Source organism: Neofelis nebulosa, chromosome 16 (assembly GCF_028018385.1).
Source record: "Neofelis nebulosa isolate mNeoNeb1 chromosome 16, mNeoNeb1.pri, whole genome shotgun sequence".
Taxonomy (NCBI): domain Eukaryota; kingdom Metazoa; phylum Chordata; class Mammalia; order Carnivora; family Felidae; genus Neofelis; species Neofelis nebulosa.
The window spans coordinates 65,701,773-65,825,363 of NC_080797.1; the positions used below are offsets into that span (position 1 = coordinate 65,701,773).

The 123,591-nt window shown below is 48.7% G+C and overlaps 6 protein-coding genes across 27 annotated transcripts; 2 read left to right on the forward strand and 4 right to left on the reverse strand.

Moving 5' to 3' along the window:
* Positions 1 to 2,756: 2,756 nt before the first annotated feature.
* TRPV1 (transient receptor potential cation channel subfamily V member 1) lies at positions 2,757 to 39,912 on the reverse strand. Of its 3 annotated transcripts, none has more exons than XM_058703822.1 (17): positions 39,806 to 39,912; positions 30,678 to 30,754; positions 26,500 to 26,904; positions 25,529 to 25,695; positions 25,299 to 25,451; positions 24,670 to 24,810; positions 24,224 to 24,522; positions 23,459 to 23,638; positions 21,309 to 21,467; positions 19,761 to 19,856; positions 17,998 to 18,068; positions 13,715 to 13,880; positions 13,218 to 13,284; positions 10,448 to 10,770; positions 8,898 to 9,025; positions 8,236 to 8,351; positions 2,757 to 3,698 (listed from the first exon to the last, which is right to left on the reverse strand). In XM_058703822.1, the coding sequence occupies exons 3-17, from the start codon at positions 26,784 to 26,786 to the stop codon at positions 3,526 to 3,528; spliced, it is 2,526 nt and encodes an 841-aa protein (XP_058559805.1). In that variant the 5' UTR covers positions 26,787 to 26,904; positions 30,678 to 30,754; positions 39,806 to 39,912; the 3' UTR covers positions 2,757 to 3,525. The 3 variants fall into 3 exon arrangements, with proteins under 3 accessions (XP_058559805.1, XP_058559803.1, XP_058559804.1); XM_058703820.1 differs by lacking the exon at positions 39,806 to 39,912 and adding an exon at positions 38,554 to 38,662; XM_058703821.1 differs by lacking the exon at positions 39,806 to 39,912 and adding an exon at positions 38,554 to 38,660 and having other exon boundaries at positions 26,500 to 26,819.
* SHPK (sedoheptulokinase) lies at positions 38,203 to 66,276 on the reverse strand. Of its 4 annotated transcripts, XR_009254991.1 has the most exons (8): positions 65,044 to 65,320; positions 59,398 to 59,539; positions 51,221 to 51,404; positions 50,531 to 50,683; positions 49,371 to 49,546; positions 45,396 to 45,596; positions 38,554 to 41,208; positions 38,203 to 38,445 (listed from the first exon to the last, which is right to left on the reverse strand). XR_009254991.1 is itself a non-coding variant. In XM_058703837.1 (7 exons), the coding sequence occupies exons 2-7, from the start codon at positions 59,429 to 59,431 to the stop codon at positions 40,796 to 40,798; spliced, it is 1,161 nt and encodes a 386-aa protein (XP_058559820.1). In that variant the 5' UTR covers positions 59,432 to 59,539; positions 65,998 to 66,276; the 3' UTR covers positions 38,203 to 40,795. The 4 variants fall into 4 exon arrangements, 3 of the variants coding, with proteins under 3 accessions (XP_058559820.1, XP_058559819.1, XP_058559818.1); XM_058703837.1 differs by lacking the exon at positions 65,044 to 65,320 and adding an exon at positions 65,998 to 66,276 and having other exon boundaries at positions 38,203 to 41,208; XM_058703836.1 differs by lacking the exon at positions 65,044 to 65,320 and adding an exon at positions 65,717 to 65,785 and having other exon boundaries at positions 38,203 to 41,208.
* Positions 65,744 to 83,682, forward strand: CTNS (cystinosin, lysosomal cystine transporter). Of its 3 annotated transcripts, none has more exons than XM_058703839.1 (12): positions 65,744 to 65,854; positions 68,379 to 68,458; positions 72,376 to 72,454; positions 74,271 to 74,355; positions 77,248 to 77,351; positions 77,466 to 77,597; positions 78,367 to 78,466; positions 78,550 to 78,669; positions 79,712 to 79,882; positions 81,768 to 81,885; positions 82,220 to 82,334; positions 82,673 to 83,682. In XM_058703839.1, exons 2-12 carry the CDS (start codon positions 68,398 to 68,400, stop codon positions 82,719 to 82,721), a joined length of 1,134 nt encoding a protein of 377 aa, XP_058559822.1. In that variant the 5' UTR covers positions 65,744 to 65,854; positions 68,379 to 68,397; the 3' UTR covers positions 82,722 to 83,682. The 3 variants fall into 3 exon arrangements, with proteins under 3 accessions (XP_058559822.1, XP_058559824.1, XP_058559823.1); XM_058703840.1 differs by lacking the exon at positions 65,744 to 65,854 and adding an exon at positions 65,891 to 66,054; XM_058703841.1 differs by lacking the exon at positions 82,220 to 82,334.
* Positions 83,683 to 84,660: 978 nt separating this feature from the next.
* TAX1BP3 (Tax1 binding protein 3) lies at positions 84,661 to 89,692 on the reverse strand. Of its 2 annotated transcripts, none has more exons than XM_058703842.1 (4): positions 89,534 to 89,692; positions 86,462 to 86,581; positions 85,986 to 86,063; positions 84,661 to 85,676 (listed from the first exon to the last, which is right to left on the reverse strand). In XM_058703842.1, the coding sequence occupies exons 1-4, from the start codon at positions 89,570 to 89,572 to the stop codon at positions 85,539 to 85,541; spliced, it is 375 nt and encodes a 124-aa protein (XP_058559825.1). In that variant the 5' UTR covers positions 89,573 to 89,692; the 3' UTR covers positions 84,661 to 85,538. The 2 variants fall into 2 exon arrangements, with proteins under 2 accessions (XP_058559825.1, XP_058559826.1); XM_058703843.1 differs by lacking the exon at positions 89,534 to 89,692 and adding an exon at positions 86,997 to 87,408.
* Positions 89,693 to 89,827: 135 nt separating this feature from the next.
* On the forward strand, positions 89,828 to 90,669 carry EMC6 (ER membrane protein complex subunit 6). 2 transcript variants are annotated; one of them, XM_058703844.1, is made up of 2 exons: positions 89,828 to 89,949; positions 90,122 to 90,669. In XM_058703844.1, the coding sequence occupies exon 2, from the start codon at positions 90,160 to 90,162 to the stop codon at positions 90,490 to 90,492; it is 333 nt and encodes a 110-aa protein (XP_058559827.1). In that variant the 5' UTR covers positions 89,828 to 89,949; positions 90,122 to 90,159; the 3' UTR covers positions 90,493 to 90,669. The 2 variants fall into 2 exon arrangements, with proteins under 2 accessions (XP_058559827.1, XP_058559828.1); XM_058703845.1 differs by having other exon boundaries at positions 89,850 to 90,011.
* A 1,886-nt stretch (positions 90,670 to 92,555) lies between these two features.
* Positions 92,556 to 121,436, reverse strand: P2RX5 (purinergic receptor P2X 5). 13 transcript variants are annotated; one of them, XM_058703824.1, is made up of 15 exons: positions 120,390 to 121,432; positions 108,350 to 108,842; positions 104,377 to 104,527; positions 103,657 to 103,728; positions 103,294 to 103,369; positions 103,110 to 103,206; positions 102,753 to 102,833; positions 102,287 to 102,425; positions 101,593 to 101,729; positions 101,043 to 101,136; positions 100,855 to 100,920; positions 99,500 to 99,598; positions 98,774 to 98,856; positions 94,977 to 95,225; positions 92,556 to 94,710 (listed from the first exon to the last, which is right to left on the reverse strand). In XM_058703824.1, the coding sequence occupies exons 1-14, from the start codon at positions 120,730 to 120,732 to the stop codon at positions 95,018 to 95,020; spliced, it is 2,139 nt and encodes a 712-aa protein (XP_058559807.1). In that variant the 5' UTR covers positions 120,733 to 121,432; the 3' UTR covers positions 92,556 to 94,710; positions 94,977 to 95,017. The 13 variants fall into 13 exon arrangements, 11 of the variants coding, with proteins under 11 accessions (XP_058559807.1, XP_058559806.1, XP_058559809.1 ...); XM_058703825.1 differs by lacking the exons at positions 92,556 to 94,710; positions 94,977 to 95,225 and adding exons at positions 95,847 to 96,281; positions 97,690 to 97,829 and having other exon boundaries at positions 120,390 to 121,434; XM_058703823.1 differs by having other exon boundaries at positions 92,556 to 95,225; positions 120,390 to 121,430.
* Positions 121,437 to 123,591: the final 2,155 nt, after the last annotated feature.

The window sequence follows — 123,591 nt, forward strand, 5'->3', positions numbered from 1 at the left end:
AGGGAACAGGAAGTGTTGCCGACAGGGATGTAGCACCCGTGACTGATGCAGCAGGGATTTTCCCAACTGTCATCTGGGGCAAGTCCCTCTGGCTCTCATCACCACAAATGGCCAGGCCTGGAGAGAGGCAGGAAGCAGGCTCAGGCTTCTGACCATGGGGCAGCAGGACCTGTGGCCGGTAAGGGGCAGGAAATCTGGCTTTGGGGCCAAGAGGCTTTAGTGTGGGTGAAGTAGGGTCCCCGCTCTTGCAGTTTGACATCAAGGGGGGCCCGGTTCCCACAAACATTGCCTGAAACTCCTTCATGAAAGCCTGATCTTGGATCAATCATCGTCTTCCCTCTAAGATTCAATTAATTGCCCCTCTGACTAGCCCCTTGTCCCTTTTAGCTTGCTTCTCACTGCCTCAGAACCCTAGGGGTGAAGCTGTTGCCCAATTTCAATGTTTACATTTTGCCTGGTGTTAGCACTTTTTCTCAAATACCAGGCTAGAGCTGCTCTAAAAGGCCCCTGTCCTCCACCCAAATACACTTACTCTGCCCAGCAAGGAGTAAGGGGAGCCTCCGCTGCTGTGCATGGAGCAGGGAGCAGGTCAACGACAGAGTCAGAGCCACTACCCCCCACCCTCCTACCCCAGATACAAGGAAACAGCAACTCCTGCCATTTGAGCTGGTTTGCATTCAATCCCGTTTAAACCAACACATTGTGAGAGCCCACAGTAGGAGATAAGGCAGGGAAACAGGGGCCAGTGTAGGATTCAGAACTGGAGAAAGCAGTCTCCACCCTCAAGAAACTGTGGGCCACACAGGAGACAGGCTCAGGCAGGAACCATGGCCCCACTAGGCAGGTCATAAGGACAAAAAGGGCTGAGGCCACTGAGGGGGAAGGAAATCCCTCCCATGGGGAAGTCAGGGATGGGCTCAGGGAAGCGAGAGCATTTGGGCTGAACTTGGAAGGAGGGAGGACTGCCTACACAGGAAGAACAACAGGAGCAGGACTGGGAGGCAAGAGATCCAGGCACTTTCAAGGAGTGGTGATGAGCTTGGGTGACACACAAGCTCGGTGGGGTAGCAGACAGGAGCTGCAAGTCAGGCCCCAAGCCGCTGAGTCAGCCCTGACCCCTTAATCACAGAAGGCTGCGCTGGTCCAGCCTCAAGGGGGAAGGGGCCCTGTTGGGGATGTTGTCACCAGTGCAGTCAGGCAGGGAACTGACCCAGCTCAGCTGAGTCAGCACCCCAGACCAAAGACAACACCTCCACCAGTGGAACCCCGGGCTGCACTTGCTGGGGCTGCAGGTGAGACGGATTCCCACCCGTGTTTGGGGCCCTCATAACACAGTGGAGCCAGGACTCCTGCCTTCTTCTGCCAAGCCTGGAGCCCCGCAGAACCCAGTATTGCGCACTCAGCCTTGGACACCACATGGGTGACTTTTAGCACTCAGTCACTGCAGCACCGGGGCCTGGGAACCTGGAAGGACCAATAAACTGCCCTCCGCAATCCAGCTCCTCGTTCCTCGTAGCAGCCATGAGCCATGCTGTGCCCACCCTTTATCAGTGACTTCAGCTCCTTCTGTGACGGTGCGTGAAACAAGCAGAGCCTAAAAAAAAGAAAACAGTGACCAAAGGAACCTCCCAGATGCGCTGTGTGTGCGGAACAAAACACAAAGGGGAAATGCAGCCCATGGCCCGGATGGGATGGGGCAGCAAGAGGGAAAAGGGCAGCCATTAGATATTCCTGCCCTAATCTCGCTCCCCAGAGGCCTGAATTTTAGGCAGCCCCTGGACATTTGCCCTACGTGGGGCCCCATCTCACCAGACTGGGGTCAGCGTCTGTCTGCCCTGAACTGTAAAACGACCACAAAGGACATACTGGGCAGGAATCAAGCACAACCTCACCTCCTCCCTACACCCCCCAAGCCCTGCAGACATCAGGCTCTGGTGGCAGGCACACAAGCTCTCCCCTGAAGAAAGAGGTGGAAGAGAAAGGGTGAGTGCACACAGGGATGGGCCAAGGCCTTGACCTGGTCTAGGAAATACACCATTTGGTATAGTGAAGAAGGAGGAAGGACTGAGAGCCAGGCAGAGCTCCATCAACTGCCTCAGGCCTGAACAGATCCACCCTGACAGTGGTCAGGAGAAGCCCTGTCTGCATCCTAGCAGGCCACAGATATCTCCAGGCTAGGAGAGCTCAGCAGCCTCCCCATTGGGGATTCTGGCTTGTGGCTCATCCTGCCTCCAGGTGATGGAGGGAGGGACACAGGGACAGAGAGAAATAAGGAGACAGTGACCACTACAAAGGGGAAAGAATGGGCTAGTTGCATGTGTCCTTCTTTAAACAACGCAGGTTTACACAAAATGTTATGATCATTCATTTTACAAAAGGACACCCACAAGCTTCCTTCCAGCTCTGAGTAAGTCTGAAAGTTGCAAATATCTGACATCTACATGACACCTTCAGAGAAAGGCTTACAGATAAAGCGAGGGGTCTCAGGCCCACAAGAGGAAGCACGTCTCCCTTCCCCAGGGATGGACTGGCATGCCCCAGCACCTTCTCAGCCAGGTTGCCTGGCACCGCAGGTAAGTTCCAGGCTTTGGAGTCACACTGCCTGGGGTCAGACCCAGGCAATGCTCTTTGTTGACTGTGTAACCTTACTAACTGTCCCAGCCTCGGTAGTATGCGCGCACACACACACACACACACACACACGCAGCCAACTCGCTATGCTAGCCCAGTGACTGGCACAAAGTTCACAGTTGATATGATATTTACCTATTTATTTATTTACTTGCTTACTTACTTATGTATTTGATGGACAACAGGATGGATGGAGGTGGAGATACATACCACTGCAGGGGAGCAGGACGATGGTCACAACAAATAGAAGATCATTAAAAAACTCTTGCCACATGCTTTTGAGACAGGGTTCCATACTTTCATCTGAACAGCAATAGAGCTAAAATTTTTGGAACTGTGATGGATCACACAGAAGGAGGAAGTCACTCTGGAAAAACCTGATTCCACCAGAGCTGGGAATAGGGCCAGCCTCCCCCACCTTCTCTGAGGAATAAATGACATCACCCCCAGACCGCTTTGTTCAAGGAAGGTATTAAACCCAATACTGAGAACTGCTTCGGCATTTTACATTGAAGGACATGTTCTAAGAGGTGTTTTCCTGGGCCTCACTCACTTTTAGTCCTAGTGATAGAAAATAAAATAAAATAGGGGCATCACATACGTCCACATAAAGATACATCATTCATGATACTTAACAAAGTCTGTAAAAAAAAAAAAAAGAGAGAGACAGAGAGCGAGCAAAATCCTTTCCTTTTAGGAGACTCACTTGGGGACAGTGAGGGTTGGATGGCTATCTCTTCCCAGGCATCCAACAATGCTTCACACAGCTTGTCCAGGGCAGGCGAGGAAAGTGCCGAGGCAGGCACAGACCAGGCCAGGCTGCTGAGAGTGCCGTATGGCAGCAGTGGCATATCCTGAGGCCCAATAGTGTTAAGAGAACCCTGTAGGGGTCGCTCATTTCTCCCCTAAAGCAGCAGGATCCTTGACGACCTCAGCATCTTCTGGCTTGAGGGAACCTGCAAAGTGCCTCAGATGAACCTCCTCCGGCTGGCCAGGGTGCCTTTCTCTTGTACTTGTGTCTCTTAAGAGGGGAACCAGGGCAAAATTCTTCCAGTTTCTTCCTGAAACTGAAGGGTAAAACATCATTACTGCCTTGGATGCTGCAAGCAGCAATAAACACTTATTTGTTGGCCTTACCAGTCTCCAGATGAAAGGAGACCCAGACATTTCGGTGCTTCCTGAGACACATGGATACATGCCATTGCCTCTTTCCTTACCCGCTTAAGGAGCCTCATCTTCTCTGGCACTTCCTAAATTCTCTTCCTTCACGTTAACCTGACTTGCAGGGGCCTCATGAGAGCCCATTGCTTGCCTTTCCCAGCTTCCATTTCTCCCCTGCCCATATGGGAGGGAGACCAGGTCTCCACAGAGCAACACTGGGACCTGCCCCATGGTGGCTCCACATCACATCAGCTATAGGGTGATGGACACCAGCCAAAGAATCAGGATTTGGGGACCGGGCCCCACCAGGGCACAGCAAATTGGGAATAGTGCCCAGGAAACCATGATGATACCAGGCCTTAAATGGGGCTCTCATATATGGGCAGGAAGCTCCCGAAGGGGGTCCAGTTGTTTCCCCCATAGCCATCTCCAGGTTCCCAGCCACCTAGGCAAAATGACAGTGAAGAGGGAAAGCTGTACATGTTCTCCTCCCACTGCCAGAGCCCTGGTCAGCCAAGGCCTCTGGTTGGCCACCCTGGGTCTAATCTCTCTGGAAAATCAGCCTAAATTTATACCTCCCACTCTTAGGTCACAATTCAGGCTCCTTTGCTAATGTCAAAGGTGTCAGGAATATGGAAGGCCGGTCTATCATGACCACTCCAGCTGAAGTCTCCAGGTCTCAGTATTTACCCCAGGCCTGCAGGCTGACACTGGCCTGCCCCCAAACACAATCTAATACCAAGCATCAACTCCTGAAGGATGATCCCTTGGGGAATGCAGGCATAGAAGCTGGGCTTCATGGGGATACAGGCCAGGTCTCATTGAGACACAATCTTCTGGTTGGCCTCACAGACTGCTTGGCCCAGCTCCAGCTCAAAGGCTCTCAAAGGAGGCAGGGGCTCCCAGTGCCCACTTCCCACAGTCCTAATGCCAAGACTCCCACACATGCCCTCCCTAGTGCCCTCCTTAGTGCTCAGCTACTAACCACTTTTCTTCCCTGGCCTTTCTCTTATACATTCCTTTACCCCTTCCCAATCACAACACACTTTGTGGGTGGGAGAGTTCCTTGTTATCTGAATTATATGACTATTCATTACTAAAGTGTCCATGTTACAAGGTTGTACAGGAAAGCAAAATCCTCAGGAAATATTCACTAATTAATTATAAATGTAAAATCAGGGAACCTCTAACCATCTCTGGCCCCAACCCCAAGTAACATGAATGAATATGTGTATCCCTGCCACTTAGCCAATATAATATCTCAGTTAGAGATATTGTTGGCTAATAATATCTCTATTGTTGGCTGTTAGAAGCAGCCAACAATGTCATGCAAACACAATGTAAATCAACTGCAAAGTGAAACACAAGTCTCTTAAAGATGTGGGGTTTCACAAAATCAATAGGAGTGATGTCGGACACCTGCTCAAATTACAGACAAAGCCATCTTTGAAAAGTTAGACCAGGTAACAATTGAAGAGATAATCAATAAGTATTATGGCATGACACAGGAAGTGCTTCCAGTGAAATTCGTGGGAAAATTACGGGATTGCAGGAGGCTCTTGGGAAAACTGATTACGCCCTTAAGTAGTTTTCCAAAGTAAGCCTCTTGTTAAAATAGATTTCTACTTCCAGCTCTGATGGAGTGTCTAGTACTAGGCTAGCCACTCTGCTGTAAACAACCATAAAACAGGATAAAATACTTGCAATAAATGTTTCCAGACATAGGACACAGACTGGAAACTGTGATTGCTGAGAGAAGTGAAACTGACAAAGTGAGCCCCATGATTGCGCTGATACTTTGCTTAGGGACAATTTCTCTGACCATGGTGCAGCACACAGGAGTCCAAACAGAGTATGGCAGTGCCTCTGAGCTAAGGAAGAAGAGATCAGGGTTTGGAGCAGCCAAAGCAGCTAGAATCTGTGGGACAGGGTGTAGGAGAAGAGGAAGAAGGGAGCTGTAGGGGTGGAGGTCCAGAAGTCTCTGGGATGGGTTGCTGGATCATACCTGCACAGTGTGAGACCACATAAGGCTCACTAGGCAGTGGTCACTATGGGGCTGAAAGTGGGACAGAAACACTAGAAGCTGAGCAGTACTGAGTGGAAAGACCACCACATTAACACTTTTTTTTTTTTTCCTACTATGAGGATCAAGCTAAAATACCAGAAATACCCTATTTACTCTACATGCCCTAGAGTAAGGTCTACTCAAGACCCACCCACCCTAACAAAGCCTAAAACTAAGCCCTGACAAGATCCTCAGGGGAAACAGTTGGGAGGTTGAATCCCACAAGTTTTATGGGATTGGCAAATAACTTGGCATTTCACATATCTACCATAATAAAGTTTAAAACTAAGTGTATACAAGTTCAGGGTGATTCATCATCAATAATTGAACTGCCAATCAAAACAAAAATTCGGGGCACCTGTATGGCTCAGTCGGTTGAGCATCCGACTTCGGCCTAGGTCATGATCTCACGGTTTGTGAGTTCAAGCCCCACGTCGGGCTCTGTGCTGACAGCTCAGAGCCTGGAGCCTGCTTCGGATTCTGTGTCTCCCTCTCTCTCTGCCCCTCCCCCACTCATGTCTCTCTCTCTCTCTCTCTCTCTCTCTCTCTCTCTCTCTCTCTGTCAAAAATAAACATTAAAAAAATTGTTAAAAAAAAATTCAACCCAGAGTCTCTACAACATATTATCCATAATTCCCAGTATACAATTAAAAGTCACTAGACATGCAAAGAAACAAGGAAATGTGACTCACAGTAAGGGGGAAGAAAAAGCAGTCAATAGAAACTGACTCCAAGATGGCCCACATGTTGGATTTAGCAGGCAGATAACTTAAATCAGCTATTATGAGTATGTTCAAAAAAAAAAACAAAACAAAGGAAAATATGGTCTTGATGAGAGGACACTAGAGAATCTCAGAAAAGAAATGAAAACTACAAAAAAAAAAAACCAAATAGAAATTTAAAAACCAATAGCACAATACTTGAAATGTAATAGTCACTGGATGAGCTTAATAGCAGTTTGGAGATGGCTGAGTATAGTATCAGTAAACTTGAAGACAGATCAATAAAACTTATCAAATTTGAGAAACAGAAAAAATTAAGGAAACATGACAAAAATCTCAGAAACCTATGGGGTAATATCAAGTAATCAAAAATACATGCAACTGGGGTCCCCAAAAAAGAAGACAGGGAGAGTGAAGCAAAATATATACGGTTTCCCAATTTGATGAAACACTGACATACAGATTGAAGAATCTCAGGCAAACACCAAACAGGATAAAACCAAAGGAAACCAAACCTGAGCACGTCTTAGTCAAACCGCTGAAAACCAAAGATGAAGAGAATATTTTGAAAACAGCCAGAGAAAAAAAGACATATTACATATAGTAATGCAAATAATGAGCTACTTTCCATCAGTAACAATGGAGATCAGTGGAGAAAAATAGTGTTGGAAAAAACAGGAAAAATATCTGTTAACCCAGAATTCTTTATTCAATGAAGATAGTCTTCAAACATGAGAATGAAATGGACATTTTGACTACTTCACATCCATTAAGTGGCGAGGACAACCAATACACCACCACAAAAACCCAGAAAATAGCAAGTGTTGGTGAGGATGTGGAACCCTCATGTATTGCTGGTGGGAATGTACAATAATGCAGCTGCTATAGAACATAGTTTGGCATTCCTTAAAAAGCTAAACACAGAATTACCATATGACCCAGCAGTTTAATTCCAAAAGAATTGAAGGCAGGGAGTCAAACAGAATCTTGGACACCAGTGTTCACAGCATTATTCACAATAGCCAAAAAAGTGGAAACGATCCTAATGTCAATCAACAGATGAGTGGATAAATAAAACATGGTATATACATACAATGGGATATTACTGAGACAGAAAGTAGAATAGAGACAGAGGGAAAAATAGGAGTAATTGTTCAATAGGTAAAGAGTTTCTGTTTGAAATAATGAAAAGGTTTTGGAAATAGTGGTGAAGTCTGCACAACATTGTGGATATAATTAACACCAATGAATTGAACACTTAAAAATGGTAACTTTTGTGTTACGTATATTTTACCGCAATTTTCTAAAATCTAAAAACAAAGAGTTAGTGCAAAATTGTAGTTATAACTCAAAATGTGTTCAATAAAAACTAGGTTTGCTTCATTCTTTTTTTTTTTTAATGTTTATTTACTTTTGAGAGAGAGAGAGAGAGACAGTGTGAACAGGAGAGGGTGACAGAGAGAGAGGAGGGAGACACAGAATCTGAAGTGGGCTCCAGGCTCTGAGCTCAAACTCACAAACAGTGAGATCAGACCTGAGCCGAAGGGGCTCAGGTTGCGGGGCGAAGAAGGCCTCCAAGGAACAAGGAACCCCAAGGCTTCACCTGCCCATCATCAGGCCACCTCTGTGCTACAGCACCCTTCCCTCACACCTCACCTCTGCCTGAGCGCAGAGAGAAGCTCAGGGTGCGCTTGATGCCCTCACAGTTGCCTGGGTCTTCATTGATGATGCCCACATTGGTGTTCCAGGTGGTCCAGTTGACCTCATCCACCCTGCAGGGCAAGGAGACAAGGGAGCTGGGAGCTGATGGCCTAAAAGCCATGCCTATCTTCCCGGTTGAGGTCTTGGTGCCACAGGCCAATCCCAAGAAGCCAGAAAACCCAGAGCAGGATAGGGAGACATAGCCGGTAAGGGGAAGGCTGCAAAGGGCCTGCGTTTTGGACACCACCCCCAAAGCTATATTCTCTGACCATATCATGGGGCCCAAGGACTTTAAATATTGGATTCCTGGTTCTGACTCTGATCATTGGATGACCCCTTTTGGACACCTCATTTTCCAGTAGGTCTCCTATGCCCACAGCTCAGCCTTGGGATAGCCCTTTACCTAACTACAGATGGCCTTGGGAGAGTCCCCTATGCACATGACTGGTCCCAAGAGGCCCTGAGGAAGGCTTCTGTATCCACAGCTGGCTGCAGTGAGTCCCCTATGCCCACAAAGCCCTAGAATGGCCTCTGTGCCCATAGCTGGCTCTGGGTGGATCCCTGATATCTAGCTAAGCCCTTGAGCTCCCTAAGTTTGATTCCTGCCTGAACATTACCTGAAACACCACCTGTAGTCATCCTTGCCATCAGGTGTGTACCCCACTTGCAACAGCTTGCCTGAGCGGAAGGCCTTCCTCATACACTTAAGGAAGCTCTTCTCTGTGTCCAGGATGGTGATGGCTCTCTGTGGGAAGACACAAAGGGCTGAAGGGCAGAGGTTTGTCCAGGGGCTAGCTTCCAAGACCAACCTCTCCAGAGTTTCTCCCAGCCCCAGTGCCTCCAAGCTGGACCTCTAGTGCCTTCCATACCAGGCTTGTTTCCATAGCCCAACAGGGGCACACTCCAAGCTCAGCGCATCCGGCCCAGACCTGCTCAGGCACTGAGGTGCCTGCCAGGTTGGGGTTAGGGCAGGGCCTCCCATGAGTGATGTAGAGTGTCTCACCCCAGACTTCCCTACTCACAGAGGGGCAGATAGTGTAGTAAAGAACAGGGCCTCAAGATGAGACAGCTTGACTTGAATCCTAACTGCTACTTACTACAGACAGTCCCCAACTTATGATGGTTCAACTTAATGATCTTCAACTTTATGATGGTGCAAAAGCAGTGTGCATTCAGTAGAAGCCATACTTGGAGTTTTGAGCGTGCATCTTTTCCCAGGCTAGCAATAAATGATACAATCCTCTCTTGTGATGCTGTGAGTTCCCGGTCAGCAATGGGATCACAGGGGCTAACAACCAGTACACTTACAATCACTCTGTACCCATACAACCATTCTGTTTCTCACTTTTATTATAGTAGTCAACAAATTTCATGAGATAGCCAACACTTTATTATAAAATAGGTTTTGTGTTAGATGATTTTGCCCGACGGTAGGCTAATGTTAAGTGTTCTAAGCACATTTAAGGTAGGCTGGGCTAAGCTGTGACGTTCAGTAGGTTAGGTGTAATAAATGCATTTTCAAATTACAGTGGGTTTATTGGGACGTAATTCCACTGTAAGTTGAGGAAGATCGTAGTTACCTTGGACACAGATGCCTAAGTGCTCAATGCCTCAGTGTCTTTATACAAAAATGGAGATAGTAATTGTAGCCACTTGACAGCATTGCTGTGAGGATTAACTGAGAGCATATAAAACACTTAGAACAGTACCTGGTATAGAGTCAATGCTACTTAATAATTAGAACGATGCTTTTATTATTAGGTGGGAAGGCAGATTAAGAACCAGGTGGCTCAAAAACGTAGCTGTCAGGATCAACCCCATTTTAGCTGCTCCCCCCAAGTCTGGTGTCTGGGGCCCACCCTAGACCAAGCTCTTGTGAGGTGGGCATCCCATGGGGCTGAGCCTTCTGTTTCCTTCTCCTGGGCACTGCCCAGTCACAGTAAACACAGTGTCTGTGAATACCAGCTGGTGATGCGTAGCAGGGAAACCCTGAAGGAGGGGCCAGAAAGGAGTCAACTGGGAGAGATGCTTCTGCTTGATCCCCCAGGCCTGGCTGGGCTCTCTGCCCTTCCTCAAACCCTGCAGGGGCTCATACACCCCCGCTGTGTTAAGCAGCGACAGAACAGCCAGTGCCCTCCCGCTGTGCACACCCCACCCACCGACCCACCTGTAGCTTCCAGATGTTTTTGCTCTCCTGGGCGATCTTGTTGACGGTCTCACCCATGAGGGCGATGAGCATGTTGAGCAGGAGGATATAGGTGAGAATCACGTAGGCCAGCAGCAAGATGATGAAGACAGCCTTGAAGTCATAGTTCTCGGTGAACTCCAGGTCGCCCATACCAATGGTGAACTTGAAGAGCTCCAGACACGTGGAGTACAGGCTGTTGTAGGAGCTGTCGGGTGGCCGGCAGCCAGGCCCTCGCCACCTGTGCAATGTGGACTCAGCCGGCACAGAATTATTCTTCCCATCCTCAATCAGTGTCACCACCGCTACAGGGCAGGGGCGGGGACAGGTGCAACTGGATGGAAGCCAAGACAGAACCCCCCAACAGACGCGCCCCATCTCCCAGGATGTGTCTGCAGTAAGAATGCTGCTCGCCATATGGCACTTTTGTGTGAATTTAAAAAAAAAAAAAAAAAAAACCCTCTTCTTCAGAACTGTCAGCAAACCGTCATAGTACAGTTGACCATTGAACAACATAGGTTTGAACTGCAAGAGTCCACTTATACACAGGTTTTTTTCTGATAAATTCAGCATAGTTGTAAATGTATTTTCTGTATGATTTCCTTAATAACATTTTCTTTTCTCTAGCTTACTTTATTATAAGAATACAGTATATAATACATATACAAAATATGTGGTAAGGCTTCTGGTCAACAGTAGGCTATTAGTAGTTAAGTTTTGGGGGAGTCAAAAGTTATTTGCAGAGTTTTGACTATGCAGGGAATTGGTGCCCCTAGCTCCCATTTTGTTCAGGGGTCAACTGTATACTGTTTTGTTACAATAAGAACTTTATCATCATCTGCTAGGGGAAAAAAATGTTTTAAAAAATATGCAAATGTACATATACAATGTGAATCTAGCTGCCTTTGTACAGTGCACAACCTGCCTAATTTTACGTATCAGTCCTGGATCCACACCCAGCTTCTCAGTCACCCTTGTCTTCCTGTCCCCCTTAGAGGGTGCCCCAAAGCCAGCATGTTCCAGAATGATGGAGACTAAGCAGCTCAGAGCAGAATGGTCTCTTGCTGCATTCTACACTTTTCTTTGCAAAATGTAGTCTGGAGCCTGAGAGCTTCTGTAGTTGTTGTGCCCATGGTTACTGCACATCCAGTATCCATTAACCCATTTGGCCAAGTCCCTTCCTGTGGGTACTGATAGACCAGGACCTTCACACAGGGTGCCAGAGCCCACACGCATCCCTATCAATCAAAGCTCCTAGTCAAAGCTGTCCATAACTCCAAGACAGAGATTCCAAAACAGGCTGTGGGGAGGGGGAAGGAGAGGGTATACATGTGAACCATGTAATTGCAGAACTCAGACGAGGATCAAAGCAGAGCCAGGTGCCCAGAAATTCTGTGGATGTGTCAGAAGGGCACAGGAGCCAGCTTGAAGAGGCTCCCAAAGATGATTTCTCAGACAATCTCAGCATCAAGATGGTGACAGTAAGATTATAACCCATTTAACAAAGTGAGATTCCACGAAAAATGAAACAAAAACAGAAAAGAATCTGTGAGGCCACACTGACATAAATAATAAATGAGTGTAAGAGAATGGAAAGCTCTTCCCTATAATAGAATGCCAGTGAATAAATGTAGAAGGAATGACAGGGTTAGAAAATCATCATTTGACAACCATTAGGATTAAGTGATTCAGGTGAGAATCATCAGTGGATGCTAAAATTACCGGTTGAAAGTGTGATGAGAAACAGGATATTTACCTAGTCTCAAAACATCTCCTCCCAAATTACTTATCACACCCATCAAAACCAAGTAATTAAAGCTAACACCACCAGAAAAGGGCTAAACAAACGTTATGGAAGCCCTGATACAATGCACTGAGGAGGACACACATTACTTCCTCCATAGTCTGACCAAAAATGCACACCTGGATCTAATTTTGAGGAAACATCAGACAAACCCAAATTGAGAGACATTGTAAAAACTAGCCTTTACTCATTAAAAATGCTGAGGTCAAAAAAACAAGGAAAGATTGAGGAAGCACTCCAGATTAAAGGAAACTAAAGAGGCATGACAACTGAATATAATGCATGATCTGGGATTTTTATTTCTACAAAAGACATTATTAGGACAATTGGTGAAATCTGAATAAGGCTGGTAGATTAGTTAATAGTACTGTATTGATGTTTATTTCCTTATTCTGATCATTATACATTGTTTATGTAAGAAAATATCCTTGTTTTTAGGAAATGCAGGCTTTATCCAGTGGTAAAGGGTTGATCATGTCTGTAGCTTACTCTTTTTTTTTAAGTGTGGTGTGTGTGTGTTGAAGGGAAAGTGATTTTAAAATGTGATAAAATTTGGGGGTTGTGGGTAATATGTACAGAAAAGTTATTTGTACTATTCTTGCAATTTTTCTGAAAATCTGAAATAATATCAAAATAAAAACTTAAAAAAACTAAAAAAACCCTAAATAAACAAATAAATAAATAAAATAAAAATAAAATGAAAACTAAGCCAAAATGCAGCTATACTGTAGGCAAGCAGCACTTCATACCTCTAAAATTGTTTACAATATTTTATGAATCACATTTCCAGGTTCTCCTGCTCATTTCTGTGCGTTCTTTATCCATCCACTCTGTCACCTGCAGATACACACCCCAGTGGGCCTCTCCCCACCCAGCCCCTGCAGAGACCTCAGGAGGCTGAGGGTAGCCGGAGCTCTGCCCGCCACCAGCCCTGACCAAGCCCATTACCTGTGGAAAACCCGAACAAGAAAACAAGGTAGACAAACATGAAGCGACACAGGTCTCTCAGGATCATCTGCAGGAGAGAGCAGGCTTGTCAGAACCAAGTCCAGTCCCCAGGCCGGCCAAGGGAAATGTCACGACTATGTCAGCCTGGGATTAATCTTGAGCCTAAGTAGAACTGGAGAACATGCAGAAGGGTCTGGTTTGGTGGTTTTCAGCTCCAGTGTCATAAGGAAGTCATCCACAGCTTCTCCCACCATGGCCTTTGTTCTGGTGGGAGAGCAGGGCCTGGTATGTAGGGGGTCAAGTTTCAGGGGAGCCCCCAAACCCAGGTCAAGACCAGATGGCCTGAATCTTGAGGAATTATCTGGGAAAGTGGGTGCTGAACTAAACCAGCACCTCTCCAGACATTACAGAGGATGGACAGAGTTTGTAGACCATGTCCCACATACCCATGAGGTAAACAGGTTCTACGGAGAAGCTGCTTGGATGCTGGCACCCACCTTCTCAATCATAACAGCATAGATGCCCATCTGCTGGAAGCCGCGGGTGTAGTAGAGCATGTTGGTCCAGCCCATGGCCAGGGAGAACACCATGGAGGCCACGTACTCCTTGTGGTGGCAGAAGTACAGCACCACGGTCCCCAGCATGAACAGTGACTGCACAAAGCTGAGGGTGGAGGGATAGGAAGCTCTGTCTAAGAGCACCCAGGAGGCCTGGCACCCCCTCAGAAGCACAGACAACAGGCTGTTGCGGGAGCTAGGGTTGACTGTCCTGTCTCCTTTAGCCCATGATTCTCAGTAGGAGTAATAGCATCCCCAAGGGGGAAAAAGTTGGTTATGGGAGTACAAAATCTTACTCTCTTTTTGTAGAAAGCACAAATAGAAATACATTGCATGGACAACTCTACAGTATATTTGTGGTATTAGATTTCATGGGAGGGGCAATTAGGAAAAAATGTCTAAAAAGGCAGTAATGAAAAAAGTCTGGGAAACATCGCTTTAGCAGTGAGGAGGTACAGGCCATGCTCTCCTGAAAAATCACAGGTGGAGTCTGCTGGCCATACCATCAAACTCAGGAGGAGAGCCAGGAAAGATGTTCCTCAGCAACTTGGTCTGGTGGGGGCTGCCCAAGTAGGATCCATGGATAAGGTGTAGTAAATCTGATGATCCTATGACAGAGTCTGCCCAGTGGTCCTTTCTTTACATATTCACCCCAGGTCTCCTTGTTCATCATAGCCTCCTCTCGAAAGTACCCCCAGTTACATTTATACTGTCGACCACGCTGACAACCTCACTTCCCATTTCTGTGAAAGAACCAAGCAAAAAAACACCACTGTGATGATGTGAGTCTACTGAAAACTGATGTCAATAAACTGGCTCATCAATTGGAATTCTGCTGCAAAGGAAAACTATTCCTCTGTATTTTCAGAACCTTGGCCAAAATAAGAACTGACACCAGTTGAAATAGGTAAAGAGTTACCTTGGGTGGGAAATGGAGGCCCCACATATGCATTTGGGAAGCAGCAGACAAACAGAAACTGACTTAGCAGACCCAAATCCAAATCTGTAGTGGGGAAAGCTGAGAATCAGCTCTTTTAACCAAGGAGCCTCAAAAGGGTTAGAGACCTCCAGAAAGGAGATGAAGAGACCTAAAATAAGGAAGAGTGGAGGTTTTGTCTCTGAAGAAGACAAAGGAGAGGATCTTTGGACCCACTTTCATCAAACAACAGTGAAAGCATTGGTATTTTACCAAAAGCAGATTATGTGATTTTTATATAATACAGATTACAGAAAGCCCTCTTCTCCACTCAGTTCTCAGAAAGCTAGCAGCCAAACTTCTTTCCTCCAGGCAGAAGACTGAAAAGATGCAATCGACTAACTTTGGATGTTTGCCAATAAATAGCTTAACCTAGACTAGTTTATAGTGAAGCTCAAAATTGATAAGCCCCATTCATACATTAAGAGCTCCCAGCAAGCTTTTCAGTCCTCCACTCTTACTCATGAGCAGATATAAAAAATTTCCAGAAAACAAAAAATTCCCAGGTATCTTCTAATATGAAAGATAGAGCAAAACAAGAAAATGGGAAACAACAACTTAGAGAAAATAAATCCTATGCAAAAAGAAGAAAATTTATTTTATTTTAAAATTTTATTTCAATAGTCTTAGAGAGATAAAAGAAGATATTGCATCAATGAAACAAGAATAGAGTGCTATAGATAAGGAACACACAGAAATTAAAACATGGTATCAAAAGTAATAAACTCAATAGAAGGGGTAGAAATTAAAGTTGATTTGAACTTCCCAGAAAGAATAGCCAAAGATAAAGAGAACACAAGTGAGAAGATATAAGAACTGGTTCAGGACTAAGTCAGGAGGTTCAATATACATATCATAAGAAATAATTCAAGAAAATATCCCCAAAATAAAGGACATAAATTTCCAGATTGAAAGAGCCCACCAAGTGCCCAGAACATTGGATAAAAACAAATCCAATCAAGACATATTAAGTTTCAGAACACTAGAAACAAACAGAAGATACCACAGATTTACAAAGAGAAAAACCAAACCAGGTATTAAAAGAGGATCCAGAATCAGAATAGTTTTGGACTTGTCATCTATAATACTGGAAGCAGGGAAACAATGGAGAAACATCTTCAATTTTTAAAAAAATTTTTATACCCAATCAAGATATCAATAAAATGTGAAGGTATAGTAGAAATATTCTCAGGCATGCCAGATTTCAAATAAATTTTACTCCCCCCTTCCCTACTATGTGCCTTTTTTCTTTAGCTGAGGATGTTTTTCCCTCAAAAAGGGAGTGAATCAGTATAAAGGAAGACTTGGGGTTCAGAAAATAAGAGATCCAAATCAGGAGAGAAGTGAAAGGGATCTCTAAGGTGCTAGTGAAGGGATGACACCTCGGGTGCACATGTGGGAGAATGAGACTCAAGAACCAGACACAATAAAAATTGTCATCACTGTGCCCTTCACCAGGAGACAATCCTCTTCACCAAATGACAATACTGAAGGAGGAAAAAGGAGGAAAACCAAGAAAGAGACAGGAAGTCTAGCCCAGAATGAAAGCAGTGAGCATCCCAAAGATGGCAACAAAGAGGAGTCCCAGGATGATGGCTAAGCAGCAGGCCCAGAGAGCAACCAGCCCAGTAAGAAAGAGAGGACAGCACTCCAGGAGGAGATCTCTCAAGGAAAAAACTAGGAGCAGGGATTCCAATCATATAATTTACGTGATTGACTTTGAGAAAAATTTTACTGAGAGGCTTTGAGATGTGTGGGACAAGTTAACAACAGGTACAAAGAAAACTAAACAAGTAACAACAAGATAATTACAAATTTTAGGAGAAACAAACAAAAAATAAGTACAGTATATTATGAAGCTCAACTGTGAATACTACTTGTAGAGACATAACATAAATTACTCAATACCAACTAAAACAAAAATTACTTCAAACTATATTGGGAGGCTAGAGGAGCAGAAGCAGAGGGGAAGGAAGTAAAAGGATGCTAAATCCTCATCCACCAGGTGAGAAAACATCAGAAGAAAGAGCTGCAAGAATGAAAAGTGATTGTCCCTGGGAAGGAGAATTACAAGATGGGAAGGTTTAAGATGAGGAATTCATATACTGGCTGTAAACGTTTTAGTACTCTTCAATGTTTACGCATGGGCATGAGTAGCTTTGAAAAAGTAAAATAAAATCCATTTCTAACCTGCCTGCAGTAAGTCCTCCTAGGAATAGAATCAAGTTTATTGGCACAATGCTATGTAGGAGAACATTGTTTCTCTTAGTAAAGCAAACCAGCATTGCACTAACCCTATAGACCCAGCCCTTTGGAGTTAAAGTGCAAGTATCTGAAGATTATGGTAAACACATGGGACAAGCTAGCTACAACAGGATAAGAAATCAACTCCTTTCATTTGCCAGGAATAGAGAGGCCTCAGGAATGAAAGAAACTTGGGGATCAGAGTTAAGTCCTTAGTATAAATCCCAGGAGAACCCATCCCCATCTGAAAACCCCCTTTGTGTATCCTGGGTCCTCCAAGGAAATTTCGTAAGGTTCCAGCTTATTTTGTGAAGGAAGGAGGGTCCTGGTGACATCCATGTTGTTCTGTAACTATGGTTTTTGCTTATCTGTCTCCCCCTAAAGCAATGATTCTCAGTCTTGGGTGACTTTGTGCCTCCCCAAGTCGGGGACATTTGGCAATATCTAGATACATTTTTGGTCATCAAGAATGGGGGACAGAGAGAGTGCTACTGGCAGCTAGCAGGTAGAGGCCCGGGATGCTGCTAAACATTCTACAATGCATAGGACAGCCCCCATAGCAAAGAATCATCCAGTCCAAAATGTCCATGGTGCCAAGGTTGAGAAACGCTACCCCAAGGATCGGAAACTCCTTGAAGACAGGAATCATATCTATTTCATCTCAGTATTCCAATGCCAACTCAGTGACTACCAGATGGTTGGACAAACGCATGAAAAAAAGTGACCAAGGGTATTTAGACTGTAACTCAGACTATAAGCCACATGAGCCCATGTATGTCCTTTCCTAACACCTGGTGCGTATATGACACAGAGTAGAACTTCAGTATTCATCCACACATGTATTGAGGGCCTTCTCTCATTCATTCAACACATTTGTGAGGTCCTACTATGTTCCAGGCTTAGCATAGGTGAGAGGATGGGTGAGAACTTATGGCTATAACTTTAGGACTGGGCCAAAAGATACCGTGTGCTATCAAGTCATAAGAGTCAAAGCATCACTTACAAAAGCATCTCACTGTAGCTGTCCACAAACAAGGTCTTCAGAGACGGCCGCCTCTGCAGGAAATATTGAATCTGCAAACAAATAGACAGAATAAGAAGCCAGGAAAGGTGAAATGGTGAGTGTACTTGCAATGCTCCTAAATGGCCGACGATGGAACAAATGCATCAAAGCAGAGGTTCTAAAAAGGGTAGAACATCGAGGGTCAGGTTCACAGGGTAACATTATGTGACTCAGTCAGAAGAGACTGTTAAAAATAGTGGAATTACGACTCTAGGTAGAAATAAAGACAGGAAGGAAAAGCACCAAAATATTATTAATTGCTGTGTTTGAATGATGAGATTGAGCAATTTCTTTTCTTCTTTCTAATTTGTGCATTTTCCCCTAGTTTTCTTCAAGAACTATGCATTATAGTAAAAATTCTTTAAGCAGCCTCCACTGAACTAAGTCACCAGATTAGCCAGTGTTCTCCACTCCCTGAAAACATTCTGACTGATGCCCACAGTGAGGGCTGGTGGCTAGGAGACCCTCTCCAGGATACCCACACACTTTGCTCCCTCCTGCAGTTAATCCTTGTCATCAAGACTGCACTTGTTACTGTGGCTTTGTATCTTATTATAATATAAAATATGAGTACAAGAATAAAAAGACAGTTGTTTCTGTGAAGACAGCATCCAATGATTTGGAAAGATTCCTTAAAGGTAAGTCACTAAAAAAAAAAAAAAAATCAGGTGTAGCTTAGATCAAAAAGATTAAGGGAGGGGCGCCTGGGTGGCTCAGTTGGTTGAACATCCAACTACAGCTCAGGTCATGATCTCACAGTTCATGGGTTCAAGCCCTGCATCGGGCTCTGTGCTGACAGGAGACTGCTTTGAATTCTGTGTCTCCCCTGTTCTCTGTCCCTCCCCTGCTCACATTCTGTCTCTCTATCTCTCTCTCAGAAAATAAAACATTAAAAAATTTTTTTAATAAAAAAAATGTTAACGGGGAAAAATCACCATAATCTCCAATTACTTGTATATGTAACAGTGGTTCCAATTTCAAAGAAAAGACTGTTCATATATTAGAAAAATGGCCAAGGAATGTACATATATGAGTTTTCAGGTAAAATAAAATGATTCCAGTATATGTGTAGATTTCTTTTGTTGTTTTGAGCTTTAACAGATGGTTTTAATTAAATAACCACCAGTCATGATCCTGTCACTTAAGAGACTTCCACTCTACTTCATAATTAAACATTACAATTGACCCTTGAACAACATAGCTTTGAACTGTGAGGGTCCACTTATATGCAGTTTTTTATATAAATACAGTACAGTACTGTAAATGTATTTTCTCTTCCTTATGATTTTCTTATTTTCTCTTACTTTATGGTAAGAATATAGTGTGCAATACACGTATCATACAAAATATGTGTTAATTGACTGTTTATGTTATCAGTAAGGCTTCCAATCAACAGTAGGCTACTGGTAGTTAAATTTGGGGGCAGTCAAATGTTATAAGCAGACTTTCGATTGTGTGAGAAGTTGGTGCTCCTAACCCCTGCAGTGTTCAAGGGTCAACTGTACGTCCGGTGGAAAGTCCTGACTATCTGTCTTCAAACACTTCGAACTGTCCTGAGTCTGCGGAAACCCACTGGGCACGAATGCCTCATCTTCACCTGGGCATCTCTCCCCTGAAGTAAAGAGTGAGTGAGCAATGAGTGAGTCTCTTGGCTTTTTGTTTTGGTGATAATGGAAACTCACAGTGTGGGAAGGAATGCTTACCCCTCGGAAAAAAAAGTAGACTCCTCCTGATACAGAAAGAATCTCGCCAGTGACTCGGAAATAGTCCCCAACAGTGTGTTTCAGCTTATAGGGAGGCTGCAAGGTGCAGAGAAGTTAGTGACTCGATTCACTCATTCATTCACTCAACAAGCATTTACCAAGCCCTGTGATTAAGAGCCCACCCCTGGGGGCGTGTGGGTGGCTCAGTTGGTTAAGTGTCCGACTTTGGCTCAGGTCATGACATCACAGTTCATGAGTTCAAGCCCCACATCCAGCTCTCTGCTGTCAGCACAGAGTCTGCTTCAGATCCTCTGTCTCCTTCTCTCTCTGCCCCTCTCCCACTCACACACTCACTTTATGTCAAAAATAAATAAACATTAAAAAAAAAAAAAAAAGAGCTGGGCTGCCCAAGAGGCCCAGCCTCCATCAGGAGAGAGGCATCATTAAAGATAGTGCATTATTGGGGACACCTGCAAGGAGGCCCTTCTGTGGGAGCTGATTCCCAAAGTGGCATCTTTTAGGTGCCAAGCAGAGCATCCTTACAGTGCTGTGCTCCTTCCCAGATACTGTCCAGCCAGGAGCACCTATGGGAGGAGGTAGGTGGCATAGGTGGAGACACTCTTATAGACGCTAATGCCATACGCTTCCTGCTGCTCCCACAGCCCATGGTGAACCCCTGGTGTCCCATGACTGTTGAGGTTTCCCCTGGATGGTGGGAGGTGAGATGTCCCACACACGTGTGTGTCATCCTTGTGTCTCAGATACATTCCTGGGGTGGGTTTCCTTTCTGCTTGCCATTGATGTTTGATAAACACTGCCTCACCAGCTTGTCTTATTAGCACATTTCTCTTTTCTCATAAAATGAAATCGTTAAATGGCCTTACTAGGTGGATAGAAGTCAGGTTTCACCTAACTAGGAAGTGGGGTTTTAAATCACATTTATAAGCAAGGCACCCTGGAAACAAAGGCAGCAAATTAAGTGCTTGGGTATTGAATGGAAAGGATTCAGTTTAGTAACTCAAAGGAGTCCATGGCTCTTGGTAGAGGAAGAAGTCTGGTCTCAAGCCGATTTGATGGATGGCCCAGGGCCTAGCACAGAAGAAATCCTCAAAAGTAGATGTCCAGGGAACAAACAATGAGCGAGTGAATGAACAAAAGTGGGCAGGCCAGTGGGATGGCAATAGGCTCAGGGCTCACGCCAGCTCATGACTCTACAGACAGCCAACCGAGGGAAGAGCTGCTTCTAGAGCCCTAGTTCCTGCATCTTTTCTAACCTGTTGCCCCTCCTCAGCCATCAGGGACCTCGTAGACCACACACTCAGCCTCACAGAACCAGGAGACCACAGGAGGGACTGAGAAGGGGGAGGGAGTGTTGCCAGGACAGCCTGAGACATGGAGGGCTGTGTACAGGGACATGAGGAGCTCCGGCTGATCCTTCCATGTCTCCAGTGAGCTGGGAAGGAGTCCAGGGCCTGGCCTGGGCCTGGGTCTCGGGGGTCTTCTAGAAATGCCCATCCCTCTCCCCAGTCCCCAAGCCTCAGGCCGCACCAAGCCATCCACAGGCCTGTAGTAGGCTGCTGTGGTGAAGATGATCATATACAAGCAGTAGACGAAGAAGTTGAAGTAGAAGATGCGCTTGACAAATCTGTCCCACTTGTCCTGCAGGAGTCGGTTCAGCGGTTCCACCAAAAGCATGTCGTGGCGATTCTAAGGGGAGCAGAGAGAGGTGAGGCTCACTCCCCAGCCAGGAATGACAAAATCTCGTATCCAAGAGATCTCTGTTGAAGTTCCAGTATATTCCTAAGATGGACAAGCCAAAATCATCCTCTTTTGCAGGTCATCGACCCAACCCCCAGCCCAAGCTCTCGCTCCCCCAGTAAGGTCCCGGTTCAATGTTTTCTTCAGTGCCTTTGGGATGGGAAGCTCCTCGCTGCCTCGAGCAGCCTGGGGAGAAATGCTAACTGTCAGGAAGATCAATTCTCTGGAGTAAAGTTGGTCTTACTTCTCTGCTTTCCACCAGTTGTCCCAGTTCTGCACTCAGGGACCCCAGTATTGCATTTCTGCCTGAGAGAGCCTTCCAAGACATGAAAATGGCAGCGTGGCCCCAGAGCCCTCTCCTCTCTAGGCCAAACACCTCAGCCTTTTTGAAGCTGTTTCCTACATGGGCCAGCTCTCTGGGGACACTCCATTCGGGATTCTGAATCCAATGCCCTGATCCAGCATGGCAGCCCAGGTGAAGGCTGGCGGGGCACAGCAAAGCAGTCTAGACCTCTCTCCCTCACTAGACTTTGCCCCTGTAAACACAGCCTCTGCCCTCTAAGATACTGTGGTAGCCTCCTCACCAGCACAAACTCCAGCCTAGCCCCTGGGGCTGCCTCGGGGGCAGGTATACCTTAGAAAGAACAGACAGGGAAAGTAGCCTTTCAAAGCAGTGGGGGTAGGGCAGGTTTTTCATTTATTGGCCCTGGGACCCTCATGTGGAAACAAAATAATTAAGTAAGATGCCTACCTCACCCCAACACAAAAATAAATTCTAGACAAATTAAAGAGACAAACGTAAAATACCTACAAAGGAGCTAAACAAAAATATTGAAGGATATTGTATAACCTTATAGTGGAAAAGGACTTACAAAGCAAGATAAAAGTCACAGAAGTTATAAAAGAAAAAGACTAATTTGGCTCTCAAACTAAAAACCTTTCATAAGCAAACAATGCATTGACCGAAGTTAGAAGACAAGAGGCAGACGAAGAAAATAAAATATTTGCAATATATGCAATAGAGAAAGGATGGATTCACTCCATACTAAGAGAACCTAGAAACAAAGAGGAATGGGGCAAACAGTTCAGCAGAAGAGATGGCCAAGGACAATGAATAGGAAATCTACCAAGGAAATATGAATGGCCAGGTAAATATATGAGAAAATTATTCACCTCATATTAGCCAAGAAAATGAGAATTAAGACATCAATAAGATAGCATTTCAGGCCCCAAGAGCTTAAACCAGTTTTTGAGAAAAGACTGATAATACCCAGGGTGGCAAGGGCATGGGCAGATTTTCCCACTGGTGGGGCAAATGCACTGATGGAGTCTGTGGAGGACAACTTGGATGTAGCTATTAAAATGCTAAAACATACATACTTTTTGATTTAGTAATTCCATTTCCAGGCATCCTAGAAACATTCTCAAACTCATGCTAAGTGGCCCGCAGTACTGTAAGAGCGGAAAACTGGATATAACTCAAATGTCCTCCAATGGACATTTATCCCCAGCCCTCCTACAGAACACTGCGGGGTTTTTTTTTTAATGAAGCAGATCCATACCTACTCTGATATAAAATTATCTACAAGATACACCAGTAAGTAAAAAAACTGGTTGTTTTACATTTTGCATAGTTTGATCCCATTTATATAAACAAAATAAAGCTACATGTTTTTATATGGTATAAAAAGAAGGTTGTTTTTGTCTGTGTATATCTGAAATATTTACGCTTTTATGGGAATATCATTGTACACTGTATGATGAAGGAAAACATTCAGTGGGAACAAATGGGGAGATGAAGCTTCTGGGCCTAGACCCCACGCAGCAGGTTTTCAGTGATGAGAAGACAGGCAGAGCTGGATCGAGGGGCTGGAGTGGAGGCTGGGGGTGCAGTGAGACAAGAAGCCCACCCTGGCTGAGTCCCACCCCGGCCCACTCACAGGGGTGTCACTGCTGCTGTAGGCGATCACTTCTAGCACCGAGTTCTTCTCGCAAGTGTCGACGCAGGACAGGTCGTAGAGTGAGGAGTGCACAGGCCCGTAGGCCCACTCGGTGAACTTCCTGGACAGGTGCCTGCACTCGGGCTCCTGGATCTCCCTCTGAAGAATATAGGCCAAGACCTGCCATGGGGATATGAGAGCCTGTTAGAGACCATCCTGGAGCCCCAACCACAAGATGTGTCTCTACCAGGCTACCAACTCTGCCTCAGGAATAAGTCTGCTTCCTAGCTCAGTTGGAGACTCTACCCAAGCCCTAGGAGAGTCCTCACCTCCATCCAGCAGCCTCCCGACCACCATCAAGATCAACCCACCCACTGCCTCAGACCCCAACTGCGACCACATCAGACCCATTGCCTGATCACACCTGGCTGATCACACTTGATCACATCAATTTCACCCTTGACTCAACATACTCCTATCCCCAGGCCCTAGCACCCCCCCCCCCCGTCCCCCCTACCCTGTGTCTGGCTAGTGCTGCTCACACGTAGAAATGAGAAACAGTCAGGTGTGATGCTGGCTTCTGCCCAGCATCTCACAATTCCTCTGGCTTCCTCTAACAGCCCCCTGCCCTACCCCTACAGGCTAGTGTCACAGTAGCAGGGCTCTGCGTGATGGTGATGCCAGGCATGCAGCAAGGCAGACCGTCCCTCCAACACCACCATCTAAAGTCACACTCCCTGCCCAGGCCCGAAGCCTCCCCCCTACCCCAATCTTCCCACTCCTGGCAGCCAGAGCCAGTGGCGTCAGCCCCTTCTTGTTGGTGAGCTCCTCCAGCTTCAGTGTAGGGTGGAGCTTGGCCCCCAGGATCAGAATCTCGTTGTACATGCTCGTCACAAACTTAGTGTTGTCGGCTGTGTTGTCGGCCACCTCCACCAGCGCATGCAGCACTGTGTTGCCCACCGAGTCCCGGGCACTGATGTCTGCTGGCTGCCAAGAGTTCTGCAGCAGGAACTTCACGATGCCCAGCTGGTTGGTACATGCAGCCAAGGAGAGGGGCAGCTCACCTGCGGCCAACACAGGCATATGATGGGCCTCAGGAATAGATTGGCTTGGTCCCTGGACCACCCGGCCTCCAAATCCCTCTCTCTCCACCCGATACCTCCCCTTGGCAATTGTCAAAAATCCAAGGGTCTACCCCATGGTCTCCCTACCAAAGTAGAAGCCGGGCCGCCCTTTGGTTTTCTTAAAGAAGTCCCCGTTGGCTGCAGCCTGGACGTCTGCCCCGTTCTCCACTAGGAGGGTCACTAGTGCCATGTTCCGCCTCTCAATGGCAATGTGCAGGGCCGTCTGGCCTGTGGAGGGTGTGTGCTGTTGGCTTTGTACTCACAGTCCTGTGGGGGTGCTTAGATAGGTGCAGGGGGAAGACCTGGGCAGAAAATGCCAGATGACTCCCCCATACAAGAGGGGAGTAGGCCAGAATGCCCAAAGGGGGCCTAGAGAGTCCCTGAGGCAGAAGTAGAGACCCCCAGGGAACACCAGACCATGACGACCATGACCTGGAATAGTCAAAACTGCCCAAGGTCAAGGAACAGTAGCAGGGAGAGTAGCCATGGCTTCTGGAAGCAAAGAACACCGAGTCCACAGAGGGGAGGATGGGACCCTCAGCACCAGGAGAAAACAAGTCCAGCAGGTGGGGGAGGCAAGGACCCCCCAGGACCAGGAGATGCCAACGCAGTGGCTGGTGCAGGGAGTACGAAGCTCAGAGGCTTGCCCAGGCATGCCACCTGGCTCCAGCTGTGCTTGTGCACAGAGTCATGCCAAACCCCGTCCCCCTCCTCACCCTTGTAGTAGCTGTCTGTGTAACTGGCGTTGACAAACTCCTTCAGGCTGTCCGTCTGCCGGGCAATCTCCAGGAGCAGGGGAATGGTATCATTCTGCCCATCGTGCAGGTTGAGCATGGCTTTCAGCAGACAGGTCTTCCCGGTCTCTGGGTCTGCAAGACAAAGTGAGGGTCAGAGCAGTGCATGACAGCTGGGGCCCGACCCAGGAGCCCGGCCCTGCAGGGGCCACCTTTGAACTCGCTGTCCATGAGGTGCTTCTGGCTCTTCTGCAGGAAGAGCAGCAGACTCTGCAGCTCCTCACAGTTATTCTGAGCGACAGCTTCAAAGATCTTCCTGCGATCATACAGCTTGAGGTTCTTCTCAGACCCAGCAGGAGCAGAGTCCTGGGAAGACTGCCTGCAGGCCAGAAAACACCTTCATCTCCTGCTCTGACTTCCCTTCAGCCCTGGGGCCTCCAGAGCTTGTCAGGGAGCATGACTAAATCCCAGGGCAAACCAAAAGGTGAAAAAACATGATATAAAACCCATCCCCCAGTCTAGATGACCGTCCAGGAAACTGATGTAACAGGGAACGATGGGGTGCATGTGTCCACACTCTGTCCCCTCCCTGCCTGTAGGCACCATCTAGAAAGTCTTTGATGCCACCGCTTCCTCCAACACCCAAGCCACTCACTTCTCTGCCTACTCAGGAGCTGGGGCTCTGGGGGCAGTAGCCCGGAGGGGGCTGGAGGCGGGGAGTTGCAGCAGTTTGGACGGTTCCTGTTAAGTGAAAAAGTGTCTTCACACTGGCCTGGAGGTCAGCCAGCCCATGTACCTCCCTCACCTGCCTTGGAGGAAGTGAGAGGGCCCTTGGGCTTGTCACTGGAACTGTTCTGCGCTCTCTAAAAAGCATCCTGGCCCTGAGGTTTTCAACTTAAGAGTCTAAGTGTTTGGGGCTGGTGAGCATTTGAGGCCTGGAAACCTAGAGATCAGCCTGCAGCTAAGATCAGCAGATAGGCCAGCATCCATGACCATGTGTCCTGAGGCTCCTAGGAGTGCAGATGCTGGACCAGACAATTTGTGAAGCCTCCCCAGGTCCCTGGCTCTATGACCTTCAGCCCATAAGCTAGAGGAACACATGGTATCTCCATAGCGGGGGCCTCAACTGGCAGAGCCAGTGGGCTCCTGGTGGGGAGGGGCTCAGGCTCCAGATGCAGCTTACCTGTCACAGGTGGGGTCATCCTCATGCTTCTGGATGATGACAACAGGGCTGACGGTGATGGCTGGGCAGGAGGCTAGCTGGCCTTCCTCATAAGAGCAGTCCATAGGAGAAGCTTCCTCCGAGTCGCATTTCCCAAAAAGCCGACTGCGGCTCTTGGCCGTGGGGAAGATGTGGGGTTTAGCTGGAGCTGGCCTGGAGTTAGGGTCTCCATCCAGGGGGTCTGAGCAGGAGTCTTCTTGGGGTGGCTCCTCAGACTCCCCTGAGTCTGAGCTCCCCCATTTCTTCATCCTTGTCAGATCCGTTGTGGCCTGAGAGGCAGCCTGCAGGCAGCCACCAAGATCAGGTGTGTGCCCAGCTTGAGGACTCCACAACTCTAGCCCCCATCTGCCCTCCTTGCAAAAGCCCCTGTGAAGCAGGACACCCCAGAGATCCAACAGCTGCTGGTCCTAGCCCCCCAGAACTAAAGCTTCTAGGGGTGCTATACCTCCTACCTCAGAGGCCCCAGGGGTGAGCAGGCTTAGCAACCCCATGGGCATTGGGCTCAAGGGTGGATGTGTCCCCCAGCTTGAAGCCATAAGCTCTGAAAGACTTGAGTGGATTGCTCTCCTCTCTGGGCCTCAGTTGCCTCATCTGCAAAGTGGGATCATAACTACTGCTCTGCCTCCCTCCAAGATCAGAATAAAGGAAACAATGGGAGTGGCTGTCAATGGCTGGGCATTGAGGGAGGGACTCGGTGATGAGAATGGCTCAGCCTCAAAGAGCAGAACAGGCTGTGTCTCTGTGAACAGGGTGAGCGGCAGAGACTGACACGCTCACACTCCATGCTGCACAGGCCTTCTTGTGCCACGTGTCCCCGTCACCAGCCACGTGCTTGCCTGCTTTTGCTCTTCGACCTGGCAGCTGCAACTATTGAGTTGGTGGGGACTTTTTGCACTTTTTTGTCATTTTTGTGAAATTTCAAGCATCCCTGAATTTTTAAACTTTAAGAGATTAGAGGCTGGTGCAGGCCTTCCAGGCCTGAACATGTGGTGTTCAGCTGGCAGCTAGCACTAGCACATATGGCCGTGAACTTGTTTTGATAGTGTCTTCCACCCCCTTCCTAACCTTCTGTCCCACTCCTCCCTCCATCCAGCAGGGCATCCCCACTCCCTGGTACCCAGGGCTGTCCCACATCTCAGAGGCCTTTGCCTCTGCAGTGTTTCCACTTGGGGGGCATTTTCCTTCTCCTCTTCATGCCCAAATCCTATCACTTTTCAGAGGCCACCTCCCTTTGGGGTCCAACACTAATGCTGCCTCCTCCACACCCCCAGGCTCTGCACTGGCTGTGCTCCCTCCCCGTCCAGAGTGGCCCAGTTGGTTGTCCATCATCCTTCGTGGCCCTGTTAGCACCATCCATTTTGCAGTCTAGCAATTTCTATCTGGCACTGCCTTATCTCCCCCACATCCTATGACCTCTTCCTGAGCAGGGCACTTGCCTGATCCCCCTCTCTATGAAATAAAGCTGTGGTCACTGTTGGGGACATGAAAGAGATCAGATATAGACCCTTCTTGTTCTAATTTCCAAAGAAAGTTAGTGAGATTCATGTTCCAGCAGTGGTTGGATTCCAAAAAATAGCCAGTCAAGAAATGGGAAGCTGCTCACAAACCTGCATTTTCAAGTGCAAGTTCAGGCAGTGAACACTCAGAGCACACAGCTGGGCCTCGGCAATAAATCAGCTATTATCTGATGCCCAGGTCCTTGGGGGAAAAATAAATGAGGCAGCCTCACCACTCTGCACCCTGCGAAGAAGACAGACAGCTGACTGCCGGCCCATTTTCCATCCTGCCTGCTGTTCCTCTCAGGGGGGCTCGACTCTCAGGGGGGCTCGAGTCTTTCTCTGGGTTATCCCTCAGATGGAAACCCTGTAGCAGGAAGTGTTCCTGGCCACAGGGAATCCTCCTTCCAACCACTCACCCATTTGTTCATCCCATCACTCAACAGCCATCTACTGAATCCTACTGGGTACCCAGGCCTGTGCTGGGGGCACAGAGAGGACTCGGCCCCATCTGAGACAGAAACCAGGTGCTGGCTGGGGCAGGGGTATCACAGGAGGGGCCAGGGTCCTGAAGAAGGCCTCATGGAGAAGGTGACAGAGGATCTGGGCCTAGAAGGAGATGAGGGTTGATCTGGGGCCAGGGGAGAGGATGGGGATCCCAAAGTAGCTGGTGAAGAGGAAGCCAGTGGGCCTGGAGGACAGGCAGCAGGGCAGAACCAGATGGCTATTGTCCTTGAACATCAAGGAACAGGATTTGGACTTTATTGTGTGGATGGTAGGAAGCCATGAGAAGCTTCAGAAGCATAAACACCAACACTCATCTGCGCTTTCGGAAGAGAACGTCTTATTATGTTCATACTATGTGGAGCCTGCTACCATTAAAAGGCACAGGAGGCTAGTAAGAACGAAAGTAACTAACGTGCTTGAGCACGTACTGTGCGAGGGTGGGTACCATTCTAACACTTCACATGTGCTCACTTCATTCTCACATCTCCAAGAGGTAAATATTTGACAGATGAGGAAACTCAGGCACAGTGGTTGCTGGAGGCCACAGTTAGGACGAGGTGGAACCTGGATTTGATACCCGGAAGCCTGACTGCAGAGTATCTCTAGCACTCCACCACAGGGGTCTTCTCAGCCATTAAACTCAGCCCCAGACTTCACACCAGGGTGAGGAACTGATCAGCCCAAAGTCCCCTAGCCCTGGGGCCAGGCAGGCAGGGACAACCCCCTTCTGCTCAGAAGCCCCAACCTGTAGCACCTTCCTGCTCAAACAAGCATCCCAGGAAGCTCAAAGGCCAAAATGAAGTACAAGTAGGAACCAGGCCATCTGCCAGGGCCTGACTCTCGCAGGGCATCTCCCCTTGGTAGGACTGGCCACAAAACCAAGAATAAACCTGATGCCTGACTCACAGTTCTTAATATCCCAACCAGAGCACCCATTAGCAGGGGCTCCCACAAATCATTCCACAGTGTCACCTTTTGCCTCTCCCTCTGACTGGTCCAAATCTAACCAAACCCAATAAACATGAAGCAGCCCACACAGTACCATCATTCGGTCAGTCAACAAACCCCAAATCTGCACTGCATGCCTCACACTTGATTCCCTACTGGAAACTAAGCTTCTTCCAGAGCAGAGGGCAGGACAGGGACTGAGAGGCCATTTGCTCTGGGCTGCAGGGTGGACAGGGACAAGATAGTCTGCCACTGCCAGGCCCGGGTGTGTCTAGCACATGAGCCCCGTGGCAAGGTACCTATCACAGTTGAATGCCCTACGATGATGGGGGAAATTTCCAACTATGACTTGGGGTGTCTGATGGAGATGCGGTTCTGGTTTAGGCAAGATTCACAAACCCACCAATGGAGACTAAAGGACTGTCCTGAAAAAAATGACCCTGCTCAGCAAAACTTGGTTTGGCCTCTGGATCTTTCTCAACTCCAGAGCCAGGAAGGAAACTGCCCACCACCTGGGCGAAGCCCCCTTTTTCTCCCTAATCCGGGATGTGACACATCCCGGGGCGCAGCTCTCCTGCCCCCTCTCTGCTCAAAGCATCTGTCTGCCTCCAGCTTCCCTACAGGCTCTTGGGAACTGGTCCAGGATCCACCCCTGATCATTCCTAAAGAGAAATTCCTACCTGAGCATTTCCTAAAGAGGGACGGAGATCCGGGGGCTACCCAGCCTATGGATGAAGAGCCACAGGAACCCTATCTAAAACAGAGAGCGAGTGGAGCCTGGGTGAGAACCCAGGACTCCTGCCACCCCACCCAGCACCCCTTCAGCCTGGAAGGAGCTATGTGGCGAAACCTCCGGCCACAAACCACTGGCCTCTTTGCTCCAGGAGGAGGGTCCAGGATGACCCTGATGCAACTCATACACAATGACAATAGCAACCTCCACAGTCACTTGCCAAGTGTTTACGATTAACCAGGCTAAGTGCACCACCGCTATAGTTTCACTTCAGCGTCACCATGACCTTTGAGGCAGCCACTGTTATTATCCCCAGTTTTCAGATGGGTAACTAAGGTGCTGAGAGGCTAGTTGAACTGCTCATAGTCACGCAAGCGGACAGAGGCAGGGCTCAGTTTTTGACAGCTCCCTGTGCTAGCATCGGCACCGGCCAGCAAACAACAGAAAGGACTCACCAGTTAGGTGCAGCACACCCCGGACACAGCAGGTGCCGGCGAGCTCCAAGGCTTTGTTACTTGAAGGGAGAGCTGGACTGGTGTGGGGAGAAGAGTTGCCTCTGTGAGGGTCCGTGGCCCCTCCCTGGGCCGCGGTCACTCAGCACTGGCAGGGATGGGCTGTGGGTACACTCTGGCACTCAAGGAAAATGTTTCCAGCAATGGCAGCAGCTGCTGTTGCCGTGGTTCTGATTCCCAGAGGATCCCAGAGCTTTTCCCATCATTTTTTCCCTTTTTCAGAAACCACTTAGCTGCTGCCCCTCCTCCCACCATGCCAGGGCTGCAGTGCACTTAGCCACACACAGCCCAGAGCCAGCCAGAGCTGTGACCTCAGCTCTCAAGAAAAAGGAGGCCACTGCTCAGGCCTCTCAAACCCACCACTCTTACAGATAGGGTGGTCTGGGGAAAAAAACTCAACAACCAGAGAAGCAAAACCCAGCATCATGAAACTGCTCCAGTTTGAAAATGTGGAAGGAATGTAAAGGGTCACATCACCCATCACACAGTCCTGGCCTGACATTCAGGGACCTGGTTTTGAATGACAGCTTTGCCAACTCTGTGCAACCTTGGACGAATGCCTGCCTCTCTTGGGCCTCTCATTCTCTGTGGAGCCTCATGTAGGATTGAGGTGGAGGCTTCTGGGTCTGCCAGGTCCCAGCCTTACTCAACTGGGATTCCTCATGGAACCACAAAACACAGAAAATTATTTCCGTGTCTATTTTCTTATTTCTCCTAGTATGATTGTAAAAGCATAGGAGGAAAGTCAATACTGTAAGGCATAATTCCCTCCTGGAACATGGCTGAGAAAGGCTGCAAAGTCCTTCTGAGTGTGTATACAGTCTGCAACCTGAAATGCCCTGCAGAACCCATCCTGGCCGCAGCTGCCCGTAGGAACCCTACAGGACTCCAAAAAGCCAGGGGCCCTACATGGCCTGAAATGAGCAGCTATGTGCCAGAAAAGTCCCATCGTAGCCCTCCTTGGAGTAGCTCACAAGGTTGACCCCTGAGTCAAGACACTGAAGTGCAGACACTTCGTGGACTCTGCACGACATTTTACAGTTTACAGAGAAGCTGCACAAACCCACTCTCCCATGCCACACAACAACCCTGGGCATACTCATTGTACATATGAGAAATCTGTGCTGGGTGCCTGGGTGGCTCAGTTGGCTAAATGTCTGACTTTGGCTCAGGTCATGATCTCACAGTTCGTGGGTTCGAGCCCCACGTTGGACTCTGTGCTGACAGCTCAGAGCCCAGAGCCTGCTTCAGATTGTGTCTTCCTCTCTCTCTCTGCCCCTCTCCCATTCGCACTCTGTCTCTTTCTCTCAAAAAGAAACATTTTTTATTTTTCTTTAAAAAAAATTTTTTTAATGTTTATTCATATTTGAGAGACAGAGAGAGACAGAGCACAAGCTGGGGGTGGGGGCAGAGAGAGAAGGAGACACAGAACCTGAAGCAGGCTCCAAGCTGTCAGCACGGGGCCCGATGCAGGACTCGAACCCATGAACCACGAGATCATGACCTGAGCAGAAGTCAGATGTTTAACCGACTGAGCCACCCAGGCGCCCCCAAAATAAATAAACATGAAAGAAAGAAAGAAAGAAAGAAAGAAAGAAAGAAAGAAAGAAAGAAAGAAAGAAAGAAAGAGAGAGAGAGAGAGAGAGAGAGAAAGAAAGAAAGAAAGAAAGAAAGAAAGAAAGAAAGAAAGGGAAGGAAGGAAGGAAGGAAGGAAGGAAGGAAGGAAGGAAGGAAGGAAGGAAGAAAGAAAGAAAGAAAGAAAGAAAGAAAGAAAGAAAGAAAGAAAGAAAGAAAGAAAGAAAGAAAGAGAAATCTGTGCAATTAAATGACTGCCCAGGTGAAGCTTCTGGCCTGGGTACAGGAGCCACCATTTCAGCATGCCATACCATGTCCCTTGCTTGGACACCTTTTTATATGTGTGCCATTTTAGCTTCAATTAAAATGAACCTTGGGGGGCGCCTGGGTGGCTCAGTCGGTTAAGCGGCCGGCTTTGGCTCAGGTCATGATCTCACGGTCCATGAGTTCGAGCCCTGCATCGGGCTCTGTGCTGACAGCTCAGAGCCTGGAGCCTGCTTAAGATTCTGTGTCTCCCTCTCTCTCTGACCCTCCCCCGTTCATGCTCTGTCTCTCTCTGTCTCAAAAATAAAAATAAATGTTAAAAAAAAAATTTTAAATGAACCTTGGAATTCATCCTTTTTTGAGAAATTTTGGTAAAATACCTATAACATGAAAAAATACCATTTCAACCACTTTTCAGTGTACAATTCAGGAGCATTAAGTACATTTATAATGTCACCACCATCCATCTCCGGAACTGTTTTCATCTTGTGAAACTGAAACCCTATACCTATTAAACACTAATTCCCCATTCTTCCCTTCCCCCAGCCTCTGGCAACCAGTCTACATTCTGTCTCTATGAATTTGATTATTCTAAGACCATCATGGAAGTGAATTTGTGCAGTATTTATCTTTTTGTGACTGGCTTGTTTCACTTAGCATAATGTCCTCAAGATTCATCCATCTTGTAGCATACTACAGGATTTCCTCCCTTTATAAGGTTGTACGATATTCCATTGTATGTGTAGACCATGTTTTGTTTAGCCCTTCATCGGTCAATGGACACTTGGGTTGCTTCCAACTTTTGCCTGTGGAATATCGCTCTGAACATGGGTGTACAAATATCTCTTTGAGTCACAGCTTTCGATTCTTTTGGGCATATACCCAGAAGTGGGATTGCTGGACCATGGAATTCATTCTTAATCATGCATAACCATCTGTTACACATATTTTAAAAACTCACCAGCAGTGACCCTTCAACCTACAAGTTCTCTAGGGTCACTGTTCCTTCTAACCATGTGTGTGGGCCAGAGGTGCTGCAGAGAACACCTCTATGTGGAGACCAACATGCTGATGCTGTGTTAGGGACAGCCTCTGGCTCACACACTGGCTGGGCCTGGTCCGGATCTCAGCCACAGCAGCCCTGGGGCATGGGTGGGAGACATCTGAGAAAGGCACTGAGAGAACTGGCCAGCCCAGGGCAACGTCCAAGAAAGGGGAGGGTTATACTTCTCTACCAGAGGTGTCCCCTTAGCTTCCAAGGTGATTTCTGCCTCCAGTGAGGACAACACATGTCACTAAATGTGTTCCCTTTGTAACATAGCCATTGGGCACTGACAACATCTCCCAGAGTCTACATGGCACCATGCACGCTGCGAGGGCTGCAGGGAAATCCTGGCCCTTCTCCTCCTTCCCTGACAACTTTTCCTCAATACAGGAAAAGGACCCTTATCTCCTCCTACCCCTTTCTGAGACCCCCCACTCCTCCAAGGACCCATCTGACATGCCCAAGCCAGGGACTCCCTCATCCAGGGATCCAGCCCCATCCTTTCCCCTGAGCTCTCCTGGAAACTCCAGGTAAAGACCACAAACCCCTTCCCATCAGCATGTCCCAAGATGAACCCCTCTGCCCTCCACACTCCCTCCCCTCAACATTACTGCCTATCAGACAGCAACATTTTTAAAAATTTGTTTTACATTTATTTATTTTTGATAGAGAGAGACAGCATACAAGTGGGGGAGGGGAAGAGAGAGAAGGAAACACAGAATCCGAAGCAGGCTCCAGGCTCCGAGCTGTCAGCACAGAGCCCGTCGTGGGGCTTGTACTCACAAACCGCGAGATCATGACCTGAGCTGAAGTTGGACGCTTAACCGACTGAGCCACCCAGGCACCCCTAAGGCACCAACTTTCTTATGTCAAAGTCTGACATACTTTGTCATCTCCAGCCTCTCCTTCTCTGTTCTGTCCAGGCTACGTTTCTGTGGCTCATATGGATCCTCTGCGGCTGGCAGCTACTTCCTCTCACCTGAGGCACCAGAAGTGCCCAGCACCCTGACTCATGACCTCCCAATCACCAGACCTAGAATATCCTCCTGACTGCGCCCCCTTACAGAATAAGGCCCTACCCCTTGGCTTGGTACCCTGAGCCGACAACCCCAGTCTCCACTCCCACTGTGGCCCAGCCCCTCCTGTTACCTGGACACATCTCCTCCCAAGCCATACTAACTGTGCTTGCCTCCACCCCCTTCCCCTGTCCTCTTTCTGCCCAACGTGTTTGCACTATGCATCCACTTAACCTGTCTTTTAAGGACCAGGTGGCAGGTGGGACCTTTGGATGCTTAGGCTCTATCATTCAACTCCCACCTCTTCCAAAAAGCCTCTCCACCAAGGGCCCAGCCAAAGTGCTCACCTCTAAACCCTACAGAAATCTAGACCCGCACCTTCCTGCAGCAACCAGTGCATGTGATCACAAAGACAACGATAATAGCAGTGGATGCTTATTAAGACCATGCAGTGTGCCAGGTTCTGGGATAAGCACTTTATGCATTAGCTCATCAGGCTCTCACAAAGTTTCATGAGGAGAATCTGATTTTGTCCCCCATTTTATGGATGAGGAAATGAAGTATAGACAGGCTATGTTACCTGCCCAAGGACAGTGACAACCATACTAGTCTTGTCTGAAGCTTCCTAAAGCTTGTATTGAGCTTTAACTGCTCTGAGGTTTGTGTCTTATTTGGCAGATTTTCATGGCTCCAGAGTGACAGGGCTCTTGCACCCTCAATTCTCCTTCTCTAAGCCTACCTAGCTCCACAACTTGCCCAAAGGAGCACAACATATACATTTATTGGCATGGTTTTATCTGAGCCAAACCTGCGCTGAGTGGTTCTACTAAGACTCAAGAAATGGCAGCAGACACAAGACCTTAGGGTTGAGCACTGCTGCCATCAGCCTGGTTTTCTGGGTGGTATTTTGCCAACAAGGTGTTCTTGAATCTATGTAATGATGTATCCATTAAAACTCTTTGTAAGTAGATCACGTTTCAGTGATGAATTCTGGGAGGGGGCACGTACCCCAAGCTCAGGTCTGATGGGAACAAGAGGCAGTGCAGCAAAGTGCTAGGGGCCACACCAGCACGTGGGTGGGCCAAGTGGGCTGGGCCCCAGGTCATCAATGGCTGCAGTTCTTTAGCGTCACCACCAGGGGGGCACATTGACTTAAACTCAGCCCTTGACCCTGGCAATGGGATCCTCATTTATTTTCTTCATCCATCTGGGTCCCTCATGGATTTGAAGCCAAACTTTCTGGTACAGCTAGAAACCAGCAAACTGTCGTGTGCTAATAAAAGCCTGATTACCCAAATCAGGAACTGTCAGCCCCTCATTTCTGGGAGGACCCAAGTAGGAATAAGCAGAGCTAGTTCCGGCCCCAGAGAAGGTGGTTAAAGCACCATCGCGAGTACCTGTAACCCACCCAAGGACAGTGCCAACTCTACCGGTCTTATCTTGGGATTGCTAAATCTTGTGTGGATTTTTAACTTCCTGACTTTTGTGTCTTGCTTCCCAGATTTTAAACGGCTTCAGGGATCCGGATACAAATGGCAAACAGCAGACTTAGAAGAAAACTACTTTCCTTTCTGCATTTGGTCTGTGCATTAGTGTCACCAGGTACCCACCTGAGTCAGTTCCCATGGAGGGCAGGGCTCTGTGAGAGGGGACAGTGCACTCCAGAAGTGGATGGAGCTGGCCATCTAAGCTGGGGAGGGATGAGGCATCCACTCAGCACCCGACAGCTGAGCCCCGCTCTGCAGAGCTGGGACCCAGGGTGGGTACTGGCAACAAGACAGAGAAGAGATTGGAGGGTCAGGAGCATGGGCAGAGAATAGAGGCAGGAGAGGAGACCCAGACGGGCCCAGCAGACACCCCGCTCCATAAATTTGGGCTGATAGCTGAAGCTCTGGGTCCTTATCCTCAAAATGGGTGAAAGCACCTGCCCTGCCTGCTTTATGAGGCTTTTCTGGGGATTAATAAGAATACTGGATGTGAATGAATGGTCTCTGCGAGCTGGTAAAGCTCTAGGCAAGCATGAGGGGTTACTGTGCTCATCATTTCAGAAGAGAACCGCATCTGCTGATTGTTGAGCTATCTCCGGCCATTAGCTCGAGGTTGTGACTAATTGTTTTTTAATGAAAAAAAAACAAGATTTGCTTAATGTTTCATGAGTCACACAGTGAACATCTCTAAACCCAGAATCTCTCAATTTCAAAGATGGGCTATCTGTCCATCTAATCGTGGCTGAGAGGTCAGGTGCAAACCACCCTCTTCCTTGAAGCCCCACCAAGCACTAGCAAACCACAGCAAGTGAGTAGGATGAATAAGATGGGTCTCTGACCTCGAGAAGGCCAGGACACATGAGGAAAAACTGCTAGGCTCTCTCTGACGCTTTACTGGGTGGGGCATGCTGTAACAGGCACAAGCCAGGAGCCAACAGGCCATGCCAACAGCAAACACTGAGTTGGGTCCCAGATGCCAGCTGCAATTATAACCCAGTCACAGATATGCTTCCAGGGAGACTGTGCAGCAGGAAGATAGCATCTGAGCTGGGCCTTGGACAAGGTATTGTGTTCTTCCCCGGGAGAAGGACATTCAAACATGGGCATCAGCCCAAGATTAAGGAGAAGGGCAGGGCAGAGAACACCTAAGAGGAAGCCTACCCTCAAGCAGCTTTCAGTCAGTTGAGAAGAATAAAGAACATGAAAGCCACATAAACATTATATGCATCTAGTCATAGTCAAGGGCCAAAAGAAGGGTATGTGTGGCAGGCTCTGCCCCCACATTGGTTCAGGCCTACTGTCTCTCACAAGCTGTTTTCTAGGCCCCTCCAATTGGGCCCCCACCTCCTGTAACACCCATTCTCCACTCTAAAGTCCCCATGGCTGACAGTTACACTCCTAAAGCTCATGAAGTCTGTCCTCCATTCTGCTGCCCACAGGAGAAAGCCTAAACCCCTCAGTCTGGCATCTAGGACCCTTCACAGTTTGGCCAACACGTCCAGCCACAAGTTCTATCACACCCTTTCATAAGCCCTGTGACCAAGTTACACCAGACAGTTCATCACACCCTGCTCATGCCGGTAACTTTCATGTGAATACACCTGCTCTCTCAGCCTACAATGCTAAAGAAAATGGGCTCTGGGGTTGAATCTTAGAGTTGTGATCTTAGGTAGGTTACTTAACTTGTGTCTCGGTTTCTTCATCTGAGAAATGAAGATAATAGTACCCACCTTCTAGGGTCACCATATAGATCAAATAGGTCCAAACAAGTATAGATTAGCTCTTACTACATAGCTCAAAAAATGTTAACTGCTGTTGGTATTGATGGACTGAAACTCTCCAAGGTTTAGCTTAATGTCACTTACATAAAGAATGAATTGTTCCTTCTTCTGCACACATGTGTTAATCTGTCCTAGTGTTGGCAATTTAGCCCTGTCCTGACAGAACACCCAGCTTCTAGTGGGTGCTCAATAAATGTCTGGGTCTGTGCTGGGTGCAGCTGAGACTTCTTAGACACAGTCTCTACTGTGGTTGTAGTGGTCAGGATAAACTAAGTTATGCTGTGGCAACAACCCCAAATCTCAGTGGCTTCAAACATCAAAGGTTTATTTCTCAGTCACATTTCATGTTGCACATTTGTTGGTGAGGGTTCTACACCATAGTGCCCTAACATGGAACACAGGCTGACAGAGCCTCCATTTTCTGGGACACCACCAGTCACTCCTGGCAAAGGGAACGGAGTGTGGAAAATCACACACTGGCTCCTAAGGGCCTCTGCTTAGAAGTAGAACACTTCTGGTCACATTTTGCTGGCCGAAGCAAATCTGGGGAGAAAGTGCAAGTCTACCACCTGCTCGTAAGATCAGGATATGGGCAAACAGTCCTAAAGGCCAGTTCCTCATCTGAGGATCACACTGGTATCAAACACTTACTGGTACCTCCAGGGAATGACGGCAAAAGCAGTGAGTGGTTTATGATTTCAGGCTGAAGAAATGAGGCCCTGGAAGCTGTGCTCAACCCCACTGCAGAGGCTCCAGGCCTGTGCAATAAAAACAGTAACAGAGCTTTTAGCTGTCAAGCTTGGACTGCGCAAGGCTCGGCCCTCAGAGATAGAGTGAACATGTGGAAAGAAAACAGAGAGTTCCAGCACCGCACTGGGCACTGGTATGGGCTACCTGGCCTTCCATCCAGTTCCTAATCTTACATTTATAGGCTCCATCCATAGCACCCTGAGAATACAAGACAGGCTGCCTCCCAGGAGTCAGAGGGCCAACTCCTCCTGATGGACAGGCTATCTGTTATCCTTCGGCCTATCCCAAGGTGACCTCTCTCACAGGCCTTCCATAGGGGCTCCAGAATAATGGTGTCAACTCATCTTGGCTGAGAGAAAACTCACATGACTTTCCCGAGTGATCTTCAGCTACTTGTCCTGGTACAATCATGGAGCAGGTGGGGTTTTCTGCAGAACAACCTACAAATGATCCTTATGTCCAACCTGCCAAACCAAGCCCTACAGCTATGCCATAATTTACAGTGTTCCCAAAGCAGACAGGGGTGTCTTATTAAAGGGACAAAGCTCTGAAAGAATGAGCTTTAGTATCTGAAATCCAATCAGCATGGCAAGGCAGATTAATCTAAGAGCTCAGACAACCACATAATTCATAAAGTGACCTTTACAAAGAAACAACATGGCCACTTCCCAAACTCATAGTTGCCTAGGAGTCTCAGAGTCAGGCCTGCCTGAGCCTTGGGATCACTCTTAGGAGTCTGGAACTAGATGCAGGAATGACAGCCTTTTCCTGGAGCCATTCCATGGTCATCCCTACCAACTACAGAAAGGTTTAAGATGCTCTGGGACCCCCACATGGATGCTGACTCTAGTGGGATGTTTCTGCAGGCCAGAAACACATGGTAGGCCAGCAAGGCCAACACCAAGAGAAAGAAAATCTAGGGCCTGCAGGATAAGGGGTTCTCTCTGATTAAACTGACCATCCTCTCTGACAGGAGCATGCCCAGCTGCATCCCTTCCCTTGGAAGGCCTCCCAAGAATGTGCAGGAGAAAAATACACTGCTGCCCAGACACACCTCCGAAAAAGGGTCCTGCCTGGTCAGACTATTGGGAACAATGTGCTTGAATGGTGGGGCCACATAGCATCCGTCCCCCTTGCTGGTCATGCCACCCACCTTTCCTTCCCTGTTCTGTGCCTTCGAGCCAGTTGTGTTAAGGATCTGGAGCAGCTCCAGTGCAGCAGGCTGTCCTTGGAGGGGAAGTGCATGGTGAGAAGGCAGCATGGATCCCCACATCTTCATCTCAGCCAGTCTGCTTTACTGCCCTGGGCGACCCCCTGCCTCAGCTATAACCAGCTGTGGCCAAGGGAGAACAAGAGTGAGAAAGGGACCTCAGGGTCACATGGGAGAATCCAGTAGGGAAGGACTTTTCCAACAGTGCATGTGACCCAAGCCTGGGTTTCATGTCCTTTTAAAAACAATCCAAAAAGCTGGATTGGGGGGGGGGGGGGTTGGGGGAGGGTCTTCTTTTCTTACTTTGAGCGCACAGTCACCAGACTTTTTGGTGCCTAAAGTCCATATTTATTTTCTGTTTGTCTACAGGTGAGTCATAGATGAGCCTGCTGACCGGGATGCTGGAGTACTGTTCCTTTTCTTTCTCTCTCTCTTCTCTTCACCATATTTATATTTGGGACCAGTTCCCAGGTGAGTCTCTTTTGGAAAGTACTGATTTGGGATCCAGTTGATGAGTCCTGGCTGCATTATTAGAGTATGCCCTGAAGGTAGGTTCTTGGTCAAGATGGTGCCCTGAGAACAAGCTTTGCTTAAAAGCTGCCCACAGGGGCACCTGGGTGGCTCAGTCGGTTAAGCGGCCGACTTCGGCTCGGGTCATGATCTTGCGGTCCGTGAGTTCGAGCCCCACGTCGGGCTCTGTGCTGACAGCTCAGAGCCTGGAGCCTGTTTCGGATTCTGTCTCCCTCTCTCTGACCCTCCCCCGTTCATGCTCTGTCTCTCTCTGTCTCAAAAATAAATAAACGTTAAAAAAAAAAAAATTAAAAAAAAAAAAAAAAAGCTGCCCACAAACGTGTCCAGGAAAAGGATGACCCCAAGGTCATGTGAGAATCGCTAATTAGATAAAATTTGCAAGTCCTTTGGCCAAAGAATGTATTAAGACTCCTTCTGGTTAAGGTTCCTCCGGAGCATGACCAGAGCTGCCCCCACAGCTGCGTCCACATCCTGCCCAAAGGACACTGGGAAAGGGAATGCCCTCTGCACCTCCTGCTTCAGAACCTCGTTCCTGGACAGCGCACTCCCACTGCCAATCACCCGCTCCACACCCCACTCCTTGAGCTGTTGAAATGGAAGCATGGAGTGCAGGTTTTGAACAATGCCTCGGCACAGGGCCCGGGTCACATGACCCAGGGAGAGGTCAGAGGAGGAGATTCTGGTCACTGAGGCCAGTTGGTCCGGCAGGTGCCTCTCGCCCCACACCGTTGGAGTGATAGTTAGGCAGGTGTCTCTCTGCTGTGCAGCTGCCTGGATCATGCACGAATATACAGTGGGTTCTTCGACCTCCAGACCTTCCAGGAACAGAAAAGACCTGTGTGAGTTCATGCACCCCACCTGTTGCTGCAGGCTGAGACAGTTTGGAATTCCCAGAGGGCAGGGATAGATCTACTTGCTGCTTCTCACTGAGGCTAGATGTTTCCTGGCTCAGGGACTCACATAGTCTGGCTAGCTGTGCTCTGCCCCAGACCCCAGACTAGACTTAAAGGAGAGATCTCATAAGTGTTGCTGTAAGCGCTAACCATCCTACAACTAATCATCCTACAACAATGCTCCCAAGGAGGACAAATGAATACACAGATCAAAAAGCATCGTCATGGGGCACCTGGGTGGCTCAGTCGTTTAAGCATCCAACTCATGATTTTGGCTCAGGTCATGATCTCATGGTTTGTGAGTTCAAGCCCCACATGGGACTCAGCTTGGGATTCTCTCTCTCCCTGTCTCTCTGCCCCTCCCCCACTTTCTCTCTCCCAAAAATAAACTTAAAAAAAAAAAAAAAGCATCATCACAGCTGCTACTAGACTTATTAGCAGTGTCATAGAAACCCCAGGATCACAGTGCTGATCACAATCCAGCCCAGCCTCAGCAGAGGTTGAAAACCACCAGTCTAGACCAATGCTTCTCACATTTGAATATGTATATGAATCACTTAGGGATCTTATCAAAATGCAGTTTCTGACTCAGTATGGCTGGGGCAGGCCCTAAGATTCTGTATTTGTTATTCACTTCTAAAAGCCAGTACTGCTGGCCCAAGGACCACGCTTTTGAAGTAGAATCACCTGAGGAACTTCTATAAAATGCCTGCCCCATCCCACCCCACAGCCAAATCACCAGCATTCTACAGGCAGGATGAAGACATCAGCATTGTTTTAAAAACTCCACAAGCATGGGCACCTGGGTGGCTCAGTTGGTTAAGCGTCCGACTCTTGATTTCAGCTCAAGTCATGATCTCCTGGTCATGAAATTGAGCCCAGTGTCAGTTCCACACTGCCCATGGAGCCTACTTGGGATTCTCTCTGTCTCTCTCTGCTCCTTCCCGGGCAGTGCTAAGTAAATAAATAAACCTTAGAAAAAATTTTTTTTAGAGAGCTTGGGTGGCTCAGTCAGTTAAGTGTCCAACTTTGGCTCAGGTCATGATCTCACAGTTCGTGGGTTCGAGCCCCGCGTCAGGCTGTATGCTGACAGCTCAGAGCCTGGAGCCTGCTTCAGATTCTGTGTCTCCCTCTCTCTCTGCCCCTCCCCCACTCATGCTCTGTCTCTCTCTCAAGAATGAATAAATGTTAAAAAAAAAATTTTTTTAAAGAAAATTAAAAAAAACAACTCTTTTTTAATTCCACAAGTGGTTCCAGTGTGCAGGCCAGTGCTGACAGCCACCACCCCAGAGTCGCCATGGAGTCTCATTGGCAGCACATTTAACTTGTACAAATTCAACCATAGACACTCAGGAATGAAACAAAGAGGCAGAGAGAAATAATTAAATATTATAGCCAAAATGTGATCAGCAGGACTTTGGTGAAATATGTCAGAATGGGGACACCTGGCTGCCTCGGTCAGTAGAACATGCGACTCTTGATCTCAGGGTTGTGAGTTCAAGCACCACGTTGGGCATGGAGCCTACTTTAAACAAACAAAAAAAAACCCAGAATAAATGTCTTTCCTCTCCCTCTAAAAATTCTACTAAAATCTCAGGAAAATCATGTGCTTGGTGAATAACCTAGCATGTGTGTACAAGTGTATAAATATGTAGGACCGAGTCCTTGGAAGAGAACTTCTGGTTCAAAAGTTATGCACATCATACTTGCCCCTTAGAAGCAGGCCTGGTTTACACCAGCACTGCAATATACAGGAGGGATTACCTCTCCATATCCTAGGAAACACAGTGTGTTAGAAACTTCTAAAAGAATAGATGAAGAATATAAAACCATGAAACTGATGGGAAGAAAAGGAAGGGAGATGAAATAGAAAAAAACAGATCAATCAAGTAGAAAGCAGAGAGGGGCGCCCAGCTGGCTCAGTCAGAGGAGCATGTGACTCTTGATCTCGGGGTCATGAGTTTGAGCCCCAGGTTGGGTGTAGAAATTACTTAAATAAATAAAAACTTTAAAAAAAAGAAAGAAAGAAAACAGAGAGACTAAGGAGATGGGATGATGAAATGCAATGTGGTATCCTGAAGTAGATCATGGAACAGAAAAACGACATGAGTGGAAAACTTTCAAAAGAAAAGAAAGTCTATAGTTAAAAAGAAAAAAAAAAACAATGAACCATGTGCTTGTATATCCTTAATAATGTTAAGAAAATGTTAAAATAAAGTGTTCTTCCTCACTGGGAACACTTGGGCCACAACCCCAACCTTGAGGAGCACCTGAAGGAAGGTCTATACCAGCTGGAGACTGGAAAGACCCGGCTTCTAGCCCTGTTTCTGCATCCCTTGGCTTACCACCTCATCAGAAGCTAAATACTGAGTTGCCACATGTTCACATCATGGGCTTAGAAACACAGACCATCGGAACTGAAAAAACACAGAAGGGGAAAGGACTTGCCAAGGCCACATAATGACTTAGGACAGAGCTGAGAACTGAGGCCACTCTCCTGGGTAGCACCACCACACAAGCATTTGTATCACACTTATTATGCGCCAGACATCATTCTAAGCGCTTTGCAGTATAACTCATTTGATCCTTGCCGTCCTCTGAGGTAGGTACTAGCACCTCTTTTCAGATGAGGAAAGTGAAGAACAGACGGGATAAGGAACCTGCCCAAGGGCACAAGGAAGTGGTGGGGCTGGGATTCAAACCCAGGCCACCTGGCTCCAGAGTCCCTGCTCTAAACCACTCGAGGGTGGAACTGCCTGTTTTCCAACTTCTGGAAAACAATGCAAACCTAGGGTATTCTGAATAGAGAGAGAGAGTTTAATTTTTACACCTTATGCTTTAATATTTCCATTTCTGGTTAACAGATGTGATGTCTTTTATCTGAATAAACCTGTTGTATTTGCATCTATATACTTTTTAATCAAATGGCACAGTGTAGAAATTTCATAAAAGGTTAAGCTACCTATAATACTAACCTTCAAAGTACTCAGTTTCATGAAAATAAGAACCATGAAAATGCAAAAGACTTTTCTTCTTGAAAAGATCTTACAGAGAAATCAAGTATTACCATCTCTTTCAGGGGTAAAAATAACAGTCACTTCCGTATAAAGAGAAATACCAGTCAATAATTGATAGAGTCATCCAGTTAAACCAGTATCTAAATATAGGGCTTGCCTGAAGGTTCTGATGACTGGTTCTTGAAAACCTTTTCTGATGCAAGGCAAGACAAAATCCGAGTTCTGTTCTTTTAATGAAACATTCCTGAGGGGATCCGAGCCAAGGGGGCAGAATTCCCCTGAAATCCTGACATCCCTGGGCAGCCTGAGAGAGGACTGACACGGGTCAGTGACGCTTGTCTACACAACCAGTATGAGCTTCCTACGGGCTCCCTGCTGCTCTGCCTCACTTTGTTACTATGCTGAAAGTTCCCCAGAATGACCTGATTCAGAGCTCCTACAGGTGGACCAGTGCACCTGATGAACACGATTTCCCCAGATCTGCATGGCTGACCAGAAATTTCATTTCTACCTTAAGTGCTTGGAAAGGGAACCTCTTCTGAAAGAAGGAGGTTGCAGGTTTCCCTGCAAATGAAGAGCAGAGAGAGGTCTGATCGGTTCTATCCTGAAGAAAGCAGGAGGGCATCAGAGTTTCCAGGGATCCTTCTAAGAAAGGGAGTCAGGAACTACTTGCCAGGAATAAGTGCTTATGAGGATTTTATAATACTGTCAAATACCATCCACATTTGATCATTTTATTTTCAGCTGTCTGAAGTCATTAGAAGGAAGACTTCAAATGCAAGGGACCCAGAGACTACTTGACAGAGAAGGTGACCAAGTGGGGCAGGGGAGAGCTAAGACACTATTATGATATTCCATAGTCAAGGTTAGGGGAGAAGATGCCCCCTCAAAAAAAAACCATAGGTGATGGCAGCTCAGAAGATGAGAGGAAGGAAGGCTATACATCCAGATCCCTAAGGAAGGAAGGAATGTGTTGGAGCCTGGCTGGGTCTGACACATGAATCTAGAAGCTTAAATAACACACTCAGCAGCAAGACACTGCTACATAGAAAGGACAAGCAGGAACACATCACTGTATGGGCAACACCTTACCTAGATCGGCCATCCACTGTACCAGCATGTGGACAAACGCGGCCAGCACATTGCCCCCATTGAGCGACGCTGCCACCGCCAAGTAGGTCCTGTCAAAGTATGGGAAGTAGGTGACTGGAGCTGTTGGGTCTGGAGTCTGTGCCGGCTGGAATCCTGGAGGCATGGAGGTTGCCAACTGAACAGAGGTGCTGATGTTGAGAACTAGGGTCCAAAGAAAGCAGAAGTTAGGCCTGTCAGGCTGACCCAGAGGTCACAAGTCACAAAAGGGCAAGGGGGAGAGTGTGTTGGTACACAAATTCTTTGGTACTCCTCCTTTCAGGATGTAGAGCCTAATTCCTGCGCACACCCCTCCCCCATCACAACCCCCTGAGTGTGGGCTGGACTCGGTGACTTGCTTCTAGTGAAGAGAATAAAGCAGAAGTGACCATGTGTGACTTTGGAGACCAGGTCATAAAAAGGCACAGCAGCTTCTGTGTTGGATCACTTCTTATGGGGAAAGGCAGGCACCATGTCATGAGCAGCCCTGTGCAGAAGCCCATGTGGCAAAAAACTGAGGCCTCCTGCCAAGAACCACATGAATGAGCTAAGAAGTAGATCCGCCAAGCTTGGTCAAGCCTTTGGATGACCGCAGTCCCAGGGGGCCAAAAGCTTGATTGCAGTTTCATGAGAGACCTTGAGCCAAACCATCCAGCCACATGCAGACTCCTGACTCTCAGAAACTTTGAGAGATAATAAATGTTTGCTGTTTTAGGCCACTGAATACTGGGGTGATTTGTTACGCAGCAATAGAGAAATATTTGCAGGGAGAAAGAGCTCAGCCCAAGTATTTAACTCTCTGGTGAGGCTTCATTCATTTTTGGCAAGCACCACCTCCTTCCCATTTCCATGGCTCTCTTAACCTTCCTCTACCAGTGGGGGAAAAGGTCCCAGACCCAGCACGGAGGGGATGATTTTCTCCTCTGGATTGAGGCCAGGGCCTGTGGACTGTTCTAGGAGTCTCTTCTCTTCCACTTCTCACAAGACTTGGCCAAAAAGCCTGTGCTTCTCAGTCTATTGGGGTCTGAAATAACTGAGGTCAACGTTTAACTTTCCCATCTAGTGGGGGTTTGGAAGCAAGGAGACCAGAAACAAATCGCAGAAAGTCAATATCCTTTACCTTCTACCACATCAAGCCTTTCCCCGTGACTCTTTACCAGAAGCAACATGCCCTCTACCTGTCCCCCGAAGTGGAGGTGTCAAGGATGGAGGCCAACCAACCTTGCCCTTAGACACAGCACAACTGACTACAGCCAGCAGCCACAATCTGGAACCAGAGATTACAGCCAGCTCACTGAAGAGGGAGCCTAATTCTTAGCTTCTTCCCACTTGACTAGCCCCTCACTTACTATGTAGGACACACATTTACATCCAGGCACAGGAGAGCCCTCTGTCGAGGGAACAGCCTATGATTTAAAAACCACCAGAGTAGTAAGAAAGAACCAAGCTCTTTACAGGCACCAGCCCACTGTGTCACCATAACCACCCCATGAGAAAGGTGTTGTCACCCTCATTTTAGATGATGACAAGGGCTCAGGAAGAAAAGCCACCTGCCTAAGGCCACACCAGAAGAAGGAGAGGGGCTAAATTCTAACCCAGGCCTGGGGACTGACTCCAAAGCCCACATGAGTTCCCTGACATTCACACTTTGAGATGAAATGATACAAGGCAAGAGCTGGTGTACTGGGAAAATTAAAAGCCACAGAACAAACTTAACATATTCCCAGAGCATTGATTTTAGATGAAAATTTGGGAGAAAAGAGGTTTTGAAAAACTTCTGACCTTAAAAGACTTTATCACATATAAGTGCCAACAAAATGGGCAGAATTTCACTTTTCCCTCTCAGCTAATCTTGAATGAGGAATTGCTACCCCAAACAAAACAATAACAGTCCTTGAAATGTTATTTCTTAGGAATACCACAAAGTAGGGGTGCCTGGGTGGCTCAGTCGGTTAAGCATCTGACTTCCACTCAAGTCATGATCTCATGGTTTGTGGGCTTGAGCCCTGCCTCTTGGGCTCTGTACTGACAGCTCAGAGCCCGGAGCCTGCTTCAGATTCTGTGTCTCCCCCTCTCTCTCTGTCCCTCCCCTGCTTGTGCTCTGTCTCTCTCTCAAAAATAAATAAACATTAGAAAGAAAGAAAGAAAGAAAGAAAGAAAGAAAGAAAGAAAGAAAGAAAGAAAGAAAGAAGAAAGAGAAAGAAAGAAAGAAAGAAAGAAAGAAAGAAAGAAAGAAAAGAGAAAGAAAAGAAAAGAAAAGAAAAGAAAAGAAAAGAAAAGAAAAGAAATGAAATGAAATGAAATAGGAAAAAACTACATAGAGAAGGCTGGTCAGACTTTTTAAAGTCAGGGTTGAAGTGTAATAGTTCTATCTGATGGATGAAAGAAGACGTGACTACAAAGAGAATTCAGGTAAGATGAATGAATTCTCCATTCCCCTTAGTAACAAGGAGGGGCTCCCAGAGTGGACTCACTTGGCCAGGCTGCCATGAGGGTCAAATGAAACCCCCATCCTGCAACCACCTAGCTTGGGCAGGCAGGCCCCAATTCTCCCCTAGCCCGGGGAGGGGCAAACAACAGCCCACAGGCCATACCCACTCAGCCATGTGTTTTTGTATGGTCTGAGAGCTAAGAATGGCTTTCACTTTTTTTTAAAATAATAGCTTTATTGAGATATAATTCACATCAATTCACCATAAAAAATAACTTTTTAAAGGGTATAATTCAGTGGTTTTTAGTATATTCACAGTTGTGCAACCATCACCACTATCTAATTTTAAAACATTTTTATCACTCCAAAAAGAAACTGTACCCATCAGCAATCACTGCTTCCCCCGGCCCCTGGCAACCATTCATCTGCTGTCTGTCTCTATGGATTTGCCTGTTCTAGACTTTTCACAGGAATGGAAACATACGATACACGGCCTTTTGGAACTGGTTTCTTTCATTCCTCCCTTTCACTCCCATGTTGTGGCATTTCAGCTGTGTGGATATAGCACACTTTCTAAATGCATTTATCAGTTGGTGGGAGTTTGGATTATTTCTACTTTTTGAATTATAAGTTGTTATGAACAATGCTGTTAGGGACATCTGGGTGAAGTTTGGACACTTGTTTGTGTGGACACGTGCTTCCAGTTCTCTTCAGCGTGTGCACCTGGGAGTGGAATTGCTGGGTCATGTTTAACTTTTAAGGAACTGCCAGGCTGTTTTCCAAAGGGGCTGCAGCATTTTACAATCATAGTGGCATGTTCTTACATTTTTAAATGGTTGAAAAGAAATCAAAAGGAGAAGAAAATTTCATGACACGTGAAAATTCTATGGAATTCACATTTCAGTGTCTATAAATGAAGTTTTATTAGAACACAGCGGCACCCATCCATTTATGTATTGGCTATGGCTGCTTTCAGGCTCTAACAGCAGAGTTACATAGTTAAGATAGAAACGACATGGCCTACAAAGCCTAATATATTTATTATCCGATCCTTTACAGGAAAAGTCGACCAAGCTCTGCCCTAGACTGCAGCCTCCATCTCATTGTGACTCTCTTACACTGAATACAGAAAAGACTCTGCACTTCTAATCAGATGAGATGGAACTTTCATTGAGAAACACAATAACAAAAACCCTAATCTACTAATCTATTTTCTTGGTCATGGAGTTACACAGCAATCAGCCAGCTAGAAACAGTCATTTCCCTTATCTGGCCATGGAAAGGAAAAGCACAGACTGTGGTCAGGGACAGAACTTGCCCTATAGGATTGCAAGCTCCCAGGGGAGGGGCTTCAGAACCTGTAGGAATGAGGCTGTTTTTCATGTTTACAGAATAACGATCAACAGGATGCCGAGGCTTTGGTACATGTTCCCCTTGTACCCTCACACAGACCCGGAGCTTAGAAGGCACCAGTAGAAGTCTGAGGAAGGAAAAGAAGAAAGACTTACCCGCATCTGTCCTTTGGGCCATACAGGAATAGACGGAGGCCTGTAAATCACCCAAGGCCACGCCCACCCGCGTCCCCTTTGGGACTCCAAACCAGGCACGGGAAGTTCTGCCCGCCAAGCTGCCGGCCTCAGCGATGTCTGGGAGCAGGCGGATGGGAAAGCCTGAGGTCCTCAATCTGCAATCCAAAAATGGACAGTGTATTTACCTGGTGCTGGGTTTTTTTGGTCTTTGTTGTTTCCAGGAAACTCAACAAAGGAAAGCACTAGAGGATAACACATACCGGAAGGGAGGGTAGAATTCAGTGTTTTCAGAGAGGGCCTCTTTGGCTTTTTTTAAAACCATGAGAAGTAGACTTGTATTTTTTAAAGAATGAACACTGGCTTTCAAAAGCTTAGGATTAGCCTTCCAGGAAAGAAAACAACCAGTGTAACCAGGGGTGATCAGGAAGGATTACACAAGAGCCAGATATCATCCCCACTCAGGCTCCTATGTTTGAAGGGAACACAAATACTCTGCAAAGGGAGATAGAGTTCCAACACAAAGTCACAGTCAGTTAGCACAGGCCAAACCAAAGTCAAATCCATCAGTCTCCTGAATACCAAACGCATTCATCACTCGGGGTTAGTGAACACGGGCTGTCAATTTTATAAAACATGCTGGAAAGTCCTTTACCTGAACTACCAGGTGCTTTTTGCTTTATTACAGAGCTCAGAATTTGGACCCTGAAGGAAGTGAACTTATAGGGCACTGGATTTCTGGATCTGAAAAGGCAAAAGATTGCTTAAAAAGAACTTTTAAAAGACATCTCTCAAGACTGCTACTTCCATTTTTTAACCTTATTTTAAACTTTATTACAGTGAAAGTTATTCTTTGAAATCTGTAGGCTAGGGCTGAGTCACAGAGAACTGGAGAAGCCAACCTAGGTCTGGGCAATTGTGGAAGAGCAGGACAGCATGGCGTACAGGGTAATCCCCTGCAAGGGTTCGCTGACAGCTAGGCCCACCCGTGCCTGGTGACTGAAACAGGCTGAAGGACATTGGAACTTGATTCCTGGCCTCTTGGAATCCTCCACTCTTCTTGAATGGGAAAGTCCCACTGAAGCTCTCACATTAGAGATTCTGACCTTTAGCCTGGAGCCGGCCTGCAAGGATATACTCACATCTCCAAGTTCCAGCTTTGGCTCTGAGTGTTGAAATATCCCCAGCTAGCAGCATTCTGGTCGCACATCAGGGATCTTGGCAAGCCACACAACATGGCAACCACATAGTCATGGATGGTGCCCACTGCATCATAGGACTTCAGGAACTCTGGGCTAGTTTTCATATCAAAAACAATTCAACATGGTCTAATAGCAACTTGAAAGCATGCACCATACCTAGCTGCAGGCAGTAGACTAGACATGGCATAGCCGGGTGGCAACCAGCACCCCACAAACAGCCCCCTGACAAGTAAACCTTCCGGGGTGAGGACCTCCCAGCCACTCAAAACACAGCTGGCTGGGGTCAGCCTTAGGGGAGTGGTCTCAGGGGAGAACGCTTGGGAAAACCGGACATTGGCCGTTTTCAGCAGCCCTGACCCTACCATTAACTCAGCACGTGACCCTTGGCAAGTCCCTTGTCCTCTCTGCCCCTTTCTTTCCACCCCTGGTTAGAATCAGATAACCAAAACTTCTGAGAAATGAAGCAGCTCTGGACCAAGTCTAGGTCCTGTGACCACACTCTGTGCCAGGCCACCTCACTGAGGAACACTCCAGCATGTGGAGTGATGCTGACCAGCTGGAGGTATAGCCCTCTGGCCACTCTCATTTCCCCAGAAACCCAGAATCCAATTCAAAAACAGTTGTCCGTACCTATTCTTCGAAAGCCAGAAGATGGTTGCACAGCCAAACCCTGAGGCCACACTGAGATGGGACTCCGGCCGGGGCAAAGAAGCCAGGAACTCGCTGCTACACCGGCCATCCTGCCATGTGACCAGGTGGCTTACAGCTCTGGGCTCAAACACGGGGGAGGCCCCTCCCTCTGTCCATTCACAGCCTGAAACAAAGGAGATTACCAAACACAGAGAAAAGAGCCACTGACCAGCAGCAGCATGTCCATGAGACCATTCTGCTAGTGAGGTTAAAGCACAACTTTATCATCCCTGATAATGCTTCACTCACACACCTGGGTTCTGATATAAGAGCACCTGGGTTTAATACCTGACTCCATCACCAATGGCTGTGTGGCCCTGGGCAAGTCACCTACTCCCTCCATTTATCCCACTTCTTCTATATTCCTTTTTATTCATTTTCTACAGTTGATATTATATCCCCTTTCACCCTGTAAGGAAAGAAACTTAGCACACTCTCAAGTCCCCTAGTCTCCATCCTTCCAACTCTTACCATGAGGATACTACCTAGACTGGATTCTGGATGATGATGGATATATTTTCTCTTTGACTTTGGTCTTAGCTAACTGATTTTTAGGCATCAAACTTTATTCAGGAATCTAGCCATCTTTACTTCATTTATGTCATTTATCTCTTGAAATCTTCTGGATCTTTCTCTGCTCTTATTTAAATTGCTCAAAACTAGTTTCAGTATAGTTCGTTCTGTGGCAAAGCATCTAAAGGCCTATATGGCTCCGAATATCTTTTCATATCCTCATACTTGAAGGACAGTTGTAATATTCCAGGTCCTAAGTTCCTTTTCTTCAATACTTAAAAACACTTTGTAGATTTGTGATAGATTGCCACAAATTCCTTGCTACTCCTCCCATTAAGGGGCAGAATCTAAATCCTCTTTCCTTGAATCTAGGCTGGACTTGATGATTTGCTTGACCAAGAGAATGTGGGGGTAGTGACATCCTAGGACCCCCAAAGCTAGGTCATAGAAGTCTTGCGGCTCCCACCAGAGCCTTTTGGAGCACTCACTCTGGGGAAAGCCAGCCACCATGTAAGAAGTCCCACTACCTGGGGCACTTGGGTGGCTCAGTCAGTTAAGCATCTGACTCTTGATTTCGGCTCAGGTCATGGTCTCATGGTTCATGACATTGAGCCCCACATCGGGCTCCATGCTGACAATGTGGAGCCTACTTGGAATTCTCTCTCTCTGCCCCTCCCCCCACCAAAATAAATAAATAAACTTAAGAAAAGAAAAAAAAAGAAGTCCTAAGGCCACCATGCTGGAGAAACTACATGGAGAAGTCACATGTAGGCATCTAGAGGCCATCCTCCAGGCTGACTCCAGCCTTCCAGCCTTCCCTACCAAGGCATCAAGCATTGAGTAGAGCCACTCTTGAACCCTCCAGACCCATCTGTCCACTACACAAATACTTCCAAGCAACCTCCATCAACTCCGTGTACAGTAGCTCTATCTGATATGCAGAAGTAAATTGTACAAGATATAATAAAATGTTTGCTGTTTTAAGTAACTGAGTTTGGAGGTAGTTTGCTATACACCAGTAGGTAACCAAAATACTATTCCATTGCACTTTTACATAGAATGTTGCTATTGAAAAATGTCTAGTCAATCTGCTTGTAATTATTTTATATAGGATCTGGTCTTTCACTGTGTACGCTTTTGGTATTTTCTTTGTCTGAAATCCTTGAAAGTTCACTATATCTGGCTGTGAGGTTTTCCTTCTCTCCCTTCTTTGACATTCTATGCACCCCTTCAGTCTGGTGCATAAGATATTATTTTGTCAATTATGGTAAATTTTCTCCGTTAGTTCTTCAAATATTTCCTCCTCTACCACTTTTATTTTTCCTTTTCTAGATCTCCTATTATTCAGATGCTAGTGCTTCTATTTGTATCTTCAATATCTCTTACCTTTTCTTTTATATTTTCTACTTCTTTGTCCTTTTCTTCTTCCTTCTGAAAGATTTTCTAAATTTGCATCTTTTATTTTCATATTTGTCCTGAAGTTCTATCCATTTTGTTATTAATCCCGTCTATTACATTCTTTATTTCAACCATTATATTTTTTCAGACCTAATAATTCTCCTTGGTCCTTTTTATGTTTTCTTGCTAATATTCTCCTTTCATACATTTTAGTAGGTATGTCAAGCTAATTTTAAATTAGACTGACCATTCTAACAGTTGTTTCTCAAAGAATCTCCATCAAATCACCTGGCACAATGTTTTTCTTGTGAAACAGCTGTGCTCTTCAAATGTCTTATTGTCCTGGCCCATGAACTCATTTTGTGCTGGGACTATTGGCTACTCTGTCAGTCAGTGTAAACGGGCCAGATCTCCATCCCTGCCAGCCTCCAAGTGGCTGGAAAGGATGAATGAATCCTGGGGTAAATCTGCAGCTAATCCATCCCACCGTGCAAAACATCTCCTCAGGTCAGTACTTCCACTCTGCCTCCCAGGAAAAAACAATGTTTTGAGGATCCTTAGATTACAATGTCACCAGCCCTGGGATTTGGAAAGAGACTCCTGCTTTTCTCCACTGCCTTGATTTTATTCCTGAAGACACCTGAGCTGCTGAGGGTATGCAGACAATGCTGCTTGTCCCACAGCCATGGCAGTCCAGGGGACCAGCTGTTCCCCTCCTGATTTATCCTCTCACAGGCAAGGCTGGTTGCCTCTTGCCCCAGACCCAAGCCACTGTCAACCCACACATCCCAAATCAAAGCAGCCCCATCACCCCAGGCTCTCTCACAATGTTCTCCCCTTTCCTTGGTGTTTTTCTCTTATGATTCCTCTAAAACTGACCTTGGCAGAGACAGCCAGCTGTCAAACTAGTTCAGCACCTTGGTGGCAACTGTATCCGGAAGCCCAGAGGTAAAGGACACTTATAATTCTTTCCTGGGTCCTGGTAGCTCTTCCTGCCATGTGTCGACTTCACTCTCAGACTAGTGGCAAGGGGAAGGATTAGAGTTAGGGTTAGGGTATGTAGTGTGTGTTGTGTGTGTAGGGTTGTAAGTATTAAATGAGTTAACACATGTAAAGCATTTAGAACAGTACCTGACACAGTCAGTACTCAATTAATGTTAGTGATGATAATGGTGATGCAAATGAATCTTTACCTTCTAAACTCTGTCTGTGGTCTAAGATTTGCAGCAGCCTTCAAGAAAGACAATACACATCCCTACATATGTTTTGTTTTCTCCTCTTCTCATATAAGGAATATATCTCACACTTCCACAGAATATAAATACAACCACTGTAGCAGAATGGGAAAAGAATCTTGAGTGCCAGCTGAGAAAGGTTATCAGTAACAAGAACATTCCGGATCTAATGGACAGAGATGAGAATTTGTTCTCCATATGTCCTGAGATGGCCTCCAGATGAGAACAATGCCTACCATAAAGCAAAGCAGGGCAAAGCCTCACATGCAGCTATTTTGTGGCTATGTCTGATCTCAGGCCCCAGATTTGGGAGCCAAAATCATTACATTTTCCTATAAATTTTTTTCATTAAGAACCAAAGAAAGAAACTTAACTGCCTCTCCCCTCTTTGTTCCAGACCATGAAACATCCATTTGTTCATTCATATGTGGGTGATTGAATGACATGTTTATTAAGTATCTAATATGTATTAGGCACGGGTTCTAGTCCCTGAGAATGCAGCAATCAACAAGAAAAAGTCACTACTGTCATGAAGCTTCTACGCTAGGTATATAGAATATACACAAGCAAGTATATAATATCTGATACTTTTCATTGCTGTGAAGAAATAAACAGCAGTGATAGATTTTTGAAGGGTGATCAGGGAAGTCTTCCCTGAGGTGACGTGTGAGGAGGGACCTGGATGAAAGAAGAGAGTGAGCCATAAGAATGTCTGGGGAGGGGGCGCCTGGGTGGCTCAGTTGGTTAAGCATCTGACTTTGGCTCAGGTCATGTTCTCACGGTTTGTGAGTTCAAGCCCCGCATCAGGCTCTGTGCTGACAGCTGGGAGCCTGGAGCCTGCTTCGGATTCTGTGTCTCCCCCTCTCTCTGCTCCTACCCTGCTCTCTGTCTCTGTCTCTCTCAAAAATAAATAAACATTAAAAAAAAATTTTTTTTAAAAGAATGTCTGGGGATACATGCTGCAGGTAGATGGGTCAGGGCAAAGGCTCTGAGACAGCTTGTCAAACTCTGGTTGGTATCCCCAGCCAGTAACCAGAAGAGCAGGGAGGTGCCTTACAGATCATGCACCTGAAGTGTATGAAGTTTCACTTGGGGTAGGGGTCAGGGCAAAGCAGTGCACCTCCACAACTACATACTGTATTTGTACCTACACTTAAAGCTGGAATTCTTTTTTTTAAAACATATATTTCTTACTTTTTAAAAATTCTTTTATTTTTTAGAGAGAGAAAGAGAGAGCAAGTGAGTAGGAGAGGGGCAGAGAGAGGGAGAGAAAGAGAGAGGGTGGCAGGAGGGAGAAGGCTCCATGCTCAGTGCAATGGAGTCCCATGACCCTGGGATCATGACCTGAACCAAAACCAAGAGTCAGATGCTCAACTGACTGAGCCACCCAGGTGTCCCTAAAGTTGGGATTCTTATTCCAGCCCTAAAGCCGGATTTCTACAGCTTTTTTTCAACCCCTTTATCTGCTTCCAAAACTCTTTGATCCTTTAAAAAAAATTTTTTTTGACTAACAGTTTTATTTTGTTTGTATGAGAAAACAAATATGGAATCCTTACTATGTACCAGGTATTCTTCAAAGCACTTCAAAAATAATTCATTTAATCTATATAACAGCCTTATAATATAGGCATGATAATTCTTCCCTTTTTACAAGAAAAATGAAGCAGAGAGAAGTTAAGAAAAATTTGCCAAAGGTCACATAGCTATTAAATGGTAGAACCAAGATTCAAATCCACTCTGTTTCAGAATTTGGTCTGATATTTGTTAACTTTTTTCTTTCTTCCTTCTCTCTCTCTCTCTCTCTCTCTCGGCAAAGAATTGATATATTTTTAATTTTTTAATTACAGAAGTGACAAGTGAATGCATTCTCGGTATGAGATGTTCAGCTATTACAGATAAAGCCAGAGGTCCGCTTATACCCCTACCTGAGTCCTGGCCCCACTCCTGTCCCTGTTAGCACTTGCGGGGAACTATCTCAAGTTTTCACACTCACACAACATATTTTGTTTGGCTTGATTGACTTTATTTTGTTTTTGTCTATTTTTTTTTTTTTAAGCAAACAGCATTGTACTATATTTCTTCTTCTAGGGGTTGTTTTTAACATCCAGCAAATGTTCTAGAGGCCTTTCCATGTGAGTGTATGTGAATGCACCTTATTCTTTTTGACTACACTGCATATCCTCCTACAGCCTGGGCATACCACCATTTATGCATCCATTCCCCAGAGCTTAAACGCCAGTTTTCGCTACCATAACAAAGTAATGAACAACCGTGATTACACCTCCTTATGCACATACATGGTAAAGTAATTTTCCTGAGCAGATACCAAGTAGCAAAGCTGCTGAGTCACAGCAGCCCCCTTGTTTGGAACAGGCCCCCGCCAAACTGCCCTCCAAACCGCCATGCTAATTTATACTACCACCGGCCATATTTAAAAATATCAATTTTCCACCCCATTTCCCAGCCTTGACATTTTCAGACTTTGATTTCTTACAACTCAGTGGGTGGAAATGATTTCTCATTTTTGTTTTCATCTGCCCTGCCCTAATTACTAATGACATTGAGCCTCTTTTTATATGCTTATTAGCCACTTGTATTTCCTCTTCTAGGAACTGCCTATAGGTATCCTTTGCCCATTTTCCACAGGACCATTTGTCCTTTCTCTGTCCTTATTTCTTTATATGTACCCATATTATTCACACAAGCAAACATTTTCTCCCAGTCAGCCGCTTGCCTTTTAGCTTGGTCTTATCATGCCCACTTCTCTCCTGCTATTACTGACCCTCGAAATGGAGTCTACAGGCATAACCACAGGCCTCTCAGAAGACACTCTCACTGTTTTTCCTCTCCCCGCTGGCTGGCCTGTGCCCTCATGGAAGCAATTAGCTCTCCGCTCGGCTTACTGGTGCCTGTCTGTGTTGACTGCCTTGAGTGTGCCCTGGAAGGTGAGGGCTTCGTCTGCTAGTTTCTACGTCTCCCGTGGGGTCAAGTACTGAGCCTTATTCACTGTAGGTACTGAAGCTAAACTGATTTATGGCCACCATTAAAAACACAATGTCTTGATCCCAAGTACGATTTCACTCAACTCTGCTAAGCAAGTATTACCATCGTCAAATAGTGGTTTCCCTCCTTCCCAGAAGCAGAAAACAAAGCAAGGAGGCATGTGGGCTGACTCAATGAAATATTAAGCAGCTCTCTCCAACAATGTGGGCAATGGTTTGTGTGGTTGTTACAGAGTCCAGGAAATGGGCAGAAAGGGAGGCAGATGACCAGACCACAATCATTAGATCTCTGCTGTCCTCTTTGGGACAGGTTTTAGTATTAAAAGGACATTTATTCTCGTTAATGCAAAATTAAGGAGTTTAAAAAGTTTTTACAACCTAGACTCCCTCTGAGAGGTCAGCTCTAACATCCTAATTGGCCTTCTCCTCCTGCTACTGATTGGAGCCAAGCAGCTCCTGTGGTCCCAGCCAGCCTGACAACAGGCAGATGAGGAAGAGGGAAGAAGCAAGAGGTCCTACACTGGCTTCTACAGTCACCCAGCCCCTCCTGGGAACTGATCAAAGGATGCATCACTAGACACCAGTCATGCTGCTTAGAAGCAGGTCACCACTCACTTGGCCCCGGGGAACTGGAATCACTGACTCTCCAGGCAAAAAGGGGTGAATCTGGTGTTCAAATCCCCTTAACTACAGCCCCCAAAGTAGCCATCCATCCTCTACTTAAAATACCTACAGTAGGGGGTGCCTGGGTGGCTCAGTCTGCTAAACGTCTGACTCTTGATTTCAGGTCAGGTCATGATCTCCCGGTTCGTGAGATCAAGCCCTGAATCCAGCTCTACACTGACAGTGCAGAGCCTGCTTGGGTTTCTCTCTCTCTCCCTCTCTCTCTGCCCCTCCCCAGCTCGTGCATGCTCTCTCTCTCTCAAAATAAATTTTTTAGACCTTAATAAAGAAAACCCTGCAGTAAAGTAGCTGGGTAATGGGTGTGTGTTGGTCCATAATACTCCCTACTTTTATGTCTGTATAGAACTTTTTAGTTAAAAAAGTTTTTTAATGCTTGCTGTAATAGGAGCTCATAATATCCTAATCCTTCCTCAGACATTCTGTTGGGAAGTTCCTGGCTTCATTGAACTGTTGCACCCTCGTGCAGCTTTGGTTCTCCAAGAGGCCTTTAAAAGCTTAGTGTCTGAAGTCACACCAACCTGGGTTCAAAAGCTGGAGTCCCCACTTGCTGCCATATGAGCCCAGGCATATTAACTTCAGAACCTCCACTTCTCATCTGCACAATGGGGACAATAATGTAACCTATATCATGAAGATGTCAGGAATGTTCAATGTGATCATGCAGGTAACATCCTTAGCCCAACATCTGGCATGTAAATTACTCATCATTATTTTGCTGGCTTAATAAGTCTCTTCCTAGAGGCCAAAAAGAACAGGTCACCTGCACTGTGGCATTTAAGATATAAGGCAACCAACTAAATAATTCTTAGCACTTGAGCCCATAAAAAGGACAAGCCCTGGAATTCAAAAATCACAAATGTCTGTGATTATGACAAACAACAAAAATTATGCCCAAATTCAAAAGTATTTCCACTGTGTCTTGGCATCTCCTATAACCACACTAATCTCTTAGTTGTCTACTTTGATGCTCTGAGACCCTGACACAAAAGAGAAAGCTGTGGAAAATCCACTCCACTGAATCCTACAGAGAATCAGAGACAAGTCACTCTTTTCCCTCACCCTGCTGATGGACGGTGTGTGAGTGGACAGTTCACTTACTCATTACACATTTGTACAAGATAGGAGGTACACAACATACAGGACGTACACAAAATACAAGAGACAACATGTGTCATTCCATTCCTACTGCAGGGTGACCCGATCCTTCAGAGAGAGCCCTCCGCAGCACTTTGCTGTTCCACAGTGGTTGCTAGAAGCACATGATCATCCCTGGAGCCCAGCGTACCTTGGCCTGTTTTCCAAAACATGACTCCATGCATCTGTCCTGATACTCCAATGCCACAGACTTCCTGGAGCAACTGCTGAGGAAGGGCAGCAAGGCACTCATTTAGGGCTTGGATGATTCTGCTTACATCCTGCTCCCGCCCCTGGAAACAGAACAGGACGCGTCAGGCAGTGGCACACAGACAGGGGGGGGGGGGGGAAAGGGCAGAGGCCCCAAGGGATTTCCTGGGTAGCGGCTGCCCAGCTAATTCCACTGGGGTCACTTCCAGGACTTGCTGACTAGGCTCACGGATGACATGTGGGACTGAGGGTTCTCCACCACCTCCAGCAGCACCTAGAGTAGGAATGTGGTGGACGAGATTCCACTCCCTCCCCGCACAGGTGAGGTGCTGGGGCAGATGAGGTTCCAAAATGGCTAAGACTCTGCCCTCTACTGTGGGCAAGTCTGAGCTGAGAAAAGCACTGCCCCTGCCCTATAGGAACTGACAGTCTAACATTAAGGATAGGAAAACACAAGACCAAGATGTAAGGAGAAATTAAGGGTCTATCTCAAGGCACACAGAGGATTGGGATAAGGGCAGGATGGAACACAGCAGGAAGGAACCTGGAAGGAAAGGTGTAGCCAGGAAAGGCCTCGTGGACAAGCCCTAGTGTTTGCTTCTACTTGGGACTTTAGTTCATCCATCTGACAAACATTTCCTCAGTGCCTTTAGGGCCAGGCCTTAGACTTGGAAACAAAACACCGACCGGGGGGACGGGGGGCAGGGGCGCACCTGGGTGGTTCAGTCAGTTAACTGTCCAACTCTTGATTTTGGCTCAGGTCATGGTCTCATGGTTCCTGAGATCAAGCCCTGCATCAGGCTCTGTGCTGACAGGGTAAAACCCACATGGGATTATCTTTCTCCCTTTCTCTCTGCCCCTCCCTGGCTCTCACACACGAGCCTTCACCCTGGGCCACTTGCGCACGTGTTTTCTCTCCCTCAAAATAAATAAATAAACTTACAAAAAAAAAAAAAAAAAAAGAATAAAACATCCACTAAGGAAGGCAGGCAAGAAGAAAGCCCAGAGAATACCTGGGCACAGCAACAGTGAGATGGTCCATGCAAGGGTGTGGTGGGAAAAGAGGCTATAAAAGAGAGGCTGAGCCCAATGGCAGACCTTGAGCCCCAGAGTAAGGGGCTCCTCCTAAAGCCAATGGGGAGCCCTTGGGGCTTTCTCAATGGGACAGTATCATCATCAGAGCAGTGTTTTCAGAATATTAATTAGGCAATGAGATAAGGTACCCAGAAAGAGACTGATAGTATAGAAAGATTTTTAGGGTGGAAATGAGATTCAAGAAAGTCAGGACCATCTTCTCCTGATTTGCCTTTTCCCCTGATTTGCCTCCTTACAAACTTGTCTAGGCAAAATAACCTTGAAAAACAAAGTCATGAGAGTTAAGAACATAATCAAATAGCATGCTAATATCTCTGGGTCCAGTGGTCTTAAGAGACAAGAATATGAATAGAATGCAGGATTTGAAAAAAGTTAGAGGTGTCTGGAATCAGATGGGAAAACACATTTAGGGATCTTAGAGATAATGAAATGCCAGATCCAATCAAGTAGTACATCCAGATGGGTGGGAGGTAGAAACTAATATAACTTCAAAAGTAGGTGACTCACACCAAAAAATTTAGGTTTCCATGACCATCTCTTCTTCTAAATTATGAAGTCTCTGTTAAAGGCTAGAAATCAGACTCCAAGATCCCATCCCATCCCAGGAGATGCCTCTAATCAGTAAGAAGTCTCAATAAGCTAAGGAGGCCACCAAAATATATAGACTTGGAAAAGCAACCCAGATGACAGAACTGCTTCCTTGATCAAGAATTAAACATGCATGTTTAAAAGAGTCATACCTATGGGATTAACATTTGTGCTTAAGGAAATCTGAGCATTTGGTATTTTAGGTAAATTTATATGTTTAAGAGAATTTGGCCTAGGTTACTTCTGCAACTCCAAGTTAAAGTGTGAAATTGAGTAACTGATCTAGATTTGTGATTATAAGTTCAAATCTCATTACTGTATATTTATAAAAGGATTTTAAACATATAAGAGCATTTAAAGTTTATGTAGTTATCCATTTAACTTATTAGATTTATAAGAATTATTTAAGTATTCTGAAAAGCTGTGGGTCAGGCAACTACAGTACCTAAATATATATATAGATAGATAGATAGGTTTATAAATATATATAAATATAATATTTATAAATTTATAAATTTATTTATAAAAAATATAAATATAAATCTATATATAGATAAATATATATTTATCTAGTGTATATAGTGTATCTTAGTTATACACTAGATAAATATATATTTACCTATATGTATAAATATATATATTTATATACTGTATAACTAAGATACTTAACTGAAATAGCATTAAGTATTATTCAAAGGCCCTCAAAAATGATAGTGACATGTTAGACTTATAAATGGAACCAGCTTTATAACCTAAATTTAAAAGTTTAAGAACTAGGGTTCTGAATTTAGTAAATTGAATACTTACTTTGATTTCAACCAAAGTGCAATGTTTCTGGCACACAAAAATCACCTCAAGGTATAATAAGCTTAACAACTAGAAGGACCCCTGGAAAACTCAGAAGAGAAATGTGGCTCCATTCTTAATAAATGTCTGGTTTCTGGGGAACTGAGAAAGCTTCCGGTCTTGGAAAAGCATCTGAAGACTGAGCCCTCAAGCCCCAGGCTATCCTGCCCAGGGCAGAACACAGCCCTCTCCCTCCTTGGGACAGACCCCTCACTTGTCCGTCAGCCTGCTGGCCTTGGGCAGGGGCAGTTCTAGGCTCCAAACAAGCGTGAACAAAGAAACAGAAAAAAAGGAAGGTGAGGATGAGTAGAATGGGGAAAAGAGTGCAGAGGGAACACAAATCATTTTCCTGAGAAGGCAGCCCCAGACCCTAAAGAGACTGTAAATGGGAGACTACAGCAGAACTGGCTGGGCAGTGAGAGCCCAGCAGAGAGGAGGTGCATGGCTGGCACTGAATTGAGATGTGTTGCAAGTGTAAAATACATACCAGACTTCAGATTTAGTATGAAAAATGCACAATACCTTATTAATAAATTTATATTCATTATTATATATTGAAATGATAGTATGTTGGATACATGGAGCTAAATAAAATATGCAGTTAAAATTAATTTCAGCTGTTACTTTTTACTTTAATACTAGAGAACTGGAAATTCCAGGTGTGGGTCAGCTTCATAGCTAGAGTTTCTACAGAACAGTGCTAGTTTAAAGAGTTCCCACATGGCCAGATGGTATATCAACCCAGGACAGAGGAGCCACTGTTTAAAATGGGCCCACTGGTGTGTGAGTTGTGTGGGTGGGACGGTGAAGGAGGGAAATGGGCCAGGTGGGAGCGAAGACAAGGAGGCAGTCGGTGTTCAGCAATTAGTTCGAGTTTCAGTGGTGAGTATGATGAGGGAGTAGCTCTCGAACAATGGGCATACCCACAAGGTAACAGGAAAGGCGCTGCCTCCATTTCTTGGTTCAGACTATCAATCACTCTATCCAGATCAAATCCTAGAACTTTAGATTTGAGAACAGAACTTAGAAACTCAAGTCAACCCTCCTCCTCCACACCCCTCTTTACAGATGAAGAAACTGAGGCCCAGAAAGGAAAAACTAACTCCGAAAGGGTCACAGAGATTCACTCAAAAATCCTGGTATTTTAAGGTTGCAAACACCTAAAAGCCTGACTTTCTATACAGCTGCCAAGCTTGGCCTTGTTCTACACAATACTTCTTAAGAATGAAAAGTATGGACATAGAGAGAACACAGGGACACCAGTTGTTTCTGTCCCCTAGGGTAAATTTGGCAATATGGAGACATTTTGGGGTGTCAGAACTGGGTAGGAAGGGTCTACGGGCATGTAGTAGGTAGGGGTGCTGAACATCCTACAATGCACAGGACAGCTCCCCACAACGAAGAATCATCTGACCCAAGTATCAACAGTGCCAAGGTGGAGAAATTCTGCTAAAGATTAAATTACAGCAATGCCGTTTGTCCCAGAGCACAAAGCACACATGGAAGATGCAAGGGGGGTATTACTGGCCTCTCCGAAACCCCTCATTAGGCAGGTGTGGCACACTGTGTGCCTGTAAACACGGAACAGCCTGCTGAACGCTGGGGGAAGCTGAGAAAGCAGTTTTCAAGAAGTGGCCCTACTGCAAGAGAAAGGGCACTGCCTAAACTCACATCCTCTAATCCCAGCTGCTCACCCCCACAGGGTCAGAGCTGAATTTGCCCCCGTTTCACAGTCCATGAGGTGAAATAATCATTCTAAAGTATCCTGATGCCCCAACCAAACTAATTTTGAAAGTCTCTATGAAAATGCAAAGTGCTATAAGAGACTCTTAAAAAATGAGAACAAACTGAGGGCTGATGGGGGGTGGGAGGGAGGGGAGGGTGGGTGATGGGTATTGAAGAGGACATCTTTTGGGATGAGCACTGGGTGTTGTATGGAAACCAATTTGATAATAAATTTCATATATTTAAAAAAAAAATGAAAATGCAAAGTGCTCCTGTAATCTTTATCCTCTGAAATGTTTCTGAGCAAGACAGACTCTGAACTGTAAACAACTGAGTCCAGATAACTGGCAAGAGATTGTGAAAAACAAGCTCTTGGGAGTATGGCCCAGAAAAATCGGAGTTTGTGGCTGGAAGGGGCCTTAGAGGCCTCCTATTACAACTAGGAGAACAAGCAGAGATCCAGGAAAAGAAGTCCAAAGGTTACACAGAAAGTTCCTACATATTAATTTCTATTGTCAATTAACTGAACACAGGGAATTGATGGAATCCAGTTTTAGATTAAAGGTAGATTAGATTCCAGGTAGATTAATGGAATCTACCTTTTTCAGGGAATTAATGGAATCCAGTTCTAAGAACTGATGATGTTACTGAACCCAGAGCTCTCATCGTGGTGAAATTCTCCCCCATTTCTACCTTGTAACTCCCACAAGACACTAGTTTTGAGTATAATAATGAATCCAATCTTTTTCTAACATTTTAATCGTTTTCTCTCTCCTGTCTTTCTGTCTCTGCAGTCCTTCCTCCAAGGTGTCTCAGCTTTTGGAACCTGGTGTCTTTTTCTGACCAAGTGTTTCAATTCCCCAGTCCACATTCCACCGCTGCAGAATGAGAAGAGACTCTTTCGCTCTGATTCTTCCTCTTAGTTCCTGAGGAAAATCCAGATTCTGCCCTGGGGAACAAACTGAATCCTAAACTTGACACCGGCAGGTGTGACGTGCAGAGACAGCAAGAACAAGAGAGGCCTGAGGTCACTCCACAGACACAAGGAGAGAAATTTCCCGCAGGTCAAGTGGAGGGCTGAGAGCACGGGGATACAGCGCCATAAGCAAGGACACCAGAGGCCAGAGAGTGAGGAAGGAGATCGGTGCCAGCAGGTGGGAAAGCTACCGGGAAGAAACCTAACGGATCAGAGGGAGCTGCAGCAGACAGGCAGAGGTCAGGCAGGCTGGAGAAATCGGGGAGACTTCCTTGCAGAAAAGGGGGGGGGGAGGCCTCCTTTGAGGAGCAAGAGAGTGGCTCCCCGAGGCGGTGCAACTCCAGGACGCTGCCTCACCTGGGGCCCTGCCGCAGCGCTCTGGGCCGCTGCCTCGGCCCGCGCAGCCCGGGCACAGCTCGCCAGTACCAAGAACCCGGATGGGTCGCCGGGCGCGGACTCCACCAGGGCCGCTTTCACAGACGTAGTGCCCAGGTCGATACCGAGAATGACCGACCGTGCAGCCATAGTCGGAGGGCGAAGCTGCCAAAGCTTCAAAGCGCAACACAGCTGACGTCGGAGGAGTAGCGCCCCCTCCCGCACCCTCCACCCGGCTTCAAGGCTCCGACGCGAGGCCTCTCCTGCCAATCCTTCAGCCACACCAACATGGAGGCCTCTCGCCTTCCCATTGGTCAAGAAAAGCGGAGCCCCGCGCCACCCCTCATGGCAGGCCCTAGCTATAGGCGGAGAGGCTATGGAAGGCGGGACCTAGAAGGCCCGTCCTGCAAGGCAGCAGTTCCAGGGCAGTGCAGCGCTGCCCGGGCTTCGTTTACCGAACTAGCTCAGGGCACGCCGACAGGCACTGGGCGCTCCAGGGGTCTCTGTGTCGTAAAAGGGGCTTAATCTTCCCTCACACCCGAGCCCTCATCCCTCCCAAGACGCCTGCGCCCCTCTGCTCCGCCCCCAACCCTTCCTGATGGTCGGGCTACGACTAAACTACAGTTCCCAGAGTGCATAGCGCCGAAATCTGTACCCGGAGAATCAGGTGGCTGGAGTCCGGTGACTTCTGGTCCGCCCTCACCCCAAGTCAAGCCGGCCGGGGGAAGCGGGTGCAGTCACAAACGGCTCCTGCGTGCCGTGTGTTGGGTTCCCCGGGCCTAGAGGATCTCAGGTGAGAGCCGGCGCGTCCCCAACAGCCTCCCCCCATATCCCAGACGGAACCCCAGAGGGCTAAAGACTGGTACAGTAGGTCGGTTGAGATCTTGCAGCGCATCTAGTTCCCCCCCCCAGCCGCGCCAGGGCTCCACCACCTACCAGCAGTCCCGGCCTCGAGACACCGGACAGCCTCGAGGTTGAAAGGCCCGCTTGGTGGTGAGCAGAGGCAGGGGACGTTGGGTTGATGAGGCGGTGTGGGTGGCTCTATCCCAGTGCAAGTCTGAACCCCTTCCCCGCCTTCTGGTTAGTTGCCGCCTGAATCCAGGTCGCGGAGTTTGCAGTCTACTTTGGAGAGAGGAGATGCTGAGAAGGCCCTTTCAGAAACTCCAGTTGATGTGCTGAGCGCGGGTCTGGGCTCTGGGGAACTGGGTATGATGAGACCCTGCCCTGCATTCCGGGGCTTTCAGGCTGGAGGAAAGGATGACAAATGACTGGGCCCTGCCTTTTCAACAGAATTGAGAAAAAGTAACACCTATGCTTTATGAGAGCTTGCTAGGCGCCCTAGGCAACAGCAGTAATCATTTTACAACTTTGTTTCTCAGTCTTTTTTCCTAATCAGACCGTCCCCACCACCATGAAATTTTAATACCACGAATTAACTCTGTGAACTGTGGCTCTTTGGAAGGCCACAAGCCATGCTTTACTTTTCATCTCCTTTAAAAGTTGTACGATGTAGTCTCACTGTCCCTGTTTTACATTAGGAAATTGAAACTTGAGGAGGTTAAATAGCACCCCAAAGTAATACGGCTAATAAGTGGGGAGCTCAGGTTCAAACCTGTGCAGTCTGTCTGTAGGGTACACGTTCCTTGCCACTTTCTGTATTCTTCAAGAGGAGACGCAAGAAATTCCAGGTTATAAAACAGTTGACAGGACTAAATCAGATACCTGACAGGAGTTGGAGACCCCTAGCCACAGGTTTCTTCTGGAATGGATGGTTTGGGAGTGAGAGACCTCTTAAAGTGGTATCTGAGTGAGGCCTGGAAAATAGACCTTAACACAGGAAGAGGGGCATGCCTGACTGAGCCCATTGTCATGAAATTCTCCATTTCTACCTTGCAGCATTCACAAGACATAGTTTTAGTGTGTAGCTATGAATCTGACCTTTTTCTCACATTTTAATCGACTTACCTCTTAATGTTTATCTGTCCGGATGTCTTTCCTCCAAGGTATCTCAGCCTCTGAGCCTGGGAGACCTTTGCTAACCAAATATTTGAGTTTTTCAGTCCACATTCCATTCCTGCAGGGTGAGAGAAGAGTTGGTTAGGCCTGATTTGTATCTGATTTCCAGAGGAAAATCTAGACTCTACCCTGAGGGACATTCTTAATCCTGAACTTGAGGACACGGGCAGGTGTGAGGAGCAGAGAGTGGCAAGAGTGAATGGGAGATGCATGGTCATTCCAGACACAGGAGAGCAATTCCCTACAGGTCACAGTACAGAAAGTGGGTGGTAGAGGGCACAGGGATGCCAAAGGCGAGGCCTCCAGAGAAGGCTAGAGAGAGGAGGTCAGTGCCAGCAAGGGGAAAAGCTCCGGAGATAAGACCTAACAGTCAAAGGGAGCTGCATCAGGCAGAGAGGCCCCTGGAGGAGGCAAGGACAAGCAGAAGTCAGGCAGGCTGGAGCAGTGAGGAAGACTTATTTGAAGGGAGGGGTGTATCAGGAGGCTCCTTGAGGCCTTTTGGGAAAACTGAAACCAAAGGGATGTTTCCACACAGACCTCTCCTAGCTGTCCCCACAGGGATCCCCAGAGGCTGTCAGGTGGGAAGGCCTGGGCTCTGTGTGCCAAGGCAACATGTATAGACCAAGTTACAGATATCCATGCTGACCTGCCCCATCTTGACACATGGTTCACCTGCTGTGCGTCGGGGATTATGGGTATTATGCAGTGCATCTCCCTCGCTTCACCAGTGAGTTTCTCCTGGGCTAATCAGGGCCTTGTCCCTCACTGGCTCCCCATCATGAGTGATCCCTGCTAGTCCTGGAGGGACTTAACCAAATGTCAGTTGGTGGCATTAGCTCCTTAGGCTTTTGTCTCCGGACGGGGAATGAAATTAATTTCCTTAAGGGTTTAGGTTCACAAAGTCAAATATCTGACTACAGTGTGAATAACTTTTTGAAAAAAAGGACCCTCAACCGAGAAGAGTGCATTCTTTCTTTTTGTTAACTAGGTTGCAAGAAGCAGTTGAAGAGGGGAAAAATTCAGTGTTTGTCTACTTCCTCAGAGTAGAACCTTACACAGCACGCTTAGCCTCTCTGAGCCCATTTCCCCACATATCAAAGCAAACTAAGTCTCCTCACACCCACTCACCCTAGAGTCTCCTCCTCTAAGCTGGTGATACAAAGCCCATGAGGTCACAGGTGTGAGGTGAAAGTCCTTTATGAACTGTCTATGCCATGGTTCCAAATGGCATATTGTCCACTTGTTGCTGAGCTGCTCCAACTTTAGCCTGAACTTCTCTTGCTGTGTGTTCTTTTTCCTAGTTCTTTGAAATTGAAGAACATGATACGCAGTTGGCTGATGATTTCTATCCTTCTTCCCCTGAAGTTCATAGAGAAATGTGGTAAGTTTAGAAATGGGCCTCTTTGTAAAGAGGGAGATGGTGCTATAGAGTAAGTGGCCTGACCTGTTTGTAGAGAGTGGCTTAGGATTGTCCAGACTGCATGTGCCTGCCTGCCCGTGGCCAAACGACCAATCGGTGATGGAGCAGACCCAGGTCTGGAGTCCAGGAGTTTGACAGGGAGCCAGACGGTTCCAAGATAATTGGCCTTTTTCACAGGGTCCCTGTTACTTTTCCATGTCACCAAAGTCAAACTGTGGAACTCCGACAACTTCTTGCCCTGTAGACCTCACAGAGGAATTATGTGGGTCCTGGGAGATGCGCAGAAGCAAATGAGGTGGCCACCTTTTTGTACCTGGTTCTTCTCTCGGGTTCAGATACCTGAGGAGTCTGCCTGGCATCCCCTGGTAAGATGAAAAGACCTTCTCTTAGGAACCGAGGAACAGGGTGCCGCAGCCGAGGAAGGGGTAGGGCCTCACAGAACGCAGGCTGGTCGTCGAAAGATGCCTTAGGGTTTGTGCATCTTTGTGAAGCTCGATCTTCAGAGCAGGGCCCTTAGAGGGCTGCATCATTCTATCAGTTCTCCTACTGCCTGAAACGTTGCTGAGATTCCTTCATGAAAAGAAAAGAAAGTGTTTAGCACTCCTAAGATGGCAGGCCAGTTATTTTGATCATCAGCTTGGCTATCGTCAAGGGACAATAGCAAGGCTATTTAAGGGATATCTTCAAATCCCTAACAATTTCAAATGAACCTTATACAAGCAATACAAATCCTGCAGAGGCTTCCCAACCATACACAGTGGCTGTACCATTACAGTTATCTGGCCTCTTGAAGGCTCTTCCAGGTTTATTAAACAATCAGTCATGTTACTTTGCAGTCACACCTTGTGGATAAGCAATTTCCAAGAAAGGGAAGATTGCACCATCCTGGTGTTCCTCAATACGGATTCCAGAATCCCGCCCCAGACCTGTGGGATCATATTCTCGGGGCCTAAAAGGCCCAAGTGTATGTCACACCCGCATTAGCAGGCTTTAGATAAAGCCTTAGGAGAGAAGAGCATATCCAGCCACCACCATCTCAATTAAACAGAGGGGAAACTTAGGCCCAGGAGGGAGTAAAAGTCTTCCCCAAAGTCACAGAGCTAGAAAACAGCAAAGGTGGAACCTGCCTAGGATCCCTGCTCCATTTTATTACTTCACCTCCTTTCCTGAATCTCATTGAAAAAGAATGGTGGAAGCCACTATAAAATCAAGTGAGTGAAATTGGGTTTCTGACCTCATCCTGCCTTGCCTGTCTGCTCTTTACTTTGGGCGTCGGTCATCCAGGACTGGATGAGATGATTGGCCTTCAGAGTCTGTGGTGCCTGACTTCTCCGGGTGGAATCTTGAGGTACTACAACCTAGTGGCAAGAACCTGGCCTTGAAACTTGGGTTTGAATCCTGCCTCCATCACTGAGCCGTGTGGGCAAGACACTCCCTCTTGGGATTCTCAGTTTCTTTATATCTGAATTGTAAATGAGAATACCCACCTCTCACTGTTACAATAATTAGAGAATGGGTTAACAGTGTTAGCAGAGTGGGTGGGGTGGGGAGCACAGTGGGCGGTGCCAACAAGTATTTCTTAAAAAAAAAACCCAGGTTTTTCTCAGGGGAAACTTGGGGTGGTTTCATTAAGACTTATTTGGTAATTCTGATGTGTCCAGAGACTCTTCCTCCAGGGCAAACTGTAAAATATGCTTTCCCTGGATATGATGCCTGCTTTGTAACTGCCTTCCATCTTGGGCTTAAAAATGCTCTGCAGTGTTTAAATGATGACGAGAATGGTCACCAGCAATTATTTAGCACTCAGGCCATGTGGAGGGTGGGTCGCAAACACCAGTGTTACATGTAGTGCCATTCTCCCCATTTTATGGGTGAGGAAAGACAGACCCATAGAGGCTCAGAACCTTACCCATGGTCACACAGCGAGGACGTGACAAAGCCAGGATGAACCGTGTGACTTCAGAACCCAGTCTGTCAGCTGCTAAGTGCCACTGTCTTCCCTGGCTCTAAGTGAGGGGAGAGTAAACATTCCCTGATGTGGTTCTATGAGAGTTCACAGCCTCCTCTTTTAAAATGCAAAGACTGCGGATGAGCAAAGGCATGTTGATCTCTCACTCACCCAGACCACAGCCCAGCAGAACCCTAGGGCACCAGAGCTTATGGGTGGACCCAGAGGTGTGGGTAGCTGCCTGGCCTCACTTTCAGTATCCCTGTCCTGGGCACTGTCTCGTCAGTGGTTTTGCTTGTCTAGTGTGGCCCTCAACTCTAGACAGAAAGTAACATCAGGGACTTACGCACTACTGCCCCACCCCGCTCCACCCCACCCCCAGCTGTGCAAGCCCGGAACAAGCCCAGAACAAAGCTTCGGGTTGACATCAGAGTGTGGAAAAGGGGCAGAGTTGCCAAAGCCGCCTCCAGGCCCTGAGGCTACACTTAAGGGAGGGATCATCTTACTCGACTCTGAGAAGCTTGGCCTCCGAAAGGGCCAGCATGGGGACAGACCTACTCAGCGGCACTCAGCCAGGCAGCTGTGCTGAGAGCATGGAACTAGAGACCTCGGACTGTGGGAGTCTCAGCTTGGAGGCTTGCAGATGCAGGTGACAGAGCCTGGGTCTGCATTCATGTGTGCAGGGCTAATGTGGGCCCCTCAGGGGCCCCAGGCAGCAGAGCCAGGCCCGGGGGGTACAAGTTCCAGGCTGGCCAATTCCTTTGCAGGAGATGAGGTTACTATTCCTAGAGATGTTCAGGCAGAGGAAGAGCACCTTCCAGGTAGGAGTAATGAAAAATGGGATCAGACAGTGAGGTTAAATTAGGGAACTTTTATGTTCCCTTCCAATCTGAACACCTAAAAATCTCAGATCTCAGTTCCTCATCTTCTGCCCAGAGGGGAGTGGGGAGAGAGAAACCTGGGGCTGCCTACAGCTGCTCCCTCTTTAATCAAGTTGAGCTCCTTCTTTCCCCTGTGGACTCCCTTTCCTGCCCAGTCTAGATTCATGACCACTCCTTAGCCCTTGCAGAACCGTGAAGGCCTCGAGGTAAGGGAGGTGAGGTGGACAGGTGCCTGGGGCTTTGAGCACACCTGGGAGTAGGGGTGGGGTGTGAGTGTGGGCTGCCCAAAGAACACTGGAAGAGGTCGGGGAGAGGCTGGCTCACTCTGGTTCTATAGCCAGGTTGCTCTAGGGTATTTGGCCTTCCCAACCTGCTTCCGCCCTCGCTCCCAAGGCCTATTTGTCTACTTTATCCTGCATCAACACCTTAATGCCAAGAAGAAATCCCTATGTGAGACTGTGGTGTTCACCATTCTCCAGCCCCCCAGAGTCAGCCTCAGGAAGGGGATCAGTGAATGGGTTTAGCTAAGTTAGTATGGAGCCCAAAGGGGTTCTTTAGAAACAGGATAGCTGGGCCCTGTGTGTCTCTGAGAGTACAGGAAGGGGCTGGAGCAGTTCTACAGGGCCATTTTAGCTCCATGAACAGAGGAGACCCCTGTGCTTTCCCATCTGAAGAGGTGGTTCAAGTCCACATTTTCCAGTCCCGGATCGATCCTTGAATTCCTGCGTGACAGTTTTTGGGGCTCCTATCTCTGGGTAACTCAGCCCCAGAGCTTCTTGGTGTGGGAAAGAGGAAGCTACACTGTTTCCTGCTCAGGCCTGTGTCTGCCTCTGTCTCTCTGGTGTCAGAGGGAAGAGAACGTAATGAAGGCTCAGGTTTCCAGGTCCATCACTTATGCCCCCCAGGACGTCCACGTCTTCTCCTAGAACATGGGGGTTGCCGTGAGTCAGCGCTCATGAGTTCAGATGTCAGGGATCCTTGTCCCAGCTTTTCCTTGTGGGCCTGAGTTCTCTGACCTGATGGCTTGTCATTGGTTTGGGCCCTTCCAGAGTCGACAGTCGATCTCACTGTTCCTCCCACTGTGAAGCTGGAAAATGGAAGTTCGGCCAACATCAGCATCACCCTTCAGTAAGTTCCCGGGCTCAACTCTACCATCAGCCGAGTCCATTCACCCTGTGGCTGGGTCAGAGCTGACCCCTGGCTCCGTTCATATTTCAAGTGTGATGCCTTTGCCTCTTCACTTTAAGACAAGCTATGGGGTGCCTGGGTGGCTCAGTCAGTTAAGCGTCCAACTTAGGCTCAGGTCGTGATCTCCCAGTTCACAAGTTCAAACCCCACATCGGGCTTTATGCTGACAGCTCAGAGCCTGGAGCTTGCTTCGGATTGTGTGTCTCCCTGTCTCTCTGCCCCTCCCCTGCTCATGCTCTGTCCTCACCACCCAAAAATAAATAAACATTCAAAATAAAAATTAGAAAAAGACAAGCCAGAGAAGGGTCAGTGGATATGCTATATGGTATTCTATATGGTATTATCAAGTCCCTTCTCTCCTGAGAAAATAAAATTTTAAAAACAAAAACCAAGGGGCGCCTGGGTGGCGCAGTCGGTTAAGCGTCCGACTTCAGCCAGGTCACGATCTCGCGGTCCGCAAGTTCGAGCCCCGCGTCAGGCTCTGGGCTGATGGCTCGGAGCCTGGAGCCTGTTTCCGATTCTGTGTCTCCCTCTCTCTCTGCCCCTCCCCCGTTCATGCTCTGCCTCTCTCTGTCCCAAAAATAAAAAAAAAAAAAAAATTTAAAAAAAAAAAAAAAAAAAACAAAAACCAAAAGACAAGCCAGAGAAAGAGAGGCGATAGCAGGTGGTCTGCAGATTGAGGTCCTAGAGTCTTTCCCCACCAGCCGCTGAATCCTTGTTTCTGGTCAGAAGAGGAGGAAGGGGGATTCTCCATAGAGACGTGAACCTTTTCCCCTTCCAAGAGATGTCCTTAAGTGACCAGCAGTTGATGTCAGACCTCAGGGTGGTCCTTCCCAAGGCTCTGAGCATTTGATGACAGCCCTGAAGATCAAGGGGCAAGTTGCTGAGCTGCTCGCCAACACTTCTGAGATCCCTCCTGAAAGCAGAAGTGAACATACTGGGTGAATCCCATTCATGGCAACCCTCATGCTTAGCCTTGTCTGAGAGTGTTCCTTGCTGACCTTTGCTGGTTTAGGGGTGAGGTGCTGGCCGAGTACAGACTGCCAGAGGGCCTGCCTCCTCTTCCATATTCTTCACTGCTTCTCTCTACTCTTGCCTCCCAGCCAGGAGGATTCCCCAGGATGAAGGTCTAGAACGCTGTCCTTTACTCTTTGCCCTTCTGCCTTTTCTTTACCTCTCCTGGGCAGTCTGATCACAGACCAAAGCTTTGGTAGCAAGGCTCCCTAACAGACCTGCATTCCGTCCCAATTCCTGCCACCTCTCTATGTGGATACCTTATAAATCTGACAGGCCATCCCCTCACCACATCGTCCCTCTCCAGAATCCTTGAGTGGCATTCCATAGCCTTCCAAATTAACTCCAGGCCTGTACATCCACACTTGAGGACACCACCGACTACTCCCATCAGACACATCTCATGGCTTTCTAGGGACACACCTATCCCTGCTCACAATTGAGTCCTTGGAAGCCTTCTCCACCAGAGCAAATGGCATGGTCCTGTTGGCCTCTGGCAGTCACAGCCAGTTCCCCACCTTCTCAGGGTCTCACCTGGCCCCCATGGGCTTCTTGTCTCCTAATACAGATAGAAAGCTCCTAAGGAGCAAGGACCCCACCTGTCTGAGACTCAGGACCTAGCACATAGCACATTTAATGCTAATTGCTTGAGAAGTGACAGGCCTATGTGAAATCAAGAGGGTTGGTTGAGATCTCACAGTGTCCGGCTTCTCAGTAGTAATCAGACTCTTGTCCTCCACAGGCATCCGTTAAATGCAACCTTGGTGATCACTTTTCAAATCACATTTTGTTCAAAAAATGTTACTATCCTTGAGCTCCCTGATGAAGTAAGTAATGAATTTTAACTGATGGGTGGAGAACTGCTGGGTAACAAAATAGTCTTTAAGTGCGTACCTGTAGAAATAGGCCATCTTGTTTTTATACTGTGGGCCGCCCCTGTTCCATCATTCTCGAAATCTCTGATTTTGGCTTTGTTGGTCTCTTTGACGATGGGCATTTTATGCCACATAGATGGAATTAGGAAAGTGATGGTAAGAAATTTGAGGCAAAAATGGTCCTGGGAACGTAGAAGAAATTCATATGATGATTTTCTAAAATTGTGCTACTTAGAGGGTATTGGTGGACCAATACTATTGCCCCTTCTTGAAAACCTTTTAGAAATGCAGAATCATGGGCCCCATCCTAGACCTACTGATTCAAAACCTGCGTATGAGCAAGATCCCAGATTATTTAGGTCCACACTGAAGTTTGCAAAGCATTATTCTGAGATTCCATTGGTTGAGTGTTATTTCCAAAAATCAGTGCCAAATGCTGTCTAATGATCACTATTCATAGCCCTTATGCATTTATATGTTAATATACACACTGCTTCTACCTTACCAACATTTGAGCCAATTACAAATTGACTAAGTAAAAAATACCAATAGGGGAGAATAATGTAGAGAATAAACAGTGGTTTAAAAAAAAAGACAAAATAAATGCAGGGATAACTCTGAGGCATGTCACAGGCCCTGTGTGGTTGTAGAAATAGGCTGCAAGTTGGCTCTGAGGCCCCTGGCAAGAAAACAGCACTAAAGCATGCGATCAGATAAAGCCTGTCAACCCAGAAGGGCCTTGTGTGGGAAGGGAGTCCCCTCTCACCCTTTGGTGAGCACCACGCCTCATTAGACTGAGCCACTTCTCACCACTTCCTCCTGCCCTGGGGTATGAAGCCTGCTGCAGGGTAAGAAAAGCCTGGTGGTTCTTACAGCAGGTTGTGGCACCCAGCTGACGTCTGGCGTGATCCACAGATCAAATTTAGAGATCAAATTTAGACTCTGAGGAATGACATTGATCGCCTAGTTTCAGGTCAGACTGCTAAGTAAAAGTATCATCTTTTCGAAATCAGTGAAAGTCAAACATCATTTTAAGCAAAAGAAGCCTGACACAGTAAAGTAGGCTGTATGCTTCTTTCTGCATAAAGTGCACACCCAGTCAAGGCAAATCTGTGGTGTTGGTCAGCATAGTGGTTTCCCCTTGGGGCTTAGGTGTGACTGGAAAAGAGCCGAATAGGGCTTCTGAATGCTGGAAGTGTTCCATTTCTTGACCCGAGTGCTTGATCTTGGTTTGTGGATATTATTTCATCAAGCTGTGATGTGTAAACCTTTCTGCACATATGTTATAATTCACTTTCATAAAAATGTTAATGGTGGATAACATTGTATGTCAACTATAATAAAAAAAAAAATCAATGGTGGGAGTCAAATCCAGTTTTAGAGTGATCCATATGAGTACCAACCCACTTTCCAGGAGCCAACCTATATGGCCCCTCCCATCCAGCTCTAGCCAGTCCTGTCTCCTGCCTTTGGAAACTACTGGTTAGAACTAGGGGCCTGACCTATGAGCCTTGGACAAGGTACCCCACCCAGCACATCGCAGATTCCTCACTTGTAGACATAAGGTTAATAATGTCTGCTTGACAAGGGTTATGAGGATTAAAAGCCATAGCGAGTATAAAATGTCTAGGATTGTACCTGGCATGCAGAAAGAAAGCACAGAGTGAAAGATAGTGGTAAATTTTGTGGACCTAAAACTGCTCTTAAAAATAAAGTTTATTAATTAAAAAAAAAAAAAAAAAGATAGTGGTAGTTATGATTTCCTTCTGCCCTGTACCAGTTGATTTCCAGTTGACCAGTTTTCTTCCTTCCTAGTTCCTGAAGGGACATAGTGGCCCACTTACAAATATACAAACAACATTGCCAAGAAAACCTGTTAAAAATGAGAAAAAAATAGCAAAAAGTAGTATGCACCATGAGGACGTAGCTTGCAAGAGGTGGGCCATGAATTAGACCCTGGGCTTTGCGGCAGCCGCTCATACCATTTTATTTGTTCCGCCAAAGCCCCCTGATTTCTAGTGCTAAAAACATAAAGTCCTTCCAGGGTCCTCATAAAGAAGCCACTGAATTCTAATGACTGCATCCTCACAACGCCTGTGATATGGGTGGAGGTGTGGGGCCCAGAGCATTACATTACCCAAGGAGCAAAGAGGGGGAGACAGTTTGGGTCAGCAAAGGTATCATCCTGCTCCCTGCCACATTCGGGGGATTTGAGAGTATCCAAGGAAATGACTGGGAGATCAGATGTTGCAGGCAAGCCTCTCTCTTTCTTGGAGAGAACTTTTGATAAACATAAAATGTTTATCAGAAATGAGGGTGAGAATGTTCTCCCTGACAAGTGTCTGTTGATTGTACCTCTTCTGTTTTGTCACTTGGCAGCCACACTGGGCGTGGGGCAGATGTTGTTTGTGGATATTGAGGAGCCTTCCATAATAGCAGAAGTAGAAGTAATAACAGACATAGTATTTATGGACTTTATGTCATTCATAGCAACCCTGAAAGGTAGACACTTCTGTTATCCGCTTGTACAGGTGAGCAAACTGAGGTCGAATAACTTGCCTGAGATCACATGGTTAGTGAGAGGAGAGCTGTCCCACCTTCCCTGGGAGTTGAGGCCTGAGGGCAGGGCTATTGTTCTGCTCAGAAAGTCTAACACACAGGTGGGGGGAGGGGGTTCTTGGGGGAGGGGTAGTTGGTCCAATGTTTCTCCCTTTTGTTAGTAAGCTCTTGGAAGGTCCAAACTGTGTGTGATCCATCCCACTATTTCCTAGAGTGGAGCCTGGAGCTGGACACTCAGGTCCCAATAACTATGTAGCACTGGATCGAATTCAGTTTTCCTAACAGGTTGTGGTGCCTCCCGGCGTGACAGATTCCTCTTTTCAAGTGACGTCTCAAAATGTTGGACAACTTACTGCTTATCTGCACGGAAACCATTCCAACCAGACCGGGTAGGCTGGCCTCAGCCCACATAGGCTTAAATGATGAGATGGGAGGCGGGCATCGTCGGGCACATGGGGGCTTCCTTCGAGCCCAGCCTCTGCTCATCCCCAAATTCTTTCTAGCCCGAGGATCCGCTTCTTGGTCGTCCACAGCAATATCGTTAGCATCATAAACCAGGTGATTGGCTGGATTTACTTTGTGGCCTGGTCCATTTCCTTCTACCCTCAGGTGATCACCAACTGGAGGCGGAAAAGGTAACCAACTCACTGAGCTTTACTTGCAGTCACTTGGGGCTGGTAAGATGGGAGGCATCCCAGCGAGGCTGTAGGCAGCATGGGTTCAGACTTTCTTCCTCGGCTCTTCTCTCTTCCTGCCCTTTCTAGAAAGTTGTCCAGTATGAAAGCTCTAAGAGCCTGTGGCAGGACTTGCAGTGCTAGGCATTTGGTCTGTGGCCCAGTTCAGCCCCTCCCTGTGAAAGCAACAAATTGGGGCTTCTCAGGGAAGCAGAGAATGTGCTGGGAGGGAGGAGTCCACCACATCTGCGGTTCTTGGTCCATCCAGCCCTGCAGGAATTAGTGTCAAGTCCTGCTGCAGTGCTAGAGCTGGGTCCTTCAGCCTTGGAGGTTAAGCGACCCCACCCTGACTTTAAAGACAAAGTGGGCCTAGAGTTGTGTCTTTGCATAGCAAGGACCCAAGCTGTCCTACAGTTACCCCAGCCACATGGGCCTCATAGGGCTGCTAAGCTGGGAGCCAGGGACGGAGATGCTTTCTCTCTGAAAGAGGCCTCCAGACTTCCCTCCGGGCCAGGACTTATGGAGGCAGAGACAGGGGAAGGAGGGAGGACACTGGTTCCCAAGAGGGTGGGATAGTGTGGCATCGATTGCGGTGTGCAAAGGGGCCTGAGGACAGTGTTCTCCTTGGGAGAGCTGGGCCCTCCTCCCCATGTGTTGGGAGCTCTGTCCCCTCCCATCTTTCCAGTCTCACCTTTTACCCTGCTTTGTCTCTTTGTCGCTCCCATGCCAGTGTCATTGGTCTAAGCTTTGACTTCGTGGCGCTGAACCTGACAGGCTTCGTGGCCTACAGTGTGTTCAACATTGGCCTCTTCTGGGTGCCCTACATCAAGGTAATGCCCACTGCAGCTTGGCCCCGGTTGTTTGGTAGCTTGGCTGCACCTCACCCCCAGGCTTCTCCCAACCCCTCAAACAGGAGCAGTTTTTCCTCAAGTACCCCAATGGAGTGAACCCCGTGGATAGTAACGACGTCTTCTTCAGCCTGCACGCAGTCGCCCTCACCCTGGTTATCATCGTGCAGTGCTTCCTGTACGAGGTGAGAGATGAGCTGGTGCCCACCCCACCTCAGGTGCCAACACCCACCACCGCCAGCCGCCACCCATACCTCCTATTTTATAGAAGACACAGAAACTCGGCATCTGCTTACTGGGGCCGAGATAAGAGGCCCGGCCCCATGCTGGACACAGGGAACACCCATGAGCCCAAGCCCTCAGGACCCCCAGGTGTGGGGTGAGAGACACAGAGGCAGTGATGACCCAACGGGTTGAGAGTTGAGTAGGATGGGAGGACACGGGCAGCTCATGGAGGCCCTGACACAACCAGAGAGGAGGGGGAGGGCGTCAAGGAAGCGGCTCTGAGTTGTGGTCCATAGTATAAGTGATGTTGCCGTGGTGGTGGGGCGGCCCCAGTGGGAGGACAGAACTCTGAAGGCCAGGGGGCAGTGAGAGGAACTATGACCAGATGTTTGTGGCTGGGGTTCAGGGTCCCGGTGAGGGGAGCAGGCTCCTGAGGGGTCCAAGGGTCTGGAGTGCCAGGCTGAGGAGAATGGCCTCCGCTGCACTGCTGGGGGCTGTTGAGTGCCTCAGCAAAGAAGGCACCATAAGGCCGGTTTTCAGGGGATCACTGACCTGCACGTCTTCTCTCACTTCCCTGTGGGTGCAGTGTTTCCTTCAGGGAGTTCCCTTTGCACATGCAAGGTCAGCTGGGGACTGCTTGGTTCCCACTGTCACGGACCTTCTAGGTTACCTTTCTGTGAAGCCTGGTGAAGGAGACCTGCTTTGGGGAAAGGTAGGGGTGAGGGATAGATTCCAGAGATGATCAGGCTCCACCTGGATCATGGAACAAATCTGGGCTGGAATGGGGCACCAGGCCTCCAGTGTGTTGGGGGCCACGTTCCCAGCCCTTGGTGGCCTCTGAGAGGTACCCGTTCTGCAGTGTGGGAACAAAAAGCAAATGGGCTCTGGAAAGTCCAAGAATGACTGAACTAGAGATCCTGATAGCGACAGTGGTGTGCTTGGCACTGGACTCTCAACCCCCACCACCTATCCCCTTCCCTTCCCTCTCTCCATCATCCTCAGCAAGGCAGCCAGCACGTGTCCTGGCCTGCCATCTGCTTCCTGGTGCTCTCGTGGCTCTTTGTGCTCATCACCATGATTTTGGCTGCAGTCGGGGTAACCACGTGGCTGCGGTTTCTCTTCTGCTTCTCCTACATCAAGCTCGCGGTGACGCTGGTCAAGTATTTTCCACAGGTACCTCCAGGGCCCTCCTTACTTTTCACATGGCCATTAGAGTGAGAGGGATGAGATACAGACCCCAGGTCCTCCCACGGGGCAGCCCGTAGCTGGGGTGAGGAGGCATGAATGGAAGGTTGCAGTGGAAGCCACGAGCGCAGCCAGAGCAGGGCCAGGCAGAAAGCCGGCCGTAAGTACTGCTGCTCCTCCCTGGAGCCAGGAATCGCCTGAGGAAGTCAGTGGAGACTTCTCTGAGCTCATGCTCCACTCTGAGAGTCAGGTTGTCCAGGTCACTTCTCTCGCCATCCCAGTCTTTCCTAATGACTTTGTCTGCCCCCTACTCTCCCCCCCTGTTAGCACAACTGATGACCTTGAAGAGCAGCAGCCGGATACTTGGAAAAGATTAAGTGAGAGGAAGTGGCCAGGGGCTGCGACCTCTGACCTCCATCTCCCATCCAGAAATGCCTTCCTCAGAGGTCTCATCCAGGGTCCACTTTAGGGGCCTTCAGCATGCTCCCTCAAGTACTAAGGCCTATTCAGATGCAGAGACCTAGAGTCAAACACATCTTGCCCCATAGCCCAATGGCCCAGGACAGGGGAAGGCGTGAAATAGCTGCTAATGGTGGGCTCCACCCCTGAATCTAGGGCCTCCTTTAACCTACCCCATTTCCAGTGCAAAAGCCCCCTTTTCAGTCTCCCTGGTGCAGGGAGGCTTGTATTTCCTGGGCTCAGGAAGGGTAGCATTTTGCCAGAGTCAAGGTCCATCTCCTGGAGGGCACGGAAACAGTTCAAGAGCCTTAAGGATAAGCAGGACTTAATTGTGTGGATGAGAGAGGAGGGGGCATTCGGGGGGGGGGGGGGGGTGCCGTGTTCCCAGAGGGCTGTTGGCCGTGCACCCAGATGAGCAAGGTCTCCTTGCTGGCTGAGCAGTGTTGAAAATAAGAGGGCCCTAGGGGGCTGGGGAAGAAGGCTTCGCAGTTGAGGGGGGTAGGTCTTGAGGGAACCGGGGCCACAGTTCCTGAGTGTGGGAAGGCTTGGGCCTGGTCAGTCTAGGAGGCAGGAGCCCCACCTGGAGACGCTTGGAATTGTCCCAAAACTGGAGAGGTGGCCGCAAGCATAAAAGAGGGTGGGAGAGGACAAAAGGGAACTCACAGGTGGCTGGCTGAGAGAAGACCACCACAGGGGCCATGCCCTCCCTCTTGGATGATAGGGAGGTTGCCCCAGTCAGAGAAGTCCAGAGGGTTCTGGTGTTGGAGGAAGGATGTGGAGCAGCGGCGGCAGGAAGTGGGGGGATGTCCACGTAGACCCACCCACTAGACCTAGGAAGCAGAGTCCCCAGAGCCCAGCCAGAGCTGTGGTGGAAGTCCAGTCCACTCTACCGATGGGGAAAACTGACGTTAAGAGAACTCCAGTAACTCTCCCGAGATAACCTCCTTCCCGGGGTGGAGCTGGGGTACCAGACCAGACAATCAGACTCCTAGCCTATGTTGATAAGCACAACATGAAGTCCAGGCTGAGTTTAGGAAGACCCTTCAATGGAGATGAGAAGAAAAATCAATTGCTAGAAAACCAGGGCAGGGTTTTGTCACAGAACAGGAAAGGATGAAGACTATGGAGAAGCAACATCCCCCACTCCTTTGCAGTTGCTAGGTGCAGGGATGGGAGGAGGAGGGCTGTTGGCCGTGCACCCAGATGAGACCCCCTGGACCCGCCCATACTGCTTCCTCTGCTGGCAGAGATTGTCAGAGCCCAAAGGTCACTGTGTTCTTTGGAGCTGAGGCCCAAGCACATGAGTGGGAGGAATTAGAGCTGCTCTTGTTTAGAGTGGCGGTCACAAGGTGCATGAGGCAGCCACTCGGCCCCCTCACTGCCGACCTTATGTCTGCCCATGTGTCTGACTCAGGCCTACATGAACTTTTACTACAAAAGCACCGAGGGCTGGAGCATTGGTAACGTGCTTCTGGACTTCACCGGGGGCAGCTTCAGCCTCCTCCAGATGTTCCTCCAGTCCTACAACAATGGTGAGTCAGCCAGCAGGCTGCCTGCCCGTTCAGCGGGCTGGAGGCACAGGGTGGGGGCCAGGCTTCCTGGGACACCCCTCCATCTGACCCCCAGTCCTTCAGCCTGGGAATCCAAGCCAATCCCAACACCCAAGGTGAGACTTACCTAGGGGCCTTGGCAGCTGGAGGATTTGTGGTTTCCTGGGCAGATGAGGACCCCCCACCCCCACAGCCCCATATGAGGATCCCCCACAGCCCCATATGAGGACCCCCCACCCCCACAGCCCCATATGCTCCAGCTGCTTCAGGAGCTGCCAACTTAAAGCCAAACTCTGTCCCCTGTGGCTATTAACAGACCAGTGGACACTGATCTTTGGAGACCCAACCAAGTTTGGACTCAGCGTCTTCTCCATCTTCTTCGATATTGTCTTCTTCATTCAGCACTTCTGCTTATACAGAAAGAAACCAGGGTATGACCAACTGAACTAGCACCCAGGGACCCAGCATAAATGGCCCAGGCCCTGCGCCCGCCACGAAGGCTGGGGCAGAGTCTGGAGTGCAGGGCTGGCGCCTTGTGCTGACAGTGTTGAAGCGCTCTCTTCCTCGGGGCCAAACGCCTTATGCGCAAACCAGCCTGCCTTCAGCCAGGATTCTCCCAGGCCGGGCTGGGGAGGAACCTCTCTCTGAGACAGACACCAGATTCTGCTCTGATACGGAAAACCACACTGCTGACGGCCCTTCCCAGGCCTTGCCGGCCAGGCATCTGGCCCTCCTGCATCTTGATGCCACCGTCTTTATTTTCTTTAAGGCTTCAGGCAGCACACACGGGTTCTGACAGCCGTCCCAGGCAGGATTGAGTGCTGAGCTTGGAGCCGAAGGCCTTGACCTAAACAACCAGTGTTTCTGGGAGCAGCTTGAAGGACTGACCCTGCAGTTGTGAACCAAGGGCGCTTTGCTGCCACTGCCGTGTTCCCAGAGACCAAGCAGCCTGGTGACGTGGCCAGTGGACTCAGAGGTGCTGGTGCTGGTGGCAGAGGGGATAGGATATTGGGGTCAGGCCTTTGGGGTCCCTTCTCTGAAGGCCACAATCTCTGAGCACTCACCGTCCTGACACTCCTACGTAATTCAACTCCCACAACTTAATCGCAGGTGGCCCAGGCCAGGGTCTGGCAAAGAAACTGTATTTCTGAGCCTTGAAGTGCCCAACAGATTGGTTCTGAGCTAGGCTTATGCCCAATCCCTCTGGATCTTTATCACACTAACCCCTTTTGGATTTTTTTGAGGGATGTTTTGGAAGTAAGTAGCTTAATTTCTTCACCTTCTGCCTACCTCCACTTTCCCAGAGTCTGGGGCCCCACGTAATCCCCTTCAACTGCTCCTCATCCTGCATCTGGAGTATGGGATGGACATGTGTGTGTGCGCGCGCGCGCACACACACACACACACACACACACACACACACACCTGTGCCTTAGAGGCCTGTAAGACCTGCCAATTGGTGAGTGTAGCTCCCCTACAGGGGAAGACTGGCCCCCTTCCCTCACTTCCCCCAGATTCCTACCTGAGCCTCACCAATTTTTTGGCTGTTCAGGAGCCTGAGCCTGACATACGGACTTGAAACCACCTCACACAATCCTCATGGGCCCAACCTTTATTCCAAACCCCCTTCTCTTCTATCCCAGGCAGCTCTCCTTCCTGTGGCAGGAGGGGAGTGTCCCAGGATGTGCCTTGTCAGTTCACTCTCAAGACTTTTTTACTACGAGATCAATGTGAGGTGCCTGTATCCTTAATTAAAACCTGATTTGTTTCCTTTCTGCACACTGAGCCTTTGCCAGATGCAGAAGGCAGGTGTGTTGGCTTCAGAAACAATCCTTAGGGCTTAGGGAGACAGCCCTACTCAACCCGTGAAAGGAAACGCCAGGGGTTGCAAAGTACACTGATCCCGAGGTAGCTGCATGCCGATCCTGCACTTCATCGGGGAGCCCTCGTGGGTAGTGCAAGATGCCTGCCTGCTCAGGGCCAGGTAGGTCCCACAGGTACCAGGTCTCTCTATGACACTTAGACTGTGGTTGTGAGCACAGGTTGGGTGGGTTAAGTGTATACTCTTCATGTTGGCGGGGGTGGGGGTGGGGTCTTATCTTCCAGATTCTTCCTCTATCCAAATATCAAAGAATTTCAGATCTTGTTTCCCCAAAAGCAGAGATTGCAGGCTGACCAAGCCCACAGACCTGTTTTATTGGGTGCCACCCTGCAAAAATAGGAGATACCAAATTTCCAGTTTGAAAATTTGGAAAACCGGATTTGACGCTTGTAGGCAGATCCATGAATGACAGTAATCCCCAGAGCCAGTAGCACAGCAACACTGGGCCAGGCAGAGGCCCCAGTGTTGTCCAGCTTACCTCCATCTCCTCGGAGGACAGCCTCTGGAATGTGGAGCTGCACTCCTGCCTGCAGGAAACTGCATGCTCCCAAGAGTCTTGGCGGGGGGTGGGAGGGGTTCCCATGAACACCTCGGTGCCCATGAGTCCTCCCCCACCCCCCACCCCACCCCCGCAAGGTGCAGCAGCACATAAGTGACACATGGGAAGTTCGGAATTCCCTGCCCCCAGTTCCAGTGAAGGTGCTTCCAGACGTTCCCACAGAGGCAGCCCTGACCAGACAGCAACAGGCAGGCCTGGGAATAGCTGGGCTTTGTCTCAGAAGTGAACGGGGACCAAGCTAAGCCAGCCCGACGACCAGAGCTCTAGTTGCCATCCATCCCCAGATGTCCCTACCCCACGCCTCAGCAAAAACCCCTTATGAATTCCAGCACTTTATTTGGGCACAAGATGTCAGGTATGGGCAGCTTCATACTGCCCCATTTCCACAGGAACCAGAGCAATGCTTGTTCCCAGATGTGAATTAGTAAGCTAAATTCAGAAGTAGAATTGGCACCTCCAAACAGTAAGATAAAAATGCTTTTGTATCAAAGTTGTGATTAAAAAAATATAAAGTTAAACGCACAGGCATAGAGATGGCAATCCTCAGAACTGCCCTGAAATGTCAGCCTCGAATTTCATCTAAGTCTCGTAAGCAGGTGAACCCTGGGGAGGTCAGCACCCCTCGGGGAAATGGGGTGTAATGGGGTGAACTGTGAGCCTGCCTGGCTTCCACATGGGCAAACCTCTGTAGCACCTCTGGTAGTGTGTCGAGTCCCTGCCGGGGAAGGCAGGGAAAAACATGGGGCACGGTCACTGCAGAGCTGAGACACAGGGACAAGGCCAAGCCCTACAGTTGGGACTGAGTGTGGGAAAGGCCGGCCCCACCTGGCATCCTCCGACTTTGTGGTGGCTCTCATGAAGTGGGGCCTCTGCCCATCTGGTCACTGCTGAGGCCATGCAGCAGCAGAGTCTGCGGGCCAAACCTGTGGTCACTACAGACTGAATACAATTCAACTCCAGGCCCTTAATTTCCGTCAGTGTCTGCAGGAGAGAGCTGGTCCCAAGCCAAGGGCTCAAGCCAGTGGTGGGAGAGGGGAAGGAAGGCCGAGTCAGGCCAGGGACAGGCCTCTGGGACCAGCTCTGGCCTTTCGGAGCTGGGGCCCAGCACACATCAGAAGCCAAGATGAGGGGCAAACAGAGCGTGGTGGCGTCAATGCAGGCAGGCAGGCACAAGTCAGGGACCGCAGCAGGCTGCTAGGACAGCATGGACTGCTGCACTGCCTTCTGCAGCGACTGCCGCGTCACCAGCAGACGCACCACCTCCTCCGAGCGCTTGGTGAGCCGCTTCCGGGCTTGGTCGTGCGTGACCATGGTCATGTCCCAGCCATTCACCTGGCCCAAGGAGAAAATAGAGCCTACCTCAGTTTTCTGCCCTCTCGGATCTGGAAGCAGGTTGGGTTTTGGGGTCCTGGGTCACCCAAGCAGGCTCCCAAGCTGATGTCTCTTGGCTGAGGGATCACCAAGTACCACAGTTGAGGCACACAGAGGAGAGAGCCAACTTCCTCTGGGGGCAACACCAGCAGGGGCTCCAAACAGTTTCAGGGAGCCTCCCAGGTGCCCCAGGAAGCAGGGGCAGCCCCCAACCCAAGTGCTTCAGACCCTGACCCAAGCGTTATTTTCCTCGTCTGGGACATGTGTTACCTGCATAATCTTGTCTCCAATCTGCAGCCCAGCAATTTCAGCAGGGCCTCCTTCAGATACCCGTGTGACATAAATGCCCTGGAAAGAGACAGCCTAGGTCATTAGACTGGTCCCTTACCCAGAAAGCAAAGCCCAACATGGCAAACTCCCAGCCAACTCTGCACAAGCCTGCCCCCAGCACAGGCTGTGCCAAGACAGCCTAGGGGAGAGCGGGGCTGCCCCACCATGCTCTGGCACCTCCTGCCGGCCTCTTCCTGTTCCTCCTGGACTCCTGAGTGAGTCTTCCTAGGGCTGGGAGGTCCACTCCCCCACCTCCATCCCTATGTATTCCCACCAGATCATTTCTTAAACCTTCTTAGGGAGGACTATTTGAAAGACAGAGGTCTGCTCCCTCCGTGAAGGCCCTGGAAGCAGAGACCCACCATCTCAGGCTTCTGAGCCCAATGGAGAGATCCCAGGCCCCTGGTCTCTCTCACCTTATCTGTCTTGTCTTCTGAGAAAGGATTCTGGGAGGGATCCTGGTCAATTCCACCTCCAATGCTGAAGCCCAGTATTAAATTCTCACCTTGACGCAGCTTGTGAATTTCAACTCTTTGCTGGCAAAGGGAAAAACATGTTGGAGGCAGGTGGGTATGTGGACAACAAATCTGATCTGTGTCCAGCAGTAGCCTCAGGCTGCTAAGCCAGCTCAGAGCCATGCCAAGGGGGTGGGGCCCAGGGCCCTCTTCAAGATTCCAGCTGGTCACCAGCCTGGGAGACAGGGGTGAGACTCAGAACTCAGCCACAACAATCCACCTACGCAAGCTGTCGGAGCCTTGTTCCCCTTCCTATTAGTCTCAGGCACCAACCTTAGTCAACATGCGCTTTAAGCCCCTCCTGGCCCAAGAGCCAGCATGCTATGGCTGCTATGGATTGGGAGGGGAGAGGAAGGGGGCTATGTCCCAGGGGAAGGACCACACAGGGCAGAAGGGGTCAGGCCCTGTGGGGGGTGGGGGGAGGGAATGTAGATACCTTGCTGAGGCAGCTCATTGCTGAGCCAACGCTATCAAGGGCAAGACTGGAGATGCTCCAGAAAAGCAGAGAAGTTCAAACTTGCACAGAAAGGAGAGGAAGGGCTGTCCTGGCCAAGGGACAAGAGCATAGACTTGAAAGTGGTACAGATACATGTCCATGAGATGAGTGTACAGCATAGGTCTGGAACTGGGTGCTGAGGTAAGGCTGGGGCCAGATCAGAAAAGCTGCGGAGTGCGGGCCCAAGAGGCTAGCCCTGAAGGAAGGAGTTTCTCCCTAAGCCCCAGACCTTGCTGTTCATGCAGTGTAGGAGGCAGAAGAGGGTTCTAGGTCTGTGATCCCCAAACTGCCAAGCTCCTTTCAAAGCCCTCAGCAGGCACCCTTCAATCACCAAATAGTAGGGGTGGGACAAGATCACTGCCCGCCCCCGCCCCCTCCCCACCACTCCCCCTCACCCAAAGTTGAGTTCTAACAGGAAGGAAAAAAAACCAAAGTGACTTGATCTGGACGGAGGAAGGATCATTTGCAGCAGGCCTTGAAGGAGTGACAGGAGTCTGGACACCTGATTTTGATTCTGGGCCCACTAGGGCTCCCAGGAGTAAGGTTGGTCATGGTCAGGTTTGAGGCTAGAATGACCACTTGGGTAGTCAGGAGGGCAACGGTGTATCCCAGAGGTGGGATGTGGAGGCCAGGGAACACGACTACTTGGAAAATGAGGTCAACAGACTTGGGGACTGCCCATGGTGGAGAGGAGTCAAGGGAAACACGCAGCCACCTGGCCTGGCTGAACACAACCATCTCTCAGCTGGTGACCCTGAAGAAGCATTTTGGAGTTCCAGGAGCCACCCAGGCAAGTGTCCAGAAGGCAGAAGGACCTATGGAACCAGAGTTCAGAGGAGAAGCGAAAATGGTTTTAACATTCGCAAAATGGTAACTACATGGAAGGAAGCAGGAAGGAAGCCTCCTCTACCCCTTCCCCAATCCAAAACACAAGAGGGAGAGGCCAGATCCCCACCATGTTCAGACATGATCCTAGTGTTCCCAAGAATTGGAAGGTCATGGTCTTACAGTTTTGAGGAAGGCCTGCGGACCTGCCAGAATAGGAGAGAGGGGAAGCAGGAAGTATAACTAGGCCCACTAGACCTAGGTCCTTGTGCCCAAAAGTGTGAGTTCCTCCAGGCTTGCTCCCCCTCCTCCAAAACAGAACTTTGCACACCATTGACCCACCCTCAAGGTCAGAAGGGAGTACAGGCCCTCGGGCTGGAAGACAAGGCCCTGTCACTGACCCACTAGGTGAAGTCAGGAAGGTTACGGCCCCTTTCTGGTGCCTCCCGTACACCCCCTTTTTTCCATAAGAAGCAAACCTGGCCCCTTCTCTCTGAGGCAGCTAGGGATCTAGAAAGCCAAGGTTGGTGCGGCCAGGGTGAAGCTTAGGACAGCTGTCCCCAGATCCAGAAATGTACTTTCCCAGGCCACAGCTCGTTCTCTAAGCTCAAACTCACATGCCACCTTTATCAGCAGCTTCACACCCTGCCAACTTCTGACTGCAGGAGCTCCGCTGTACACCCATCTGAGATTCTGTGGCAAGTCCCATGGCCTCAGGACTGGGACTTCCATCTGACCCAATGCTGCCTGGCAGGCATTTCTTCTCAGAGATCTGGGTTTTTCCTGAGGACTTCCTTTAGGCGTGGACATGACTAGACTTCTCTCTGGGACTCAGTTTCCCCACCTCCGCCTTGGAGTTTGCCTCCAGGCTTCATTCAGCTTTGGCACTGGCTTCTGAGTCTAATGTCCCAGCCTGCCTTCTTCCCTCTGCCTAGTCTAATAGCATCTGGCACCCAAGACAAGGCAATGGGGGGGGGGGGGGGGGGGAGGGGGCTGTAGGCAGGGCCCTGAGCTAGCCCGAAGTGCCAGGCGAGGAACCTGGACTTTGCCCCAGGGCTAGGGATCCGGGGAAAGTTTGGAGCAGGAGCGAGCCAACTGCATGAGCCTTCACTCTGGAGCGGGCGGCGGAAGGTCCGAACAAGCAAGCCTGGATGGGAAGGATACTGGGCTGCTACTCAGGCTCAGGCCATCTCCACCCCCCAAGTTTCCTTCTGGGCGGCGGCGTCGGCTGCAGCGGAGGAAGCACTTCCTCATTCCAGAGGCTGCGACTCACGGACGTCGGGCCCGGTGCCCGCCCCCCTCGGCTGCTCAGCTGGGGACTCAGGCCTGGGAAGGGGGCGCTCTCCCGGTATTCCCACAGCTGGGGACTTTCTCCTCAGTCCTTCCCGCAGGAAGGAGTCCGACGCAGCGGCGGTAATGTGCGGGGTCCGGCCTCGGTTCAGGGTCTTCAGGAGGCGCTTGGGTCCCAGCCATCTCTGTTGCCTGGCTGGGGAAGACCGCGGTCCCGCTCAGGCAGAGCCGGGACCAGAGCCCTGGCGCCGGTTTGCAAGAGCCCTGGGTTCAACGCTTTGTCAACCTGTCTGGGGCGTCAGTTTACCTATCTGCAAAGTGGGGACAAGCCAAGACGAGGAGGAGCCCGCGAGCGCACTCACCACCACAGCGGTGACCGGCTGGCCGGGGATGTAGGACATCTCGACCGCAATCTGGCAACCAAGCTCAGCTCAGTGAAGCCCGCAGCGAAAATCCCAGCGGCCGCGCCCTCCTTGGTTAACAAAGGCAACCCAACTCGGCCCGCCCCCTCATGAATAGTTAGCAGATCCCCAGCCAGTCACCGGTCGGAGCGCTGTTCAGCTTTCGCAAGTCCCTGTGCGTGCGCAGAAGGACGGGGAGGGGGTGGAGCGTGCTCGAGGAGCCCGCCGCGTACGCGTCAGGGGGCGGGAGCGAGGTTTTGGCGCATGCGCAACTTGGGTCCTCCCAGCAACCTCCAGCGCAAGATGGCGTGGGGAGGTTGTCTGCCGCTGGCCGTCTGAGGGAACGCTAAGTGTCTGCGTCCGCCGCCGTGTTGCAGGTACCTGGGCGAAACTGGGCAGGGCCGGTCCGAACCCTCAGCCTCCTCTGCGTCTCGCGAAGGTCCGAGATCCGCGAATGGTGGGAGGTCTTGGAAGTCCCGGGGGGGAGGGGCGGCGTGAGCGCAACTCGCCAGGCTCCCGGGGCCACTTGTAACTTGGTTCCCTCTGCAGCTCCGCGAGAAAGCAGAGGCTGAACCCCGGCGGGTGCGATGGCCGCTGTGGTGGCCAAGCGGGAAGGGCCGCCGTTCATCAGCGAGGCAGCTGTGCGAGGCAACGCCGCTGTCCTGGATTACTGCCGGACCTCAGTGTCAGCGCTGTCGGGGGCCACGGCCGGCATCCTCGGCCTCACCGGCCTCTACGGCTTCATCTTCTACCTGCTTGCCTCCGTCCTGCTCTCCCTGCTCTTAATTCTCAAAGCGGGAAGGAGGTGGAACAAATACTTCAAATCACGAAGACCGCTCTTTACAGGAGGTCTCATCGGAGGCCTCTTCACCTACGTCCTGTTTTGGACATTCCTCTATGGCATGGTGCACGTCTACTGAATGGGGGCAGGGATGACTTTTTTAAAAAACCAGATTGGGAGGACTGTCGCCAGGATTTAACACCGTGTACACTTAGTTTTTAAATTGTTGAATTCGCTGCTTGTTCTGTAACGTTATAACTTATATCTGAAGACGAAGAGTCTGTAATATTCTTCAGATTAAATGAAGCGTAAGACACTTCGTGGAGTTTTTTGCCTACGTTAACTCATACCCCATGTGTGCCGTGGGTGCAAAATTGGAGAGCTGGGACTGGCTTCTGTAATTTCCCTGCATTTACACATAGGCCACCCAGAAAACTTACTGTTAACATCCTGAGAAGTAATAACAGTTAATATTTATTGTGTTTTCTATATGCCAAGCATTGTGCCTTGTACCTTTTACACCCATTATCTCGCTTAATTCTAGCAATATCCTTATGGGGTAGATACGTTATCCCTCGTTGATGAAGCTGGGGCTCTGGTTAAATATACCTCTGCCATTAGAGGCACAGCTAGAAAGAGGCAGAGCCAAATTTCAAATACAGGTCTTTTAATTCCTCTTGCTGTACTGACGAGTGTACCTTTTCAGATTCCAGCCTTCCCTCCCAGTAACCACTGCTTTCAGGTATGAATGGTGCCATTTTAGTTCCATTTCACCTGGTTACAGCTGGCTGTCATTTCCATTTTAAATAAGTTCAAGCTCTTTTCTAGAATATGTCTAATGGAGATTAAACAGACAACATTGAAGCTAAACTTGGGGCTTGTTTAGAGTGTCTGTCTATATGCTAATCTACGATCCCTTCTTGTCGGAGTTGAGGGGTTACATCAGAATAAAGTGCATATACTTAATTGAGAAATACGTATTGCGTTAGAGTTATAGTAGCAAACATGTTGCTCAAGGAATTTATAGTTAACTAGGAAGACCAGTATTACCTAATTTCACAAATATTTAAATTATGGTAAGTGCTGTGAAGAGAGCACATAGGAGCCCCAAACTGAGCTCAGGTTGGGGAGTGGGGATCAAGAAAGCCTTGAGGAGATAACATTACATTTGAGACCTCAGAGTTGAAGAACAGTGTTGAGGAACAAAGTTGAAGAGGCTTCTTGCAAGAAAGCACATGTGTGGGGGCCATTGGGCAGGAGGGAGTTTGACATGTATCTGGAGTTAGAGAAGAGGCCATGACCGGGACCTGGAAGGCTACGGTGGGGATTTTTTGGCCTTGGTCCTAAGAGCAGTTTGGGGGAGGCTTTGGAAGTTTTAGCCAGGAGTGATGTGACATTTGGATTTTCAAAAAAGATCAGCTTTAGATCAGAAGATGATCTGAGAGCTTGAGTCCAAGTCTCCTTTGACACATGGTATATGGTCTATGGCCAATAACGTAAATGGATCTGGGACCCAGGCCTCCTGAATCCCATTTGGGGCTCTGGACCACATGCTTGCACATGAAGGGAAGAAGCCGGTGAGGCCACAGCTTTGCCTCCCCCTCCCAATGACCTCTAAACCCTTTCTCAGACCCCGACTAAAGAGGCTCACATTCCTGGTTTGCATACTCCCCCTTCTTAAACTCCCCCGTCCCCTCAGGGCCTTCTCTGGATAAGGGAAGATTCACTCCTGATGTGGAGTAAAGGGAGAGTCCTACTGGATATGGGGGCGGGTGAGGGGGTGGAATAAGTGAACTGATTCACTTAACTATTTATCTCTAGGCAGTTAAGGTTGTTTGAAATGTTAGCTGTTAGAAAAAAAAATACTGCAAAGAATATCAATGTCTATATTGTTTTCAGGGAACTTAATAAGCTCCTAAAACAAGATAAAAGCTTGATTCCAAATGCTTTCCAGAGTTTTATCAAATTACACTCATTGAATGAAAATTACCAGTTTTATCAGTGCCTTCCTAGTCCTTTAATGTTTGCTCATTTAAAGAGTTTCCTTATTTCCATTTGAATTTCTTTGCAAGAGAATAAGGAACATAATATATTGCTTACTAATTGTTTGTGTCTGCCTCTTTAGGGCTCACTTTCTCCTTAACATTTTCCTCTAAAACACGGGGTGACTAAGACTTGAAGGGAAAAAAAAATCAAGACATGTTTACAGTTAAAACTTTTTATTGTTTTATAACCAAATAAAAATATCAGAATACATTTATGGGGCAGGTCTCAGATATTGGCTGCCATCTTTCCTCCTTTAATTCTGTGCACTGGCCTGAGGGGAAACAAAGAGCTGGGAGAAAGGTGTGCCTTTTGGAGACGGTGCTCTTGGGTCCACTGGAGAGTATGCTCTGAGAAAAGTTGTGTCATCTGGGTGGAGGGGAGTGGGTAGCAACCAGGTGGAGTCCTTTTCCGGACATGCAAGATGCCATTCCAAGTGGGGTGATTTAGGGACTCTGCAGGGCACTGTCGTCCATAGCTGGGGTGCTTAGACACCTGGAGGAAGTCATGTTCCCCCTTTACAACTGGTCCCCCAGTAGGGCAGCAAGCCACGGAGAAAGAGCTGATGGGATGGTGGCAAAAAGGCAGCCATGACTGGTCAGTCCTGGTGACCCCTGCATCAGGAGTAGAGAGCGCTTCGCTCTTTCATGGCAGGTCCTCTTGATGGCACGTTGGTAGCACCCAGTTTTCAAATCCCGTTAGCCAGCATCATGGCACTCCCAAGGCATGGAATTAATCATTAGGAAACTACTAGGTAGATAGCTTTAGGCCACAGCCTGAATGTGAGCATAGGCGACGGTTCAGGTGATCCTGTAATGTCAGCACGGACAGGAGCTCTGTAGAGGCTGGCGTGCTCATCTACCTGGTGAGGCAACTGGTGTCCTGAGAGAAAGGGACTCTCCCAAACAGAGCTCGAGTTCCCACTTCACTTGCCATTTCAAAGCCAGTTTCTGTAAGATTTATGAACCTCCCATTCATGCACCAAGATTATGCAAAGAAAGAGGGGGTAGTGGGGAGCTGTGCAAAAGCAAGGAAACTGGCAGTGTGCAACACTATCCAGAAGCTGTAATGGGGTCACTGGCTTTTCTGAGCACAGACCCATGACATGTAGGGGAGGCCACCTGGAAAGCTTGGCTGGACTTGAAACCATTAGGTTAGGTCCTCTGTGGCAGTGAAGTTTAATGGGGCAGCCCTTAAGATTAAAGAGAGTTGATGGAAAGAAAGCCTCATAAAACCGGCTTCAGTCACACTATCTCCATCCAGCTCCTCAATTACTCCTCATGTCAAAGCATTTATTTTACACATGTGGTTCCCTTACCTGGAATGCTTCCCCCATCAACTAGACTGCTTTCAGATTTCGGCTTATATGTCACGTCCTGGGGGAAACCTCTGGCTACTCCACTGAAAATTCAGTCTGTGATTCTATGTGTGACCACTGATTAAGGCTCACCTCCTAGACTGTAAGCACTAGGGCAGGGACAGTTTCTGTGTTTCTCACAACTGTTACCAGATTTAGTCCATCACCTGACAACAGGTACTCAATAAATATTTACCAACTGAATGAAAACTGTAGGGAGACATTTTCATTCCAGTGTAAAACGAATAGTACAATTTCCCCCAGGTTATATGGCTGCCGCAAAGCAATTCCAAAAACAGGCTAAAAGAAACCAGACCAACTCCTAAGCAGTCATGACCCCTGCCCTTTCTGCTTCCTCCCAAATGTAAAAGTATATCAAATCCTAGGGTTTGCTTTAGTGAGGAAGTGAAACACCATAGTAGATCACCCAGATTTTTCACTTTCTATTCAGAGAGCAGGTGGGTTGTTGACAGGTTACCAGTCCAGAGTGAAGGAGCCACTTGCTCCAGAAGGAGCAAGCTTCCCGTTTCGGGGACCATGCCCTGCTCCAGTGGCAAAGCCTTTTGCAAGCCCCTCTGTCCCTCTCCAAAGGCCCCGGTCAGTGGAAGGATGCTTCCCGCCTCCTCTGTGTGCAGAGGAGAACCAAACCCTTGTGGCCTGAGGGAGGCCCAGAAAGAGCACTTCCAAAGAGGACACTCCTTAGCATCCGGGGAGCTGTGCAAACCAACCATGGAGCTTGCTGAGCCACAGGCAGCCCCACAGGCCTTTGCTACCGAGCAGACCAGACAACAGTTAGTGATGAGCTATAGATCTCTCTCCTTGGGTTTACATGAGGACTCCTCAGACGGTGGGAGAGGGAGAAGGGAGCTAGCCCGGTACTTCACTGTATTCCATCGTGTCCCTTCCTGACAGAGGAGACTTGATGGGACGTTGCAGCCATCAGGAAAAGTTCATTTGCTGAGCGAGGGCACAAGCAACCAAGCAGATTCTCAGCAAAACAGTAGAGCCTCTTGGCATCAGTAACGTCGCCTTGGGGAACAGGGGTGGGAGGCAGGCTTTTCACTGTCTATTCTTTTGTACCTTTTGTTTGGTTTTTGAATCATATAAGTGTTATCTAGTCAAAATATTTTACTTTAAATGCATTGAGCATAATGTCACCTTCCCGGGGGTGGGGGTGGGGTGGAATCCTCTTGCTCTCAAAGTAGAATGTGTGTAAGTCTGACCTGAAATCCACAGCGGCTGCCAAAGCTGGCCTTCTCCTCCCTCAGAACCAGGCGCTGCGTATCTCCTTAACCAGTGCTCTCACACGTGAACGTTCGTACAAATCACCCGAAGTCTTGTTGAAACACAGGTTCTGATTTCGGAGGACGACGGAGGGGGCAGAGACTGCCGTTCCAACAAGCTCCCAGGTGATGCTGATGCTGCTGGTCCACAGGCCACACCTCTGAGTGAGTAGTGAGGCTCTGCAGACACTAAATGGGGGAAGCAGCATAGTTCAGCAGTGTGGGGCTGGGAAGGAGGAGGGTAGGGAGAGAGGCTGGGGTGAGGGGCGAGGGCCTCCCTGTTAACAACTGCTTCCACCTGCCAAGTGAGCTCCACCTATTCTTATCTCCTTAGCCCTTCAGACCCCGCCTATGAGGAGAAAGCGAGGGAAGCCGGGTAGGGACACTCAGCCCCACAGAACCGCAAGGGAGAAACGACCCAGGCAGCTGGTCTCCCGTTTGGGGGAGACACTATGCCCAGAGCTTCCTGAGGCTAGGCAGGAGGACTGGAGCAGAAGCCTCCCTGCCTCCCCTTCCCCACCTTACCTGGAAACCCTCAGAGGCTGCCTCTCCCCTCAAGGGCTAGCTGCGTCTTTCCAGGCCCAGTCCTTCCCTGGTTGCTTCCTTGGCCACCTATTATTTTATCCCTGAGGGCAAGGCCAAATGTCCCCTTGGATGCCGGCCAAAGTCTTTCTCTGAGGAGCCATCATTCTCAACAGGGATTTGTGAAAGTCTCAGCTAGAGGCTGGAGGAAGGCCAGAGTGGCTGAGCCGGGCTGTGACGTCTGTTGGCTCTGGAAGGAATTACACGTGTGCTCCCCGCACCCGGGGGCCAGGTCAGCATCTCATTTAAGCATCTCTTGGATAGAGCACAGCCCACAGCACATAGCATTCACTGTGTGAATGAATGAATGAACGGAGTTCTCGGAAAAATGACAACATTCGAGTACCACTCAAGCCCCTGGCCTTCCCCACTTCCCTCTCCAAGTCCTCCTCTTCTAGATCCGAGCCACACTGGCCACTAGGAGGCTTCCCTCCCCTGACACACAACGAAAAGCTTGTAGTAAGATCCCAAGGTGCAGAAGAGATTGCTGTGACCGGAAGCACCTCTCCCACGCAAACACAAAGAGTTTTCAGAGCTGCAGGCGGTTCTGCCGCAACATCTTCACCAAATCTGCTCTCAGCGAACACCTCTGGCTATGCTTCCGCTGTCTGCAGGTTCTGTAGCTGCTCCACATTCACCTTTCCATTCCCCGGGTGGCCAGACCTGTGTGGGGGGGAGTAGGGGGCACACAGAGGACAACTGGGGACCCTGTGAAGAGGGCAGGCCTCCCTAAGGGCAGACTCCACCGCGGCAGCCTCTCGCTGGTGGCACTGCAGACAGAGAGTTTGCAGAGACGGGCAAACCGGCGGAGTCCCTGGCCACAGCCCAGGTCCGTGTAGGTACTCGGGCCGGGGCCTCCGGAGCCATACCAGCAATGAGCAGCTGTCCTGTGGTGGCACCCTGAGGGCACCCGGGCCTCCCAGAGCAACAGGCAAGGCTGGTCCCACAGCCAACACCAGCGGGGTGGTCATTCTTCCCTCTCACAGGCTGAGGAGCTCAGGGAGCACATTGGGAACTGCTGCTGGGACCCCAGCCTCCCTGCCTCCATGCCCCAGCCCCGTCTCTGTCTTCCTCACTTCTCTCCCTCCTTTGCCTGCCTCTCCTTCCCAGTCCATTTCTCACTCCTGCCCTGCACAGGCCCAGCTCCCCACTGGAAGCTGCCAGTCCCTGAGTCAACAAAGAATGAAAGCTGGGAACTAGAGGAAAGTCCCCCGGTCCGGGCCAGTAAATGGATATGGTTTACAAAAGGAGAGTTAGCAGCCCAGCCTGACTGAGCAAGAGGATCCCCTGTGTGCAGCCCCCAGTTGGGGAAATAAAGGGCGTTTACAGGCCCAAAACGGGCCACGTACCTGCTCAAGGACACACAGGCAGAAGGAGAGGCCTAAGGCCAGCCTCCTGACCCAGCCCAGGGCCGCCTCCTGCACCAGGCTGAGGTCGCATCTGCAGATACGGCCAGGCTCCCCAGGGAAGGGCAGCCTGCAGGCCCATCTGTCAACATACCACCACCCTCCTAAGGCGAGGGCAGCTCCAGAATTTCTGGAAGGCATCTGATGAGGAGTAGGGGAATGGGGGGCTTGATAAGGCAGAAAAGCATCATGGAGAAGAACTGGATTCTAGAGACACACTGACTAGGTTCAAATCCCAGCTCTGCCATTTATTAGCTGTGTGACTTGAGCAAGCCACAACCTTTCTTGCCTCGGTTCCCTCATTAGAACAGGGACTGTGAGTGTCCACCTCATTAAGTTGCTGAAATGGGTTCATACAAAGAGCTCAGAGAGGAGAGGTGCCAGGCAGAGGAAGCCTGAGGAAATGACATCGTACTCTTGTCTTAATTCTGGGATAGCACGGCAAGCAGACGGCTTTGTGGTAACTTAGGGGTGTTGAGGAAATAATGGGGATCACAAAGGAGCTAAAGCACCCCTGTCCCCCACAAAGTCCAGCTTGGGTGGGTGCTCCTGCATCCCGGATGTCCTGCCTTGTGTCCAGGTCACCCTGGAGCAGGGAGGAGAGGAGAGGGCCAGGCCGTCTCTGCAAGGCTTGTTCTCGGGTCCTCAGCCCAGCAGCCCCTCACCTGGCAGGCAGCCATTCTCCTTCTGGCTGCCGCCTCCGTGCTGTGCCTCCGGCTGCTCGGCCAACCCAGGCCCCGCCGCCGCCTCCTCTGCCTCTGGGGTCCCGTCATATTGCGAGGACTCAGCCAGGACCCGTAGGACACTGGGCAGGACAGGACCCAGTTAACCCTGGCCTGCAGAGCCCAGCCCACCTTCCCCAGACTGGTGGGATGGGGGCGTGGGGCAGGCCCTGTAGAGCCCCTCGCCCTGCGGGGGGCACCCCTCTTCCTCCAGCAGCTCAGCCAGGAGGCATGGGCAATGAGGGCTCCGTCTGCGACCAGGGTCAGGGCTGAGGGCTCAGCCTGCATCAGGGCTGGGTTCAGTCCAGGCAAGTGATGCGGGCTGACCCTCCACCTGCTGTCCCAGGCCGCGGTGGGGTGGAGGGAGTGCCCAGGTGCCCATCTGGAGCCCACCATCTGCAATTGCCCATTCTGATCCCAGCTCCTCCAGAATGGCTGGGTCAGAACCCCTTTCCCCTTCCAGTCTGCCCACAGACATCAGGATTTCCCACTCATACTATGTTCTGCTGCTATGAATACACGCATACACACCACCATGCTCAGGGCCCGAGAGAGCCTGGAAATGGCCCCCACAGGAAAAAACAAGAAATCTATCATTATCTTCCGTTACCACTCCAGCTTCCCTCAACCCCAGCCAACCAGGACTACCAAGTCCAAGAATCCTAAAACATAAGTGCTAGCATGCTCACGGAGAGAGAAACTGAGGCCCAAGGAGGCCTCGGACTTGTCTGAAGTCACATGGCAGATAGCAGCAGAGTCAGGCCTGGAAACCACGTCCCCTGCCCATGGCCTCTGGAGGCCTTTTCTTCTGCCAGCTGCTCTGAGGCTGTATCCAGCTCTGTAAAGCATGTTCTCAGAACATTCCACCTTCCGCGGCCCTTCCAGGGGAGCTCCCAATGGCCCTGCCGCCACACACCAAGCATTACCATCCAACCAGGGTAAAGTTTCTAGGCCAGAGAAGGGAGCTCTGATTAAGGGGGCCCCCACAAAGGTCCCCCCAGGCTGCAGGGGAAGAAGCATAACTGACCTCACTTCCTCGTACTTCTTGTCTCGGTAAAAGTGGCTCTTCTTGATTAAGTAGATAAGTACCAAGTCACAGAAGAAAGCCCCCTGCAGCAAAAGAGTTAGGGTTCCTGACTCAGAATCCTAGGTTTCCAGAAAGCACCCTGCCATTTGACACACAGTACCTTCCGTCGGACCCTTATAACAACCCCTAAAGAGCACCATTATCCCCAATCAATAGATAGGAAACTGGGCTCAGAAAGAGGCACCTTTGTCCAAGGCCACAAAGTTTGTCCGTGGTACAGCCAAAGTTAGCCCGGAGTTAGCAGATGGACTCCATCTGCTCTATCAGGCCAGGCACCCCTGCGTTGCCCTGACCCCATCCAATCATGTCTTCAACAAATGTCTACTGAGCACAGGCGTTGCAGAGGGAGCAAAGGAAATTCCAGAGGACCCGCGTTGCAAAAGCAAGAGACACTTCTGGAGATGGGGATGGGGACATGGGGACCAGCCTGAAAATTTTCTTATAATGCCTTTGAGGCCTTGGTCTTAATCCCTCAGGGGGAGGCCTTGAATAGGGGCAGACACAGAACTGTGGCATTCTAGAAATTTCTAACGTTCTTTCTGGTAGTCAGTGTGAGAGACAGGTTGGAGAGGATCTGAAGGACAAGAATGACAGGGGTGGTCAGGGATGGGGCGAACGACAGGATGAGGTTGAGGACGGAGCTAACTCAGGGGAACCCACCCACACCTGTTCACAGGGGCTTCGGACCAGAGTGCATGGTGCACACGCCCATCTCCTCCACCAGAGGGCCACTCCAGCCGCAGCACGGAGGGGTGGGGGTGTTTCCTACCAGAAAGAGGAGGGGATGAAGCAGGGGGGTGGGCCAAGGGAGACCTGGGCCTCTGACTCAGGGCACTGCACAACTCTTCCCCCGCCCCTGCCCAGATGCCCCAAATGTTATTTATCAACTCCTCCTTCCACAGAGAACACTCCACCCAACCCAGCCTCCGCCACCACCTTTCCCATTACTTTGATTTCACAGGTATGTACCCCATGCCCTCGTGTTCTGATTTACCCACATCATAAGAAAGTAATGACTGACAGTGGCCCCTCTCTAAGAAAGTTACATAAGCAAACACAGGATTCCCTAACAATGGTTGTTTGCAGTGAAGAGGAATCCTTTGGGGCTCACTGTCACCCACCACCTCTCAGGAGAACAGCCTTGCTGAATCCTGTGACTTGTTGATACTGTTACACGGTTTTCCTGGCCTCAATAAAAAGTCCATCCTAGGTCCTGCCAGAGGCCTCCAGTGGGGCCAAGAGGACGAGGCTGCCGGAAACCCTGGCAAGGAGCTTGCCAGGATGGGCAGGGGCCACCCACGGACAGCTCCCATGTCTTTAAAAAAAACTTCCAGAAGAAAAAAGGGGCATGACAAGAGATTCGGGGGAAAGCGTTGCCCACCCTCCAGCAACTACTTCCCCTCCTGTGCGTCCCTCTGGGCCTAGCTGGACAGATCTGAGGAAGGACCACAGCCTGACTCCCTCGATGCTCATCTTTTTAGCCCCCGGATTTCCAACCGGGGGTGATTTTGTTCCCCGGGGGACATGTGGCAATTTCTGGAGACATTTCTGGCTTTCACAAGGGGGAGAGAAAGCACTGTGGGCATCTAGCGGGGAGGTAGTGCGATGCTGTTAATCATCTCACAGCACACAGGGTGGCCCCACACAGAAGAGCATTAGCAGTAGGGCCACAGCTGAGCAGCCCTGCATATAGCTGGATCCTGCTTCTTTTTAGCAGCAGTGGAGATGAAGCTTAGACGTTCAGGGTTGACCCAGGATCCCAGAGAACCCCAGCCCCACCCCCTGCTCCAGAGCTCCAGGCAGATACCTCTCTGGCTCTGGAAAGAGAAAGTCAGTCAGTCAGTCACTGCCACCTGGGGGCTGTTGGCAGGTTTCAAGTCCCAGAAAGCCCTCTTTACCCGCATCCCACTGACCTCGCCCGTTATTATTCTTTCTGAAGCATAAGGACAGCACCTCTGGAGCAGTGTCCCCCTCCCCGGCCAGTGCTCAGAGGGTGAAGGTGAGGGGAAGAAGGTACTCACAGCACCCATGAGCGCCACCCCAGAGCCAATGTTGATGATTGTGGGGATGATGTTGAACTTCCCTGCCTGTAGCACAGAGAAACACAGCAGGGTGAACAAGGGAGGGCGGACAGCGAGATTCCTAGGTACTCCCAACATGCCCCACTCCAGACCTGCCCAGCCTCAGGATGGGAGATACACCCACACACCTTGCCATTCACCATCACATCAAAGCGGATCCCATAGGCCTTCATGAGGGTGCGGAACTCCACTCCAGCTCCATCTCGGTAATATTTGGCAAACCTAGGGGAGACATGGCCCAGGGGAGACCTTCTGTGCTTGGCAACACATACCAGGCCGCTTTGGAGATTTATGAGCACCCCCGGGGAGGTTGGAGACCCTCTTGCTAACGTTATGGTAAAGACTCATCCAGATCTTTGAAATCCTTACAGACATCCCCCAAGAGGCAAGGGCTTTCCCGCGACACACTGGGCCAACCCAGGGCCACTAAAGCACTGATGGAAGTGACCGAGCTAAGAAGCTAAGCCTCAGCTTCCTGGCGAACCCACAGGGTGACAGGAACTTCTCTCCTCTCCCAGTGATGCTCCCAGCTGGCACCCCTCACCTCTCCTCAGCTCCTTCTCCCTACACCTCCCACTCTGACAACCTCCCCCCCAGTAAGGGGTGTCATAGTGCTGGCACCCAGAAAAGGACAAAATGTGGCCAGGGTCACAAGACAGCAAGTCTAGCCCCAGTTACCTGAAGTTGTACCCAGAGGAGATTGAGTTTTCTGAAAATTTGTTGTCCAGACGGCTAAAAGAATAGCGAGGGTTGCATTCAGAAGAAGCTTTATCAAGATCACAATCCCATTCAATCTGAATTCCTATCACACCACCCTTGATGAAGAAGAGACAAGAATTAGTGCACAGAACTTTGTGGAGATGGGCAGAAGTCACAGACCGGCTCTTCACCGAGAGCTGGACAAGACGGGGAAAGTGCTCAGGCCACGGGTCAGCCCTGCCGGAGCATCCTCCCAGGAGGAAGGCAGAAGCTCCAGGTCCCTTTGGAGAGGCTGAGAAAAGCACTTTGTGACAGCCCCCACCCCCCAAGTCCCCTGTTTCATGCTTCCAAGGAGAAGGGAACTACTGGAGCCAGCACCTTACATGAGAGCCGGACGCACCAGTGGGGCTCCTTCGGGCTCAGTTTCAACTGATGCCCCCAAGGACTGCGAACCAAACAGCAGGTGCTCGCTGTGCGTTTCACTAAGTGCCTGGGTTCTGACAGGCTGTGCGTCAGAGCTAATCCTGAAGACAGTGAGTCCCTGGGGCAGGGGACTCTGCAGTACTACCCGACCCCAGGGGTCCCCCTCCTCACCACCCTCTTCCTGGGCCCAGGCCCAGAGCTCTTGGGCCCGCGAGCCCCCAGGCAGGGCTCCTGAGTGCACGCTACCCACCTGCAGGGCTATCTCCTGGAAGTTGCTCCCTGTCCAGCTGACCACAGACCCCAGTCGGAAGATGGGGCAGTAGGGGTTCTCGGGGCCAAAGTGACAGGACTTCAGGAAAGCCTTGTCTTTGGTGTCCAGCACATTGGTCCTGGATGGAGGCCACGAACAGACAGTGAAATGAAGCCGAGACTGGCTGTTCCCGGGCCAGACACAGCCAGACTGACGCAGGAGTCCCAGGGCCTTTACCTGGCCCAGGCTGAGTCCCCAACTTCAGCCCCTACTCAAGTCCTACTCCCCCTCAGCACCCTCCTCCATTCAAGGACAGAACGCCCCTCCCACAGCAGAGGGGAGGCGTGCCCCAGCATCACCCAGTGGTTCATTCACATGCAGATGTCGCACACGCCCATGCACACGGGCCCACGCACAGTGAACAAGGAGGCAGGCCCTAGATCCCCAGGAACCAAGTACCACATACTTGGAGAAGTTGAATTTGGGGAAACGGATGAAGTTCTTTATGTAAATGGTGAAGTCTTCAGCCTTGCCCAGGAGTGGCTTCCTGCAAATCAAGCCAGGACAGTCTGTCCAGGAGGCCCTGGCCCTGCTCCCTCTGTACATCCCCCCAGGCCTGTGGCACGGCTGAAGCCTGCCTGCTCCCTGGGTCCCCTGGAGCCTTTGCCGAGGACCACCAATTTGTTCATGTTGGGGTGATCCTCGGGCCTTTGTGGGGCGTCCTCAGAAAGAGGATCTCAGAGTACACATGTCTCCACCATCAGGCTGAGACCCGCTCACTGCCCGGGTAGCTCTTCAGGGTCCCCAGGCCATAGCCACTCACTCTGGCCTGGACTTTGTCTCCACTGGGCACCAGGCGAAGATCTCGCAGGTGCCCCTTTGCATGTTCCCCACCCGAAGGCAGCGGCCAGTCCGCACTCCTGCGAGATTGGGACAGGAACAATGCTATAAGCCTCCTGGCTCCAATCTCCCCGCTTTGCTCCCAAACCCCCCATTCCAGGCCTCACCATTTCCAGCCACAACGGGCTCCCCAGGAGGGCAGTCACTGTCTCTGTAACACAAGGCATCCGGAATGCTTTCACTCTGCCGGAAGAGAAGGGGCACCTTGCTGGGCGTTCCCCTGCAGGGGCTCCAGTTCAGAACCAAGGTCCCGCCCCAGGTGTTGGGACAGGGGTTCCTCCCCTGAGTGGGGCCACACACACCCTGGGAAACCTGCTTCTCTCCCCCCAAGCGATGCAGGTCTGTGCTCCAGTGTACATATCCTCCGGGCATTGGAAGGGGGCAGAAACCCCTACTTCAGGAGAAGGGTAGACCCCAACCACTGATGGAGGCTCACCCCCCCACCCCCAGCTTTCTGCACCAAATCAAACCTCAGCACAGGTTTTCTGCTGCTGGTTGGGGGTCACGATCAAGTTGGTGATGACAAAGAAGACGTTCTCTCCCTGAGAAGCCAGAGAGGGGTTGAGGGACATCCTCTTACCCTCTCGGGGACCCTCCTTCCCAGGATTCCTGGCAGGGGTTGTTGAGGACAATGGGGCCACAAAATCAGTGGATCCCACCCATTTGCCCACTGACTCTGAAGTCCTTGAGTAGATGTCCTTCAATAGGTCCCTTTCAGGCCCACAACCCCAAACTGGCCCCATCCACGGATCCCTATTCTGACCTCAGCCCCTGGGATCTAAGCCCAGATCTGGGAGAAGAGGTACTGACAGGGTGGCCAAGGCCCTGGCCCGGGCCAGTTGTGAATAGGCCAGGGAGCCATTCCCAAGGGCAGCAGCTAATGTATGGGAGCAGTTCTCTGTGCCAGGCCACCTGACTCACACTGATCTGGAACTCCTTGGGGCCCCATTTGGTCTCTACAGGCTCAGGGTTTGTTGGGAAGGGAGCGGTCCCATAGGTGCAGTCAAGGAGGACAAGGGGTTGGTGTTGGGGGAAGGATCTGTGCAGGGTCTCCATCTGCAAACCCTGGCAGCTGTCCCGGGCCAAGGGAGAAAATCGATGAAGTCCCTGGGTACCTCAGCAGCTTCCATGTGACCCACCCCGAGCCAAGCCCTACTAGCGGAGGTCCCAGTGCTGGGTGGGGCTCAGACCTGGGGTGGGATGACGTAGTCCACAACATCCCAAAGTCGCTCTCCGAGCTCAGAGGTGTTGGTGAAGGTCACGCCCTTGACTTTCGTTATGATACTGCTCTGCAGGGAGGTGTCGGTGTCTTGGTAACCCTTCTTCACCAGGAACACCCACCTGTGGGAAGAGGGCCCGGCAGGTGGGCATCAGCGTCACTGCTGCCCTCTGGGAATTTTCCCCAGGGTATTCACCTTTCCCCAGCTCCTGGGCAGGGGCCACGACGGCACTGCTGCCTGAGACCCGGTCCTGCAAGCAGCAGAGGCGACAAGCAACCCCGAGAGCAGGAAGATGGCTGCCCTCAGGGGCTAAGGCCTTGAAGCTGGCCCAGGCTGTGCCAGCCCGCTCACCCCTGCGCTGGTGATGTGACCTCGGGAGGGCCGATGAACTCTGGGGGTCAGCACAGGGACAACAGTGCCTCCCTCCAGGGGTATGAGGACAGTTAAAGGAAATGGGGCACAACCTGAAACTAATCATGAGGACACCTCAGACAAATCTAACCTGGGGCATTCTACAAAACAAGAGTACAAAATCCTATACTCTTTGACACCCAAAACACAGGCAATGAAAGAAAAAATAGATGAGTGGAACTTCACCAACATTAAAAACTTTTGTGCATCAAAGGACACTGTCGAGCAAATGAAAAGATAACCCACAGAAGGGGAGAAATATTTGCGAATCAGATAGCTGGTCAGGGTCTGGTACCCAGAACATATAAAGAACTCTTACAACTCAGCAATAAAAAACACAAATAAGGGGCGCCTGGGTGGCTCAGTCGGTTAAGCGGCCGACTTCGGCTCAGGTCATGATCTCGCCGTCAGTGAGTTCAAGCCCCGCGTCGGGCTCTGTGCTGACAGCTCAGAGCCTGGAGCCTGTTTCGGACTCTGTGTCTCCCTCTCTCTGACCCTCCCCTGTTCATGCTCTGTCTCTCTCTGTCTCAAAAATAAATAAACGTTAAAAAAAATTTAAAAAAAAAAAAAAAAAACACAAATAACCCAGTTAAAAAAAAAAAGGAAAATAACGAGTGTTGGTGAGGCTGCAGAGAAACGGGTACCTGCCACGGTACAGCTGCTGTGGCAAAGTCTGACCGTTCCTCAAAAGGTAATGATCTGTCCTCGCAACTTCACTCCAAAATATACACCCCAGAGAACTGGAAACCCATGTGCACACAAAAACTTGCACACAAATGGTCTCGGCAATGTTGTCTGTGACAGCCAAAAGGGAGAAACAACCCAAATGTCTGTCCACACAGAAGAACAGATAAACAAAACGCGGTTTATCCATACAGTGGGATCGTGTTCAGCCCTAAAAGGAATGAATGACTGATATACGCGACAGCATAGGTAAACCTTGGAAACATTCTGTTAAGTGAAGTAAGGGAGAATGCCAACCCACTGCTAGCAGTTAGTTACGGGTTTCCTCCTGGGGTGATGGAAAGGTTCTGAAACAAGATAGCGGTGACAGTTGTAAACATGGTGAGTATTCTAAAAGCCACTGAATCGGATAATTTTAAATGCTTGAAATGGTGCGTTACATACTATGTGAATTTTACTTCAATTTAAAAACTGTAATAAAATAAAAATCCTGCACTCTTCAAAAAACATCAGTGTCATGAAATACAAAGACAGTCTCAGGTACAATTACAGATTAAAGGAGACTAAGGAGATAAGACAAATGAATGCAAGGCAGGATTTCAGATTTTTTTTTTTTTTTTTTTTTTTTTTTTTTTTTTGCTATTAAAGGTAATTATTAGGGGTGCCTGGGTGGCTCAGTCGGTTGAGCGTCCAACTTCAGCTCAGGTCATGATCTCGCAGTCTGTGAGTTCGAGCCCTGCGTCGGGTCTGTGCTGACAGCTCGGAGCCTGGAGCCTGCTTGGGATTCTGTGTCTCCCTCTCTCTCTGCCGCTCCCCCACTCATGCTCTCTCTCTCTCTCTCTCTCTCTGTCAAAAATAAACTTAATAAAAACTTTTTTTTTAATAAAAAATAAAGGTAATTATTGGAACCATTTACAAAAGGTCTGTAGGTTAGAAAATAATATTGATTCAATGTTAATTATCTAATTTCCATAGCTGTACTTGGTTAAATAAGAGAATTCCTTGGTTTTAAGAAATACACACCAAAGTATTTAGTGGTAAAGGGGCATAATGTCTGCAACTTCCTCTTAAACAGAAAAAATTGCATATATACACACACATCACGTGTGTGGAGAGAAAAAGGGAAAAGGACAACACAAACGTAGTAAAATGTTAACATCTGAGCAATCTAGGTGAAGGACGTTTCAAAAAGTTTATGCTACTCTTGTAACCTTTCTGTAAATCTAAAATTATTTCAAAATATCAAAAAAAATTTTGTTTTTTCAATGAGATGGCACATGTAAATTGCTTAGCACAGTGCGTGCCAGGCCAGGGAAGAGCTCAATAAATACAACTCATCAACTTACTGATGACGTGACAGTTAAGGTTAGAGACTATACAGCTTGACCGCTTGGGAAAGTTGGGAGGCCAGGAGAGGGCAGGAAGCTGCCTGCCTGAGGTCATGCAGGAGTAATGGGGGATAGCCTTCACTTCCCATGATGCCAGTAAGGGTTCTTTGCATAGCAGGTGCCAACCAAAATGTGCCCACCCTCTTAATCTCTGGAGGCAGACCTGCTATGCCCTAAGCCCTAGATTCTCCTTGTCTCCAAGGAACCCTGAGAGGGCTGGGACAGTGAGCCAACATTAGTGGGCACAAACTGGGCCCAGCCTGGACAGAAACACTGAGCAAATTCTCAGGGAACAACACTCATTCATTCACTCATTCATTCATTCATTTCACACCTATTTCCTAGCAGTTAGGTGATGCCAGGCCCTGCCTGCCTTCATAGTGTCTCCAGAATGGACGGGAGTCAGGCATTAAGCAAACGATCCCTGTGGAATGCATCAGAGTTATTCGAGAACGTGGGTCTGAAGCATGAGCGGGCGCTAACCAAGGAGAGGCGTAAAGGCGCACGTGGCTGAGGAACAGCGTGTCCAAAGGCCCTCAGGTGGGAGGCATGCAGGTGCCTTGGGATGAAGCTCCACGGGCAGTTGGGGCAGTGGGGGCACTTGGCCTCCTAGTGAGGTCAGGGTGGTGCTCCCAGGAGGAGCATCTGTTCCCCCCCCCCCCCAGTCAGGAAATAGTAGGGACTCAACAGCATTTACTGAAGCAGCAAAAGAGGCACACCAGCCTCCCAGACATCTGGTATCATTTCCTCCCTCCACCTGTTCCCTCCCTCCTTGGGGGCGAGGGTACTGAACAGTGCCTGGCCCAGCAACTCCAAGGAGCTGCCCCCTCTGCCCATGGTGCCAGCTCCCGCCAGGTGGGAGGGGGGAAAGGTAGAGGCAGAAGGTCCGGCTGGGTGCCCGGTAGAGGGCCTCAGGGCAGGACCCCCAGCGGGACACCAGAGAGGCCGCCTGCCCGGGGTGTGCTGAGTTGACCAGAAGGGAGTACTGGGACATACCAGGCTGCTGAGTTGTCCCGGCCAGGAGCTTGCCACTGAGCTCAGTGATTATAAATAACCCACCCGGTGCCTGGGCCTGCACCAAAGAGACCAGGGAGGTTCCCAGAGAGACAGCTGGAGCCAGGCCCCTGCGTCTTTGCCCCTTTCGAGTGGCCCCGACCCCAGGGCCCCGGCCCAGAGGAAGGAGCTGCCCACGGAGAGGCTGATAAATGAAGGAACACAGATTTCCCTGCCCGCATCTCATCACCTCCAGAGCGGGTGGGGGAAGAGGGCTCTCTCCTTACCTGCCACCCTTAGACCTAAGAGCCCCTGGCCGAGCCCGAGGAACGCTCGTCCAGGTCCCAGGTCCCTGGAGGGGGCAGCCGCGGCCCCGCGCCTCCCCCACCCCCCGACAGCCCCCGGAGAACTCACACCACCAGGTAGGTCAGGATGGAGACCTGCAGCAGCCGGTAGAGCAGGCCCACATTCTTGTTCTTGGCGATGACATATTTCTCGGTCTTGTAGTCCAACAGCGACTGGGAGAGCCCCTTGCAGCCCGCCTGCCCCATGGCGCTGCCTCACCTGCGCCTGCGGCCCGGGCCTCCGCTCGGGTGCCGCATGGGAGTCGCCTCTCGCCGCTGCTCCCCGCGAGTCCTAGGAGGCTCGGCACTGCGGCTCCCGAGGGCGCGACTCCAAGCAGCGGGGTCGCCGGCCGGGCGTGCAGGGCGAAGAGCGCGCGGGGGCACCGGCCGCTGCGGGCGAGGCTGCGGAAGCCGCGGCCGGGGCCCGGGGGGTGGGGGGTGGGGTGGGGGTGGGAATGGGGACGGGGGCGGCGCCGGGCCGCGACCTTGCTGCCACCTCGCCCTCTTCCTCCTCTGCTGATGGCGACACCCCGACCATCTGCCGGGCCACCGGCCGGCGAGGGCACTCTTGAGGCGCAGGACCGCACGTGCGGCGCAGGAAATCGGAAATCCGGCGCTGCAGGGGCGAGGAGAGGAGAGTAGGCAGGGCTGCTTTTCAAACCCACCTTTCTCTACTCCCAAAGAAATCCCAGGGGGCGTTGAATAGATGGAATAGATAGGGAAACTGAGGCCAGGGGAGGAGGGACCTACAGCGCAGGAAGTGAGGAGGGGTTGAAAAAAAGTTAGAGGCAAACACACCAGGTTTCTTGATTTTTCCTGCTCTCTGGGGAACCTTGATTCTCACCACTCAGGCTGAAAACACTGAAGACAGGCCCGACCCACGGCTCCTGTGTCCTCTGTGTTTAAGTGGGTGTTCCTACTGCGGCAGCTGCCTCTCTTTTAAAACCCCACGTTCCCAGGGGGTCAGTTGGCAAGCAGGCCCCAGCCAGCGCCCACAGCATGAACTCCCCACCACACCTAGGACAGACGGATGGGCTGGGGGTGTGGAGATGCAGGCAACCAAGACCTAGGATCATAAAATATGCCAGGGGGGTGTTCAGACCAACTGTTTGAAAGGTCCCCAAAGCAAGAGATGGGCCTAGTCTAGGGTGCTAACCCTGCACCCCTCTTCACAAGAGGTGAAATGAAATGAGAGGGTGTGAGCCCTGGGATGAAGGAGGGCATGTCCGAGATCAGTTTTAGAAGTTAGGACAGACACGGAGAGGCAGGCCCCTGGGCGAGCTATGTGTGCCCCCCCCCCCTCCACCCCCTGCCTTGAGCTAACACAGTACGCCCACTCACTTTCTACATCCTGCCACCTGACCAGAAACAGTTTGGCTCCTCTCTCTACCCTGGCCTTTCATATACCTGTGAGAAGTTCCCTTCCCTGAACCACAGGCTGCAGGAGTTGGAAGGATCCCGAAAGCTCACCAAATGTGCCTCTAAAAGTAAAAACTACAGGGGTGCCTGGTGGCTCAGTGGGTTAAGCATCTGACTCTTGATTTGGGCTCAGGTCATGATCTTGACGTTCGTGAGATGGAGCCCCACATAGGGCTCTGTGTTGACCCAAGCACGAGACCTGCTTGGGATTCTATGTCTCCCTCTCTCTCTCTGTCCCTCCTTCCTAGGTTCCCCACCCCAGTCACTTTCTGTTCCATTACCCCTTCTTATTCCCTGAAAGCACTTGTCATTCTTGGATAGGATCTTGCTTACTTATTGACTGGGTCCCCCCACTAAGACCAGAAAACTCCTGGAGGATGGGGACCTTGCCTTTGACATCTTTGTATACTATGCTCACTGCTGTATCTGCCATATATTAGTTCAATACATATATGTTGAGTGAGTGAACAAAATCAGGCCTGGTTTTTTTAAATAGGGAGGAGATTTGGAGCTGCCACCCTGTCCCAGTCATGACTAAGGATTTTAGAAGCTGATGTCATCCTGGGGGGGAGGCTTGGGAATTGTCACCAGACCTCCCTTCCACTCTCCTACAGGCCTCTTCCTCAGCCCTCCTCTCACATGGATCTCCAATACTCAGGGAAGAGGCAGCCTCAATGGAGTGACACCACATCTGTGAAGATTCCCATTAACCTGAGCCCACGAGGAGGCCTTTCAAGACCTCAAGATCTGGCCTGAAGAGTTCGAGGCTGGAAAGCATCACCTCCTACAGAGCCCCCTCACCCTTGCATAAGCCACGTATAGGATGTGCCCCACTGGGTCTCTCCCCCCCACAAAGGGAGTTCCAGGCTTTGTGGCATGGCCTGCGTGTTCTCCTGAGAGATCCTAGAGGCCACGGCCTTCATTTTGCAGGTTGGATCACTGAGGCCCCAGGTCATAGGGCACAGCCTAGCACTAGCCCCAGTCCAGTGCACTCTCCCCTGTTCTCGCTATACCGAGTACCTACTGTGTGCTGCGGCAGAGGCTGAAATGCAAGGCTCCCTGCCCTCTGTGGCTCATATAACTGCCACTCTAGACCCTTCTAGAGAAGGGTCTCTGCACTTATTCGCCCACCAGTGCGGGCAGCCCCTCTCGAACCACCCCATGACTCAGCCAAGACCAGGCTGCAGTTTCTGACACAACTATCCTAAAGCTTTAGGGACCACATGAGGGAAGACTGAAGGGGAAAGGGCCACTCTTGGGGCCGGGCCAGACCCTTCCTGTGGATTCCCTTATGGCACAGCTCCTTAAGACTGCTAGATCCAGACCCATCAGTGGGTCATGGTATCGATTTACAGGGTTACAACCAAGCACATTCAAAAAGAGAGAGAGAGAGACATTTCAAGAGTTGAAGAGTTCAAGAGCAAAAGCAAAAATGAGAGCGAAAATACCAGTGTAGGGTAGGTATAGTTTTCGTGAAACTTTTGTTTTTAGTATGAGTGTGTCCACGTGATATGGAATGTATTTCTTCCTGGGGCTCATGGTCACAACACTGTGAAAAATGCTTCTAGAAAGCTGCAAACCCAAGTATCTGCAATCTGCCTCCATATGGGGGAGGCCAGCTCACCACTCCCACCAGTTCAGCCAAACACCCAATATACCCAAGGCAGGAGAAGGGGCCTATGCACTTTACATCTCCATCATTCAAATTCTAAGGGATGTTTCCAGATCCAAGATGAATTCTCCACTTGAAAGAAAATTGCCTACTGCTTTTGATTGATAGTTTTTCCAGCTTCTACCTAACCCTATCTCGTCTTACAAGCCCCAAGGCACCCTGCTCCAGTATCGTCACCATTACCAGATGTCTTAGCACTCACTACTTGCCGAGCACTCTTCTAAATGCACTATGTGTGTGGGCTCACTTAATCATCACCACCCTAACCACCTATGTGGTTGGTACAATCATTATCTTTATTTTTCCCTAAGAGGCTAGATGAGTCTACGAGTAAGCATCTGAGCCAGAATTTGAATCCAGGTGATCTGGCTCTCCAACCCCAGCGGTCATCACCGTTTGTCACCATGAGCACAGTGCTTTACAGTTTCCACATCAATTCACTTGACTCATCCTGTGAACCCAGCCAGAGAGGTAGCTGTCAATCCCATTACACATTTGATGGAACAAGGTCCCAGGTCACCTAAAAAGCTAAAATTAATCCTAGGTCTCCCAGCCATCCACTCAGGGCTCAGCCCTCTGGAACTGTGGCTTCCTCTGGATGACCTTTAATATGTAGCTCACACGTTTGCCCTGCTGCTGTGGAGGGAAGCCACTGCCAAGGCCCAGAAGTATAGAGCTCCGCAGAGGGCAATGGATTCTCTCATGATGCCATATTGGAGTGAGGGGTCCGTCAAGAGAATGGGCACCTTCTGCAGGAGCTCCCACTGCTGCGGGGGGTGGAGCGCATTCTGGCATGCCAAGAACTGACCGCGTGCCTTGAAACTTCACTTCCGGGGTCAGGGGTCAGGGGTGAATGGCCTGTCTTCAAAGTAGTGAAAACCCCTCCCTGGCTCACCACCACATCCCTTCCCTCCCCTCTCCCAAAGACGTCTACATGATGCTTCATTATAATGAGTGTTGGCAGTGAGTGAAGCATTCTCATCTGGTTCACAAGACTTTGTCCAGCTGAAAGAGTTAAGGCACCAGCAGTAAAGTGATAGGGAATTATAAGATGAATTTCTTTCTTTTTTTTTTTTTTTTTTTTGGAAAATGAATTTCTAAAGGGCCTTTTTTTTTTTTCTTTTTATATCATCTTGCTTGCTCCTAAGACTTGCCAACATTTTAAGCTTATTGTTCTGTGTGGTCTGGACCCCCTGCTGTGGCCATCTTGGTCTCCTCCGGGTCCTGGGATAATTTCTAGTTAAAAACATGATGGAGCCTCAAATGTTGAAGTTGACACAGACAGAGCCCTCACATGTCTCCCCCAAAGAAATGTGCTGGACTCTTTATTTAAGGGGAAACAGACCCTCATGATTCTGACTCCAACCTTTTCTCTATACCATTCTCTCTTCTTTCTCCCACGAATTTTGTAGATCATAAGGGAGGGGGTATGGTGCAATAGAGTGGGCCCTGGAGGCAGGAGAATTATAAGGACATCACCCCTTTATAACCTTTTTTTTAAATGTTTAGTATCTTTAAGAGAGAGAGAATGAGACAGAGCATGAGCAGGGGAGGGGCAAGGAGAGAGGGGGCCACAGAATCTGAAGCAGGCTCCGTGCTGTCAGCACAGAGCCCAACGTAGGGCTCAAGCTCACAGTGCAGAGCCTGACGTGAGGATTGAACTCACGAACTGTGAGAACATGCCCTGAGCCGAAGTCAGACGCTTAGCCGATTGAGCCAACCCAGGTGCCCCAGAAATCACCCCTTTAATCAAGAAGAACTCCCAATCTCTAGGAGATGAGGAGCTTCTAAGAGGGAAACCACTCTGCCTGCAGGTGGGTGGCTCCACAGGAGTAGTCAATAGCATCACTGCGTTTCCATCAGAGGCTTGGAGGTAGCACTTGGTCACCCTGTGGCCTCAGAAGACATACTTTTCCCTATAGCCCTAGCAAGGGTGGAAATTCCCCTAGGTACTAAAGCTTTCCCTTTAGCCCAAGGAGGCCAACAAAAACTGTTCTCCAAAACATTAAAGGAAGACAAAAAGAAATTTAAAAACCACAAATTCCATATAATAATATGGTGCTTGCAGCAGAGGTGAAGATATTACTTACACACAGCGAATGTGTTTCTATTTCCCACCCCTAAGAGAGGAGGGTTCACGCAAGGCCTAGAGGTAGATTTGAGTCTGTGCTGGGGCACAAGAGGAGGTCACCACAACATAAGGCCTTAGAGGGCCATCGGCAGACCTGGGTTTCCTTCTGAGTCCTGAGTATCCTGGATGGCCCAGAAGGGACAAGAGTGGGAAAGGTCTCACAATAAGAGTGGGTGTGGGAAAGGTTTCACAATAAAAGACCTTGCAAAGTAATCTGTCCTTTAGCTTTTCTTTTCCTCTGACAGTCCTTCTATGATAAACACATTCCATTAATAGACATTACTGGTCCATTTAAGAAATAGCAGATGCATTATTAATGCCATTTCAGTACAGTCAACAGGAAAAGGTGGCTCCTCTCTGTGGGAAGCATTTCTGAGTCCATCAGTGGCTTGTGTGACCCATCTTAATTGATGGGTTGTTATTCATTACTTAGTTCTCAAAATGCAACCTGGGGAAAAACTCTACGGAGATATCAAGTACTTAAAAAGGGCAGAGTCAAGTAATGGTCTGCCGAGCACTAAAAAGGCTAAAGATTCACTCAAGTCAACCAAACCCTCAGAGTAGCGACATCTCTCACAAGGTGTGCCTTAGGGCAATCTCATCTTTTCCTTCCTCCTGCTCCCTGCACTGCTTTCTCCCCTAACCTTCGCGAAATTCCTCACAGCCATCCCTTCCACTCCCCTCCACTCTCCAGTTCACATAACTGAGGTAGTAATGAAATGAGAACGTGCAGGAAATCCTCGTATGAAAAATACACCGTGAGTAGTTGTGCTTCACGTAGTTCCTGTACACAATTCTTCCTTAGTGATTCTTGATCGTACTTACTGTCCCCGCCTGCCTTTCCAGCTCACACGCCACATCATGCACACTCAGCTTCAGCCGAATTGGCTCACATGCTTTACCACATCTGTCATTTTCCAACCTCTGTGCCTTTGCCATGGCTGGTCTCCCCTCAGTCCTCCATGGCTTCAAGGCTCACCTTACAGGGGTCTGTCTCCTTCATGAAGGCTTCCAGGACCCCCTCTTCTTCCCTAAATACCCAAAGGACAGGATCTGTACGATTTAGGCAGTTACCATTGGATCCATGTCATTGGATCCATGTCATATAGGACTATGAGTGCAGGAAAGGGATTTACCTTACTTTGTACCACGGGGCCTTCATCGAGTAGGTGGTCACGGAGGCTTGTAGAATGATAAGAGATGGGGAGGGGGACAGAAAGGAAGGAAGGAAGAAACGGAGGGAGGGAGGATGGACTGATTCCTGATCACCATGCCTCTGGCCATTAGCCGGCATATTTGAAGCGTCTGAGGACAGAGTGACTAAGCCTGTGCATATTCATAGATTTCAGAGATAATTCTGCCAGAGCATTAAGTTAAATTTGTCTCCTGAAGCAACTTCTAGGTCACCAAGGCTCCAAGTCTGTGCTAAGGCCTATCCATTGACAGAAGTGTAATCAGATGAACACATTTGATCTCATAATTAGCATCTCCCAGGGGGTGACCCTTGCATGAACACCATCTGGAGGGCTTGCCAAAAAAGCAGATTTTTTCAGGCCCAAGCTGGGCCAGAGCATCACAGCCCTTAGTGGGCAAGGCCAAGGAACCTGAAGAACTGAGCCACCTGCAACTGTTGTGCCAGCAAAGTCTGAAAACCGCCACTCTGCCCAGGGCTGTCAGCTCCGTCTTGCCAAGCCGATGGGAAGCTTTTGTGGAAAAAAACCATTCGATTTGGAGATCCAAAAATCTGCTGTTGTTCCAACAGCTCTGCTATAACTAGACCTGTGGGGTTGTTTCTTCCTTCAGAAAACAGAGCTAAAACTCTCTGGAATGATCATTAAGATTAGCTGCAAAAGTACAAAGCCCAGGGTAGGACACTGCTTTTTTTTTTTTTCTTTAACTTTATTTATTTATTTGGAGAGACAGCCCAAGCAGGGGAGGGGGAGGGAGAGAGAGAGGGGGAGAGAGAGAGAGAGAGAGGTGGGGAGAGAGAGAATCCCAAGCAGGCTTCATGTTGTCAGAACAAAACCTGATGCAGGGCTTGAACTTACAACCTGTGAGATCATGACCTGAGCCAAAATCAAGAGTCAGACACTTACCAACTGAGCCACCTGGGTGCCCCTAGGACACTGCGTTTATTAAATGCACCAGAACATATGAAGTAGGAGGTCTCTATATGTTACATTTTTTTTTTTTACCACTCTTTGACTGAAATGTAACATTTCCTTTAATTATGAATGTAGGCAACAAAACATGGCCATGTTAGCAGTATCTGTATCTTCACACCAATAGAAATTACAGATATTTTCCCACATTACAGTTATTGCAGATATCTCAAAATACATTTTAAGCTCACCACTACTTTAAAAGATGGGTAGTTAAGGGGCGCCTGGGTGGCCCAGTCAGTTAAATGTCTGACATCAGCTCAGGTCATGATCTCACGGTTTGGGAGTTTGAGCCCCGTGTTGTGCTCTGTGCTGACAGCTCAGAGCCTAGATCCTGCTTCAGATTCTGTGTGTCCCTCTCTCTCTCTCTGCTCCTCCCCTGCTTGCACTCTGTCTCTTTCTCTCTCTCGAAAATAAACATTAAAAAAGAAATAAAAGAGGGGCGCCTGGGTGGCGCAGTCGGTTAAGCGTCCGACTTCAGCCAGGTCACGATCTCGCGGTCCGTGAGTTCGAGCCCCGCGTCAGGCTCTGGGCTGATGGCTCGGAGCCTGGAGCCTGTTTCCGATTCTGTGTCTCCCTCTCTCTCTGCCCCTCCCCCGTTCATGCTCTGTCTCTCTCTGTCCCAAAAATAAATAAATAAAAAATAAATAAATAAATAAATAAATAAATAAATAAATAAATAAAAGAAGGGTAGTTATTAGACCTGTTGCTTTAAAAAAGAAGCACATGAGTCTCCATAAGAATTTTTCAATATTCTGATTATTGTAATTTCAATATAATTGGTTCTTTGTAAACTTTTTTTTTAATTTTTTTAAAAAAGAGAGAGAGAGACAGAGCATGCGCCGGTGAGGGGCAAAGAAAGAGGGAGACACATAATCGGAAGCAGTTTCCAGGCTCTGAGCTGTCAGCACAGAGCCCGACATGGGACTCAAACCATGAACTACAAGATCATGACCCTATAGGCTAAGTCGGATGGACTCTTAACCGCCTGAGCCACCCAGGTGCCCCTGTAAACTTTTATTTTTATGTACTTGAAAACAAGCTGATGGATGGACAGATGGGAAAATATGTGATAAAGCAAGCATAGTATAAAATGTTAATGGAAGAAACTAGATGGTGGGAAGACAGCTGTTCGCAACGCAGAATTCAACTTTTCATAATACAATGTTGGGAGAAATCTGAAAAGGGTTGCCTAGGTTTCACCAGACCACCAGAGGGGTTTATGGCCTAGGAAAAAAGTTAGAAACCCCTGACCTAGTGGTACTAGTGTCCTTTACTGGCTAGCCAGTCTTCACTCACTCACTAGGTGAGTTCTTCATCATTGGACAAAGGACCCCAAGCCCCAGTGTCAAATTCCAGGAGTTAGGCTCGTAACCTTTTCCTAGACTAGGAAATCTCAAAGTTTTGCAGAATCAAAGTGGGTCAGTGGTGTTTTCTCCCACCTCAGCCTTCCAACCTTAATCTTACACCTCACTCATAGCTCTGAAGAGAGAAAAGATTACCCCAAAGTAGGACACTAGTCAAATCCCAGAAACCAAAGCCAAGATCACGAGAACATCTGCCGGCACACCAGGCAGGGCAAGTCCGGGCCCCTTTTCCAGGCCCTAGACAGAAGAGAAGACATTCCCAGAGACACGCCTTCAATCACCAGCCACTCGCCCCCCAACTCTGCCCTCAGGACTGCAACTGGCTATGGGGTCCCAGAACTTCTTTCAGGGAGGAAGGAGGGGGGAGGAACAGAGCCTCCAACTGGCTCCCCTGGACATTGGAACCATGGTCCTGGCTCCTTTGTGGTACTTGGGAAGAGTTCTTCTTTTAGACAGACCACCAGGAAGGACTAGTGCTTCCTGATGCCCACCGGTAAATCTGCACAACTCAGTTCTCCCATTTCTGGAGGTCATGCTGCTCCAATTCTATCTGAATCAAAGCATCCTTACTCACCCAGAGGCTCCAAAGTTCAGAGGGAGAAATACACCTCTTACTTCTATCCCAGAAGACGGTGCAGTCCAGAAGAGCTAATGAGAAGGAACCAGGGCCACATTTGAACTGGACAAGAAAGTAAAGCACAGAGGGCACAAAAAAGTCATCTTTTTTGTGGTTGTTGTTGTTGTTTACTTATTTTTGAGAGAGAGAGAGGCAGGGGCAGAGAGTGGGTGGACAGAGGAGCCGAAGTGGGCTCTACACTGACAGCAGAGAGCCTGATGCAGGGTTCAAGCCCAGGAACCGCGAGATCATGACCTGAGCCGAAGTCAGATGCTTAACCGATTTAGCCCCGGGCGTCCCCCCCAAAAAACGTCTTCTTATTTCATGGGAAAGTACATGGTCTTGCCGACAAAGTAAGGTAAACTAAAGCTATGATTATATATCCATTAAGCAAATAAGTCAAGTAAAAACAGAGATCCCAGGACATGTTCATGCTGCTGATAACCATGTAACACGGCTCAGTCCTTCTGGAAAGCTATTTGGCATCCTATAGCAATTACAAAAATGTCTTTAATTCCACTTTTGGAAAAGTTGAAAGGGTCTCTTTACAGTTTATACTGTAAAGAGCTCTGCACAGTTATTAATTCCCCAAAGACACACTAGACCAAGGTGTCACTTCTCCCCATCCCGTCCACCCACATTTGTCAGCAGCATTTTTTTCTCTGACACTGGTTCCTTGAAAATGGTCAAATTCTCACAAATGGCAAAATATATGGTTCTATTTACGTAAAAGAAAACAGGGGCGCCTGGGTGGCTCAGTCAGTTAGGCATCCAACTTTGCCTCAGGTCACGATCTCACAGTTCATGGTTTGAGCCCACATCAGGCTCTGTGCTCAGAGCCTGGAGCCTGCATTGGTTTCTGTGTCTCCTTCTCTGTCCCTGCCCCCTTGTGCTCTGTCTTTCCCAAAAATAAACATTAAAAAAATTATATAATGCTATTTAAAAAAAAAAGAAGGAAAACAAAACAAAACCCCAAACCTATGTACTATATACATATTTATGTGAATATTTACAAGTGCACAGGATAAAGCCTGGAAGGATGTACACCACACCAGTTCACCTCAGCTTCTAAGGAGGGCCACAGGGTGGAGCAGGGTGTGACAAAGGCAGTTTTTCACTTTTCACTGTGATCTTACTGTGAGAGTGTTATTAGTTATGTACTTTCCAAAATATACTTCCACTAATCAAAGTCAAGTTAACTGAAGTTGGAAATTGTCTATTTAGGTGCGTCCAGCTACTTCCTGACCTCTGATACTAGAACTACTCTTCCTAAAGTGATTCAATGTTTCCCTTGATTCCATTTACTAAATCTGTTTTGTTTTGTTTTTTTAATTTTTTTTAAGGTTTATTTATTTTTGAGAGACAGAGAGAGACAGAGCATGAGCAGGGGAGGGGCACAGAGAGAAAGGGAGACACAGAATCCGAAGCAGGCTCCAGGCTCTGAGCTGTCAGCACAGAGCCCGCTGTTGGGCTCGAATTCACAGACAGCAAGATTATGACCTGAGCCGAAGTAGGAGGCTTAACCAACTGAGCCACCCAGACGCCCCACTAAATCTGTTCTTAAAATAATGGTAGGGGTGGCTGGCTGGCTCAGTCGGTGGGTGGAGCATGCAACTACTGATCTTGTGGTTGTGAGTTCAGGCCCCACATGGGGTGTAGAGATTTCTTAAAAATAAAATCTTTTTAAAAAAAAAAAAGTAATGGTAAAATTCTGGCACTATTACAAGGCTTACCATTACTAATTATAGCTAGGAGACCCCAAAATACCTATATCCCTAAAATACCTAATTTCCCTTCTCGTAAGGGTACAGAAGATGTGCACAGACCTTTCACTATATACGGATAATGTAAGACTGCTGAGCTTTGCCATACGAAGCATCCTTTCTCAAAATTTAATTAGGCCTAACAAGCTTGCCAGATTAAGGTTTTCACATCTGCTTGATGTCATGCCTTCTTCAACAACCAAAGTTCAGATGTTTTCAGAAGAGAAAAAGGTTATTTGAATCTGTGCTCACTAGGTGTTAAACGGGGGAAATGAAAACAGAGAAATCACAAGGGGCATTTTCCCCATGCTAGTGTCAAGCTGACTTCATCTTGGTCCTTATCTGGTCAAGACAGCGGCCATAACCCATTGTCCTTGTATCTATACAAGCTTTGGCACTTCCTGTTCTCAGGGAGAGGACGATGAACAGGAAATGGAAAATGCCTGGCACTAGAAAAGCATCTTTTAGAATAAAGGCCTTGGCCCAAGCTATAGCAGATGAATTTGTAAAATCTAATCATGTCTCTGTTTATAATAGTCCTTTCCCTTCTCAGACTGGTCCCTTACACAGTCTCTTGACTACAAGTGCATTGGTTTAACTCCAATCAGATCAGCACAGCTCAGTCAATAGCTCATAGGTGGTCAATATAAGGCTTGACTGTTATAATGGGAGTAGGATCTTATTTGTAATAATAATTTTTTTTTAATTTTTTCTTAATGTTTATTTATTTTTGAGACAGAGAGAGACAGAGCATGAACGGGGGAGGGCCAGAGAGAGAGGGAGACACAGAATCTGAAACAGGCTCCAGGCTCCGAGCGGTCGGCACAGAGCCCGATGCGGGGCTCGAACTCACGGACCGTGAGATCATGACCTGAGCCGAAGTCGGACGCTTAACCAACTGAGCCACCCAGGCGCCCCATAATAATAATTGTTTAAAAAAATATAAATCCAAGGGGTGCAACTCACCTAAAACACTGCAAACTTGGACATAACTCCTGGATCCAACAATAGGAAAATATCTAAGCAAACTTACCTCTTTCTTTGCCTTCAAAGACAAATCCTCTGAAGTAACTCAAGAAGTGTAAAGAGGGAAGAAGTCCACGGTAGCACTGGAAATTGAGAATGATACAATAAAGGAACCAAAAATATGAAGGAATTCTTGGAAGAAGTGATGCAGATGGAATCAGATCAGCAGAAAAGCTGATCACGCTAAAGAGCCAGTGATTTAACACAGGTAACATAAGAGGCTCCATGAGAAGTGGATGGGTTCTCCAATCAAGCCCCAGAAATTGCCAAAGGCAGAGTGGCAGGGAGTGAGACCATGGGCAGGCTGTGAGGCAGACAGTGGAGGGTACACACAGCAATCCCCTTAACATCAGGCAAAGTTAACTTCCCAGAGCTCTACAAGTTCTAGTCAAAGAAATAAGGGTGAAAAAGAGTACAAATACAAGAAAGACTCCACATCACCATTATTTCTTCTTTTTAACATTTATTTATTTTTGAGAGAGAGAGAGAGAGAGAGAGAGAGCACACACGCATGAGTGGAGGAGGGGCACAGAGAGAGGGGGACAGAGTATCTGAAGCAGGCTCTAGGCTCCGAGATGTCAGCACGGAGCCTGATGTGGGGCTCAAACTCGTAAACTGTGAGATCATGACCGGAGCCAAAGTTGGACACTTAACCTACTGAGTCACCCAGGCGTCCCCCAAATCACCATTATTTCCAGACAGGATTTTCTGCTTTGAAAATCCAAGAGAATCAACTAAAAAGCTATTTAAAAAACAGAGTTCAGTAAGATGGCCAGATAAGATATTCAAAAGAACAAATTTTCTAAATACAAGCTCTATAATCAGCCAGGGGAAAAAGACATTTTTCACAGTAGCAATAAAAAATATAATATAGGGGAGCCTGGGTGGCTCAGTCGGTTAAGCATCTGACTCTTGGCTCATGTCCTGATCTCACAGTTGGGAATTCAAGTCCTACATCGGACTCTGTGCTGACAGTGCAGAGCCTGCTTGGGATTTTCTCTCTCTCTCTCTCTCTCTCTTTCTCTCTCTGCCCCTCCACTGCTGGCATGTATGCAAATGCGCTCTCTCTCTCAAAAATAAACTTAAAAAAAAAAAAAAACAACAATACAGCTGGAAATAAAAGTCTTCATAAATTAAGATCTCTGAAAGAAATTATAAAACCTTGCTGCAGGGTGTTTTCAAAAATCTCAGCGAGTGGAGAAATGTCTTATTTCTGAGTAAGAAAATAATGCTGTAAAGAAAGCAGTTCTCCTCAACGTAATCTGTACATTTATTTATTTAAAAAAAATTTTTTTTAACGTTTATTTATTTTTTTTTTTTTAATTTTTTTTTTTAACGTTTATTTATTTTTGAGACAGAGAGAGACAGAGCATGAACGGGGGAGGGTCAGAGAGAGAGAGAGGGAGACACAGAATCGGAAGCAGGCTCCAGGCTCTGAGCCATCAGCCCAGAGCCCGACGCGGGGCTCGAACTCACGGGGACCGTGAGATCGTGACCTGAGCTGAAGTCGGAGGCTTAACAGACTGAGCCACCCAGGCGCCCCAAACGTTTATTTATTTTTGAGATAGAGAGAGACAGAGCATGAACGGGGGAGGGGCAGAGAGAGAGGGAGACACAGAATCGGAAGCAGGCTCCAGGCTCCGAGCCATCAGCCCAGAGCCCGACGTGGGGCTCGAACCCACGGACTGCGAGATCGTGACCCGAACTGAAGTCAGACGCTTAACCGACTGAGCCACCCAGGTGCCCCAACCTAATCTGTACATTTAAATCAAAACCTCAAGGGTTTGGGGCGCCTGGGTGGCGCAGTCGGTTAAGCGTCCGACTTCAGCCAGGTCACGATCTCGCGGTCCGTGAGTTCGAGCCCCGCATCAGGCTCTGGGCTGATGGCTCGGAGCCTGGAGCCTGCTTCCGATTCTGTGTCTCCCTCTCTCTCTGCCCCTCCCCCGTTCATGCTCTGTCTCTCTCTGTCCCAAAAATAAAAATTAAAAAAAAACGTTGAAAAAAAAAAAATAAAATAAAACCTCAAAGGTTTTCTTTTAGGAATCTGAAACACTGATATTAAGAATTATCTGAAAGAATAGAAGCAGTTTTTCTTAAGAATGAAAATGTCCTATCAGGTATCACAGTTTACTGTAAAGTTATAATGAAAACTGGTATCAAAAACAGAATCCCATTTTCCACAATGATCAGGTTGGCAAAATAGTGAAAATGTGATGATGCCCAGCTGGTGGCAATGGACACGGTGGCACTTTGATATTCTCTGAGTGGGGGTGTCAACTGGTAGAAACCTTTTGGAGGTGGTCATCATCTGTCAAAAACAACTGAATTGAAGTGTAGCTGACAATGTTATATTCGTTTCAGGCGTACAACGGTGACTCAACAACTCTACATGTTCTGCTGTGCTCACCACAAGTGTAGCTACCTGTGTCACCATACAGTGTTGTCACAATGCCACTGGTTACAATCCCCGTTCTGTACCTTTCGTTCCCATGACTTATTTCGTCTATCAAAATTTTAAATGCACGTCATCTCGGAGCCAGTGATTGTGCTGGGAACTTACCCATCGACATACTTGAAAAGCACACCAGGGAGGATACGTGTTTAGAGATGTTCATCACACCTTTTCTTTGTAATAAAAAGAAGGAAAGAAATAGAAACAACCTAAATATCCACTTGTAGGGATTTGTTAGGTAAATACAATGCAGTGTATCACGGAACTGTTAAAAAGGATGGGGTAGATCTGCAGAGGTTGCTACCGAAAGGTGCCTAAAATCCATTAGATGAAAAAGTAGGAGGGAGAACAATCTATACAATCTAATTCCTATATCCATACATGGATATGCATATGCTGGTATATGCAGAGGAATATTTTTAAAGAATATCTAAAAATGTATTAACAGCGGTTGCTTTTGGAAAGAGATTGGAGGTGGAGAGGAGAGGGAGACTAACTTTTTATTTTTTAGATACCTTTGTGCTGTTTAGAATTTATCGTTTGCATAATGCTAAAAAGTGTTCCTTCAATTGTGGTACTGGTACAGTAACAAACAGATCAGTGAAACAAAATTAAATTTCCAGAATTTATATGCATTCATAGGAATTTCACGAGTAGTAACAGCAGAATTTTAATTTATTAAAAAAAAATTTTTTTGTTTTATTTATTTTTGAGACAGAGAGAGACAGAGCATGAACAGGGGAGTGGCAGAGAGAGA

Bases quoted from the DNA above. Each gene is read 5' to 3' on its own strand.
- EMC6 (XM_058703844.1), top strand. From the start codon at position 90,160: ATGGCCGCTGTGGTGGCCAAGCGGGAAGGGCCGCCGTTCATCAGCGAG.
- SHPK (XM_058703835.1), bottom strand. From the start codon at position 65,211: ATGGCTGCACGGTCGGTCATTCTCGGTATCGACCTGGGCACTACGTCT. The intron at 51,405-59,397 runs GTACGCTGGGCT...CCTTTGTTTCAG, and splicing joins GTTTTGGAAAACAGGCCAAG to GCTGTGAATGGACAGAGGGA. The intron at 49,547-50,530 runs GTGAGTATATCC...TTTGGATTGCAG, and splicing joins CAAAGCTGGAACTTGGAGAT to ATTGAGGACCTCAGGCTTTC.
- TAX1BP3 (XM_058703842.1), bottom strand. From the start codon at position 89,572: ATGTCCTACATCCCCGGCCAGCCGGTCACCGCTGTGGTG. The intron at 86,582-89,533 runs GTGAGTGCGCTC...TCCCTTTGCCAG, and splicing joins AGCCGGTCACCGCTGTGGTG to CAAAGAGTTGAAATTCACAA. The intron at 85,677-85,985 runs GTAACACATGTC...TCCTTGGGCCAG, and splicing joins TTGGAGACAAGATTATGCAG to GTGAATGGCTGGGACATGAC.
- CTNS (XM_058703839.1), top strand. From the start codon at position 68,398: ATGATACGCAGTTGGCTGATGATTTCTATCCTTCTTCCCCTGAAGTTC. The intron at 77,352-77,465 runs GTAGGCTGGCCT...AATTCTTTCTAG, and splicing joins AACCATTCCAACCAGACCGG to CCCGAGGATCCGCTTCTTGG. The intron at 78,670-79,711 runs GTGAGAGATGAG...CATCATCCTCAG, and splicing joins TGCAGTGCTTCCTGTACGAG to CAAGGCAGCCAGCACGTGTC.
- TRPV1 (XM_058703822.1), bottom strand. From the start codon at position 26,786: ATGAAGAAATGGGGGAGCTCAGACTCAGGGGAGTCTGAGGAGCCACCC. The intron at 24,523-24,669 runs GTAGGGAGACCA...TGTTGGCCGCAG, and splicing joins GCGGCCCGGCTTCTACTTTG to GTGAGCTGCCCCTCTCCTTG. The intron at 23,639-24,223 runs GTAGGGGGGAGG...TCCCCATGGCAG, and splicing joins CCAGGAGTGGGAAGATTGGG to GTCTTGGCCTATATTCTTCA.
- P2RX5 (XM_058703824.1), bottom strand. From the start codon at position 120,732: ATGTTAAGGGGATTGCTGTGTGTACCCTCCACTGTCTGCCTCACAGCC. The intron at 103,207-103,293 runs GTGAGGCCTGGA...CCAATCTCGCAG, and splicing joins GCCCGTTGTGGCTGGAAATG to GAGTGCGGACTGGCCGCTGC. The intron at 102,426-102,752 runs GTATGTGGTACT...GCCTCCATCCAG, and splicing joins CCCAAATTCAACTTCTCCAA to GACCAATGTGCTGGACACCA.